The sequence below is a fragment of the Macaca nemestrina genome, chromosome 15 (assembly GCF_043159975.1).
Source record: "Macaca nemestrina isolate mMacNem1 chromosome 15, mMacNem.hap1, whole genome shotgun sequence".
Lineage (NCBI taxonomy): Eukaryota > Metazoa > Chordata > Mammalia > Primates > Cercopithecidae > Macaca > Macaca nemestrina.
Genome location: NC_092139.1, coordinates 38,797,179 through 38,941,009, shown reverse-complemented (window position 1 = coordinate 38,941,009; position 143,831 = coordinate 38,797,179). Strand labels below are relative to the sequence as shown.

The window sequence follows — 143,831 nt, the reverse complement described above, 5'->3', positions numbered from 1 at the left end:
ATGAATCACGAGATCAAGAGATCGAGACCATCCTGGCTAACATTGTGAAACCCCATCTCTACCAAAAATTCAAAAAAAATTAGCTGGGCGTGGTGGCACGCGCCTATAGTCCCACCTATTCGGGAGGCTGAGGCAAGAGAATCACTTAACCCGGGAGGTGGAGGTTGCAGTGAGCTGAGACCACACCACTGCACTCCAGCCTGGGCGACAGTGTGAGACTGTCTCAAAAAAAAAAAAAGACTGTACTTTGCATTTGCATAACATTACCTATAGGTTCAAAGCAATTAAATATAGAGTTAAAATATTTTAAAATAGATAATGGCACTGCTTTTTATTTAAAATTTGTTTATTTATTTATTTATTTATTTTTTGAGATGGAGTCTCACTCTGTAGCCCTGGCTAGAGTGCAATGGCATGATCTCAGCTCACTGCAACCTCCGCCTCCCTGGTTCAAGAGATTCTCCTGCCTCAGCTTCCCTAGTAGCTGGTATTACAGACGTGTGCCACCACACCCGGCTAATATTTGTATTTTTAGTAGGATGGGATTTTGCCATGTTGGCCAGGCTGGTCTTGAACTCCTGACCTCAGGTGATCTGCCCCCCTTGACTTCCCAAAGTGCTGGGATTACAGGTGTATGCTACCACGCCCAGCCAACGCTGCTTTTTAAATTAAATTTTTATATTGAAATAATCATAGATTCACATGAAGTTGCAAGGAATGATAGATTCAATATATCCTTTAGCTGGTTTCACCCTATAATAACATTTTGAAAAACTATACTACAATATCACAATCAGGATATTGACATTGATACAGTCAAGATACAGAACATTTCACCACCACAAGAATCCCTCATGCTGCCTGCCCTTTTATAGGCCCACCCAACATTCCTTCCATCCTTACCCCCTCATTAATCCCTGGCAACCACTAATCCATTCTACAATTTTGTCATTTCAAGAATGCTATGTAAATAGAATTGTACAGTATGTCACTTTTTAGGATTGGCTTTTTTCACTTGGCATAATTCGCTGGAGATTCATCCAGGCCATTGTGTGTATCAATTGTCACTCTTTTTTTTTTTTTTTTTTTTTTTCAACTTTTAAATTCTCAGTGTATGTGCAGGGTGTGCAGATTGGTTACAAAGGTAAACATATGCCATGGTGGTTTGCTGCACAGATCAACCCATCACCTAGGTATTAAACCCAGCATGCATTAGCTATTCTTTCTGATGCTCTCCCTCCCCCGCCCCCACACAAGCCCCAGTGTGGGTTGTTCCCCTGACACCAGTGTCCATGTGTTCTCATTGTTCAGCTCCCACTTGAAAGTGAGAACATGTGGTGTTTGGTTTTCTGTTCCTGCGTTAGTTTGCAGGATAGTAACTTCAGGCTCCATCCATGTCCCTGCAAAGGACATGACCTCATTCCTTTTTATGGCTGCATAGTATTCCATGGTGTATATGTACCATATTTTCTTTATCCAGTCTATCATTGACAGACATTTGGGTTGATTCCATGTCTTTGCTATTGTGAATAGTGCTGCAATGAACATATACATGCACGTATCTTTATAATAGAATGATTTATTTTGGGGTATATAAATTGCTGGGTCAAATAGTATTTCTGATTCTAGATCTTTGAGGAATCACCACACTGTCTTCCACAATGGTTGGACTAATTTACCTTCCTGTCAACAGTGTAAAAGCATTCCTATTCCTCTGCAACCTTGCCAGCATCTGTTGTTTCTTGAATTGCAATTGAATCCCCTTTTTACTCTGGGAAGTATGCATGGCATGAATGTACCATGGCTTGTTTAAGCCTTTAATTGAAGGACATCAGGGTTGTTTTCAGCTTAGGACTATTACAAAGAAACCTTCTGTGAACATTTGTGTACAGGTTTTGGTACGAACCTAAGTGTTCATTTCTCATAAATGTCCAGGAGTGCAATTGCTAGGTCATGTGGTAGTTTTGTATTTAGATTTCAGAAAACTGGCCAACCTGCTTTCCATAGTGACTGTACTACTTTATATTCCCAGTAGCAATGTCTGAATGATCTAGCCTCTCCAAATCCCCACCAGTATTTGGTGTTATCACTATTTTAAGCATTCTAATAGGTATGTAGTAAGTGACATTGTCTACTGCGCTATCTACTGCAACACCATTGGTACTGACATTTAACACGTTTTCATGTCTTATTTGTTATCTGTAGGTCCTCTTTGGTGAAATGTTCCTTCATGTCTTTTTCCTATTTTCTAATAGGATTTGTTGGCTTTTGTTTTACTGTTGTGATTGATAGTTCTTTATATTTTCTAGATATTAATCCTTTGCTACATATGTTGTTTGCAATTATTTTCTTCTAGTTTCTAGTTTGTCTTTTCATCCTCTTAACAGGTCTTTTGCAGAGCAAAAGTTATTAATTTCGAAGAGGTAAAATTTATCAATTTTTAATTTTATAGATTGTATTTTTGGTATCAAGTCTAGCTCTGAATTCACAATATTTTCTCCTTTTTTCCTAAAATTATATAGTTTTGCATTTTACATTTACATGATCTATTTAAGTTCATTTTTGTATTAGATGTGAGACTTGGGTCAAGGTTTATTTTGTGCCTATGGATGTCCAATTACTCCAGCACCATTTATTAACAAGGCTTTCCTTCCTCTGTTAAATTGCTTTTGGATCATTGTTAAAAATCACTTGACTCTAACTGTTTAGGGTCATTTCTGAGTTCCCTATTCTGCTCCATTGATCTGTATGTTTATCTCTCTACCAATATAACACAGTCTTAATTAACTGTAATTACATAGTAAGCTTTCTGCAACACATGGAATGCTTGTGTCCCCCCAAAATTCATGTTGAAATCCTAACCCCCAATGTAATGGTATGAGGAGGTGAGGCCTTTGGGAGATAATTAAATCATGAGGTTGGAGCCCTCATGAATGTGATTAGTGCCCTATAAAAGGTACCCCAGAGAGCTCGCTTGCCCTCTTTCCACCACGGGAAAGTAGTGAGAAGATAGCAGTCTGCAACTAGGAAGAGGGCCCTCACCAGAGCAGAGTCGTGGTGGCACCCTGATCTCAGATGTCCAGCCTCCAGAACCATGAGAAATAAATGTTTGTTGTTTATAAGCCACCCAGTCTATGATACTTTGTAACAGCAGCCCAAACTGACTAAGACACCTTGGAACAAGGTAGACTGTTCCTTAGTATTTTATTTTTCATTTTCAGAACTGTTTGAGATATTTTAGTTCTTTTGTCCTTTTATATAAAATTTAGAATAATCTTGTCTATATCTATTTTTTAAAAATCCTTCATGGATTTTGGTAAGAATTGTGTTAAACCTTTCCATTTAAGGAGGAATAATACCTTTACTCTGTTGAGCCTTCCAAACTATGACTATATATGTCTATTTATATAGAACTCTTCTTTCGGCAATGTTGTCTAGTTTTCAGCATACGAGCCTCGTACCTGTTTTGTTAGGTTTCCACCTAAGTATTTTTTGAGGGATTGTAAATGGCATTGGTACCATTTTGGTACCCACATATTAATTGCTAGTGTATAAAAATGCAGCTGATTTTTGTATATTTCTCTTGTATCCTGCAACCTTGCTAAACTCACTTATTAGTTTCAAGAGTATCTTTGTATATTCCTTGTGATTTCTGAGGTAAGCCATCACATCATCTGAAAATTGAGATCATTTTATTTCTTCTTTCTGGTTTTGAATGTCATTTATTTCCTTTCCTTGCTTTATTGCTCTGGCTAGAACTTCCAGCACTATGTTTGATAAGAATGGTGAGAGTACATATGCTTGCCTTATTCCCAGTCTTAGGAAGAAAGCATTCAGTCTTTCATCATTAGGTGTAATGTTAGCTGTAGGTTTTTAGAGATGCTTTTTATTAAGTTGAGAAAGTTCTCCTCTATTTCTATTTTTCTAAGAGTTTTTATCATGAATGAGTGTTGAATTTTACCTAATACTTCTTCTGCGTTAATTGATATGATCATATGAGTTTTCTTCTTTAACCTGTTAATATGGTGGTCATTTTGTTTTTTGAGATGAGAGCTTACTATGTTGCCCGGGCTAGACTCAAACTCTTAGGCTTAAGAGATCCTCCCACCTCAGCCTCTTCAGTAGCTGGGTCTATGAACACATGCCACTGCATCCAGCTGTGGTGGTTAATATTGATTTCAAACATTGAACTAGCTTTGTACTCCTGGAGTAAACTCCACTTGGTGTATAATTCTTTTGATATATTGCTGTCTTCCTGTATGTTACTTGGACATTTTCTAGAATTCTGTTTTGATTTACCTATAGTGGCTTTGAGTGTATCACTTTGAATCAATTTTTTAGTGTTCTTCTAGGTATTATATTATATATACATAATTTATCACAGCTATCATTTTACCGGTTCCAGTGAAAGGTAGTAACCTTACCTCCCTTCATGTCTTTTTACCCTCCCTAATGATAATATAATATAATTCATGTCTTTTTACCCTCCCTAATGAAAATACAATATAATTATCATTAGAGAGGGTAAAAATTAAATATTTGCACTATGTACATTTAGAACCACATCAGATAGTGTTACAATTTTTGCTTCAAATGTCAAATATAATTTTTAAAACTCGAGAAGAATGGAAGTCTATTGTAACTATCTACACTTTTGCTTACCTTGTTTTTTTTCCCCCTGATATTCTGTGATTTCATTTTTTATCATTTTATTTCTGTTTAGATAACTGATTTAGCATTCTTTTAGGGTAGGTCTGTTAGTGACAAATTCTCTTCTTTTTTTTTTTTTTCTATCTGAGAATGCTTTGGTTTTCCCTTCATTTTGGAGGTATGTTTTCACTGAATGTAGGATTCTGTGTTGACATTTCTTTTCTTTCAGTACTTGAAAAATATTGTATCACTTCCTCTTGACTTGCATGGTTTTTTTTTTTTTTATGAGAAATCTGTCGTAATGGGTTTTTCACCTGTACGTAAGGTGTGATTTCTCTCTTGCTGCTTTCCAAGATTTTTTTCTTTGTATTTAGTTTTCAGAAGCTTGACTATAATGTGTCTTAGTGTTAATTTCTTTCAGTTTATCCTGTCTGGCGTTTACTTAGACTTGAATTTATAGGTTTAACCTTAGGAAGTTTTCAGTTGTTAGTTTTTCATTTACTTTTCCAGCCCCACTCACTTTTTCCTTTATTTCTGGTACTTCAGTGACATAAATGTTACCTATTTTGTTATAATCATACAAGTCCCTGAGTTTCTATGTTTTTAAGCCTATTTTCTCTCTGTTGTTCAGATGGGGTCATTTCTGTTATTCTATCTTCCAGATCATTTATGATTCTTTCATCTTTCCCCTCTATTCAGACGTTAAACCCGTCCACTGAGTTTTTTATTCTGATTATTGTATTTTCAATTCTGAAATTTCTATTTGGTTCTTTTTCATATATTCTATTTCTTTTCTAAAATCTTTTAAAAATTTGTTTTGGTCGGGCACAGTGGCTCACACCTGTAATCCCAGCACTTTGGGAGGCCGAGGCCGGCGGATCATGAGGTCAGGAGATCGAGACCATCCTGGCTAACATGGTGAAACCCCGTCTCTACTAAAAATGCAAAAAATTAGCCAGCCTTGGTGGCAGGCACCTGTAGTCCCAGCTACTTGGAGGCTGAGGCAGGAGAATGACGTGAACCTGGGAGGCGGAGCTTGCAGTGAGCCGAAATCACGCCACTGCACTCCAGCCGGGGCGACAGAGTGAGACTCCATCTCGAAAAAAAAAATGTTTTAAGTATGTTCATAATTGCTTACTGAAGCATTTGTCTAATGACTGCTTTAAAATTGTTGTCATATCATTTTAATATCTCTGTAATCTCAGTGTAGGCATCAATTGGTTGGCTTTTTTCTTTGAGATGGAGTCTCACTCTCCCAGACTGGAGTGCAGTGGCATAATCTCCGCTCACTGCAACCTCCACCTCCCAGGCTCAAGCAATTCTCCTGCTTCAGTCTCCCGAGTAGCTGGGATTACAGTCGCGCACCACCACGCCCTGCTAATTTTTGCCTTTTTTTTTTTTTTTTTTTTTTTTTAGTAGAGATGGGTTTTCACCATGTTGGCCAGGCTGGTCTTGAACTCCTGTCCTCAAGTAATCCACCCTCTTGGGCCTCCCAAAGTGCTGGGGTTACAGACATGAGCCACCGTGCCCGGCCATGCTGTATATTAGATCTTCAGAACTTATTCATCTTATAACTTAAGTTTATACCACTTGATCAACATCTTCCCATTTTTCATACCTCCCCGCCCCTGGAAACCATGTCCTACTCTTGGCTTATATAAGTTTGACTTTTAGATTTCACATATAAGTGAGATCATACAGTATTTGTCTTTCTATGTCTGACTTATTCCATTTAGCATAATATTCTCCAGGTTTTCCCATGTTGTTGCAAATGGTAGGATTTTCTTCTTTTTTATAGATGAAGACTATTCCATTATATAGATATTCTTTACACCAACAAATTGAATAACCTAGAAGAAATTGATACATTCCAGAAAATGTACAACCTACCAAGACAAAATCATGAGGAAATAGAAAAATATAAACAGACCAATAACTAGTAAGGAGACTGAATCAGTAATCAAAAACTTCCTAACAAAGAAATGCCCAGAATTGAAGAGCTTTATAGCTGAATTCTACCTAGCACTTAAAGAAATAGGAAGTGGTATTACCAAGATAATGGAATAGGAAGTCACTCGCTCACATCCCCCCACAAACCACAATTCTCCACCTATCCACAGACAAAAGTCTTTTCTTAGGAACCCTGGGATTTAGGTAGAGATTATAAAATCTTGGTGAAGCTCAAAACCTGAGAGGGTCATTTTGAAACTGCAGACCCACACCCAGGCTGCAGTCCTGCCAATTGTGGTCCTGGGTTCAAACCTGGAAATTGTCTCACTCCCTGAAGGGCTTGATTACAGCTCTGTTTAGCCTTCATCCTGTGACAAAAACCATCTGCCATGGGATTCAGAGAAATAATGACCCTAGTGCCTCAACAGACAGACTCATTTGCCCACCAACATTAAGTCTTGGCAGTGGACCAGAAAATTACCCTGTAACTTGGCTCCAGCCCCATCCCCCTCAGCTTTGGTCCCTGCTTAGTACTGCTTACACAAGGGACCAGAGGGAAACTTGCCCATCTGAGCCACCAGCACAGGCTTGTCTGCCTCTGTCCCATAGCAGATCCTGAAGGGACCCTGTCTCAGCCCAGACCCACTTTGCCACAGCCAGGGAGCAATTGTGCCTATGCAGAGAAGAGCTGAGAGACTCCTCTGACTGTCATCATAGCAGGCTTGCCACTCTCCATCCCATAGCAGAGCCTGAAGAGGTCATGAAATTCAACTCCACCCCCTTCATTGGGAGCTACCCTAATGACAGAGAGAACTTCTGGGAGATGTGCCCATCTGTGCTAACTGGACAAGCTTGCCAGACTCTTATCCCATAGCGGATCCTTAAAGGGGTACTGTCTCAGCTCCAGTTCCTCTCTGCAATAGCCTTAGAGTTACCCTACCTGTGCAGGAAACTCCTAGGAGATGCATCCAGACAGACTTGCTGGCCTCTGACCCATAGCAGTTCCATCCCACAAGTTCTAGGAAGGGCTCTGAATGTCAGCTCCAGCTCCTCTTAGCTGTAATAGGCAAGCAAATCTGCCTGCATAGGGAACTGCTGGGACCACTGCTGCCACTAGTTTGGGTTTGCCGACACTGGTCTCATAGCAGATTCTGATTAGCCCTGAAGCTCAGTTTCACCCTCTCCTAGCTGTGGTCTAAGAGCAGTTCTACCCAGGCAGAATCCTGCTGGGAGACAGGCCCATTTGAGTTCCTGTCTTAAAATTGTCAATGTCTATTTCTCAGCAGATCCTCAAATGGCCTTGGATATTGGTCCTGACCCCTTCCATCTATGGACTGAGAGCAGTTCTGCCTGCCTGGGAACTCAGAGAGAAGCATGTCTAATAGTGTTCATGGAGGCTGATGCCTGGATCTTGGTCACATTGTGAATCTTGAAATGACCCTATAAATTGGCTCCAGTTCTTCTCATCTGCAGTCTGAGAACAAGTCTGCTCACCCAGGAACCCAATGGGAGACACACCTATCAGTGATCCCAGAGACAGATCTGAAGATCTTGGTCTTGGCCGTGGACCTGAAACAACCCTGTGTCTCAATTCTAGCCCATCTCAGCAATGAGCTCAAGCAGTACAGACAGCCCAGGGAGCCATCCAGTTATCCAACAGGAGCTCTCTCAGAGACCCACAGGAAGACATACTCGTCAGTGCACCTAGTAATAGACCCACTATCTGCAAATCCTGAAGTGGATGCTTATCCCAGCACCAGCCCTACAAACCAAGGTCCTAAAGACAGTCCAATACCCAGGAACAAGATAACACTTGCACCCAATAAAGTCCCTGGACATAAGCCCTCCAACTGTGGTCTCCACTAAGGACCTAGCATCAGCCACATGACCTGAATCCAACCCCACTCAATTGCAATCTCAGAGGCAATCCCTTCAACCCAGAGACCTAAAAAGAAAAGACTTAAACTTGTCAAAACCAGTCTTCAAGACTGAAAGAGGGATATTTTTCCTTCAAACACACACATACACACCAATGCAAGATAACAAAGAATCACAAATAACAAAGAATCAGGCAAACATGACACTACCAAAGGAAATCCATAATCCAAATCATAAGGCTCCAGTAACTGACCCTAAAGAAAAGAAGATATATAAATTGCCTGAAAAAGAATTCAAAATAATCATCTTAAAGAAGTTCAATGAAATACAAGAAAATATAGACAATTAAATGAAATTAGGAAAACAATGTATGAACAAAGTGAGAAGTTTAATAAAGAAATAGAAACCATAAAAAGGAACCAAATACAAATCCTGGAACTGAAGAATACAACAACAGAACTAAAAAACTCAATAGAGATTCAACAGCTGACTCAATCATGCAGAAGAAAGAATTAAGGAACTTAGGTCATTTGAAATGAGCCAATTAGAGAAACAAAAAGAAAAATGAGTGAAGAAAGCATAAGGGATCTATGAGGACACTGTCAAACGTAAAAATATATGTGTTATAGAAGTACCTGAAGAAGAAGAGAGAAACAAGGAGGCAAAAAACTCACTTAAGAAATACTGTTGAAAATTTCAGATCTTGAAAGAAATATGAACATACAGATTTAAGAAGCTCAAAAGAATCCAAAGGAAGATCTATTCAAAAAATAATACTCCAAGATATAATCAAATTATCAAAATCAAAGACAAAAAAAGAATCTTCAAAGAAGCAAGAAGGAAGAAACTTGTCATGTACAAAGGATTTCCCATAAGGTTATTAGTGGAATTCTCAACACAAACTTCATAAGCAAAAAGGGAGTGGGATGACATATTCAAACTGCTCAAAGAAAAAAAATGTCAACCAAGAATACTATACCCTGCAAAGATGCTCTTCAGAAATGAAGGAGAGCTGGGTGCAGTGGCTCATACCTAAAATTCCAGCACTTTGGGAGGTAGGAGAATTGCTTGAGTCCAGGAATTCAAGACCAGCCTGGGAAACATAGCAAAATCTTGTCTCTACAAAAAAAATAATTTCAAAATTAGCCAGGCATGGTGGTGCACAGCTGTAGTCCGAGCTATTCAAGAGGCTGAGGCAGGAGCATAGTTTGAACCCAGCTGTTTGAGGTTGCAATGAGCTATGATTGCACCACTGCCCTCTAGCCAGGGTGACAGAATGAGCCCCCATCTCTAAAATAAAGGAAAAGGAAAAAAGAAATGAAGGAGAGATATTCCAAGACTTACAAAACCTGAGGAAGTTTATCAACACAAGGCCAGCCTTACAAGAAATGCTAAAGAGAGTTATTTGAAACAAAAGAGTGATAACTATGAAAACATATGAAAGTATGAAACTCACTGGTAAAGGTAAACATACTCAAATTCTGGATACTGTAAGGGAAATATGAATCAGTCATAATTCTAGCATGAGTTAAAAAGACAAATTGATTTAAAAAACTAGAGCTGTAAAAAAATGGTTAATGAATACCTAATATAAATAGATGATACTAATAGCATAAAATGTGGGGAGAAGGAGAAGTATAATTATAGAGCCTTTGTATGCTACTGAAGTTAAGGAACCATCAGCTTAAATTAGGACATTATGACTATAAGATGTTAAAAAATAAAGAGAAGGCCAGGCATGGTGGCTCACACTTGTAATCCCAACACTTTGGCAGGCCAAAATAGGAGGATTGCTTGAGGCCAGAAGTTCAAGACCAGTCTGGCCACCACGGTGAAACCTTGTCTCTACTAAAAATAATAATAATAATAATAATAATACAAAAACTAGCCAGGTGTAGTGACACATGCCTGTAATCCCAGCTTCTTGGGAGGCTGAGGCACAAGAATTGCTTGAACCCAGGAGGTGGATATTACTGTGAGCTGAGATCATGCCACTGCACTCCAGCCTGGGCCACTGAGCAAGACTCTGTCTCAAAAATAAAAATAAAATAGAGAGAAAAGAATCAAGTCATACCACTATAAAAATACAACAAATCGCAAAGAAAGTGATCGGAAGTGAGGAACAAGGGAAATATAAAATAGCTGATAAAAAATTAACAAAATGCCAGTAGCAAGTTCTTACCTATAAATAACCACTTTATATGTAAATAGGTTAAATACTCCAATCAAAAGACACATAGTGGCAGGATGAATTAAGATCCAATAATATGGTGCCTATAAGAGACTCATTTTAATCTTAAAGACACACATAGTTTGAGAGTGAAAGGATGACAAAAGATATTTCAGTCAAATGGTAACCAAAAAAGAGCAGGGGTGGCTATATTTGTATCAGATAAAACAAACTTTAAGTCAAAAACTGTATAAAGAGATGAAGAAGTTTATTATATTATGATAAAGGTATTCATCCATAAAGAGGACATAACAACTTTAAATATATGTGCACCTAACATTGGAGCACATAAACATACAAAACAATATTTATAGATCTGAAGGATGAGATAGACTGCAATATAAAAATACTAGGAAAGTTAAATACTCCACTCTCAACAGTGAACAGATCATCCAGACAGAAAATCAATAGGGAAACAGCAGACTTGAACAACAGTTTAGACCAAATGGATCTAATAGACATGTATAGAACACTCTATACAACTGCAAAAGAATATACATTCTTCTCTAGCACCTACAAAGCATTCTCTAGGATAGATCATATGTTAGGCCACAAACAAGTCTTAACAAACTTTAAAAGACTGAAATAATATCAAGTATCTTTTCTAACCATAATAGAAATAAAACTAGAAATCAATAACAGAAGGAGTCTTGGAAAACATACAAATACATGGAAGTTAAACTACCTGCTTCTGAACAACAAATGGGTTGAAAAAGAAATTAAAATGGAAATGTAAAAATATCATGAGATAACTGAAAATGGAAACACAACATATAAAAACTTATGGGATGCAGCAAAATTAGTTCTAAGAGAAGCTTATAGCAAAAAACGCCTTCATCACAAAAAAGAAAGATCTCAAATAGACAAATTAGAATTACACTTCAAGGGCCTAGAAAAAAAAGAATAAAGTAAGTCAAAAATTAGAAAAAAATGATGAAGATCAGAGGAGAAATAAATGAAATAGAGAATAGAAAAACAATAGAAAAGATAAAACAGTTGTTTTTTAAAAAAATTGACAAAACTTTAGCCAAAGAAAGAGAGAATATTGAAATAAATAAAATTAGACATGAAAGGGGAGATATTACAACTGATACCACAGAAATACAAAGGATTATAAGAGATGACTGTGAACAATTATATGTCAACACATTGGATAACCCATAAGAAATGAATACATCCCTAGAATCGTACAACCTATCAGGCCTGAACCTAGATGAAACAGAAAATCTGAACAGACCAAGAATGAGTGAGAAAATTAAATCAATAATTTAAAATTTAAAATTTTCCATCCAAGAAAAGCCCAGTACCAAATGGCTTCATGGCAGAATTTTACTAAATATTTAAAGAAGAACTAATAGCTGTCCTTTTCAAACTCTTCCAAAAAATTAAAGAGGAGGAAGTATTTCCAAACTAAGTTTATGAGGCCAGCATTACCTTGATATCAAAGCTACATAAGGACACTACAAGAAAGGAAAAGTACAGGCCAATATCTTCATGAGTATAGATGTAAAAAATCCTCAACAAAATACTAGCAAACTGAATTCAACAACACATTAAAAGATCATTCACAACAATCAAGTGGAATTTATCCCTGGGATTCAAGAATGGTTCAACATACACAAATCAATAAATGTGATATACCAGATTAACACAATGAAGGATAAAAGTCATATGATCTGGATGGGTGTCCTGGCACATGCCTGTAATCCCAGCATTTTGGGAGGCTGAGGTGGGAGGATCACTTGAGCTCAGGAGTTCAAGGCCAGCCTGAGCAACACAGTAAAACCCTGTCTCTACAAAAAATACAAAAATTAGCCAGCCATAGTGGCATGTGCCTGTAATCCCAGCTACTTGGGAGGCTGAGGTAGGAGGATCTCTTAAGCCCAGGAGATCAAGGCTGCAATGAGCCAAAATCACACCACTGCACTCCAACCTGGGTGACAGAGTGAGACCCTGTCTCAAAAAAAAAAAAACTATATGATCATTTCAGTAGATGCAGAAAAAACATTTGACAAAATCTTTTTGTCAAAAGATTGATATGATAAAAAACTTGAATGATAAAAAACTCTCAATAAATTAGGTATAGAAGGAATGTATCTCAACCTAATAAAGTCCACATATGATGAACCTACAAGTCACATCATACTCACTGGTGAAAAGCTTAAAACTTTTCCTCCAAGATCAAGAACCAGGCAAGAATGGCCACTCCTGCCACTTCTATTCAAATAGTATTGGAAATCCTAGCCAGAGCAATTACGCAAGAAAAGAAAAAGAAGACATCCAAATTAAAAAGGAAAAAGTTACTCTGTTTGCAGATGACATGATCTTATATATAGAAAACTCTAAAGACTTAAAAAAAAAAAAAAAAAGCTATGACCAGATGCTATGACAAAAGGAGAAAGGGGGTGGTCTCATAAAATATTATCAGGGTGGGCACGAATTTGGTTGAGCAGAGTCCAGGGGGCACACAGGAACTGCTGCAGACACAAGCATGGGAGCCACCGCTGACAGAGGGAGCAGATGGGGAGGGGCAAGGTCCTAAAGGTGTGCTTGCTTCTCAATGAGGAAGCTTACAGCCTGGGACAAGGTCTGAGCAGGGAGGTACATCTAATTTTTACCTCAGTATTTAACATTAAGTATCTAATATTTACGTAAGTATTAATAATAAACTACAGACAATGACAATTCACCTCGTAATATTTTCATATGCATCTCTAAAAAAGCAGGATGTTTTCTTACATAACCACTATCTTATCTTGTTCAGACTTCTATAACAAAATACCAGTGGCGGGGCATGGTGGCTCATACCTGTAATCCCAGGACTTTGAAAGGCCAAGGTGGAAGGATCACTGGAGCCCAGAAGGTCGAGGCTGCAGTGAGCCATATTCGCACCACTGCACACCAGCCTAGGCAACAGAACGAGACCCTATCTCAAAAAAAAAAAAATACCATAAGCTGGGTAGCTTATAAACAATAAAATTTATTTCTCACAGTTCTGAAGGCTGGGAAGTGCAAGGGTGCCATCGTGATGAGGACCCTCTTCCAGGTTGCAGAATGACAACTGTTTGTTTTGTCCTCACATGGTGGAAGGGCCAATGAGCTCTCTGGGGTCTCTTTTATGAGAGCACCGATTCCATCCATTAGGGCAGAGCCCTTATGACATAATCACTTTCTAAAGGCCCCACCTCCTAATCAATTTTGGGGGTGACGCAAACACTAAGACCATATCATTATCATACCTAACAAAATGAGCAGTCATTCTTTTATATTACCTAGTACCCAGTCCACGTTCCGGTTTCCCCAATTGTTGCCAAAATGTCTTGCAGTTGGTCCATTTGTGCCAAGATCCATGCAAGGGCTACACATTTCGACCTGTTCAGCATTGGTGCACTAAATTCAGCAATGTGTCTAGACAAAGCTGCATTAGCCTCTAGGACCTTAACAACGTGGCATATCATCAACTCTGGGAGTGATGAGGTGCTCCTGGCCATAGTGCAGAAGTCTGGAGCTGGAAAAGCAATTAGGCTTCCAGAAGATCTGATGGAATTCTCACCCGATCACATGTTACCATCTGATACTGTGTGGCTCTGGGAATAAGTGTAGTGCACAAGTTTACACCTCTGCATGGTCCAGTTAGTGTTTCTAATCTCTTTGCGTGAATTCTGACTATGCCAGCTTCCTTCCCCATTCATGATATAAGTGAACCTTACTGACTTACCCATCAGTGTTGGTTTCTGGACTTTCTGCTAATCTGAGCCCTTCCTGTCATTTGTCAGTTCTACTGATAGTCACTTGTCTTCCCAGAATAGTTTCCCAAATTTGAAACATTTGTCATCTCGTCATAAAGGAAAACTGTTTAACTCATTTTTAAAGAACTTGACCGGCCGGGCGCGGTGGCTCAAGCCTGTAATCCCAGCACTTTGGGAGGCCGAGACGGGCGGATCACGAGGTCAGGAGATCGAGACCATCCTGGCTGACACAGTGAAACCCCGTCTCTACTAAAAAATACAAAAAAACTAGCCGGGCGAGGTGGCGGGCGCCTGTAGTCCCAGCTACTCGGGAGGCTGAGGCAGGAGAATGGCGTGAACCCGGGAGGCGGAGCTTGCAGTGAGCCAAGATCACGCCACTGCACTCCAGCCTGGGCGGCAGAGCGAGACTCTGTCTCAAAAAAAAAAAAAAAAAAAAAAAAAAAAAAAAAAAAAAAAAAAGAACTTGACCACAAGGTAATTAGTGAACTTCCTGTGCAGGCAAAAGATTTTCACCCCCATCCTTATAAAACGCCCCTACCCCATGCTTATAAAACGTCCCTATAAAGCAAGCTATATTAGTGGAGCATCTCTGTCTTTAATTTAATTCATTTTATTTATTTAATTTTTTTAAAAAAATTAAATCTTTTTTTTTTTTTTTTTTTTTTTGAGACGGAGTCTTGCTCTGTTACCCAGGCTGGAGTGCAGTGGAGCGATCTCGGCTCACTGCAAGCTCCCCATCCCAGGTTCACGCAATTCTCCTGCCTCAGCCTCCTGAGTGCTGGGACCACAGGCGCCCGCCACCACGCCCAGCTAATTTTTTATATTTTTAGTAGAGACGGGGTTTCACCGTGTTAGCCGGGATGGTCTCGATCTCCTGACCTCGTGATCCTCCTGCCTACGCCTCCCAAAGTGCTGGGATTACAGGCGTTACAGGATTACAGGAGCCACCGCGCCCAGCAATCTTTTTTAGTTTTTATGGGGGAAGGGCGAGGAGCTTCCATGCTCTCCCTCGGTGCGCCACCTCCAGGAATCTCCACACGTTCAGATATCCGGAAGCTCAGATCTCTGGCTTTGACCTCTGTGCTGTAACACCTGGCCTATGAAACGATGGTGGATATGTTCTTTATGGGAAATTCAATATTCTCACTGCGAAGTCCTTTCTGTTCCCCTCCCAAATCAAAGCAGATGACTCTTGGTAGTGTTTCTGCGTTTCACTTTTCATCAAACACTGGTTTTTCTTTGTTTTGTTTTTTCTTTCTTTCTTTTTTTCTAACCACTAGATGATGTGGAACATCAAACACTGTTTATTTTCATAAGTCATTATTATTGAGACTATATCTTATCTAGTTCATCTTTCCTTTCATGGCTTATTAAAAAGTACTTCTTTCAATTTATGACAGACACAGAGTCTAACAAGCACTCTAAGCTAGGACGTGTTAGAAACATCTGTACTTTCATCAAACTGTATCACAAATTTCCCACCAGTGTAATTTGTTTTAATGTTTTCCAACTCTTTGGCAATATTTTCTATATTTCTTCCACTTATTCGACCAGCAAGGACTGCACTTTAATTTTGCCCCTTTGTTGCCTCCAGATATTCTCTCCATTGTTTTTATTCCAGCAGAATGAGACAGCTGTTTATAGTGTATTTTCCACCCTTTATTCTTACATAAGAAATCTCAAAAGAGGCTTTGTAAGTATTTATCATTAAGTTCAATCAAATATTGTAAAGGTCTGAATTAGGTTTATCATGATAAAGTAACAAAAAAACGTGAAGCTTTTTCATCCTTGGGATGCTTTTTTGTTTTTGTTTTTTGTTTTTTTGAGATGGAGTCACTCTGTCGCCCAGGTTGGAGTGCAGTGATGCAATCTCAGCTCACTGCAACCTCTGCCTCCTGGGTTCAAGCAGTCCTTGTGCCTCAGCTTCAAAAGTAGCTGGAACTACCAGTGTGCACCACCACACCTGGTTAATTTTTGTATTTTTAGTAGAGATGGGGTTTTGCTATGTTGTCCAGGCTGGTCTCAAACTCCTGGCCTCAAGTGACCTGCCGCCTTGGCCTCCCAAAATGCTAGGATTACAGGCTTGAGCCACTGCACCTGGCCTAGGATGCTTTCTTAAAAAAAAAAAAAAAAAAAAAAAACTAAAGAGAAAGAAAGAAAAAGTCATATTAATCATGATAACTTTATGTTAAATTGAACTGTATTGAATTCCTAATTTTATATCAAAATATAGATAAATACTGTCAACTCCATATGATCCAGCCTAATACTATTTGATTTCTTCATTTCTCAAGACATATACACCTAAGGCAAGGTTTAAAACTAGTAAGAGTGGCTATAAAGCCATAATCCAGAAAGAATTCTTAATAGTTTTGATTTTTTTTTAAACCAAATGTTGGTTAGCACTTATTAGACTGTCATTGTTTTCAACCTGATGTTTACTGATACTAGGAATGGAGACTTGGCTCCCCCATTTTCTTCTAGAGTCTGCTTGACTTGCCTCATTAGTCTCTTCAATCTGTCAATTCTTTGCAGCAATTTTTTTAAGCCACTTGTTCATTTGGAGAGTATAACCCATAAATCTACTTGGCAGGCACATTTAAACCACAGAGGGGATGTGAGGATGCCACAGGCAGCACCCCTCTTCTTGGGGAGCACCCTCTCTTTCTTTGGGATCCCCTACTCCATGGGAACCTCATAACCCGTGACCCAGCAAGGATGTCAGTGTCTATTGATACATGCAATATTAACAAGGCTTTAAATACAAATTAAATAGCCCTAGGTATTACATTTTATTTCTGCCTTTCAGTATGGGCACTTCCTTTTTAGGAGGTCACTGATCTAGGTTGGGCGTGGTGGCTCATGCCTGTAATCCCAGCACTTTGGGAGGCCGAGGTAGGCAGATCACTTGAGCTTTGGAGTTCGAGACCAGCCTGGGCAACATGGTGAAAGCCCGTCTCTTCCTAAAATACAAAAATTAACTAGGCGTGATGGCATGCACCTGTGGTCCCAGCTACTCAGGAGGCTGAGGTGGGAGGATCACTTGAGCCCAGAAGGTGGAGGCTGCAATGAGCTAAGATCATGCCACTGCACTCCAGCCTGGGTGACACAAGGAGACCTCATCTAAAAAAAAAAGAGAGAGAGAGAGAGGTCACTGTTCATTATGACTGTGGGCAGATCCTCTGCAACAGGCTGCCCATTACTCTCCAGTCCCACCAGCAACTCATCAGACTCAGCCTGTGGTTGATGGCCCAGCCTCTCTCTTGAGGCTTATGTTCACAAGAAGCCACCTCCCCTGTCTGTTCTTCCCTAGTCTGCCCTTACGCCCACATTCTGTATTCTTAACCTAACATGCTCCTGTAGAGTCTCAGGCGCAGCATGTGTACACATTGCATTAGTAAGAATTGGCCTTCAGTCTGGCAAGGGAGGAAACTAATTTCTAAACTGGAATGCACCACACAGACACTGGAGCAACGTTGTTTTCAGGCCCAGCCCAGGACTACTGGATCCAAGTCTCTGGGGCATGGTCTGGACACCTATGCTTTCATCCCCCTTCCTACTTGTTATGTGCAGTTCTGTGTATTTAAATTTCAGAACTTCAGAATTAGACCTCACATCACCTGTCTACTCTTATTTTAGGAAATTTCTGACAATGCCATACGATGTCAGAGAGTACTTTCTTCATTAAGAGTGAACTTAAAAGCATGTGATCAGTACTGCACTTGTTGAATGCAGTAATTCCTCTGGGCTTCTGGGAGAAAGATAACTTCGTGCTAGTTGGTTGGGGAAAAAAAATCTTCACTGAATCTGCTGTTGAGGACTGTAGAATTTCAATTAAGAGTCAAGTATTGGAATAACAATGGGGGAAAGACGTGAAGTCAGGGAAGATTTTTGGTCTTGTTCTGGTTCTCAAAGAGCTGGAAGGATTCTATTCCTTTAAAAAATCAAAATTATTAAGAAAACTTTCTGAACTGTGGATTTATGTCCACTCTCACTAGTTTTGAACCTTGCCTCAGGTAAACGTGTTTTGAGAAATTAAGTAATGATTGTACTATGCTGAGTCATACGGGTCCACAGAGAAGGCTTTTTGTGGAGTGTGTGTTTGTCTCTAGACATGGCTTTGAGCAAAGCATCTACGCAGTGCTTGAAACAGAGGAAGAAAAAGGAGCCTCTGATGGAATGTGCGCCCCAGGATAGGGTGGTGCTGCTGGCTCCAGGCACCAGTCCAGACACAGTCAGCCAGGACCACGGAAAGGCTAGACCTGAGTCCCATGATTTTCTTCTAAATCAAGTCCTACAGAGATGTTGGAAGCAGTGCTGGAATAAAAAGTAATTAGCATAAAGAACTTTAACAACAAGCACTCAGGAACTCTCTGGATAGAAGAAAAAGAGGAAGGAAATGAGGAAGCGGGGGACTCGCCATTATGACCGACCCCACTCCACCGCAGAGACTGTCTGTCTACACAACCAGCAGTGCTGGGCTGAGATTCCTCCAAGAGCACGGCTTACTGAGCTCTGCTTGACTTTCATTGATCAGGTTGAGGATCATGAAATAAAGTGGGTATATACCCAAAGGATTATAAATCATGCTACTATGAAGACACATGCACACATATGTTTATTGCAGCACTATTCACAATAGCAAGACTTGGAACCAACCCAAATGTCCATCAATGATAGACTGGATTAAGAAAATGTGGCACATACACACCATGGAATACTATGCAGTAATAAAAAAGGATGAGTTCATGTCCTTTGCAGGGACATGGATGAAGCTGGAAACCATCATCATTCTCAGCAAACTATGGCAAGGACAGAAAACCAAACACCGCATGTTCTCACTGATAGGTGGGAATTGAACAATGAGAACACTTGGACACAGGGCAGGGAACGTCACACAGCGGGGCCTGTCTGGGGCTAGGGGGCCCCCTATCTGTTGGAGAAGTGGCAAAAGGTCCTCCCAGCACTAGCGTTCTATGTATCTATAAATGAGACAACCCAACGTGAAGTGCTGTAAAAGCAAGAAGCTGCACATGCAGGAACACCATGGCTGCATCCCACGATTGTCCACGGGAAAAAGGTCGACTGGTAATACCATTCTGGCTTCTGGCTCTGCCATCAGGTTTTGCATCATTCAGATCCAGACAGGCTAGGTCCTGACTGCTGTTCAATCAACAGACATAATTACATCCTCTAGCCATAGGAAAGCTCTGTTCAAGAATATTTCTTCCGGCTGGGTATGGGGGCTCACGCCTGTAATCCCAGCACTTTGGGAGGCCCAGGTGGGCGGATCACTTGAGGCCAGGAGTTCAAAAGCAGCCTGGCCAACATGGCGAAACCCCATCTCTACTAAAAATACAAAAAAATTAGCCAGGCACAGTGGCTTGTGCCTGTAATCCCAGCAACTCGAGAGGCTGAGGCAGGAGAATCGCTTGAACCCAGGAGGTGGAGGTTGCAATGAGCTGAGATCATGCCACTGCACTCCAGCCTGGATGACAGAATGAGACTCCATCTCAAAAAAAAAAAAAAAAAAAAAATTCTTCCTACCTGTAGAATTAATTGATGTTCGTAATAAGAGCCCAGTGACACTGCACAGGCTAGGAGTATCTTCCGAATCATCAAAGAACACAAAAATATCTTTTGAAAAGTGTTCCTGTGAAGTGTGTTTGAGTGATTTCTTTGAAGTTCACAGTATTAGGTTAAGTCCCTTGAAAGAAGAGACGGAGAGAGGATTCGGGTACAGGGGATTTATTGAGGGTAACTCAGGAGAAGGCAGGTGAGTGAAGTAGGAGTGGGCAGGGGAAGGAGCTGAGCAAAGATGTGGTCTTAGCTGGAGTCAAACTTAGCTCCGAAGCAGGAGCTGCACCACAGAGTTGGTCCCAGTTTAAGGCAAAGGGATTGGCCCTTTGTACCCCCATGTCAGTCAGTCATTGGCTGTGGGCTGCAGGAGAGAGGGCAGAATGTATAGAGCAAGGAAGATCTTGCACAAGGAAAAATTGAGAAGGGGGGTGACTGAGCTGATAGCAGCCAACACTCACAGCAGCTGGGAGATGGCTGCACTAGACTGGCTGATACAGGGGACCAGAATACAGCCCCCATGACATCCTCTCCAGTTGGTAATACATGCATGGAAGAGAAAGGGGGTGTGCCTGGATGTGGTCACCTACATTGGCTAGCTCTTGAAAGGCCAAGATTCTGGGTTAGCCTGGAAATCTCACCTCTCAACCCTGCTAGAAAACCCTGGCCATAGTGTTTCATTATTCCCAACATCCAGAGGCCACCAATAAAGACGAATTCCCCTAGTGTGTGGAAGCATTGGGAACACTCAGGCATCTCATTAGTGTATTTCCTACACCCATCTCAGAGTGGTTTATGCCGCAGGGAAGCAGGTTTCGGTTGGCTAAGAATTATACATTTGAGAGCTCCTGCATTCAGGGTGTTTTGAGTAACAGTGGGCAAGAAATGCTATTAAACCAGGCATGCTTGTTGTCTTCTGTTTATGGAACATCTTCGCCTTTATAATGGTGTCTGGGGATACAAAACGTCATTGGTTGGCGAATGCTTTGTAACAACACAATCTTACTCAAAGATTTATTGATGGTTGGATTATGATGGAGAAGTGCTCAAATAGGTATTGATTTCTACTATATTGTGTGGAGGCGGGGAAGATATACTGCTATGATTTTACCATCCTCTCCACAATTAACAATGAGTTGCTTTTTGGTAAGGAACAGCTGGGCACTTGTTTAACCATTAGGTGGCGCTGTCTCTGTGGTAAAGCAGGGCAACCCTGTAGCTACATTGTTACAATTAGCCACAATGTTACAATGTTACATAGTTACAATGCTGTAAATTCATGACTGAGGCCATCTCTGAATTAAAAGTAATTTCCCAATTGTCTAAGCTGATGCACAGGACAGGAAAAAGCAAGGTCTACCATAATCACAGTGAGCGAGTGGTGGGGTCAAACAGGACTTACATGGCTTATTGCAGTTTCTTTAGGGGACTTCGGAATGGAGAGCCCAGGTCTCGGATCTACTGACGTTTTAACAGCATCCTACCCTTTGAGCACCACTCCTAGCTAGCAGAAGTATGTTAGTATGAACAATGGAGCCACATCTGAGGTTGAAAAAAAGGCAGCTGGGAGAAGAGGTAGTTTTGCTCAGACTATCTGTGTCAATAATTATGGAAGCAGGAGGAAAGACAATATTTTTTGATACAGCTTTCTATTTATAAAAGAAAAATATATCAATGAAACACTATGAAAACACACATACAGTATTTTTCCAAACATTTCAAATCACCCCTCCTCTCAATGTACCTGTTTTGAACATGGTCTACTCCGCTGGTATTTATGTATATATGATTTTATATGTAAGTAGTTAACACGTATGTGTAATATAAGCCTGTGTATTTATAATTTACATCTCCCTATATAATTTACCAAAATGAGGACCTCCTGTACACTCTGCTTTGCAGTCTGCAATCTATTGCAGTCAATATTATTTTATTGACTCAATATGATTTAGAACCTGACTATAGAACTGTGAAGTAATCCATCATATTGTCACACTTTGATCACCTAGCTGCATCCCAGGGGCCTTAGTCCATTTTCTGTTGTTTGGAACAGAATATCTGAAACTGGGTACATTGTAAAGAAAAGGAATTTATTTCCAACAGTTATGGAAGCTGAGAAGCCCACGGTCAAGGGGGTACATATGGTGAGGGCCTTCTTGCTTTGCTACTGGGGACTCTGCAGAGTCCTGAGGTGGCTCAGGACATCACATGGTGAGGAGCTGAGTGTGCTAGCCCAGGTCTCTCTTCCTCTTCTTACAAAGCCACCAGTCTCACTCCCATGATAACTCATTGATCCATTAACCCATTAATCCATGAATACATTAATCCATTCATGAGGCTAAGCCCTCATGACCCAGCCACCTCTTAAAGACCCCACCTCGCAATACTGCCACATTGGGGGTTAAATGTCAATACGAGTTTTGGAGAAGACAAACATTCAAACCGTAGCACCAGGGTTAGATGTCTAGGTGGACAGATTTTCAATTAGCTGTTTCATTTTGTTTTGCTTCCTCATCTTTGAGGCAAAGAGTTGGACTGCAATGGCCAAAGCAAGGATGAGGACTGAGAAGGCAGGCAAAAACCTTTCTGGTTTGTCCTCCTCCCCCATATGCCCCTGTCCCCCACCGTTTCTTCTACTTCCTCAACTCCACACAGGGCCCACAGTTCTTGAGTTAATTAGAAATGCTTGAGAAGCATGGAGTGATGGTAGTAGATTACATCTCTCAAAGCTCCATAGAACATGATGTCACATGGGATTATGAAATGCATTATTTATTTCAAACACAACTTGCCTCCAGGCAGGCAATTCAGCCTTTCCACAGTCTGTCCATGCTACTACTCTACTCAAGGACTTGGAAGCTAACCTTTGTACGCTGGATATTCAAGAAAAATTATACATTCAAGTGTGTGCTTGAGGTTGATCGGCAATTTGAGGCTGTATGGCATTTTTTTTAAAAAACAGTAAGTCCCAGAGTTCTCATCCTATCCTTTTTAGAAAATTTCCAGGAAGAAGGGACATTATTCTTTCATATAATTTTTCTGTTTCTTTGCTTGCTGTCATTCATGTGGCCAAGAGAGAATGCATCATACCCTGGATGCTCTGAATAAAAAGCAATTTCCAGCTGCGGTATGAAGCCTCAGGGTGGACTTTGAGCTCATAGAGTCCAATGTGACAAGAAAAATACATGTTTTAATTGCTTACAGTTTGTGCAGTAGCACAAACCCAGAGACGGAGGCACATGTGCAGGGGAGACCTATTGTTTTGCTTATCTTAGAGTCTTGAAGGGTGGGGCTAGTCAAGAAGGTGAAGATCCCCATGTGAATAGCTTAGGTGAGAGAGGTAAGGATAAAGAAGAGTTAAATTGCACTGCATAATAGTGTTAGCATTGCTTCCTGATGCTTGAGGAAAAAGTGGAAGGGCAAGTGGGAGGAAATGGGTCCTAGCCATATGGGGGAAAGAGAAGTCCGTAGGAGGACATGTGCAGCAATGGGAAGGGAGGATGGGGGCCAGTACTCCACCCATCCAGAGAAAGAGAACCCAACAAGCAAATGTATGAGGTGCTTTCAGCTGCCTGGAGGCAGCAGGCTCTGTGCCTGCTGAGAAGGAGAAGTCAGCAGGAGAAATGAGTGTCCCCCAGAAGTTGAGCCCAAGGCAGGGATTTCAGTACAAGTAGTTTATTAGGGAGGCGATCCCAGGAAACACTGGGAAGGGGTAGTGGGGTAAGCAATAGAGGGATGATAGGAAGTGTTAATGATCAGGACAGGACCCTGGGCAACTGGGGCTCAATCGTGTGGGATAACTCTGGGAGACAGGGTAGAACACACCTGGGAGTTACACCCCAGAGGGGCAAAGGAGCTGGGTTATCCAGTTCTTATACATCATTGGCTGAAGGCTGCTCCTGGGGACACACACTCCTCACAGCTTCCAGCCCGCCCATCCCTGGTGGATAGAAAACCTCAGCACAAAGGCCCAGGAGCTCACAGTGGAGTACAGTTGGCGTGGCCTGGAACAGTCAGTTTCAAGAGCTTAGGATGGTCACTGATGGCTTCTGCTACAAGCAGTGGAGACAGGGACTCAACAAAGGGAATCACTAACTACTCTGCTAATATGTCGTGGTTATAATATAGCCTGTTTGAAGCTTGGCCAGGTGAAGGTAGAAATTTAGAAGACAATAAATCAAAGACTTGAGAGACTAAAATTAGGATCTGGGAGACTCAGATCATCCAGTTCAAATGCATTATTTTGCAGGAAACCATAGCCCAGAGGATTCAATGGCATCCTTTTGTCCATACAGCCAGACAGAGGCAGGAGATGAGAGAGGACCAGAACACCTAGGCTGAGGATTCTTGAGTGAAGTGATTGCAGTGGCCAGTTGGCATGGTTGCTGAAAAATTCACAGACTGAGCACCTCCAGGTCCTCACTGTTCACATGCATGTGTTCACTTAATGTGTCTTTGCAGGGCACTCACCATGGCCCAGCCACTGCTCTGGGCAACAGGAATACCTGAAGGTGAAAAGAAACTCACTCTCAAGAATCTCACCTTCTAGAGGGAGAGACAGATAAAGAACCAAGAAATATGTAAAATATGTAATATGTTAGGTATCAACAAGCGCTAAGAGAAAAGTTTCTGCAGTGGAATTAAGCTCCAATTGCCCTTAGCAGCAACCTGCTCATTACAGGATCTTGCTCTGTCGCCCGGGCTGGAGTGCAGTGGTGTGATCATAGATCAGCAGCCTTGAACTCCTGGGCTCATGCAATCCTCCTGCCTTAGCCTCCTGAGTAGCTTGGACTACAGGCACACATCACCATTCCCAGCTAATTTTTTGTTTGTAGAGATGGGGTCTCCCTATGTTGACCAGGCTCAAACGTCTGGCTTCAAGCAATCCTCCTGCCTTGACCTCACAAAATGCTGGGATTACAGGTGCGAGCCACTGTGCCCAGCCAGCAGCAACCTGCTCATCAATAAAATTTATCTGTATCGCCTCTCCACTGCACTGCAAGTTCTTCCTGAGCTCCTACAAGTACACTGCTTGCACTCAGATTCTTGTCTTGATGTCTGAAGCCTAACCCAAACGAGTTGCTTACTGGGTTAGTTAAATTGATTCCTCCTTTACGTCTTCCTTTAGGTCCTGTTCTTCAGAGTCCAGGATAGACAGGAAGTCTTTTCACAGAGGAATTTAAAATATGCAAATGACATGCAAGTCCCAGAGTAAGAACTACTGTAATTTCTGCCAACCTACTTATGCTCACACCCACCAAATGCCAGAAAAAGAGAGGCTGTCAAAACAAAGATAACAGAAACAAATGCAGCAAAGCAGTCAGCCCTGGCCAGCCTCATCAACTCCCAGATGAATAAGACTCTGCTGTCAAGAGCTCTGATCTCCAAAGTCAGGATAGAGAAACGGAGAAGTAAGGGTCCTCTTCCCTCTGAAACATCCTCATGACCTTTGCCCAGTGATGTTCCTACTCCCTCCCCATCCCCATAACAGCCTCTGCCCTACACTAAGCAGTAAGAGTCTTACAGGGAAATAATGGTACCCTGTCCAACTGTTGGGCAAGTCTAAAGACTTGTTTTTTGTTGTTTGTTTTGTTTTGTCTGAGACAGAGTTTCACTCTGTTGCCCAGGCTGGAGTGCAGTGGTGCGATCTCAGCTCACTGCAACCTCTGTCTGCTGGGTTCAAGTGATTCTCCTGCCTCAGCCTCCCAAGTAGCTGGGACTACAGGCTTACACCATCACACCTGGCTAATTTTTGTATTTTTAGTAGAAACAGGGTTTCACTAAGTTGGCCAGGCTGGTCTTAAACTCCTGACCTCAACTCAAGTGATCCACCCACCTTGGTCTCCCAGAGTGCTGGGATTACAGGCATGAGCCAACGCACCTGGCTAAGACTTGTTCTTGATTCCTCTTTTTCTCACCACTCTCATCCAGTTCATGAAAAGGCTACAATGGTTCTGCCTCTAAAATACATCCCAAGGGATTCTGTGCCTCCCTTTCCAGCCTGACCGCCTTGGTTGAAACCATACCCTGCACCAGGGTGACTGCACCAGCTTCTTAACTGGTCATGTCTGCTTCGACCTTTGTTTCCCTACAGGGGAGCTAAAGATCAATTTCTCCTGCCTGTGATGCATGTAGTCCAACTGCACTGTAAGTCCCACTTCCACAATATCTGCTGCTTCTACTGGCCAACACACTCTTGGCAGGATTTAGTTTTTGGCAGCAGTGTAGAAAGGTCCTAGTACCTTAACCCCTACTTCATGAGGGTCAAGTTGGCCTACTTGTGGCAGCAACTCCCTGGTCTCCTCAGCAGGAGGTGTTTGTCCCCAGAGCCAGTCACATGGGCAGTAGCTCCCTGACCAAGGGGGAGCTCTCGTGATGGCCAATTCTGCAGTGTCACTCTGTAAATTATTCCCAGAGCTCAGCCTAGAGTCTGATTCTCTAGTTTGTCCAGTGATTTTTGCAAGCACCTAATTCTCTGTATAAATCCCTTTCTGCTTGCCCCAGCTGAAGAATTTGTCACCTATGGCCAACTCTGATGGTCACCACTGCCGTATCTAAAAGGGAATTACAAGGATTGCATATGTTTGAGAACATGTTTAATAAGCCCTTCAAAAGAGATTAAAGTTATGTGTAATCACTCTCCCCATAACCATTGGAAAATATATCCAAGAACTTAGGTGCTTCCCAGGGGGTCTCCTTACATATCCCTGGTTCTTGCCCTTAGTTTCCAGCCTGAATGCAGCCGCTGCCTCCTCATCTTTGCTGGTGAATCCCCATGCACCTTCTAAGAATCCTGCCCCTACCCAGAGTGCCTGGTCTCACCCCGGGGCCATTCCTCTTCCCCCAGGATTATGCCCAGTGGCTCCCATGCGGCATTCCATAAAAGTGTCTGCCACTCCAAGATTGTCCAAATAGTAGGGAGAAAGGAGCTCAAAGCATCAAAGTCCCACCAAGTGGTCCTGTGTGTGCTCATGTTCCTCCCAAGCTCTGCCCCCCAGGAGGATTTGCAGACATGCCTGTTCATGTTTAATTTTCCAGTTACCTACTGTATCTCCCATAGATATCCATAAATTCTCAAAGACAATACCTACAAAGAAGAGGTGAAATAGTTCTCCAGCTGCCTGATTTATTTTCAAACCCCATATCCATGAGTTAGAAATTCACAACTCTATGAAAGATTATGACAGTTCCTTTCCTTAATTCCCCATTTCCAAATTGAGCCCCTTGTTAAAACCATAGGCTAAAGGGTTTATTGCTAAGCCACATACTTGCTTATAGCTATTCCACAGCTGCACAGACCAGAAACACGTTCCACAGTGACTTCTTGTAAGGAGTGGACTAAACTCCTGGCTACCTTACCTTAGAACCTCTGCGTTGTGCGCAAAACGGGGATTTTAGCCTTTTAGTGATTACCATATTGAATATACAAGTCCAGGAATCTTAATTTATTTTTTAAATAACAATAATGTCTTCAGCAAAGATGTTGTAGCAGAAATGGTATTAAGTGCTCACTGGTTCTATTTGTTTCTAAGGGGACTCAAATCCCTATCCCTAAAGCATCAGTGAAAACTTGCTGTGGCTTCCTAGGGACAGACAGGGAGGATGAGAGGATGAGCTGCTCATACCTTCGGGAAGGCAACGGGGAAGTTGGACTCTGTCTCCTCTCCTCACCACCCCTCCCCCTGCCTCGTGCAGGCTTACACACACACACACACACACACAAACACACACACCTTTTTAAAAAAAAAAATTTTATTTTATTTTAAGTTCAGGATACATGTGCAGGACGTGCAGGTTTGTTATGTAGGTAAACATGTGCCATGGTGGTTTGCTGCACCTATCAACCCATCACCTAAGTATTAAGCCCCACAAGCATTAGCTATTTAACCTGATACTCTCCCTCCCCTCCAACCCCCTGGACAGGCCCCAGTGTGTGTTGTTCCCCTCCCTGTGTCCATGTGTTCTCATTGTTCAGCTCCCACTTATAAGCGAAGAACATGTGCGCACCACACCATTTTTTGGAAGCAAAGGTATCAAAGGCAAGAATTTGGCCACAAAGGTTTGTTCGGCTGATGAAAGCAGCTGAAAGAAGACTGGCAACTCATGCTGCCTGTTAATGATGAAATGTGTCCATAGCATTTATCAAGACCCCATTGTGCTTTCACACCAGTCTCCCGAAAGTGGTGTATGACTGTGATAGAGAACAATAGTTGCCTGTCAATAACCATTCTTCCCTTTTTCCTTAGTAACAGAGCTCTTTCATTTCAGCACATTGCTGGCCAGAATAAAGGCTGCTTTCCTAGCCCCTCCCCACAACCCTTGTTCTAGAGTTTGCATTTGGCTCAATTCTGGCCAACGGATTATAAGCAGACACGTTGCTAGGACTTCTGGGAAATCTAAAAGGGGATTTAGTAGATATTTCCTCTTCCCTTTCTTTCCCTGCTGCCTGGAATGTAGGTGCGATGACAAGCGCTCCTGCAGCCACCTTGGACCACAAAATCAAAGGCCACCCCCAGAACCAAAAGCTGGAAGGAGCTTGGGCCTCTGATAATTTTGTAGCACCAAAATCACAGCACTCAACCTTGGGACTTCTTTTACATAAGACACAGTCATCACGGCGGTGGCTGGAGCCCAGGATGGCATGGAGGAACCTGGCGTGGACACGGAGGCCGGGATGTGTCCTGGGATGTGTTAGAAGATCCCCATAGATGTGTAGAAGATAAATAGAAATTCCAGGACCCTGAAGACTGCACAGGAGGCAATGACAAAAGAGTGTGGAAGTGAGAAGGCACCAGAAATAAACTTGGCCAACCTGGCTTTTTGCCAATGGCTAATCCTACTGTGGCCAACATGGCCAGGATCATACAGGCTCACATTGCCAGCTTCACGGGCACCTTTTCTGAAATGTACAGAGTAGCCTGCCCCACTGGGGAGAGACACCAATATGTTCAGAGGGCACATGCCTCACCAACCCCGTGCACTGCTGCCCACCTCACTAAACTAGCTGGAAGAAGACTCACCAGCTGCCCATCAGGAAGGGCATCTAGGGATGTCATTTCCCATGCTTAAGGTTGCAACAGCTGCTGCATGAGGGTCAAAGTTCTCAGAGCCTAGAAGCCACCGGGGGAGGTTTCTTCAGTGAAAACCCGTGGCAGAAGCAACGGGCATGTCCAAAGTGCTGCCATGGTGTCCTGCGTGTCCAGCATTTCAGTGTGTGGGCTCTGAACTCAGCTTGAACCTTGATTCCACTTCTTATCAGCTGTCAGATGCTGGGGCTATAACCTAAGTCCTAACTTCCTAGTATGAGGTAAGAGTGGAGCACACAATAACCAAAGGAAATATAATGCAAGCTACCAATGCAGCTAAATTACAGAGGTAATTTAAAATTTTCTAGTAACCACATTTAAAAAGTAAAACGAGGCCAGGTGCAGGGACTCAAGTTTGTAATCCCAGCACTATGGGAGGCTGAGGTGAGAGGGGGTGGGGAGGGAGGATCACTTGAGGCCAGGAGTTCGAAACCAGCCTAAGCAATATGGCAAAAGCTTGTCTCTACAAAGCATTAAAAATTAGCCAGGCATGGTGGCACGCGCCTGTAGTCCCAGCTATTCGAGAGGCTGAGTGGGAGGATCACCTGAGCCCCGGAGGTCAAGGCTGCAGTGAGCCATGATCATGCCACTGCACTCCAGCCTAGGCAGAAAGTGAGACCCTGTCTCAAAAGAAGAAATTATTATATAAAATAAAAAGTAAAAAAGAAACAAGCGAATTTAGCTTAAATAATAATTTTAACACATTATATCTGAAATATCACTGCAACCAATATTATCACTGCAATCAATATTAAAAATTATTAGTGAGATATTTTACATTCTTTCTTCTGTCTACTGTCTTCAAAATTATTGATGTATTTTATGCTCACCACATATCTCAGCTCCAACTGGCCGAATTTCAAGTACTCAGCAACAACATGCAACTGGTGGCTACCACACTGAACAACAGGGGCAGATGCTGTCAGTTCCCTTTACATGTACTGGCCACTAGCCGCTTCTTACTGTAACCACCTGTGGCTCTGCCTTGGAGCTCCCTTTCATCTGAACACGCAGCAGACCAGAAGTGCTGAGGAAGAAATGCCCCAAGGAGCAGCCCTCAAACAATGAAGATTTGCAGTTGGCAGATTACATCCTCCTCCCCGACTCCTTAGATGGAGCAGGACTTCAATTAAATTTTAATTGAAACTAATTTGATGTGATTCAACTTGTGTTTTGCCTTTTTTTTTTTTTTTTTTTTGAGATGGAGTCTCTGTGTCGCTCAGGCTGGAGTGCAGTGGCACAATCTCTGTTCATTGCAACCTCCACCTCCCGGGTTCAAGTGATTCTCCTGCCTCAACAGGCGCACACCACCATGCCTGGCTAATTTCACCATGTTGGCCAGGCTGGTCTTGAACTCCTGACCTCAAGTGATCTGTCCTCCTCGGTCTCCCAAAGTGCTGGGATTACAGACATGAGCCACCATGCCTGGCCATCTTTCACTTTTATTGCTTGTGCTTCTGATTCCCCATCCAAGAAATCATTGTGAAATCCAGCGTCATGAAGATTTCCCCCTATGTATTCTCAGGGAAGTTGTACAGTTTCGGGTCTTACGCTTAAATCTTTAATCTATTTTGAGTTCATTTTTGTGTTTAAATTTCAAGCCGGGCATGGTTGCTCATGCCTGTAATCCCAGCACTTTGGGAGGCCGAGGTGGGTGGATCACTTGAGGGTCTCAAACTCCTGGTCAAAATGGCAAGACCCTGTCTCCACTAAAAATATGAAAATTAGCCAGGCAGGGTGGCGCACGCCTGTAATTCCAGCTACTCAGGAGGCTGAGGCACAAGAATCACTTGAACCTGGGAGGTTGGAGATTGCAGCAAGGTGAGATCATGCCACTGCACTCTAGCCTGGGCCACAGAACGAGACTGCATCTCAAAAAAAAAAAAAAAAAAAAAAAAAAATTCAGTTTTATTATTTTGCATGTGGATAGCCAGTTTCCCCAACATCATTTGTTGAAGAGACTATCCTTTCCCCATTGTGTATTCTGGGTTCTCTTTTTGAAGATCAGTTGACCATATGTGCATGTGTGTGTGGGTTTATTTCCAGGCTATCTATTCTGTTCTATCTGTCTACACGTCTGTTTTTATTCCAGTATCACACTGCTTGAATTACTGTAGCTTTGTAATATATTAATATTTTGAAATCAGGAAGTACGATGTCTCCAGCTTTGTTCTTCTTTCTCAAAATTGGCTTGGCTATTGGGGGTCTCCTGTGGTTCCATGTGAATTTTAGGATTGTTTTTTCTATTTCTGTTTTTAAAAAATGCTATTGTGTTAGCCAGGTGTGGTAGCATGTGCATGTAGTCCCAGCTACTGGGGAGGCTGAGGTGAGAGGATTGCTTGAGCCCAGGAGTTTGAAGCTGCAGTGAGCTGGGATGGCACCACTGTGCTCCAGCCTGGGTGACAGAGCAAGATCTTGTCTCTGTAAATTTAAAATAAATAAATAAAATCTGTATGTAAAAAAAAAGTCATTGTGATTTTGATAGGAATTGTATTGACTCTATAGATTGCTTTGGGTTGTATGGACATCTCAACAATATTGTGTTCTAATCCATGAACACAAAATGTCTTTTCATTCACGTATGTATTCTTTAATTTGTTTCATTAATGTTTTGCCATTTTCAGTGGACAAGTCTTCTACCCCCTTGGTTTAGTTTATTCCTAAGTATTTTATTCTTCCTGATGTTATTGTAAATGAGAGAGTTTTCTGGATTACCTTTCACATAGTTCATTGCTGATGCATAGAAATTCAATTGATTTTGTATATCGATCTTGTATCCTGCAACCTTGCTGAACTTATTAGTTCTAATAGCTGTTTAGTGGATTTCTTAGGGCTTTCTATATACAAGTTCATGTCATCTGCAAATACAAATGGGTTTACTTCTTCCTTTTATCTGGATGACTTATGATTGTTTTCTTCCCTGATTCCTCTAGTTAGAACCTTCAGTACAATGCTGCATAGAAGCAGTGAAAGTAGACATCCTTCTCTTGTTCCTAGTCTTAGAATGAAAGCAGTCAGTCACCATTAAGTATGACATTTGCTGTGGCTTTTATATAAATATCCTTTATCAGGTTGAGGAAGTTCCCTTCTTTTTCCAGCGTGTTGAGCGTTCTTATTCTTAAAGCATATTGGATGTCGTCAAATGGTTTCCTGAATTTATTGAAAAATAAATGTCTTCTCAGGGGAAAACAGAATTTTAATCAGTGTGTCCTAGTAAGTGCAATAATTGTGGCATGGACAGGTTTGTATCCTGTGCCTTGGGTTGCTCCAGAAACACAGCCATTGGGTTTTCTCTACTTGGGGCCAGCCAGCTATGGCCCTAAACCTTCTGGAGCGTAAGACAAGTAGCCACCAAAAAAATCACACTCTGACTTTAAATTTGGCATCAGCACTCAGCCACATTATAATCATACCAGCCAGGTTTTTAATTAAGGCCTCAGGCTCCAAATAATTTGGGTGACACATTGATAACAAAATGAGAAAGAGTTATTGCCAAATGACATTTGATTGATGGGCTTGGACCTGTAAAGAGGATTATCTTGAGACCCCTAACAATATAGGTGACCAAGTTGCTAAATCTTTATGAGCCTCAATATTATGACCTATTAAATACGTAGAATAATATTTAGCTCATAAGGATGCTATGACGATGAAATGAAATGGTGCAAATAAAGAGACAGTTACTTGGTCCAGGAAAAGCTTTGATAAGTTGTCTTTAATAATTAACTATGAATAAGCCTTCCCACATAGTATTCCAATGATCCACTTAAAATGTCTCTCTTAATAACAAGGGCAAGGCATGGTTTGTTTTTGTACATAATTTTGTGAATAAATAAAAGAACAATCCCAGCTAGTAAAGAAAGGAAAGGGAAGGGAGAGGAGGGGTAGGGAGGAGCACTTCTGAGCTCAGTGAATAACTAGGCTAAAGCTCTGTACAATGACTTTTCTATTTCACTAAATGCCTTCTGGTTATGTTCTCAGAAGCCACCACCTCTCTCCTTTCCACTGGACCCCCACAGAATCTTAATCATCACAGATTGACAACTTCATAAACTTAGCACGTTGACAAAAATCAGCTGTCAATGACACAGAAGAGGCCTGTTTGTCCCCCTCGCACCCCCTTCTCATTCTTCAACCAGCAAACCACCTCTCCAAATAGAGGCCAATCTAGGCCAGGCAAGGGAGAAATATCAGCTACTTGTTGGGGAGCCGTGCTCTCTGGGAACTCAGAGAATTAACAGCAGGGTACCTGAAGGGTAGGTAGTCTACCACCTAGGGAGAGCAGAACAGGGAGGACAGTCAGCTTTTTTTTTTTTTTTTTTTTTTTGAGACGGAGTCTCGCTCTGTCGCCCAGGCTGGAGTGCAGTGGCGCGATCTCGGCTCACTGCAAGCTCCGCCTCCCGGGTTCACGCCATTCTCCTGCCTCAGCCTCCCGAGTAGCTGGGACTACAGGCGCCCACAACCACGCCCGGCTAATTTTTTGTATTTTTAGTAGAGACGGGGTTTCACCGTGGTCTCGATCTCCTGACCTTGTGATCCGCCTGCCTTGGCCTCCCAAAGTGCTGGGATTACAGGCGTGAGCCACCGCGCCCGGCGGAGGACAGTCAGCTTTTAAAACTCTGCTCTTAACAAAAAAAGAAAGGAAAAGAAAACAATTGGCTTTATTATGAACTTCATAAGGACAAGAACCAGGTTTTGCAATCACTCAAGGTATCTAATACAGTGGCCCTTTAGTCTAATTTATCATTTTTTTTTCTTTTATAGTGAGTCTTTTTGTGTCGTGTTTAAGAAATCTTTGCCTACTCTGAGGTCATGAAGGTGGTCTCCTATGTTTTCTTCAAAAGCTTTATTGCTTTACCTTTCACGTTTAGATGGATTTAAAAATCCACCTGGATTTTTTTTTTTTTTTTTTTTTTTTTTTGGTATGGTGTGAGGTAATTTTTTACATGAATATATAATTGATCCAGTACACTTATTGAAATGACTGGTTGGGCACACTGGCTCATGCCTGTAATACCAGCATTTTGGGAGGCCAAGGCGGGAGGATTGCTTGAGGCCAGGAATTCGAGACTAGCCTGGCCAACATAGCAAAACCCCATCTCTATATATTAAAATTATATTTTTTAGAAACCAGATATTTAACACCAATGGTATAGTTTATTTAGAAAAGGCAGGAAACGTGCTTGATTCTTTCCTTTCATTAACTAGTTTTAGAAATAGAGTTGGTTCGCCCACATTCTCCAATACTGATTACATGAATGTAGGTATTATTATGAATTCATGTATTTAAATATAATCAATGTGTTTCCATCGATTGCAGTTATTACCCTTATTGATGTTCAAAATGTCCCATGTTTAGAAGCCTCTTCTTGCTGACTCTGCTTCATTTTGACATGACCCTACCATTTGCTTTTTATGGCTTCCTTGCTCTCTAGTATGTTTGCAGCAATAAATAATGGACAAATAGAAAGTCTTTGGTCAGATAACAATCCCTCAAGGTTGACTGATGACTCTGTAGAGTTCAGTGTGAGCAGCCACTTGTGCAACAGCTATGTTCAGGGGCAGGGAGACCCAGACCCAAGAGTAACTCCCCCACCCAGAATGGGACCACCCCGGGGGTGATATTAAAAGGCCAAGCGACCAGGCACGGTGGCTCATGCCTGTAATCCTAATATGTTGGGAGGCCACGATGGGCAGATCACTTGAGGTCAGGGGTTCAAGACTGGCCTAGACAACATGGCAAAACCCTGTCTGTACTAAAAATACAAAAATTAGCTGGGTGTGGTGGCAGTGCCTGTAATCCCAACTACTCGTGAGGTTGAAGCACCACTTGAATCCAGGAGGCGGAGGTTGCAGTGAGCCAAGGTAGTGCCACTGCACTCCAGCCTTGGCAACAGAGTGAAGCTCTGTCTCAAAAAAAAAAAAAAGAGGAAAAGGAAAGGCCAAGCCTTCAGATCAGGAAGAAAAGGGGGTGCCAGTGGGAGCAGACACTGAAATAATAACGGTAATAATAATATTTATGAAAACTCACTGTGTGCCAGAAGCTAGTCTAAGCTCTTTGAAAGTATTAACTTATTTAATCCTCACAATGATCACGGGAGTGAGTATAATCCCCATATAGTATAAATGGCATTATCTCCTGTTTTACAGACAAGGAGACTGAAGCACAGAAAGGTTAAATAACTTGCCCAAGGCCACACAGCCACTAAGGGATGGAGTCAGGAATCGAATTCAGGCACTGCCCCAGCCCGAATGGAAAAGAAGACAAGCCATTCCTCCTTCATGGATTTGGTAAGGATGGCTGTGGAGGAGGTTCTAGCACCTGATGGGAACCTGGACGATGTCATGAAATAGCCAGCATTCCAGTGTGAATTTCAGTTCGAGCTGGCCTGGGTGTGTTCAGTGTAAGGTTAGCCACAGTTACCATTTCATTCCCCTCCCCTTCATTCCCAAGAACTCCCTTCCCTCTCTGTGCCTCCAGCCTCAATGTCCGGCCCTGCCTCTGCTTCACTGGAACATTTCTCTGCTTCTTCCCTGGCATCCCTGAGAAATTCACTTCCCAGCCAAGGTGGTAATATTACAAATAAAAGTTTAAAATAGTGCAAATAAAACTTTCTGTTGGATGATTACTAGATGCTAGGAGTGGACACATGCTTTGCAAATTTTCTCAATTACCCTCAGTTTATAGAGGGGGAAGCTGAGTGGTTAAGGGTTTTGTTCCAGACCACAAAGCTAGTGAATGCTGGGCTAGGATCCTCTGCAGATAAGGATGTCTCACTTCTAAGCCCTGCCTGTGCCTCACTCCTGAACCACTACTGCCCTCTGCGGGGCCCTTGACAGCACTGCCTCACTAGGCTGGGTACCACATCTTACCTAGGCGTCTACAGCAGTGGCCCCAGGCGTTTCTATCACAGGAGGGAAGGGGTGGCCAGGAAGGAAGTAGGAAAGGTATTTCTTGTTCTCAGAGCTCCTGCAGAGTTCCTCAAATTGCACCAGTCAAAAACATACATATTAATATTCTTTGCTATGACGGACATTATTGGGGTAATTGGTTAAATCTGAATAAGGTTATGTAACAGTAAAGGGACATAATGTCTACGATTTACAAATAATTCAGGGAAAAAAAGTGTGTGTGTGGAGTGAGAACATAAACAAAGGTGGCAAAATGTTAACATTTGGAAAATTTGGGTGAAGGATGTAGGAAATTCTTTATACTATTCTTACAACTTTTCTGTAAGTCTAAAACTATTCAAAATCCAAAGTTAAATAATTACAACTTCAGGAAGTCACAAACCCCAGCTCCCCAGACTCAGGAGGTTCTCTAGTAACCCACAGATTATCAGAGGGCTCCCTCCTGGCCCCACTTCCTGATGAACACCATGGTAGACAGGGCATTTAGGGGCCCATGAGACTATGGCGGGGAAGCAGCTCACTCTTGGGCAGTGGCTACGGGGGTCTTCAGTGCCCACAGGATCCCACGCATGCCCCCTCCAACACACGCACTGGTGCACAACTACAGGAAGTGACTGCGGACCCCCAAAAAGGATAAGCTTGTGGGTGTCTAAAACTGGTCAGCATAGTGAAAGGAGTGGGAGGCATTTCTCGTGAGAAAGAGTGAAAAGAACAAGATGGAAAACTTGGGAAGAGAAGGCTGGGCAGCAAGGGGAAAGCCGGGAGGCACTTAAGAATCATTGTAGACACGTGTCATGCAAAAGAGGAATGAGATTCAGCCTGTGAGGTGTAAGAAGACAGAAGGAGGCCGGGTGCGGTGGGTCAGGCCCGTAATCCCAGCGCTATAGGAGACCGCGGCAGGCAGATCAGCTGAGGTCAGGGGTTTAAGACCAGCCTAGCCAACATGGCGAAACCTCATCTCTACTAAATTAGCTGGGTATGGTGGTGGGCACCTGTAATCCCAGCTACTCAGGAGGCTGAGGCAGGAGAATTGCTTGAACCCGGAAGGCGGAGGGTGCAGTGAGCTGAGATTGTGCCACTGTACTCCAGCCTGGGTAAAAAAGCAAGACTCTGTCTTAAAAAAAAAAAAAAAAAAAAAGAAGAAGAAGAAGACAGAAGTTCTGGGCAGAGGCACTGGGAGGCACACGCCATTCTGCACCATGGCTTGTGGTGTAGAATAAAAGCTTGGATAGAACAGAAGCACTACCCCAGAAGGGTCACCTCGGGACATCCTGAGGCTCACCCTGGGATGCTCCAGCAGAGGGTGCTGCTGACCAGTTGCGGCTGGTTTCTGAGAGGTGCTGGACTCACTGGAGGAAGTTTCAACCACTGTTTCTTAACCTCAGCTACACTTTGGAATCACTCCGGGGAACTGTTTTGTAAACACTCATGCCTGCGTCCCACGCCCAGAGATTCTTATCTAATTGGTCTGAGGTACCGCCCGGGCATTGGTAGATTTTTAGGTTCCTCAGGTGATTCTAACGTTGAGCCAAGTTTGAGAATCAAAGGCTTAAAAGGCTCTACCTCTACGACTCTTGAAATCTACGAGAAATAGAGACCATGTGGGCAAGATCAGAAAGCCCATCTTTGCTGCAGGAATAACTTCAGTTGCGTCAGTCAAATCCAGATCAGAGTTTACCCTGAACCTAGACTCAGTCTGATGGATGTGCTTTTTACCCTAAAAATGTACTGAAGTTTGTTAAAATTGAGAAGTGATATTAACGTAAATAACACAATGGTGTTTCTTTCATTTGAGAACTCCCTAAGTTTTGGTTGACTTGGGAACTGGCAATGTCTTTTGGTAAATATTGGATGGTGTGTAAGTTAGTATGCCATGGCCAGGCCATGAGTCCATCTCTAGGGCTCCCCAGCCCGACTGCCTGGCCTCTGAATAATCAAACAGAGAAGTTACTCTTGCTTTGTTCCCCTTCCTCTCCTTTCCCCAGGAGACCAAAAGGTAAAGCTGCCCTTTCTTCTCAAGGAAAGGGCACCCAGGCCTCTAGAATTCCGGCCCCAGGGGAAAATTAATAGCTGCTTCTGCTGTCAGGTAGGAGTGGGGCCACCTGAAAGCAACGCTACCCAGGCCTTTCCCCAGGCCTGAAGGCTGGATTGTCTTATTGAAGGGAAGCGAGTAGCCCTAGCTAAAAAGTAGATCCTCAAGTCCAAAACAATGGAGGGGCTCATCTCCAGACCTTAGCTCCTCTCTGTCGGTGACTTTATCCAGGCTTCTGGCTCCTGGTGTAGACTAACGCCCACACCCTGATCACTCTCAAATTTCTATTTCCATCTCAGACTCCTCCCCAGGACTGGATATCCCTGTGTGGGTATCTCACAGGCATCTCAAACCGAACGTGTCCAAACCCAAACTCCTGACTGTCCATCTGCATCCACCTCCCACCTGCACCTGTCCTCCCACAGCCGTCCACAGTTCAGAAATGGCAGCGCCATCCTTCTGGCTGCCCAAGCCAACTTCACAGCCATCCTTGACTCCTCTTCTTCCCTCTCCTCCATACCTAATCCTTCTGCAGATTCTGACAATCTGACCATTTCTCACCACTGCCCCACTCCCATGTCCCCCGCTGAGCCACCTGTGTGTCTGGATCGCTGCTGTTGCCTCCTCTCTGATCACCCTGCTTTCGCCCTTGGCCCGCTGTAGTCTGTTCTCAACATAGCAGCCCTTTGCAAACACACACCACTTTGACACTCCCAGGCTCTGAAGAGTCACTCCTAGGTTCTGAACTCCCCAACAGCTTCTCATCTTGCTCAGAGTAAAAGCCAATGGCCTTGGCCCTGTGTCATTACTCAGGATCCCTGCGACCCCTGGGTTTCCTGCCAGTGTTCCTCCCTACTCCCCTGCTCCATCTACCCTGCAGTTCCTCCACAACACAGGTGTCTTTGCACTTCCCCAGATACCTGAACAGCCCCCTCCCCCAGAGCCTCGAGGTGTGTCCATTTGCCCAAACACCACCTCTGCAGTGAGGCCTTCCCTGTTCACCCTATTTAAAATGGCAATCTCTCCCTACCAGCATTCCCTCTTCCCTCCTCCTGGCTACAATTTTCTCCATCTAACAAGCTTTCTCGGGTTTGTGGTTCTTCCCTAAAATTAGCTCCATGAAACAAGGACTTTTTGTTGCAGTGTCTGGACAGGGCCTACCCCAGAGCAGGCACTCCACAAGTGCTGGCTGAACGCACAATCAGCCGTGGCTCACGCCTGTAATCCCAGCACTTTGGGAGGCCAAGGCGGGTGGATCACCTGAGGTCAGGAGTTCGAGACCAGCATGGCCAACATGGCGAAATCGTCTCTACTAAAAATACAAAAAAATTAGCAGGGTGTGGTGGCACGTGCCTGTAATCCCAGCTACTTGGGAGGCTGAGGCAGGAGAATCGCTTGAACCTGGCAGGCAAAGGCTGCAGCGAGCTGAGATCCCACCACTGCACTCCAGCCTGGGCAACAGAGGGAGACTCTGTCTCAAAAAAAAAAAAAGAAAAGAAAAAAAAGAAAGAAGAGAGAAAAGAGAAGAGAAAAAAGAGATCATCAAGGCCAGTGTGGGGGCTCTGGATATGGAAGGATGCCAGATGCAGGCAACTGCACAGGTGCTCTGTGCCACTGGCCTAGGGCCTCCTATGGACTTCACAGGCCTGGACAACAGAACCTTCAGCAGATGGAGTTGAGCCCAGGGACCCTCACCACTTCAGCACCATGTGAGCCCTCGGCTCCTAGTGCAACAAAAGGGAGCAAGGCAGCCAGGGAAACTGCTCATGTTGGTTTTCCCAACAGTCTTGGAAACTGGTGCCTTGGAGTCAGATTTTGTGGGGTTTAGGAAAGTAAGTGAATGCAGCGGGGTTTTTTGCATCTTGAATGTGGGTGAGCAATTCGCTGTGGAAGTTCCGATGGTAGTAGGTTTCCTGTGGGTGAAATGGCAGAGGCCACTGTCCAAAAGGTAATCAATCTAGAGGTCCCACTGGCCTCAGACATTTGCCCTGGTAAGGTTGGTCTGCTGGCTCCCAGGAGTTCAGATCCTCCTGTCCTGGGGCAGGAGACACACACACAGTGAGGAGACAACACAAGGCCTCCCCAAGGAAGTGCTGTTGACAGTGAGAACTGCAAGGAAAAGAGGAGTTAGACAGGCTGAGGAAGAGCTGCGGAAAGGAAAAAAACTGGGCAGAGGAAACAGCACATGCCAGCGCCCGGGACAGGCGCACACCTGGAATAAGGCAGGACAAGCGGCAGCTGTGGCTGTGAGGGCCCGAACGCGTGGGTCAGGCACTGGCCAGCTCACAGATGGCCCCAGAAGCCTCGTTACCAAGTCTGAACTTTACCCTCAGGCCCCAAAGGGTTCCAAGCAGAGAGCTCATCCCAGCTATCATGTAAGAAATGGATTAGCAGAGGTGGCCAGGCTGTAGGGAGAGGGCTAGAGGCAGCCTTAGAAATCCTGGCAGGAGGCAGGGCTTGGCCCAGAAGGCTGGCGGTAAGGATGAGTCCAAGGATGTTTGGAAGGCAGAACGGGCAGGCTTGGGTGACTGATGAGATCACCCCAGTTACTGGCTTGTGTGACAGAACACATGGGAAGTTAGAGAACACAGGACTCAGGACATGGGTAGGAAAAGGCCATAGGTTTGGGTTTTATCATGCAAAGTCCATGTGAGAGGCCTCACGGCAGCTGGAAATGCAGGTCCACTTGGGCTAGAGACACAGACTTGGGAAGTGTGGTGATCAGGGCCCTGGGAGGGGGTGGGAACCCCCAGCGGGGAGAGTTCAGTGTGCGAGAGCCTCAGGCAGAATGCCACCACCCAAGGGATGGCCCAGAAAAGGGACACGCAGAAAGAAGACCGAGGAGGAGCAACCAAGGGCAGGAGGAAAGCCAGGGGGGCAAATTGCAAAGGCCAAGGACAGAGGGAGTCTCTAGAAGCAAGGAGTGGTCAGTAGCATCCTGGAAAGTAATGCTGGCGTCACATAAGTGACCAAACGTCCACATCCTTGGCCTTCCGCCACCCCACCATCAAAAACCACACATGATCTAGAATTTAATATGTTTATTTGTGTAGTAGGAACATTCAGATATATAAATAAGGTAAATGCTTTCCAATGTACAGTATATCATGTTCTTACATTACATGGAAAAAGAACCTACATGTATTGTTCAACACGGATCACGAGTGCACAGAGATCAGCTGCATTTAGTGAAACGCCAAGTTGGAGAAACGGCACAGCAGTAGCGCACAGGCACACACCTATCTGGGGAGGCCGTGGGGACTGTGACGTGGACTCTACAAACCGAGAGCTGCTTCAAGGTCGCCCGTGTCTGAGTGCGGGAAAAGTGAATATTAACACCCAGGCTATCAGGGTGAGACAACTGAATTCCGTCATGTCCATCCACTTTACAAAGGGGCGGAGGACACCATGGAGAAACTGACCAGAAATGCTCTGCCCTGTCACAGAGGAGACAGGGCCAGGGCAGACACAGGGCTGACCGCTGGGAGGCACAGACACTGGCAGTGATGGGGCCCATAGGATGCCTGGCACTCCCAGCACAGACAGCTTCTCAAAGCAGGTGGGGAGGCCCTTTCTGTGTCTGGAAACTTTTTAGTTAAACAAATCCTCAGAGTGGAATTAAGAAGGATGTCCACAGCTGTGCACAACTCAACCAGAAAAAAAACAAAAACCAAGGTTCCTAAGATCCTTCAACAGAGGCACTTCCCATCTGATCTTATCCTTCTGTTTTAGAAGGTATTAAATATCAATAAAAATTAAAACTTGTTATCAGTATCAACTCTAGAAGATAACCCATGGCTTCAAATCTCCCTGGATGGGTTCTCTGAGCCCAGATTTCTGGTCCCCAACTCCCATGACATCCAGGGCCAGTGAGCGTTCAGCTGGCCTCTGTTAGAGGCTGCCCTCCGCTGTGAGACTCCTGGCCCCTCCCTGGCCCTGGTATTCCTCCTGCTGCTGCCCCTAGAAGTCCTCCAGCTGGATAACAATAAACCAAACCGCTGTCTCCTAGTCCCTGACTTGTTCTCCTGACTCCTAGTCCTTTGGTTTCATCGACTGCTGATGTCTGTTCAACTCTTCCCCTTTGTAATCAGCCCCTAGCACCCAGCGAGCATGATGTAAGACAGAAAAACGGTTTACTAAAGGCCAGAGCCCTGTGCATGGAGGATTTAAAAGAAACGCACCCAAAGGACACTCATAAAAACATGTATGCACATTCTGCCTGCTAGAAAACATTCTTAACCTCTTTTCTACTCTGGTGTTCCTTTAAGAAAAGCCAGCATAAGCAGTGCAAGAACCTAACGCAGGTGGAAAAAAAGGCACCCAAACAGCAAGGACAGAGGTGGCTATGTGGATGATCATTGGCAAACAGTTTCACTACAGACAGAATCACCAGGTGGCTAACCCTTCTGAGTGCTTTATGCAGGGAAGGTCCTCTGGGGGGCTGCAAAGGGCTAAGCCCTGCCCAATGCCCAGGAGACCACTGCAAGGATATTCTCTGCTTGATTTCCAGAGGGCCCTTACCCCCACGAGTGGAGGCTTTCTATGGATACAAGGCCGCCTGGGTACACTCAACCACACAGTGAGGGAGGAAGCACCAGGCCAGGCAAACACAAACCCAGAAGGGCAAGAGGCCTCTGAGGCAAGCCTGGGATTGGCCCATCACAGCAGCTGCTTCCTAGAAACCCCCACAACCATCTTCTCCTGGTTCATGGCATCATCATGACTTCATTAATTCACTGAAACAGAGGGACCATTATTTCCACACTTTTAATAGCAATGTGCTATTGGGTCCCACAAATACCCAGGAAATAATCCACAGTCAAACCAGTAGTTCAGCGTTATTATTCAACTGACCTAAGAATTCCATGGATCCCGTTAGCCAACACCATTCCTTCAAAGTGAGGCAGCCTCCCCTCACACACACACGTGCCCCAACTCCCCATCCCCATTCAGAAAACTAAGTTCAAGAAACTCTTTTCATTAAGTCCTGTGCCTGTTCTCCCATCATTCATGAGTCACCCATTTGAGTCTTTGCTAACCTAGAATCTGGCAGAAACACCACACATCATGTGTCCTCAATGGGTCACCCACTTCTACCCTGTTACTACTTTTAAGAAGGAAACATGAAGCTCCAAACTGGCTGCATCATAAGGATGTGGGTAGAATTTCTAGGCTTTTAGTCTACATAATCCCCTACAAAGCAGGTTTCTGTTGTCCCCATTCTTCTCTTCTTGGCCCCTGATGACATCCACCCATACAGGGAACTGCTGCAGGTTCCTGAGCTATGTGCACAGAGGACAGCCCTTGGCCAGAGCGGGAAGTGGGGTCCAGAGCGAGTCACAGACAGGCCCTCCCTGCCCAGAGTGGAGGCACCACGAGGCAGGAGGAGATCGTCTCCTTCCCACAAGCAGTCTAGACTGTGGGCAGAGGAGATGAGCTGGATTCTCAGGCCAGCCATTCCCACTAAGAATAGAACTTCTGCACACCCTCATGTCCTCCTGCCTCGTTAGGCTGGCCTCCTAAATGGTGTGTGAAGCACCAAGATGCTGTAGGGGATGTTCAGGTTGGCCTGCTTCTCTCGGAGGGACCCAGACTGTGTGCAGGATGGTGGCAGTGTGGTGGCTGAGAATCCCATCTCTGGCATTGCACCAACGGAGGTCAAACTACCAGCTGAGCTCAACAAAAGTAACTATCATTTATTGAGCGCTTACTATGTGCCAGGCATGGTACTACATGCTTACATGCATTACCTCGTTATATCCTCACAACCACACCGCAAAGAAGATACTATTATCAGACCCAACTGGCTTCAACGTGGAAGCTTAGAGCAGCCTAGTAACCTGCCCACACCTAGGGTGATTTGATCGCAAAGTCGGTCTTAACCGCTGCTCTCGGCCTCAGTCATACTGCCTCAGTTTCCTCATCTATAAAATGGAGATAATAATACCTAATCAAAGGTTGTTTCCTGGATTAAAAAGGATAACGTATGTAAACCCTTAGCACTATGCCTGGCACATATTAAGCACTATACTATTGTAATCCGTATTAATAAACACACTGATATCTCATTGGCTCAACAATAAAAAGAAGGCGCCTCAGTAGGTAGGCATTTGATGGGAAAAGGAAGGGGAGGGTTGGGGAGGAGACAGGGTCTTTAAACAGCCAACGAATTTGAAACCCACTGGACATAAAACCCTAGACTTCACATATTCTGCCCCTCTATTCTCATAAATCATCCACATGACCTCAAAACTCCAACACTTCAGCATCCAAAGGATACCTCCTAAACTGCACTCAAAGTGTGTTGGGAAACATGGTCCCCATACAAACAGGTGACAGCCTTAATCAAGAGACAGCTCCAGGTGAGAACGGCTTCCATCCACCTGAGAGGCCAGGTAAGGCCACTGCTGGTCAACCTGAAAGGTAGGGGCACATTCAGATGGCAACAGCAGCCAGGACTTTTCTGAGAATAGGGCCCACCTTCTGCAGGGATGGGGATAAGGAGAGCCCAGGCCCAAGAGAAGGTGGGCCAGGCAGAGCCCTGAGATAAGAATCCTTCATCACTACTTGGTTTAAACCCTAGTACCCCATGCAGGTTATGGCACAAGGCCCCCACCGAACAAGAGAAAATGAGTCAGGAAGTGAGAGCTGTTCATCTCTTTAAAAACTGGAAGCTGGGCAACTGTGTGGAGGGTAATAAAGGGAAAAGGAAGTTTGTTTTGACCAAGTCAGGGAAGAATATGAGGCTCTGCCCAAGTATTAGCCACCACCTTCAGGAGCCCAGAGTTTGTTCCACCTGCTCTTTGGAGCCCAGTGTTCCAAAGCACAAGTGAGAGTCCATCTGCAGCTTACTGTCTTGCAGTGTGTCCACAAAAGTCACCTGGACATCCTCCCCACCCTGACCTCAGAAGAACAGAAACCTGGGTTCAAGTGAAATTGTCCTCCCGACTCCACCCCTTTCTTAGCACATAATCACTGTGCAAGAAAGGTGGGCCCAGATATGTTACTCTGGAAGACGAAAGACAATAGTGCCTAAGATATTACTAAAACAGGGAAAGGCTTCAGCAGTGACATACCACATTCAGTAAAGTGATGAAAATCTACTGCCTTGGACATGCATCTAGGGCTGGCTTTGTAACTAACAAGACCCCTGCTTCACAGTTTTCTGAGCAAGGACGCTCTGTCCCAAGTCATTGATACCCTCCCACTACCCAACTCTGTCAACAGCGGAGATGAACCTGAGCTTTGGGAAACATGGTCCCCATACAAACAGGTGACAAGGGCTGAGCCAAGGGCTCACTGACAGTGTGAAGATCTCAACTCAAAGATCCATTCGAATAAGGCTCCAGTCGACTCAGCAACTAGCTCAGACCCAAATCACAAGGTCTGTGTAGTCTCCCTTAAAACATATTTTTGGGATTTTCTTGCATAAAATAGGTCAAGTTACAGGATAAAAACCCAGTGGAAAAAAATTCTATAAAAATGGTTTCGAAGTCCACCTGTGTAAAGTCAAAAGTTACATCCTCCCCAATGAAAGAGATTAGTTTCAAGGGATGTGAAACTAGTTCTCATACATTATAGGGCTGTACAATACTAAGAGTAATTACATTTTAAATGCAAAATACTGTAGCTATTAAAATGCCCAGAATATGAAACAAGTTGCCTAAGAGGGTTTAACTTTCAGGAGTAAAACATAAATGGAACCTTTCTGAATACTAAAAGCAGCTAAAAGGGCGACATGCACACACACAAAAGGCAAAGACTTGGCACCCTGTGAGCAGTCATGAGCAGAGCTCCCAGGGGCTGGGGGGTGCCCATCAGCCCTGGTTTCTATGACCCCCTTGTTCCACCAGGCAGGAGCCAACAGCAATTTAAGCTCCCACCTGGCTCAGGCCAGGCCTCCTGAGCTAGAGGGAAAGAAACTGCAATACCTTGGTGTACTCACACCACACTCACAAAAGCAAGAAGGGCTGGGGGACCCTCCAGGTGTCCTGTGGGTAAAGTACAGGATAGAGAGAGCCCTGACTCCACCACGCTACGCTGGGGAAGCTCCCTGCCTGGTAAGGTGCTCCTGACTCTCACCCAAGGTAAAAAGGCTGTTGTGAGAATGTAGGGATAGAAGTTGGAAAGCAAAGCAAAAGTCTCTGAATCAGGATTATGCAGTATTTATGAATAAAACAAATGAGAAGCATAAAACCACACATGGAAGTGATAAACAGGGAATTCACGACAAGAGAGGGCACACAGTTGCAGTCACATTTTATTTTTGACCAAAAAAAAAAAAAAAAATGGGTCTAAAGCAAGTGATGCCATTCATTAAGATCTGAATGTATACACGTAAAAATGGTTTCTTGCATCTTGTCTGTGAATAGGAGAAAGAGAAACATTGTGCTATATGGACACAAGACAGCGGTGCTCTCCCAGCTACCTGACAAAAATTCTTCATCTCCAGAAAGCATGCAGGGGAAATCAGAAAATAAAACACAGGCTGACCCTCTGGCCTGCCTGCTAGCAGCTCTAGTGAGCACTCAGCTTTGGCTTCCTAGGACCCCCCTTCCCCACCCCACCCGCCACCAAGTGAACATGAGCCTTGCCCAGTATGCTCGGCTCCCTGATCCCAAAGGCAGCCCTGTTCAAAAGCAGGTCTCTGCAGCTGGGCCCCAGCTGAGACTCTCTCCTCTCGAGGAGCCCACCATATGCCCACAATGGGACAAAAGAGACAAATGAGGAGCCCTTTTGGTATCTAGTTTGGTGATCAAGGTTCCTTCTTCAATCTGAAAACTACAGTTTCATTATCGATCACCTTTACTGTTTGGGTGTGCTGCTGAGATACCTACTCACCTTGAGGATAAGCATGTAAGGGCCTGAAAACACTTCCTGTTTGGGGGGTGCCCAGGACCTCACTCAACGAGCCTCTACTGGCATGAACTTGCTCAGCCAGAATCACAGAAGAGTGGAATTGGGAGTAGCTCTGAAAAAGGGGCCCTTGAGAGTGATGCATCCTGCCCAGGGTCACACAGCCAGTACTGAAATGAAACCCCTTGTAATAATACGTTTTGTTTTAAGGGGCCTTGGACCTGAATAAGAAAAGCCATGAGGCTGAAATGGAAATAAAAGTTCAGCAGAAAGAAGCTGCTTCAGCCCTGCACACATGTGGGAAGTCACTCAAGGATGTGTGAGCTGAAACATCCCGAGGACTCCATCCTCTGCTGGACGCTCTAGAGACCTGGGCTGACTGTGCACTTTCAGGGAGGCAGTGAGGCTAATTTACAAACAAAAACACCACAAACCAGCATTAGACGACGGTGCTGAAGCAAATCATTACACCCTCGTTGGCAATGAAAACATCCATGGCACCGAATAATTTAATATATTTGGGCACCAAGTTCTCTCTCCAGCACTCCATTGCTTATTGGCCTGACAAAGAACTAATCTGTCCTCCCAAAGTCAAAGTCACCCCTGAAATTAGGGAGGGGAAAAAAATCACAGTTTAAGCAAACAACAACAACAAAAGGTCCCCCAGTACAATATAAACTACATTTAAACTGGTCACATTATATAAAAAGTGTGCATTTAATCTTCAAAATAGTCAAGCCTCTAATCAGGTTAGGTTTTCCATAGTTTTAAGCAGGACTTTGTGGTTTTAGTGAAGAAGTCATGGTACAATTGAAATCACTGTAAGAAATAAGTAACTTTTAAAACAAACACAGACACACACACTCCTCTTAAGAGTAATATATACACAACACAGCAGCTACATGGGTGTTCAGGCAAAGGGTGCATGAACGACAAGCCCTCTGCTCCCTGCCTGATGAGAAAGTCCCCAGAAAGGATTCAGCAGCAGAAAGTCTACAGCACATACGTGGATGGCATCATCCCTGAAAACACACAGTTAGGTGGACTGACCTACAGGAGACACTGGAGCCTAGACATGTGGGAAAGGGCTCAGTTACAGTACATTCTACTGCATACACTTGAAATATTACAGTGTGTTTTTTCTCCAGACTACTATAAATAATTTTTCGTGCTTTCTGAAAAAAATAAAAACTGAAATTTTATTTCAGTCTGTGATGAAGGTGAACCCATCTTATAAAGCAGAGCTTATTTACATTCTGCAGGATTTTGGTGTGGATGGACAGAAGGCTTATCTGGTTAGTAAGCCTCCATTCCTCCAACCTACAGAAGGCAACTCTCCTGCAGCTCTAAGCAGGGATTTCTAGAAAAGACTAGGTGTACAAAACATCCAAGCTGTGCCTCCCCCCACAGGTGGGGAAGTCCCCTGATTTGGTTGGACACAGATGAATGTCTGTGTTTGACTGAGCCCAGAAACAGTTCAATTGATAGGAGCTGGAACCACCAAGAAAACACTCCTGACCTGGGCAACACTGTCTTCCAGATAAATACTTTTGTTTTAAAAAAATCCAAATGGTTTTACAACCCATGACTTCTTTCCAACTCAAAGCTGTAGTTTACTCACAATGCAAATTCTAAACACATAGACTGCTGTATGTACAGATTTGTTGAACCCACAAATAAAAAATATCCTACAAAAAAAAAAAAGACAGTGAGTTGAAGCCTCATCATTGTCTAAGTCACACCAGCTGGGTTTGCCTTGGAGACCTGCCCCTGCTCAGTTCCGCTCCTGTTCTTTTGGCCCTGGGTGGCCCCTACTCGTCCTCTGTGGCGGATGTCAGCATCCCCTTGTCGATCAGATGAGACCGCAGCGTGTTGAAGATATGGAGCTGCTGATCTGGCCGTAAGGTCAGGAACTGCTGAATCAGTTTGCTTGGGTTAGGGCCTCTGGAACAGAATGTGAAGAAACAGCACTGAGCTGGGCCCCGGAAGCTTCCAGGGCCTGATTATCCGAGTGACTGCTCTGATCTCTGGATCAGAGAGTTATCTATTAACAGATGGCAGGAGAAGGCCTCAGAAAATCCGTAAGCAGCAACAACTGAAAACTGTATTATTTGGGATGGTTTTCACTGGAACTGAGATGCTGCTAAAATTCTAGAATTGCACCCTACTTAAAAATCCACCAACTTGGTTCAGATATAAAGGTACTATACCTGATAAAACTGGCGATGTATACATTGACAAAGGTGGCCATCAGATACTGGCAGTCAAAGCGATCCATGATACCTCCATGGCCAGGAATGGTATTGGCAAAGTCCTGTTAGAGGCAGGGGAAAGACGGGTGAACTTGGGCTCAGCCACTGATCAGTCCCAACCTAATGGTCCCACCCCAATGTCTGGCCTCTGTCCTGAGTAGCTGAGGGCAACAGAAGGTGAGAAGTATTAAATCTACTGGTGAGGCTATATTAGGACACAATTTTATTGCATTACAAAATGTTCTTATTTCATTTACTTAATAAAGACAGGAGTCTTGCTATGTTGCTCAGGCTAGTTTCGAACTCCTAGCCTCAAGTGATCCTCCCGGCTTGGCCTCTTAAAATGCTGGGGTTACAGACATGAGCCACTGCCTGGCCCAAAATGTTCTTTTGAAGAAAGCTATTATTAACAAATAAACTGAAAAACAACGATTGCATTTTCCTGAGAATAAAGTATTGTTATTAATTAACTCACCTAAATTCAGTGCATGGGTCAAGATCACACATTAAATGCCAGGGTGTATAGCCCAGTGTTTTGGAGGGAGCAGGGAAGGGGGAGAAAGGCAGAAGATGGGTGAGGAGGGAGTGAGATGAGAGGAACACAAGAGGGTTTTCCTACTTTGATTTTAAAGGCTCGTTTGAATCCACTTGCGAAGAATCCTCCAAAGGGGCCAATGAGCGAGGCAAAGGTGGAGAGGGCGATGCTGTGAATCTGGAAGGGGTACATCCGGACCGTTTTCTGAAAAGAGTAAATGAAGTAAAAGTTAAGGTGCGTACGTGCCCAGTGTTACGGTCTGAGTTGTCAACTCATGTTGAAATTTGACCCCCATTGTAGCCTCACTGGGAGGTGATGCCTAGTGGGAGGTGTTTGGGTCTCAGAGGCAAATCCCTCATAAATGGCTTGGTGCCTTTCTCCTGGTAGTGGGTTCTCTCTGTCAAAAGACGAGATGAGCACTGGCAAATGGGTTGTTATGAAGTGATGAAGCCCCTGGTTTTCCTCTTTGCATGTGTCTGCTTCCACCTTTGACCTTCTCCGCCATGTTACAATGCAGCACAAAAAGCCCTCACCAGAGGCCAGGCAGCAGCCAATGCCACACTTCTCGCACTTCCCAGCCTGCAGAAACAAGCTAAGTAAACCTCTTTTCTTTACAAATTACCCAGCCCCAAGTGTTCTATCAACACTACATTGTTATAATATACCTATAATATATATAAAATGTGTAAATATATAATAATGCTATAACAACAGACAGACCAAGACATCCAACCTCTTAACTCTTTATGAAACTAATTGCATATATGTAGGTTTTTAAATCAATAAAAGGAGTGAATTTTTCCCGTTTTTGTAAATTTCTAATATCGAAGTTAATGGAAAACATTAAAACATTCTGCATTCAATCTGTTGCAACATGCTGTTTTAGTGGAAGTATATAAAGAAAATCCAGCCTTACACAGATACACAGTTGAAAAGAGTATTTTATCAAGCCTGTAATCCCAGCACTTTGGGAGGCCGAGACGGGCGGATCACGAGGTCAGGAGATCGAGACCATCCTGGCTAACACGGTGAAACCCCGTCTCTACTAAAAAATACAAAAAATTAGCCGGGCGAGGTGGCAGGCGCCTGTAGTCCCAGCTACTCGGGAGGCTGAGGCAGGAGAATGGCGTAAACCCGGGAGGCAGAGCTTGCAGTGAGCTGAGATCCGGCCACTGCACTCCAGCCTGGGTGACACAGCGAGACTCCGTCTCAAAAAAAAAAAAAAAAAAAAGAAAGAAAAGAGTATTTTAGTCGTAGTCTCAGATGGTTTTGGGTATTCTCTGACACTACACCAGAGCTTGACAAGCAGTCATTTCTTGAATATTAGGTGTGATATGGAATCCAGAATTCTATCAATGTACTTTGTTCTCTCTTACATTAAAATCCATTGGTCTATCTTATACTTGAATGTATCTTTTACCCATGTATGACTATATAGCACCGTGTATCAGCCATTTTGAAAATAATGGTTCACTGAGTTATGTAAATCTTCCAAATGTAGACACATTTCATTATACAGTGTCAAATATGTTTTTCTCATGTGATCAACACACACACACACACACACACACACACACACACACATTAAGAATCATCACAGACCTCATCAGAAAAGGCTTTAAGTATTAGGAAGTTGTCAAGTTCACACTGGCAGGTTAAGTTTTCCAAAATTCTAATGTTCATTTGAAAGCCAAATTTTATCCTTGGTAACAATTACTGTCAGTCATTTTTCTTTTTTTCTTTTTTTTATTTTTCTTGAGACAGTCTCACTCTGTTGCCCAGTCTGGAGTGCAGTGGTGCGATCTCGGCTCACTGCATCCTCCGCCTCCTGGGTTCAAGCAACTCAACCTCCCGAGTAGCTGGGACTACAGGCACACGCCACCACGCCCAGCTAATTTTTTGTATTTTTAGTAGAGACAGGGTTTCGCCATGTTACCCAGGCTGGTCTGGAACTCCTGACCTCAAGAGATCCACCTGCCTCAGCCTTCCAAAGTGCTGGGATTTCAGGTGTGAGCCACCATGCCTAGCTCAGTCATTTTCTTTAAAGTGATAGGCTCACTTCATTTCTTTTCAAGAAAAATGTCTGCCAAATACCCAAGTCTGAAAAATTATAATTTGTTGGTTCTTTCCAAGTAAAATTTACTTTCTTTTCTAGAAAAAAGCAGCTAATTCAGTTCACAAGTCTAACAACTGCACACCTGCTTTCCCTTTAGGCAAGCAGAAATGTTTTACATACTTTCCATTTCAGTAGAGTATTAAAAAGGTGTGTATACAAAGGTCAAGATTTAACAAAATTAGTAACTTTACTATTTCATAGACATTCATTAGAAGAACTGGCCTGTTGTACTGTGAGTGTGTGGCATTAGGAACCCACTGCCTTAACTCACGTGAAGGCATCAGCAGTTTTAACCACTGTTGCTTTTGCGCCGTATCACAGCAAATGTCAACACAATGAAAAAGGCAAATAATGTCACAGTCTAATTATAAAAGAGTTGTGACCTCACAGACCCCCCACACTACCCCTGCAACTAAAAGGATCCCACAGCCTTCCAGGGATCCACAGAGCACACTTTGAGAACCACTGTTCTAAACGATCTGACATTGGGGGAAACATCTTCTGCCCATACCCTGACCTGGCGTGAGCAATTCTCCCTCATCCTGGGGCTTACAGCTTTGGGAAGGAGGAAGCTAGCTTTTTTTGGAAGGCAGGTGGTGCAGGGGGATTTCTCTTTGTAGCCACTGTCCACAGAGGCCGCTGACCCCCTGTGAGTGGCACATACCCAGCCAATGACTGACTGGATCACCCCAGGAATGTTGTACTCCTGCAGGCGAAACAGGTCCGAGGGCTCACAGTCCACAGTGAAGCTGTTGGTGTCGTTGTTGTACTCCACAGGGCAGACGAAGCATCTGTACCCGGACATCACATAGGACAGCTGAGAAGGAATAACAGAGAGACTGGCAAGGAGGTAAGTTCCAGCTATCCAGCCTAGACACGGGCACCTGGTTTGGCCATGTTCCTCAGGGTGCCCAGTACCCTGCTAACTGCAAGCTATGTGCTCAGTGGTTCATGTTTTACCATACATATTTTACCTCAATTTAAAAAAAAAGAGGCTCATGACCCATCAAGGTTACACATAGGCACCCAAACACCTAGGCCCCGAAAGAATCTGGGAAAACCTGAAGGGACTGGGTCAAAAAACTATAGAAAGACTCTCCCCATTTGGGGAGCTAGGACCACTTTCCTCGGAATCTCTGAACTCAGTGATAACTGGACAGAGGCCGTGGGGAAGGGGCACAGTGAGAGTCAGACCTCAAGAGGAACAAGGCTGGAAAGCAACAAAGCTGGGCAGGGAGCATGAGGGGCAGTCAGACAGCGCTGAAGAAGGAGGACTGGCCCAGGGGTCAGAAGCACCCACCTCTGGGCAAGGCACATGTAGGAGAAAAGCTGTGTATCTCATCTTCCCTTGGGTGCCCTCACCCTGACCTTGGAACATCAAATGCTTGACAAGAAGGCTACCTGCTGATGTCACCGTGCCTGGGCGTGAGAGGGCACAGAAGGTGCTCTCCAACTGCTAGCACCCTGCCTGAAAGCTGGTGGATGGCTGGCATGGCCAGTGGCCCTCTTCAGGGCAAGGTTGCCATTCAGCAGGACAGAGTCCTGGTCTCCAAAGACACTCTCTAGCTCTGGACAGGCCTTGAAAGGTGGTGTGAGACCTCTGTCCACCCAATCCCTCACACAGCTAGAAGCCACCACCTACCAGAAGGCCAAACACCACAGTAGCAAAGAAGCCCCCAATGAAGCCTTCCCAGGTCTTCTTCGGGGACAGCTGTGGACAGAGAGCAAGTTCTTAGCAAAGGATGTTTTGGTAACTACAGTTTTGGGAACAATAAGTACTTGTTAAGAACCTTTCTTTCATAAAACCCCATTCTCTTAACCATATCACCTTCCAAAGCTCCCCCAAATATGGTTTCCTTGTTCCCTACCTTATACCCTCCCTTTGGTTCCCTTTCTGTTTCAGTCATTCGAATAGTTTTATATTAGAAAACTATATACTAATTAAATGACTACACTCAAATCCAGATCGAAGTCCCAAAAAATGTGTCCCAAAAAGAAGATTATATAAATCTGTAAAAATATTTTCCTTTCTTCTTTTTTCAAGACATGATCTTGCCCTGTCAGTCAGGCTGGAGTGTAGTGGCACTATCACAGCTCCCTGAAGCCTCAACCTCCTGGGCTCAAGAGATCCTCCCATCTCAACCTCCCAAGGAGCTGGGACTACAGGTGCATGCCACCACCATGCCCAACTAATTTTTAAATATTTTAGTAAAGACACGGCCTATGTTCCCCAGGCTGGTTTTGAACAACCTGGCCTCAAGCAATCCTCCTACCTCAGCATCCCAAAGTGCCAGGATTACAGGCATGAGCCACCATGCCCAGCCTATTTTCTTTATTATCTTTTTTTTTTTTTTAATCAGTTGTCAGTGTTTTCCTTTGGCCTTTCTCCAGGATGACATGAAGACATGGTCACAATACAACACAGGAAGATTTCTTCTGTCTGCCAGGCTGATCTACTCACATTGAGAGCACCACCCTCCCGCTCACAGTGGTATTTCACATTAGGGTAATCCATTTACCTTGATAAGTGGGGTCCGACCAAAGAAAAAGCCAAACATATAGGCCATGATGTCATTACAGATCACACAAGATATGGGGACAATGAACCTAGAAATGAACCAAAGTAAGGATCAACTCAACCAAGGTGACAGTGCCTCAAGAGTACACAAAACAGTGCCATTCTTAAATTCCAGTACCAAAATCACCCATAAAATTCTGATAACCCACTAAGGAGTAAGTTAAAAACATAAAAATACCAAAAAAGTCATACCTAGCACCTGACACAAAGTACACATTCAAGTGTTTACTGAATGACTACTGAATAAGTGGAGATTGCAAACTAAAAGGTCATCTGTCCTTATGATAAAGAAATATACATAAACAATGATAGAAATTTAATTTTAAAAGGAACAAAAAGTTTTCCTTCTTTCCCCCATCCCTATCTCCATTCCCAAAAATAACCACTTCTAATCGTTTCTCATTTTTATTTTCCTAGTGGTTACCTCCCCGATTCTAAATAATATGCTTTAATGTCTAATTACTGACTTTTTTTGCTGTTTATTACTAGCTCTAGTAGGCCCTACCTTTCCCTAGGACTGTATTGAGCATGAAACCCCAACACGCACAGCTAGATTTCCTCTCTGCCCACCCCCTGCTGTTCCAGTCATCCTCACTATGAAAGAGGTGGTTTCCACACTTGCACTCTCTCTCTCCTCACTCTTCCATGCTGACACTTTTTAAAAAGTTCTTTGATTACTGTTTTTTGTTTTGTTTTGTTTTTTTGAGACAGAGTTTCTCTCTGTTGCCCAGGCTGGAGTGCAGTGGCACAATCTCGGCTCACTGCAACCTCCACCCCCAGGTTAAGTGATTCTCCTGCCTCAGCCTCCCGAATAGCTGGGATTACAGGCGCCTGCCACCATGCCCAGATAATTTTTTGTATTTTTAGTAGAGACGGGGGTTTCACTATGTTGGCCAGGCTGGTCTTCAACTCCTGACCTCATGAAATTTAATTGTAAAAGGAACAAAAAGTTCTCCTTCTTTCCCCCATCCCTATCTCCATTCCCAAAAATAACCACTTCTAATCATTTCTAATTTTTATTTTTCTAGTGGTTACCTCCCCAATTCTAAATAATATGCTTTAATTATTTAATATTTAATTATTTAATATCCAGCCTCCCAAAGTGCTGGATTACAGGCATGAGCCACCGCACCCGGCCTTTTACCTTTTCACTAAGATCACCTAGCTGCTTCGGTTGGCCAGTGGTTTCTATCAATGCTGACAGAGGAAACCACTGCATTTTTGGAATAAAATCCACTCAGTATTTGCATATTATTCCCTTGACACACCGCCAGATTCTATTTGCTAATATTTTATTTAGAATGATTTATCTATAATCGCAGCAGAAATGGGGTTATCATTCCTGCTTCTCTCTCCTCATCAGCTTTGGTATAAAGGTTAGATAAAACTCAGCTGTTAACCCATTTGGTCCTGTTTCTTTTTCCAGATATGGAATCTTACATAATTTTCAAAGCTCATTTAAAGTTATTGATCTATTCACATTTTCTTCTTCATGACTTTTAGTACACATTTTGCCAAGAAATCATGAATATTTCCTCTAGGTTTTCAAATCTGTTGCCATACATGTTGCATTGTCTTTGCGTCTTTAAATATTCCTGTACCTGTTAGCTTAGAACAGTGGTTCTCAGAGCATGGGTCCTGTCCAGCAATGTCAGCACCACCCAGAAATGTACTAGAAATTCAAATTCTCAAGCCTACCCCAGATCTAATGAATCAAAAACTCAGGGGTGGAGCTCAGCAATCTGTGTTGTAAGGAGCCCTGCAGAGGATTCTGGTGTGGCTCAAGGTAACAGCTACTGGCTTAGAGAGTATCTGTACATGAGAAACATTCACAAAATAAAAGGGAAAATCCACCTCCCAACTCTCACCAGATCATTCCTTCAAATAGGTTGTGGATAACAAGATGTGACTGTGTTACAACAATCAGCAGCGTCACATGGGTCCAGCCAAACTGCAAAAAAAGAAAAATAAACACTACTTACCAGTTTACCTTGAAAGTAACTTCAAAGAACAATCAGTACCAAATAGAAAATTGCTGAGAAACAGGTAGGAAAAATATCTGCTTTTGTATCTGACTTATTGAAAGTGAACAGGTAAGATCAGGCTTCTGAGAGTAACACTTTGTCCCCCACAGCCCACTAGTGAGTGAGCTCTCCCATGCTCTGAAAGCCTGGGTATTTTTCATTTTCTTAGTAGTTATTGAACACCTGGAGCACTCACAGAGGAGCTGTTCTCTAGTGAGTCAGGGAATAAGCGGTAGCAAGTGATGTACCAGACAGGACATCTGCGGGCAATGTCTGAAGCTTCAGCTTGTGCTTTCTCTGGAACCCACCTCAGAGTCCTAGTGGAGAGGCTGCTTAAAGTGTAACTTAAGTAACAGTGACTGGGTCTAAGTCAATGTAGAGTCGTTAAACCTAAATGGGCATTCTTCCTTCATGCTCTAGATCCTTACAGATCAGACCATGTTCCTGAGTTTTGATTTGTCACAGAAAGCATGAAAGGCTTGTTGAGTTCCTGAAAAACTTTATTTAAATCAAGAATTCTGACACACACAAATGCATTTCCTTTACCATGTAGAACTGCAGTCGATAATGCTTCTTGACCAGACTCAGTACAAACATGCAGAATCCTAGTTTGAGGTGGGAGGAGAAAAGAAAAATGAATTATGTTCTGCATTTATCTTTGCCCTTCTTTAGCTATGTTAAGTAGTTCTTTGGCTGATTTATTCCCAGCAGCTAACCAGTGCACAATGTCAAAGCCCAGGGGAGGAAAACAGTATCCAGATAAACAGTCACAAGGAAAAAATAACTCCTCCAAAACAGTAAAAGGAAGGCAGTATTTTATAGTCATGCAGACCACACTAAACTTAGAACATGGTTCATCAGATAGGAATGTTTATTCCTAGAACAGGGACCAGCAAACAGGGGTCAGGCCAGCTGCTTGTTTTTATTAATAAAGTTTTATTCAAGCACAGTTATGTCCATTTGTTTACATATTGTCTATGGCTGCTTTCAAGCTACAACTCAACAGAACTGAGTACAGTCATGCTCTGAACAACGAGGTTCTGGTCAACAACAGACCACACATACAACAACGGTTCCCTAAGATTATAATACCCATTAGATTGTAATACCGTAAGATTTACTAATTACCATATAGTACCTTTTATATGTTTAGATACCCAAATACTTACCATTGTGATATAATTGACTACAGTATTTATTTAGTAAAGTAACATGCTGTACAGGTTTCTACTCTAAGAGAAATAGACTACACATTATAGCCTAGGTGTATAGGAGGCTATATCATCTAGGTCTGTGTAAGTTCACTCTACGATGTTTGCACAATGACAAAATCACAACAATGCATTTCCCAGAACGTAGCCCATCATTAAACGACGCATGGCTGTAATTGCAAGAAAGACCCTATGGTCCCCAAAGCCTAAAATATTAACTGTTTGGAACTTTAATAAAAAGTTTACAGGCTGCTGTGCCTACAGAGTAGCAATTCTTTTATTCCTTTACTTTCTTAATAGACTTGCTTTCACTTTACTCCATAGACTCGCCCCAAACTCTTTCTTGTATGAGATCCAAGAACACTCTCTCAGGGTCTGGGTCTGGACCGCTCTCTGGTAACATGTCTGGTGAACCCTAAAGGGACAATACTGAGGAGACCTCCCCCAACCCAAAGGAAATAGACTGCAGCACTGATTGGCTGACTTTTTTCTTTTCCTGCAATTTAAACTGCTTGTTCCTGTGAACCAACCAGTGATCTCTGGCTGCAGCTCAGAAGAAACAAGAGGGACTGGTGATATAAAAATCTGAATCAGTATTCTAATTCTGGGAACATATTGCAATCAGCTACCAACCCCGTATCAGCTTGGTTCCAACAATTACCCAGTTCATGGAAAGCCTTCTTTAGTTTACTTGGGATAGTTTTGCTTATTTTGCTTTACTGATATGGAATATATTGCTGTTGTACTATTTGTGTAGGAATGCAGGATAAGCTTACTCAATGTTCTCTTAAACACTTACAAAATCTTGCAGATATCACTTTGTGTCCCAGTTGTGAATGGCCCTCACCATACTGACACTTTCTGACTGAGCTCCTCTCTATCCTGAATACGAGAGACCTCGATAGGTAGGCAGGAATATCATTGCCCCTAATCAGCCTGAAGAAGTTACAGAGGATGGATCTTCATCCCTCTGCAACCCTTAGGATTAAGGGTTCTCTTATAAAAGTGATGGGGGAAATGTCAGAGGCATTTGAACTAGAGTAACTCCATCTTGAATAGCAGCTGGGTAAAATCAGGCTGAGACCTACGGGGTCTGCATTCCCAGACCGTTAGGCATTCCAAGTCACAGGATGAGACAGGAGGTTGCACAAGATACAGGTCATAAAGACCTTGCTGAGAAAACAGTTTGCAGTAAAGAAGCCAGCCAAAACCCTCCAAAATCAATATGGCAAAGATAATGACCTCTGATCGTCCTCATTGCTACACTCCAATCAGTGCCATGGCAGTTTACAAATGCCATGGCAATGTCAGGAAGTTACCCTATATGATCTAAAAAAGGGAGACATGAATAATCTACCCTTTGTTTAGCATATAATCAAAAAATAACCATAGAAATGGGCAACCAGCAGCCCTTGGGGCTGCTCTGCCTATGGGGTAGCCATTCTTTTATTCCTTTACTTTCCTAATAAACTTGCTTCCTCTTAAAAAAAAAAAAAAAAAAAAAGGTTTGCCAACACCCGTCCTAGTATTCACAGGGCTGGGAGAAGAGGGATCCACATGGTATAGGGTCAAGACCACCTTTTTATCTCTCTCACAGTGACCTAGATGGTAGCAAAACATGTCTTCAGACCCCTTCTCCAGGAAGGAAAGGAACCTTTACTCATAAATATGCAGAGCCCCTCAAAAGCAGTCCTGCCCAGAAATAAGTATGTCGCTGTTCCAGACCCCTGACCTCCCACTGTGGAAGGCTGCTTTCGGCGTCTGCAGCATACTCTCTGAATATCCTCAATGGCAGCAGACCCCTTCGCAGATTTTATATTTTAATAGTCAGGTGTCATTCACAGAAGTATTGCTATCAAGCTGATCAAAAATAGGTCAGACTGACGTTGCGGACAGAAGAAATTTTTCTGTACCTCAAACTAGCTTTGAAGGCAGCTATGAAAACTTATCAGCATTATTAGAATTAGTACGTGGCCTCAGCTGAGTTTATATTAATATAACGCTTTAATGTTTGTGAAGTTTTAAAGTATTTGATTTAATCCAGAGTAACCCTGCAGTTTTAGCTCTAGATTACAAAACAGCTGAGACTCAGAAACATTAGGTTCCTAGCTCCCTCTGAGGTTGCAGTCTTTTTAAGCCTAAATCCAGTAAAATTTCCACCATGCTACAATGTCACCCAAGGCGGTCTCCTAAAATGACTCCCCTAAAGATGGTAAGTTCCTAGATGATTTTTGTTTCAGTCCCACTGCAGAATCTTTGCCAACAGGAGAGTCAAGACAGGACCATGCTGTGCTGTTCCTCAATGGTGGCTGAAACACAGGGGCAGGTGGCACAGGCTACAGTCCCGCCCCCACAACTCCATTTCTCTTAAAAGAGCTCCTACAAGGGCAGGCGTGTGGCTCACACCTGTAATCCCAGCACTTTGGGAGGCTGAGGCGGGCCAATAAGTTAAGCTCAGGAGTTCGAGACCAGCCTGGCCAACATGGCAATAGCCTGTCTCTACTGAAAATATAAAAATTAGCTGGGCATGGTAGCATGCACCTGTAGTCCCAGCTACTTTGGGACCTGAGGTGGGAGGATCACTTGAACTCGGGAGGTAGAGGTTGCAGTGAGCTGAGATCATGCCACTGCACTCCAGCCTGGGTGACAGAGTGAGACCCTGTCTCAAAAAAAAAAAAAACGAAAGACCTGCTACAGCCTGACATAAAGCATCAGCTCTGCTCCCCTGCATGGTCAGAGTTAATGTCACAAAACTGTACACTAACCAAGAAATTCCCCAATTCCTACTTGACAGACATACAAAAACAATACAGACACAAGAAGTGGTGAACTGCTTAATGCATACCTATTAGATAGAGAGTAAAGGAAATGAACCGGTGGTATTTACTGAGAATCCGCAAAGGCTCTTCTCTCTGGACCAGGGTGAAGAAGTAATCCGTCACTGTCTCACCATAGAAGAAATAGTTTACACACAGGAGAAAGTACCTGTAAATGAAGACAGGTCATTGCCGCGGGGAGCACCCTTGCCTTTACAGCAAGGCAGTCAGACATCCCAGAGGAGGGGACAGAGGGCAGCAGAATACCCTCCACCCTTGAGCCCCCCAGCACAGCTCACAGAGGGACAGGCAGACCACAGTTTCCTGCTCTCTGGTGACACCACAGGTGAGAAATTTATCTAGAAACAGACAGCAGCTTTCATTCACTCTCCATTTCTCCCAAACTTGAGACTCCATTTTTGCCCCTTTTGTAGCATTCCCATAGCTAACTGAGGGATCCTTGAACCATACGACCTTCAAAAACACGCCCCATCCTGCTTCCCCAGTCTCGTTTCCACTCTTCCCAACAGGAACTCCTTCACTCCTATCACAATGGTTTCTTCCAGCTATGCCGCCTGTCTGCTGTTCTCCTGCCTTCTTCCTGCTCCTGACATTCTCTTTGCATCTCCATTTTTCACTCCTTGCTCAAATGCCATTTTATTCATAAAACTTTGCATGACCTAACATGACATCTGCCTCCCCTGCATTTATTTCTATAGCAAGTAATATGTGATTATCTGACTAAGCAATTCATGATGCATCTCCGTCTCTGAAGCCTGGCTCTGACACAGACCTTCCGCTAGTGTTAACTCTTCACTTGTGTATCCTCTCTCCTCAACTGGCGTTCATGAGAAGAGAAACCATCCCTTGCAGCCTCCACAGTACTGCCGAGTATGGGACTGTGCAGCCACCACTGCAAACCCCCAGCAAGGATCCTGAGATAGAGAAGAAAGTGGAGAGCTTTTCTTTCCCATTCTTTTTTTAAAATTATGAAGTACAAAAACTTCATATTTCGTTTCTTTTCTGTTACATGGAAAAAGCTTTCTTTGTAAAGTGACCACAGCCAGGAGTCAGGCCTTCTGAGTATGTTAACAAAACGCAAAACACTGCTTTCCAGCTAAAGAACAGCCGCAACAGGGACCTGCATCTTAAGCCACGAGGCAATCACAGTTCCATCTGGAGGCTGGGAGGCAGCCCATGCTGTTGAGTGACAGGAAACACCTCAGGAAGTGGGTGCCCAGCCTACATCTGAGCATATCGGCTTCCTTGACGGTGACCAGGTTGCTGGGGCAAAAACCACTACTCTCCAGCCGGCTAAGTTATGGCCTCAACCCCTGTATCCCCCGCACAGTGGGGTGAGAAGGTCCACATTTGCCCCAGGTCTTCTCAGCATTGTGCAGTGCTCTGCTCAAAAGTCACCACCTGAGAATACTATAGCCAATAAAGCAGAGAGTTTCAGATGAGAAAGGGGTCTCAGACATGTACTACAGGTTTTTCTTTCGTTTTTGCTTTAAGAAAGCTGAGTCCTAAGAAACAGAGAAAGCCAACTTTCCCAGCAGAGCCCAGATCCCATGCATTCAGTCTCACTCCTGTCCACTCTGGCACTCAAAACACCTCTGATGAAGTAGGGCTCAAACACCAGTCTGGAAACCACAAAGTCTCAACCATCTGTCTTAGATATAAGGAAACCAAGTTCCAGGGATAACAAGCAAAGCCGGCAGCAGAACCTAACAACTTCCAGACAACTCTAGTGGGATGCTGAGATATGACAGCATGAAAAATATACTGATCTAGAAAAACGGGATCATCATGCAGAGTTTAAGAAATCCAAATACCGAGGCAAACACAGTCACAGAATGCAGCCCATCTGGTTTCTTCTCAGGAAGAGTCCAGACTTCAAGTAACTATTAAAGACTAATCCAAGGCCAACCACACAGTCTGGCCTATGAAATACTCAGGTCTCAAAGGCACTGTGCAAGTCTGCAGCAATCACCTCCTTTTTTCTGCTAACATTCTCTTACCCATTTCTTTACTCGTTGCTCAAATGCCATTTTCTTCATAAAACTTTGCATGACCTAACATGATATCTGCCTCCCCAGCATTTATTTCTATAGCAAGTAATAGAAATACCCACCATCACTGTAAATACCTGCCAAAAAGCACATCATCCAAATTCTAAGGGCCTCTGTTAGGCAGAGAGCTTACCAGCTGAGGGTCCTGAACCAGGGCAGATCATAGGAGTGGTAGACGTTGTAGCCAATAGTGATTATCTCGTGGAAACACTTAATCTGAACACACATCACCTGTGGGACACAAAACATTCACTGACACCCCAATTCTTATGATTTTTGGAAATGGAAACCAACAGGTCATGAGCCTTCCAGAAAATCCATTGTACTTAAGAAAAATATCAGGCTTCCAATGGTTCTGCTTGCTTCCTCTTCCTTCCTCTCTCACACCATCCCACAGAGCAGTGCAGCCCTCTGTGTAACAGGGAGTAGATCCAATTTTCCACTCACAATAAAATACACACCCTGATATTTCAATTAACTTTTTTATTTTTTAAGACAGGGTTTCACCATATTGCCCAGGCTGGTCTTAAACTCCTGGGCTCAAGCAATCCACCTGCCTCAGCACCCCAAAGTGTCAGGATTACAGGCGTGAGCCACTGTGCCCAGCCAAAAAGACTTTTTTTTAAAGTAGAGACAAGGTCTCACCTTCTTTCCCAGGCTGGTCTTGAACTCCTGGGCGATCTTCCCCACTTGGCCTCTCAAAGTACTGGGATTACAGGTGTGAGCCGCCATGCCCGGCCCTCAATTAACTTTCTATTCTAGAACCTCCTTTTTAACTTTTTATTCTAGAACCTCCGAGGATTCAACCAATCCATTCTCCTTTTGACTTTGAGTACTTTAAAAGTCTCATCTGCTTTGCTCACATGCAGCTGATGGTCACCTGACCCTGTCCAGGACAGTGGGAAGACAGAGAGAGCAGCTCTGTGGACTGGGATTTCTTAATAAAGGCTCTACACCCAGGAGGGAGGCCCCACGAAAACAAGAAACAAAACCAGGAGTCACATAGAGACATGGCTAGGGTAAAATTTTACAGAGTTGGAATAATAAAGTCGGTTGTTTGTTTTGAGACAGAGTCTCACTCTATTGCCCAGGCTGGAGTGCAGTGGTGTGATCTCAGCTCACTACAACCTCTGCCTCCTCGGTTCAAGCGATTCTCCTGCCTCAGCCTCCTGGGTAGCTTGGATTACAGGTGGCTGCCACCACGCATGGCTAATTTTTGTATTTTTAGTGGAGACAGGGTTTCACCATCTTGGTCAGGCTGGTCTCGAACTCCTGACCCTGTGATCCGCCCGCCTCCACCTCCCAAAGTGCTGGGATTACAGGCGATAAAGTCAGTTTTTTAAATGAAGATACATCTTCAACCATAAACAACTAGCCTACATCAATGGCCCTCCAGGTGGCTACTGAAAAGTGGGAAGTCACAGATGTTCTATGGCACAGGTTTTCTGAGCAGCCTGGACCCCTGTCAGTTCCCCCAACCAACCCAATACCTGGCACTTAAGACAACCGGGCCTGCAGCAAAAACTGAAAGGAAAACTAAAATAGTATGAAATGGCACTTACGATTATCATTAAAACCATTGGTCCCAGGTAAATGATGATGAAGAAAAATGCAATCATGGCCAAAGTCAGGATGCCTCTCACCCACCAGTTCTTCCATCTGTGTCAGAGTAGGGGAAGGAGAAAACACCAGTTAAAAACACCAATGCACAAACTCAAGGGACATGGATCTTTCTGAGATTTGAGGGCCCTGAGCTCAGTCCTTTCCAGATTCACCTTGACGGAAGCACCAGCCACATGCTGGCAGGAGCAGGGCCACAGTACCAATGCCTCAGCCACAACCAAACTTGGCAGAAAAATACACCTAGCTTATATCTTAAAGAAGGTATCAGGCAAAAAACAAACAAACAAAAAACCAAGGGAAATGTAGTACCCTCTGCTTCTGTATCCACTTGGATGGTTTCTACAGCTGACTATCTGAAGAAAAAAAAACTTTTTTTCCGACAGCAGGATCCTACACTGTACTGCCCTGAATAATTATGGGAACAACAGTAACATTATGCAATGATAATAACAGCTACCACAAATATGCATAAGGTAATTTTATGAGGACTTTACATATATTAACTCCTTCAATCCTCAACACACTTCGCTTTTATAGACGAAGAAACAGAGGCACAGGTTGAATAGCTGGCAAACAGTAAAGCTGGGATCTGAATCCAGGGGTCTGGCTGCAAAGTCCACGCCCTTAACCACTGCACAATTCAGACTCCCAAGGGCACAGCTGGAGGCACACATAGGAACATTGAGATAATGCTTTGGGGTCTTATAAGTTGTTTTTGATCTACTCACATAGCTGTGTTAAAAGAACTAAGTTCTCAAGGGCCAAAAGTTTTAACTAGATTCACCTAGGTTAAGATGTTTCCCAGTTCTTCCTGGAGAATTTAAGGAATTGTTCACAATGGATGTGGGAGAGAGAAACTAAACTGAACTGGAAACATGGACTCCTCAGTGAAAAGCAGCCTTCCATTAATCATAAACCCAAGGCCGGTTTCCTGTGCTGTGCAGTGTCTGCTGACCTCACCCACCTCCATCCCTCCTGTCCCCTCTTCCTCTTTGGACTGCACTTCCTAGTCCAGTCTGGAGCACCCTTCCAGGGCCAGATCCTTCCAGCCTTGGTTGCCCTCCCCTCCTGGTCACTGTGCTCACTGCCACCGCTAAGCACTAGATTACACTCAATGGAGCCTGGAGCAGCGGCATGGGAGGCTGAGGCAAGGGAGCAGGCCTGCTCTGCAAGACCACGGGCTCTCTGCAGGCTCTTCCAGGGCACTTGGACATGGTGCAAAGCCCCCAACAAGCACCTGCCAGGTTACCTTGAAGACAAGTTGGAAAGGGCCCTATTGAGGACCTCCGGGGTATCATCTGCAGAGACTGGCAGGGGTGCAGATTCTGCCCGGCTTTCACTGTCCGATGCAGTCTCTCCATCTACCTTTGCTTCTGACTCTGACTCCTATGTGGCAGAAATATAGAAGAGAAAAAGGTCAAAAGTGCTGAGTCGACCATTGAGAAGTCTATGCTTGTCATGAGAGATATATGGGGAAAGACTCCAAACAGGGCCTAAGAACCTGGCACAGTCAGGTGATGGGACCGACAGGACTAGCAGCAATCCTGACACTATTGTGACATGTGCCGAGGTGGCCAGCCGCACTCTGCTGGAAGAGAGGTGTGCATCTGCACCATGTACCATCTGCTCAACTGCAGAGGACAGATCCAGAAGACAGAACATGGCTCCTTTGTATCCAAAGAATGCAAAAGGGAGGCAGGGACTGGTTTTACCAGGAGGTTATCCCTGAGCCTGCTAGGGCAGTAAATGGCACTGACCAGGCTCTCTCAGGGGAAGCCAGGTAGTGTGAGCTATTGCCCCGGTAGACCCATTAATGTCAACATGCCCCAAGTCCACAGTGTTATTTCTGGACTTCACTAGAGCACTCTGTGAGGTCAATCACAGTCAGTGTGGACGACGAACCAGACAGCCTACTCCAGCCAATGCTTGAGCCAGGACTGGTACACCTCAGTCCTTTCCTGCCACCAGGCCCTGGGTGTCAAAAGACCCGAAGGAACTCACCCTGCTCCCAGCCTGGGTGAGGGAACCAGAGCCATGCCGGCAGTAAGCTCTTTACCCAAAGTATCAAGGGACGGGATATTCTGAATCCTAGGAATCATCCTACTACTCAAGTCTTTTCTTTCATAAGGGAATTTAGAATAGCTGCTATGAGAAGAGGTGGAGGAGAAATTAAATCACTTAGAGTAACAACACTACTTAGTATCTGTATAGCATGCACGGTCTGAAGAGCCTTTCCCATGCCTGCAAGCTTCAGAGCAGTACTGGGAGGAAGGGAAAGGACAGAAGCCCCATTTACAAATAAGAAACAGGATCTGGGAAGTTCAACACGTAGCCCAATGTCTCCTATTAACCCAGGTCTTCTGACCTCCCTGATGATTGATAAATACATGGAATTGAGCACTGTTTCACATGTTCATTGGCCATTTGGATATCTTCTTTTGTCAAGTGTTTTTCAAATTATTGGCGAGTTTTTCTCGGAGTTTTCTGCCTTCCTTTTTTTATTGATTTGTAGTGGTTTATGTGCTCCAGATTTGAGTACTTTGTGTTACCAATATGTTCTCTCAGACTGCTCTAACCCCCACCTTCACCTCAGGCAAGGTTAGACACTCCAGTTATTTGCTTTCTTAACACTCGGACCTTCTCCCTCTCAGCGCTGGCCACAATGGGGACTTTCATAAATGTCTCCTTGGCTGACAATAAACTCCTTAAAGACAAGAACATAACTTCTTGTTCTCATTATCCCCATGCGTGGCACACAGCAAGACACTAATGGATGGAAGGAGAAGAGAGGAATTAGGTCCAGGTGTGTAAAGAAAAACCCAGCTCCTGCCCTCAGGGAGACAGCTCTTTCTAAATTAATTTACAACTGTGACAAGACAGAGGGCCTTAACTAGTGCAGATTAGCAAAACAGAAACACAAAACAGATTAGCAAAACAGACGGCCTCGCCTAGTGCAGACTGCTGATAAAAAAGAGACAGCTGGTTTTGGTAAAGGCCTGATAAAGACGCCTCATCATTAGGATCCGAGAGGAAGAGCCACAGCTTCTGACAACAGTGACTGCTCCCTACTCTGCCACAGCCGAGCCAGGTGGCTCTGGATAAGTCATCCAAGTGCCTCTATACTTTGGCGTCTTCACCTCATAAAAGGGGCCTATTAAGGTAAGGACCCTCCTTCCAGTGGGGATTCCTTGAAGAGGTATAACCGAACTCTCACCCGGAGCTGTGTCCCAGTACACCACTCCAGAGGTTCTGAAACACAGTAAGGTCTCCAGAGTCGCCCCTCTCCAGGGAGACTAAATGAAGACGAAGCATTCAGAACAGCTGTCCAGTCTTTATTTCAACATTGACACCCACACACCATCGGCAACCACCAGTTGCCAGTAATATTACGGTAATCATTATGAGTTACAAGGTAATGATGCTGCCTGATTATCTGGCTCTGACCTCTAAAATCTCAGGCTTCAAAATGCTAGCACCTGGACCCCACCGAGACTCCCACAGATGCATTCCAAGAGCCTCTAGAAGCTGCAGGGACTGTGCTCCAGCACAGCAGGCGAGAGGGCACTCACACACAGAAAGCTCCGCACAAGGTTATTTTTAACTTATCCATCCTGTTGTCAAGGAGACTCACAAAGGCTGCTAGTTCCCCAGGCAGGGAAGGACAGGAACGGAACCCAGGCAGCGTCCTGTGAGGGAGGAGCAGGCAGCTGCAGCTCCGTGCTAAGAGCCTCTCTGGATTTCCCGTTAGCCCAGCACTGCATCCTGCAACACTGTCAGACCTGACTCCTCTCCTTCCTTGTAGGAAGGGGTGAAGTGAAGAGGGGTATCCGGAAGCAGGGAGTAGTAAAAGGAGATAGAGAACTGTTACAAAGATACCGCAACTATTGTTACCAAGACCTCAGAGGGACCCATCTGAACAACTAAGAAATGAAGTAATCACCTGAACAAACAAGGCTGAAAGAGATTCACTTTCTAGGTTTCCCCTGCCTTTAAGTGAGTAACTCCAGGTTCCCTGGGCCTCACCTGGGCCTACTAAGGAAGCATCCTCTGAGCAGACCAACACAGACCACGCTCTCCCAAAAGCTGAGATAGAGCCGAACATGTGCCAAGGGCAAATCCCTGTGAGGGGGGAAACTGCACAGCCTGGGGAAGACACAGAGGAGGAGGGGGGTTCAGGTCAGCCAGCCACCCAGCTCCTGATGTCCTGTGGATGCCAAAGGGAACAGAAACGAGAGAACGTGGGGGTCTGCAGTCTTCTGGCTCCTCCCCACCCCGTGGACAAAGGCATTCTGCTCGGGGAAACAACTGCTCACACCTGGGAAAAGGAAGCTGAGTGCCAGCAGCAGCTTCCACAGAGGGTCCGGAAGGAGGCAGGACCTGGAACCCATGCTCCTTCCCACAAGAAAGGTGGTACATTCTGAACATGTTCATCAGTTTGCTCCTCTGGGGCACAGCGAGGCGGGAAGATGTCAAGGAAAACTTTCTGCAGAATGAGGCAGCAGCCAGTCTAGGAAAGCAAGGCCCAGGGCCGGCTCTGACACTCATGATACGCAGCACAGGCCTCCATCCTCTGGTCTTCAGTGGGGAAAGGACTCCCTATCTCGGAAGGTTGTTGGGATGACCAATGTGACCTCAATGAAAGACTATGAAAACTATAAAGTACTGAATAGCAGCAGGTGCCTGCCGCACTCCCCACAATAGCCTAACCACAGCACACAGGACAGAAGCACGAGAGCCTAAAACACCCACCCCAGACAAGCTGGACACCCTTCCCAAGGAGAGCATCAGGCCTTGCTGGGGCCAACTGCTAATAAATGATCTGGGCACAGCATTTGCCTACCTTGCTTCAAGCTCTTTCACACCGGCAGCCCTGACTCAAAACTGTGTAAGTGGTGTCTGAAACACAAGGGCTAACCATTAAAGCAACAGTCCATGCTAGTAGACTCTGAAGCTGAACCATCTGCCAAAGTGTGGGAGGAAATCTTAGGACTTGTTCCTACTTACCTCATTCTTTTCTTTCCCATGTATGCTTTGTAATAGGCGTTATCAGGACACATGTATATGTTCATGAGTGTAAATTGGGACACATGGTAAAAACACCATATACATGTCAGACATGGCGGTGTGTCAGGGGCCAGGAGTTACCTGTTCACCACTGCACTGAGCGGTGTCTGGAACATAGCAGGTGCCCCAAGATTTGCTGAACTGATGAGCTAATTAATTCTACTTGACCTATGATGGACCAAAGTGTACAGACTACACTGAGATATGATAGCACACACTTTCCTGCTCGTGTGCCTGACTGGTGCCCCTGCAGCAGCCCTGGAAGTAGGACCAGACCAGCATCCACTCCAGCCTTGCTCCTGGTGGGAGGCGAGACCAGCACGGCAGGGAGAGGCTGCCATGCCTCTTCCGACTCATACCCACCCAGCTCCCAGGCACCCCTCCTCCTTCCTTCCCTTTCGATCCCGAGGGCCAGGAACAGAGGCCAACTGGCGCAGACCCTCTCAGGTTCTCTCTCAACCACCGCCCATCTTCCCACAGTTCCTCAGCCACTTCCCAAGGGGGCTGTAGTGCTAGAATAAACAGGAAACAAGAGTGATGTTTTAAAGGAAGGGGGAAAGCTCCTCTGAGGGCCCACCCCTTTTGGTTTACATAGACCCTCTAGGGAAAGGCAGAAGCACTTAGGATGAGGGACACATATAGTGTCCTGTGCACTAGGGGCTCAGTAAGAGCCATTAGCATTTTTGGAGAAACTCATGCTCAGAAAGCTTCTCCACCAACTGCCCAGAAGCCTCCATACACACAGCACTGACTCGAAGATCAGAACAGAACAGAAGCAAGAGAAGGCAGTGAGGGAGGACCAGAGGGAGCAGTGGGCGGGAGGGGATGTTCCTGCCTCAGCCTCCCAAGTAGCTAGGATTACAGGTGTCCGCCACCACGCCTGGATAATTTTTATATTTTTAGCAGAGATGAGGTTTCGCCACATTGGCCAGGCTGCTCTTGAACTCCTCACCTCAGGAGGAAGGAAATTTCATTAAAAGGCGGAGTTCAAGGTACTGGTGGGTTATACCTCCAACAACTCTGCCTTTCCCACTGACACTGCATTCAAATTCACAAGTTTCACTGACTAACTCCATAACTTACACAACTTTTTGCATTGCTTTATATACAAATTATCAACTTTCTCCTGGAGGAAAGTCATTAGTCTAAGCCTAACCTTTCTGCTGAATACTATGGCCTCCATCTTCTAGATCAAGCCCTGTGGCCAGTTGCCAGGGAGGGCAACACCCCACTCACACAGACAGGATCCTAGGAGAGAAATTACCAGAGATGGGTCTATCCTTAATAAGCATCCTTAATAAGTGTCAGGGACTTAGGTGGCCATCTCAATGAAAAAGCCAAGTAGCCTTTCATCTGAGTTCCTACTGAAAAAAATATATACATATATATGTGTGAGAGTATGCATCTGTGTGTGTGTATTGTTAGGAATAACAAAGAAATACTTTAGCCCTAATACTAACTCCATTTGGCAAGTTCAATTGTCAGAACAAAACACCAAGCAGAAGGAGGACCCCACTCTGAATGAATTTACAATCATCCCCAGCATGGCCATACCCTGTCCTTCAAAAGCCTCATAGCAATAATGGGATCCAAAGCTACCCAGATGGACAGCTTCACTTCTGGCATCTCTAACAGGTTAACTGCACTCAGAGAAAGGACAAGAAAATACATGAATGTGGCAGATTCAGCTTCTTAAAACCTAACTCTGGCTGTGAGCCATTTTGCCTCCAGATAAAGCTATTTACAAAGGACCACAGGGGACTTGGTAGAGGACACACCACTGGTGGCAAAGGACAACTGTCCCCAGGACAGTCACACTCGGAGCCAGCCATGTGCTCGCCATGCCCTCTCTTCCTACCTCCTCAGAGACTCACTCCATTGCCCTCCCCATCTTCTCACCTCTCTCCCTCACTACAGCCCTACTTACAACCATCTAGGCAGGCTCAACAAACAACTTTTGACAGCTCATCCAACCAATACACTTTTTTCCCCACTTCATGGGTAAACCTCTGGGAAGAGCTGTCGACATTTCATGTCCCCTCCCTGGCTGTGCATCATTCCTCAAACCACAACAACCCAACTTCAGCCCCACCTGTTCCACTAAAGCAGCTCTTCCAGGTCAACAAGGACCTTGTCACAAAACCCACCGGGTACTCAGTCCTCACCTCGTTCAATCCCTCAGCAGCTTTTAATGCTATTATTGAAAAACACTCTTCCTCTGGCTTCCAAGCAGCACCTCCCCCTAGGTTTCCACCTGCCTCTCTGGCCAGGCATCTTTAGCTGGCCTTCTCCTTAGGAACTGCCTCTTCCTCGGCCTGTCCCTTCATTTGAGGGTTCCTTGGGGTTGGTCCTAAGCTCTCTTATTATTCTGCTGCCTCCCACTCTCCCTGAGTTTTCCCATTCATTCTCATGCTCCCTGCTGTCTCTTCTTGAGCTACAGACCCTAACTCTAAATGCCGAATAGATGTCTCCACAGACACCTAAAACTCAACGTGTGTCCAAAACCAAGCTCATCATCTCTTCCCACAAACGTCTTCCTTCTACTAGGTGACCTATCTTAGCAAATGGTACCCTTTACCCTGAATTCTCAAGAGAACAAGGTGGCCATCACCCTTAGTGGCTCCTTCCTCAGCTTGTAGATCTCCAAAACAGCTGTCAGCTGCATCCACTCATTATGCCACCCGTCATTCCCGTAATTCAAGCCAACATCATCCCTCCTCTGAGTAACTGCAACAGCCTAACTGGCTACCTCACCTTCAGCCTAGAGTCCATTCCCACCTACACTCTCGCCACTGCAGCACAAGGATCTTCCCAGAAATTGATTGTGTCACTCTCCATCCTGAACCCCTCCCACAGCTCCCCAGTACCTAGATAACAGCTCTTTAAAATGGCGTACAAGCCCCTTGGGATCAGGGTCTTATCTACTCATCCAGCCTTATCTCTCATAGCCATTCTGAACTAGAGTCAGTTTCTAGAACAGGTTGTACTTTCTCACCTTTAGGATTTTTGCTACTGTGTTCCTATCTAAAACAGTCTGCACACCACCCTCTACTGAAACCCACTTCTCTTCCGGCAAATCTTCATTGATCCTTTAAGAGTTCCCTTTCTCTACAAATCTTCCCCAGCTGCCTGTGTGTCCCAGCGGCCCCTGTCCTTCCTTAGGAGTGCTCCCCACCATGGTTCATGCCTGTAATCCCAAAACCTTGGGAGGCCAAAGTGGGAGGATCGCCTGAAGTCTAGGAGGTTGAGGCTGCAGTGAGACCTGATCACGCCACTGCATTCCAGCCTAGACGACAGAGCAAGACCCTGTCTCAAAACCAAAAAACAAAAAAGGACTGCTTCCCACACGGCACAGTCTCCACCTCAAGACCATCATCTCTCTGGGGGAGCCATGTGGATATCCTCACCACTGTACCCCCAGCACCTGGCCTGGCACCTAGAACCACATCTGCATAGGCAGCCACAGTCAATTATGTTGAGAGAATCCAGGGTTTGCTACAGTGGCAGGTACAGCTGGGCGACATATAGCATAGGCCAACCATTCATTTTTGCACTCAATAGCACTATAGGAGGCATTTTAGGGCTGCAGCCAGCTGTCCCACTGTTTATCTCCCCGTCTTCTTAGGCGTTTGTGGCCAAATGTATCCTAAGTGATACGGGGGTTTCCCAAAAAAGTACAGGGTCTGTATGTCTCAGAGAGGACAAGGAAAGCCTGTCTGAAATCCAGTTTCTAGGAATGCAAGGCTTTCTAATTCAAATACATACAGTTGTATTGAGTCCCAACCTCTGCACAACTGCCAATCTCATACATTAAACCCATAATTTTTGTGACAAGGAATGATCAGGAATCCTTCTTTCTCCCAACACTCTCTCACACCTTGCCCATTAAAGCCTCCTTCTGGAGTAAATGCATCTGTTTACTAACAGCAAGCATATAACTATAAATGTGAAAGAGTTGCAGGAAGTACCAACCTCCATCACAAGCCATTACTTAATTCAGAACAGAGACTATCAGAGACAGGAAAACCACTCAGGTCCCCAGGAGGCTCTGCCAATGGCTCTGTTCTGATGACATCACTTGTTTTCCTATTGTCTTCCAGGGTTAGGGGAAAGACACCAAAAATCAGAAGCCCCACTGGAGTTCATTAGGTCCTCCTATTATCAGTTTCTTAGTCGGGCATCTCTCTTTAGTATTTAAAGGAAAATTAGTTTTCAGCCTTACTGGGAAAGGAAGGAATTTTTTTTTTTTTTAGTTTATTAAGATAAAGCTCTTCCAAGGAGGGAATATGTCGAATACTGCCAAAAGATCTATTAAGATGGAGAAGAAAAACATATTTGCAATCTCAAAACTGGGCTCAAGTGTGCTCCCCAGACCCCTGCCAGGAAGCAGAACCAGGACGGCTGCTGGGTTCCACATGCAACGAGCCCCTAAATCATAAATCGCTATCTGGTACCTGCTTCGCTGTCACTCACTTCACAATAGTGCTTTCTACAAAGATTCCTAGACAAAATAAGTAGACATGAGAGCAAATGTCCCCAGTGTCTCAAGCCCCAACCTCTCCTACTCCTGTGGGCAGGCAAGCACCCTGGGGCTGTTTACCATATTGGAACTTTATATTGTCACTTTTGTACTATTCCTGGTTTATAACCAACACTCATGGAATCAAGTACCAATCAAATAGACTCTAACTATTCAAGGGAGCAACTAGTATGTTTCTCCCTTGAAGAACACGGAATTAACAGTGTTCTCAATCCCAAATTTGTCATATTAGTTATAGAAGAAATTATGGGCTGGGTCCAGTGACTCACTCCTGTAATCCCAGCACTTCGGGAGGCCAAGGTGGGTGGATCACTTGAGGTCAGGAGTTCAAGACCAGCCTGGCCAATATGGTAAACTCCGTCTCTACTAAAAACACAAAAATTATCTGGGCGTGGTGGCAGGCACCTGTAATCCCAGCTACTTGGGAGGCTGAGGCAAGAGAATTGCCCGAACCTGGGAGGTGGAGGCTGCAGTGAGCCGAGATCGCGCCACTGCTCTCCAGCCTGGGCAACAAAACTAGACTCTGCTTCAAAAAAAAAAAAAAAAGTAAGAAAGAAAGAAAGAAATTATGAAAGCCACAATGCTAAATAGTTTCTCTTTTTTATAAATCACTAGGGATGCCTGGGGAAAAAATTAAATTGAAAATGAGAAAGGCATTGAAGAAAGACTCCTAATGGCCAATGATAGGACAATTTGAGCATTAAAATAATAAAAAGTGATTTAAACACAAGTATATAAAAATTTATGAGTTCATAATGATAACTGTAAGAAACTACTGGCCAGGCGCAGTGGCTCATGCCTATAATCCCAGCACTTTGGGAGGCCAAGGCAGGCGGGATCACCTGAGGTTGGGAGTTTGAGACCAGCCTGACCAACATGAAGAAACCTCATCTCTACTAAAAATACAAAATTAGCTGAGCATGGTGGCCCATGCCTGTAATCCCAGCTACTCAGTAGGCTGAAGCAGGAGAATCGCTTGAACCCAGGAGGCAGAGGTTGTGGTGAGCCGAGATTGAGCCATTGCACTCCAGCCTGGGCAACATGAGCAAAACTCTATCTCAAAAAAGAAAACAAAACTACTTTGGCCACCTTTGAAGGGTGCTGAAACACCAAATCTTTTTTTGAAAACCAGTAATTAAAAGGAAAGAGCCTCCCTACATTGCCCAGGCTGGTCTTGAACTTCTGGCCTCAAGTAATTCTCATGCTTTGGCCTCCCTAAGTGCTGGGAGAATAAGCATCAGCCACAGCACCTGGCCATCAAATTACTTCCAAATATCCATTACCTCAGCAAAGAAAAGTCAATGTGGTCTCAGTGTGATCTCCACAGGCTCTGGAGACTAAAGTCTTCAAACATAAAGTAAAACAACCTCCATGCTGCCAAATCAGATAAGACTCTCCTGCATTCATCTTATCATATATCTCGGCAATGTCAGATCTAGTTGACCATTTCCTCCTTGAAACATTCTCCGCTCAGCTACTTCCATACCATACTTATCAGTTTCTCACTCTACCTGACTGGCCGCTCTTTGTCAGTCTCCTGTGCTATTTTATCTCTATCTGACTTCAAAATGTTGAATGGGACCTGGGCTCAGTTCTGGACCTACCACACTCTCTCCCTAGGTATCATCATCCAGCCCCTTGGCTTTAATTACCAATTCCATGCCAATGACCCCAACACTTGTATCTCCAACCCCAACTTCTCCCTCAAGCTTCAGACTCATATTTCCAACCACTTACCGACAACTCCACGAGAAAGTTTTTACAGGCATCTCAAAAATAACACATCTAAACAGAGCGCTTTTGACATTGTCCGTAAAACTGTTGATCCTGAAGTCTTGCTTAGTCAGTCAGTTGACAGCATGCAAGTCTATGTACCCTGCATAAGCCAGAAACCTGAGAGGTACAGATTGAATATCCCTTACCCAAAATGCTTGAGACTGGAAGTGTTTTGCATTTCAGAATTCTTTTCAGAATTTGGAATATTTGCATTACACTTACTGGTTGAGCATCCCTAATCAGAAAATCCTAAATCCAAAATGCTCCAATGAGCATTTCCTTTGAGCATCACATTGGCACTCAAAAACTTTCAGATTTTGAAAATTTCAAATTTTTGATTTTGGGATGTTCAACCCTTAATTCTTATCTCCCCATCTTCCCCCCGGTACTGGACACTGCAGTTAGTTCCCTCTTAAAAATCCATTCAACTCTTTTCATGGTATACAGTAGCTCGTACAGTCTACTTATTTTTAATCCTGCCCCTCTGCCACAGTGATAGGTTCACGAACAGGCATTTACCCCAGCCTAAGGCAATGTGCACCTTGACTGTTTTGGAGTAGGCACTTGACTCAAGATGGTACAATCAGTTCAAATAGCAAAAATAGCTAGTGGTATTTTAGGCTATATTAACACAGGCATGGTCTGGTTCTAGTTAGCATTAGTCAGACTTTACCTAGAGGCTAAACATGTCCAATGGAGTGGTTAAAACAGTAAGGAGACCAAAAAGAGCAAGACGATAAAATGAATAGATGAAGAAACCAGAAGGGCTAAGCGTGGAGACCAGCAGGAAATGAGCATACTCTACTGCAGTACTGAAAAGGAGAAACTGGTTTTATGTCTCTAACAAGGAAAAATTATTAGGTAAATGACGGTAAATCAATTTTCTGTGCAGCTATTAACAAGACAACTATAAACACCGTGCAGCAACATGAAAAAGGCAGAATATAAAACTATGTCTATACTGGGCTATACTACATACACAAAGTATGAAAACAATTGATGTATGTGTCAGTTATCAATGGATTGCCTCTCAAAGTATGTGTCAGTTATAAATTGACTAAATCCTTGGTGACTCTGCTGGGCTTGGATCAATCCCTTTCAGGTCCACTGCTACCTCCAGGTTTTGTCAGTATAGAACTTTCTGCAGTAATGGAAATGTTCTCTCTGTACTGTCCAATATAAGAGCCACAGGTGCGTATGGCTATTAAACAATTAAAATGTGGCTAGTGTGACTAAGGAAGTGAATTTATGTATTTATTTTTAATTAAATTTAAACTGCCACACACTTCACATCCACTAGAGTGGCTATTTTCAAAAAAGAAAAACCAAAATAACAAGTATTGGTGAAGATGTGAAAAAACTGAAACCTTTGTGCACTGTTGGTCAGAATGTAAAATAATGCAGCTGCTATAGTAAACAGTCTGGCAGTTCCTCAAAAAATCAAACACAGAATTACCACATGACTCAGCAATTCCACCTCTGGGTATACACCCAAAAGAACTGAGGGCAGGGACTCAAAGAGATATTTGTACACCCATATTCACAGCAGCCTTATTCACAATAAACAAAAATGTAGAGGCAATCCGAGTATCCATCAACAAAGGAATGAACAAAATGTAGTATACATACACAGTGGCATATTATTCAGTCTTAAAAAGGAAGGAAATTCTCACACATGCTACCACATGGATGAACCTTGAGGACATTGTGCTAAGCGAAATAAGCCAGACACAAAAGGACAAATATATGATTCCACTTACATGAGGTACCTAGAGTAGTCAAATTCATAGAGACAGAAAATAGAATGGTGGTTGTCAGGGGCTGGGGGAGTGAGAAGGGAGAGTTGCTTAATAGGTACAGAGTTTCATTTGGGGAAGATGAAAATATTCTGGAATGTTTGTTCTGGTGACAGTTGCAAAACAACGTGAATCTACTCAATGCCATAGAACCATATGCTTGAAAATGGTTAGAATTATCAATTTTATGTTATATATAATATTTAGCCACAGTAAGAAAAGGTTTAATTGGCCACATGTGGCTAGTGGCTACTATACTGGACAGTGCAGACAGTCTAACAGCTTTATCTACCCCAACCTGCAACCAGGGAGAAAACTGCTAAGGTTCCCCAAAGCTCTGATTCCCCTACTACTGTGAGGAGGGGGCTAGAACCCCCAATACCACCTCAGCAACCTACAACTTCTAGTCCTCAATAGCCAGGTGAACAGGATTCTGAACAAGGTTCAGCCAGTCAAGGACAGACCTATCCCTTCAGCAAGCATATGAAGCGTTAAGTAGTTGCAGGGCTAAGAAAAGACCTGAGCAAAGCCATCTCAGCAGAGATTCCAGCTCTCCCCTGCCTTTCTTTTAAATTTAATTCAGTGGCCAGTTACTACTCTGCCTTTTAACAGAAGCAGCAACAGATATAACAGTTGTGATTCTCGCAGCATCAAATGGCAGTGGCACAAACAGCTCAGCCTCATCATCATCGGCATATGGGCAGCCGGTCAAAAAGTAAAATGAAGAGAGGCATGCCAACCACTCCAGTATTCTGAATCTTGCATTACTTTTCCCTCTTTTTAAAAAACATAAGGGCACTGAATCACAACAATTCTGAGTTTTTACTTCATTTTTTTAAATGTGTCAGTAATTTATACTGCTAAGATGTACACACTTTACACAGATGCCCAACCCCATTATTTTTTAAGTAAAAACAGGGGAATTATTTAACAAACCAGGGTTGGTTTGCTTTTTAACCACACATAATATATATGGAAATGACCTGAAAATTACTAGAAACATCTTTCAAAAGAACACAGCTTGGTATATACTTAGTAGAAAAGGTTTGTGAATAGTGTAACAAATACAATTTTTACCAATTTGTTATGGGGAAAAGATGAACAAAACAAAGCTGGTTACCATCTGCACAGGCATTATTATCCCTTTGACATCTTGCTAATAGTCTTTTAATGAAGATCAAAACACCTAAAATTTTCTTCTGATGCTTTACAAAGATTCCTTACACTTGTTTACATGCACATCATCCAAAAAAAAGGAAAAAAAAACTGTAATATACTTTTAAATTACTGAACTATAAAATTTTAACATAATTTCATCTTCAAATGAATTTATCAAGACCATTGAGTCATTCTTTGATGCTTCTCTGTTTTACATTTTCTGACATAAAATTTCAATCTGATTTTCAAAGCAGCTTGCTTACCCTTCTGTTCCACTGCAAAGACACACAGGTTAAAGCAAGGTTTTCCTGACATCAAGTGCCTCACCCTCACCTGTGCTGAAATAACAGCGTGAATGAGTCTCAGTTCATCTTCACTGTCAGATTTAAATTTTGTTTGGAGAACCCCTAACATATCAGCAGAGAACACAGTTTGCAAATCACTGCAAAACACCACCTTACATCTCTGACAAATGAGTCATTACTACTCGAGGATGCACCTTGTGAGATACAACGATCACCCATTATCAAATTCCTACTGTGTCCCCAAACCACCAGCTGCTCAGAAACTGGCTGTGTTCTCATTCTGTCACTCCAACCAGAAATTGGGGTACATACTGGTGGCTCTGTTTGTACATATCAAACCAAGATTCACAAGCTTTACTGTTAATAGAAAAGTCTACTTATAGTCTTATATCCTGAAAATATGTCATTTGATGACCTGGAGACCAGAGTCAAACAGATTCCATTATAATCTGGAAACAGCTGAAAAATCCTGGTGAGATTTTACAGGGTTTTTAAAAAAATGATGACCTAGGCCGGGCACAGTGGCTTACGACTGTAATCCCAGCACTTTGGGAGGCCGAGGCAGGTAGATCATTTGAGGTCAGGAGCTCAAAACCAACCTGGGCAACATGGTGAAACCCCATCTCTACTAAAAATACAAAAAATTAGCTGGGCATGGTGGCAGGTGCCTGTAATCCCAGCTACTCGAGAGGCTGAGGCAGGAGAATCACTTGATCTCGAGAGGCAGAGGTTGCAATGAGTCGAGATCGTGCCATTGCACTCCAGCCTGGGCAACAGGAGCAAAACTCTGTCTCAAAAAAAAAAAATGACCTAAAGCAGAAGCCAATTTTTTGGCTTCTCTGGGCCACATTGGAAGAAGAACAATTGGCTTGGGCCACATATAAAATACACTAACGATAGCTGATAAGCTCAAACAAACAGAAAAAAACCCAAAAAACTCATGTTTTAAGAACGTTTACGAATTTGTGTTGGATTGTGGGTTGGAAAAATGTGAACTAAAGGACCTAAAATGATAATCTGTCAGTAACAAGCTCCTTCAGAAAGAAGTGAAATAAATGCCTGCCATCTATCCCAATCTGAGATCTTGGCCTACTGTGGTCTGAATATTTATGTCTCCCCAAAATTCATACACTGAAATTCTAACCCCCAACTCAATGGTATTAGAAGATGGGGCTATTGGAAGGTGATTGGGTCATGAGGCTGAACCCCTCATTAATGGGATTAGCACCCTTATAAAAGAGGTCCCAGAGCAATCCTTCTTCCACCACATGAGGACTCAGTGAGAAGCCATGGATGAATCAGAAAGCAGCTCTTTACCAGACACAATCTGCTGGCACCGTAATCTTGGACTTCCCAGACCCCAGAACAATGAGAAATAAACTTCTGTTGTTTATAAGCTTCCCAGTTCATGGTGTTTCATAATAGTAGCCCAAACAGACTGACACATGGCCTCTCTTTCCCCGCCCAGGCCCCAGATCCCACATCTTCCAGTGCTCTCCCACACCAATCAACTCCTCCTCTCTCTACCTCTACCATATGATCTTTTCTCTCAGATTTTTTTCCACTCTTCAGATGTTTGTCCTAAAACCATTTTCCTTTCAACTCCATTCGGCCTGGAGTCACCAATTCACTTCTCCTCCTCTTTACTTCCAAACTCTTTTACAAAGTCTGCATCTACCATATGTTCTCAAACTTCCTGAGTCTGGCTTCAGCCCACACTGTTTCAGAAAACCGTTTCCTGAAAGATTAGCTCCTGACTGTCAAGCCCCACACACTGTTCTCCAGCATCCTCACAGCTATCTCAGCAGCATCCAACCAATTCTTGTTTTGCGCACCACCATTCCCCTTCCCACCCAGATCCCTGGTGTCCTGGACATTTAGTGTCTTACTATCCAGCTTCGTTCCACTCTGTGCAGTAACGGTTCCTTTATTTTGTTTTTGAGTACTCCTCCCACTCCCTACTCCAAGTGTAGGCACATAATTTAGACCTGATTCATCAGAGCACTGTGCTCCCTTGACCACAGTGACCAGGTCAAAGATGACAAGAACACATAACAGCGATTTCCTGTGCTTCTGAAGCCACCAGGAGGAAGGCATGACCTTTCCCATGGGACTCTCACCTGCTGGCCGACATCTTGCTACATCTAGCTACTACCATTTAAAACCCAAAAATGAAGCCAACATGAGGGGGAGCCAAGAGATGGAGGGAGACCAAAGCTTGGTGATATTTGAGAACCTGGATTAAACCAGGCCTGAAGCTAGAATTACCTTAGTCTTCTAAGTTACATGAGCCAATGGATTCTGTTTTTTCTTTTTAGTCAATTTGAGTGGCTGCCTGCATTTACAATTAATCACATCTGAATCCTCTCCAATGACATCTTCTCTGTTCTTCCTCCCCACACTTTCTAAATGCCAGTAGCTCCCCCAGGCTGTATCTCCACACTGCCCCTTAGTGAGCTGACCCTGCCATTCAGCCTCTCTTCTGTGGACCAGCTCCCATAACACGAGTTATGTCCTCTCCTCCAAGCTCCAGTGCAACCTTTCAACCTGTCAACAAGATACCTCCAACTCAGTGGGTTCAAAAACCACCACCATATTTCCCACCCACACTAATTCATCCTTCTGCTTTCCTTCAAGACCCTAATCTCCCTGAAATGTGCCCCATGGAAAAGACTGTCCACATCACTGTTGCCAAATCCCCTGCCCTATACACCTCCTCAGTTCTCACACTATGCAGACCCTTTCATTTAGGGTCTTTCCCATTCTCACAGCTAGCACCCTTGCTGAAGCCTGCAGATCAACCCTTCACTACTACGCTGGCCTCCTAATTGGCATCTCCACAAATTCCTCCCTTCTCTCATTTATTCTCCACACACTACCATATTAATCTTCAAAAAGCACAGCTCTGATTACACCCCTCCTCCATTCATTTTTGCCTAGTGAATTAGACAAACTGTTCCCACTCAAGGTCCTTCACAATCCATCCCAGTCCATCCCCCACACCACCTGCTCCAGCCAAGCAAAACTGCTGCTCCCTGTTCCTGATTACATCCCACCCTTCCCTCCTCTCCCCCTTTACTCTCAATCTTTTCTCCTCCCTGTTCATCCTTACAAGCCACTAAGATAAACCTCTTCTGATTGCTGTCTATGGGTAGGCAGAAAACTCCCCCCAACAAAATTCACTTCCTAATCCCTGGAACCTGTGAATATTATCTTACACGGCAAGAAGAGTAAATATTACCTTACATGGCAAAAGATATGACTAAGCTAAGAGAGAAGGGATTTATCCTGGATTATCCATGTGGGCCCTAAATGTAATCATATATATCCTTATGAGAGAGGGAGGAGATTAGACACAGAGGAGAGAGCAATGTGACGACAGAGCAGAGAGAGACATGGCTACAGCCAAGGAATGCCAACAGAAGCTAGAAGGGAGACAGCTAGATCCTCCCTAGAGGCCCCATATGATTTTTTATGAGTTATATTTACAGTAAGAGGGCACCTTCCATAATTTTAGACTTTGAGATTATAAAAAGTAGGGACTGCCTTATTCATCTTTGTTTACCTTGAGAGCTCCTTGCCTTGAACCTGTTAAAAACTCAAGGAGTAATTTCTTTTAAATGAATGAAATTCATCAACCTTTATCTACAAGGCCCGCAATATTGCCTTGCCAGCATTTGTGTGGGAAAGACAACCTTAGAGCTACAGTTACATAAACACAACTAATGACTAAAAGCACAGCATTTCAGCCCTTCCCAAAGGTTAAAATGACTTGGGGTGGGGGAGTGCCTCCAAGGAACGACCATAAAATGGAGCGTGGTAATAAATGAGCTGCATTTCCCCCAGCAGCAAAGGTCCTCCCAGGGATAATGACTAAGTAGGCAGAGTAAAAACTTTTAGAGTCCTAAGCGGTTCAATCTTGCCCTACGGAATGTGTAGGTCTATAGATGTTTTCATTCATTTCCCTTGAATAACGGGAAACGCTCTAAGCAGAGTCGCAACAAACCAGCTGAGTCCAATGGCTCATGCCTGTAATCCCAGCACTATGAGAGGCCAAGGCAGGCGGATTGCTTGAGCTCAGAAGTTTGAGACCAGCCTGGGTAACATGGTGAAACCACATCGCTACTAAAAATACAAAAATTAAATGAGTGTAGTGGCACGCACCTATAGTCCCAGCTACTCGGGAGGCTGAGGTGGGAGGATCTCTTGAGCTCGGCAGGTGGAAGCCACAGTGAGCCAAGATCGCACTACTGCAGTCCAACCTGGGCAACAAACTAAGATCTTGTCTCATTAAAAAACAACAAAAAAAAGACATCTGTCCTTTGTGCCAACTGGACAGCACACTGGAAAGCTCCTTCAGATACTGGCACTTCAAAAGGCTATATCCTATTAAGAAACACCTGCTTTATTCTTCTAACATCACTACCACCTGAAATGACTGCACATTTGTCTGTCTCCTCCACTCGGACAAATGCTCAGAGTGGAAGAGACTTTGTTTATTCACTGCTATATCCCCATGGCCTACAACACAGCCTGGGACATACCCTGACAGTGTTTCCAAGCTGCCTCTCTCCCAGAGAACTACCAAGGGTGGTGAACCCAGAAGGTCAAGGCTCTTAGAATGAAAGCCTCAGCTGTGAACTACCAAAGCCAGAGAACACCTCACAGCCCAAGAGAGCCTCGAGGCTCGGCAGCTGGGGAAAAAGTTTCCGGGTATGGGCTATGGGACTTCTACTCCCAGAGGTGCTGGCTGGGAGCAACGATCTCACAATCAGACAAGCTTGCAGATGACAAGACAGCTTAGCACTCAGGCCCTCCACGTAGGTATTCTGGAGCCTGAGGGAGACATGAGGTGGGAACGGGGTGGAAAGAAATCTCTCTATAGGCAAAGTCTAGAGGCAAGGAAGGAACTGCAGGTCAGCACAGTGAGGGTGGGGAGCTGTGCACAGTCATCATTTGTCATACCCACATGCCACCTGAAGAGCTTCATCCTATTAGGGGGAGGCCATGAAAGTTTCCAAGCCACAAACCTCCAAAGCAAAAGCAAATGCCTCCGACTCAGTCACAAAAACACAAACCAAAAACATTCTCAGTACTTAAGAATGGTAAGATCAGGAACTCACTAAAGCTACATTAATAATGAATATCAATCTTGTAAATACATTAAGGGAGAGTGATAAACAAGACATAAAACAAAAAGGGCTGCAACTGTCTTTCCAAAGCAAGTCACTCCTCATCTCAGGGAGAAGAGTAGCTCAAATGCATGGGAAAAAGGGGAAACAGTACAAGCTGTAAGATCTTGGGAGAAATCTGACCACTGGGTCTTACCTTTTTCATCCATAAAAAGGAATTCCTATCTTAAGAGTTATTGGGAAAATAAAACAAAGTTGTGTTTTTCAAACTATAGGTTGAGACCTACTGGGTCTTGAAATCAATTCAGTGGGTCACAACTAGCAAAATATAAAATAAGATATGGAACCAGAAGTCAGGCTAGTGGGGGAGTCACTGCTCCCCTGAGTGGGGGCAGTGACTAGGAGACATCATGAGAGATGCTTCCCAGGGACTGGTGCCATTTTGTTTTATCTTGGTTGCAGGGATGTGCTTACTTTATGAAAAGTCATTGTAAAAATATGATATGTACACACTCTATATGTATGTTATACTTTAATAAAAAGTGTACATAAAAAGTATAAGATAGACTCAAACAGAAAACTTCTGAATATATCACAAATAGTAAGTACTGCTTCTCGAAACTTTTGTATCCAAGTGATACATGCCTGCAAGGTGGTATTGGGACACACTGTAAGTTGTTACTTACTCCTGCGGATCAAGGTTCAAAACAAGCCCCAAAGGCCCCAAGATAATCCAGATAAAATATTGTGAACTACACTACACAAAAGCTGGCTATCACTGTGGGACAAAACAGGAGGGAAAGGAGACATAGTATGGCTGACCTTTTACAGATGAGAACCTAAAACACAAAGCCATAATGCCTGTGTGGTACAAATGCATTCTAAATGGCATGCTTTTCCAGTTACTCCACTTATATTTTGAGAGCTATCCACACCAAGGTGTCCTCATTTAAAAGCCTTCTTCTTTTCCTCCATAATCCTCAAGAGGAGGAAGAAAACCAATCAGTAAAGCAAAGTTTTTGTCTAGAGACTAATTCATGTGTGTGTGTGTGAGTGTGTGTGTGTGTGTGTGTGTGTGTGAAAGAGAGATGGAGTCTCACTTTGTCACCCAGGCTGGAGTACAATGGCGCGATCTCGGCTCACTGCAACCTCTGCCTCCCGAGTTCATGCAATTCTCCTACCTCAGCCTCCCAAGTAGCTGGGACTACAGGTGTGTGCCACCATGCCTGGCTAATTTTCTGTATTTTTAGTAGAGACAGGGTTTCACCCTGTTGGCCAGGCTGGTCTTGAACTCCTGATCTCAAGTGATCCACCCGCCTTGGCCCCGCAAAGTGCTGGAATTACAGGCATGAGCCACTGTGCCTGGCCTGCCTGGAGACTAATTCTTATGCCAGTTCAAAGAGTTTCCAAACTAAAGATGAAACAAAAGTACACCAAGATAAACAGGAAATGCTGTCTTTGAAACAAAAACCATAGGACACTAGCAATAAAAAGGCTGCAATCTCGGCCAAGAAAAGGAATCCTTAAAGTTATCAAATACAAGGTGGGATTCTTTAGAGATGAAAGTTTAACAGGAAAGAGCTGCAGTTCAGTGCTCTCATCATTCCCCTACTCCTAGTTTATCAGCACGAGGAAAAAAAAAACTTGAAAATACACTTATATCAATGTCACCAATTACAAATATTTTAAAAGATCATTGCCTGTTTTTTGTTGTTATTGTTGTTGTTACTTGTTTTTTTAAAAAAAGACATGGAGTCTAGGCCAGGCATGGTGGCTCATGCCCATAATCCCAGCACTTTGGGAGGTGCAGACAGAAGGACTGCTTGAGGCCAGGAGTTCAAGACCAACCTGGGCAACACAGCAAGACCCCACCTCTACAAAAATTTTATTTATTTATTTATTTTTAAGAGATGGGATCCTGCTATGTTACCAAGCTGGACTCGAACTCCTGGGCTCAAGCAATCCTCCAACTTCAGCCTCCCAAGTAGCTGAGACTATAGGTACATACCACCTTGCCCACTGATCACTGCATTTTAAATCTTAGTTTTAACTCTAAATTAAATGTAGTAAATCAAGTAAATGTAATTTAGTACATCTTAGTAAACATTAAATTTTATCTACTAACCTACACAGGAATGGTAATTTATGTTGTGCATTTAATTTTTATCAAATTTGGTTTTTATTTGATATTCGCTAATGTGTCCAAACTTGGTGCACTTTCGTCAGTTTTACTTTTTTAGTTTTATAAATTCTAAGTACTTTTTAATGAAATACTGGGACTAGCTGGGCACGGGGGCTCACGCCTGTAATCCCAGCACTTTGGGAGGCCGAGGCGGGTGGATCACGAGGTCAGGAGACAGAGACCATCCTGGCTAACACGGCGAAACCCCATCTCTACTAAAAAATACAAAAAAATTAGCCAGCGTGGTGGCGGGTGCCTGTAGTTCCAGCTACTCGGGAGGCTGAGGCAGGAGAATGGCGTGAATCCACGAGGCGGAGCTTGCAGTGAGCCGAGATCGCGCCACTGCACTCTAGCCTGGGCAACAGAGCAACACTCTGTCTCAAAAAAATAAATAAATAATAAAAATAAAAGAAATATTGGGACTGATACTAAGTATATCATATGTTAATGTAGCATTAACACTGTCAACTTGTTAAGGTGGTGCTTCAACACTAAAAATAAACACTAACATGGCAATATTTTATTTTGCTGCACAACAAATTCCTGCTGAAACCAGAGGCCTGGTTCTCACTGCCCAGGCAGCTGCTAATCTTCAAAGCTGATTTAGTACCAACTCAACCTCCTGACAACCATATATGCTTGGAACAGCCAGGTCTGACCAGCAAGGAGTTCATGACCAAGGCAGAAGGTGGCTCAGCATGTGATCTCTGGCTACTTTGTTCCCCTGATAGTTTTGCCCTTCTGCCAGGAACCCCTATGATGAATCAACATGCCTTTACTGAATCACGTGGGAGCTACAGAAGTCTAAGACAAATAACCTGACTCCAGAGACCATCTGCTAAGGAGACAGCATCTAATGAGGGTTTGGACAGTCAATTTCCAAAGAAGCCTGGAGAGGAGACAGAGATGAGGAAATGGGGTGGAAGTGTCAGGAGAGCTCCACAGCAGAGGCTGGGGCTGGAGCTGAGTTGGGCCTCAGGATGAGGGCACTGTGCCACACAGGCCTGGCACTGCTCCAGGGTGCCCTTGCTTTTGGCCTGCAGGCCCCATGGAACCCAGTGGCCCCTGTCACCTCCTCTTCTCTCTGAGACTGGGTACAGAGTAAGGCAAGGGCTGCCCCACTCCTTATGGCCCTGCTGGCTGACCCTGAGAAACTTCCAAGTCTTCCCTGTGTTAGGGGCTCTTTGGCCAACCTGTGGGAGAAAAATGGCTGGCGGAAACCAGGAAGCTGGGAAGGCAGAATCGTAACGCAAAGAACATGGAACTGAGATTCAGCACACCTGGGTTCAAACTCCAACATGCCAAGTTACTGAACTGCAGGTCTGTTTGCTCATCATGGTAAAATATGGGCCAATGCTTCTGATAATCCAGTGAGCCCGTTTCTAGAAATGGACACAGGAGGACAGCTGGTTACTGCATGGTCAGCCCTGCTGAGCAGCCAGCCAAGCCAACACAAAGTTACACTGCCCCAAACCCTCCTCAGTTATCACAGTTGCAGCACTTTGAAAAATGGATCATTTTTTAAAATCCTTTAAGAAAGTGTCACATTTTAGATCTCTACTTCACACCCCATTAAAAGATATTCCAGATGGATGAAAGATTTCAATGTCAAAAGCAAACTATAAAAATACTAGGAGGGCCAGGCACGGTGGCTCATACCTGTAATCCTAGCACTTTGGGAGGCCAAAGTGGGTGGATCGACTAAGGTCAGGAGTTCGAGAAGAGCCTGGCCAACATGAGAAACCCCATCTCTACTAAAAATATAAAAATTAGCCAGGCGTGGTGGGGGGCACCTGTAATCCCAGCTACTTGGGAGGCTGAGGCAGGAGAAATCACTCGAACCCAGGGGGCAGAGGTTGCAGTGAGTCAACATCATGCCACTTCACTCCAGCCTGGGCGAAACAGCAATACTCCATCTCAAACAAACAAAAAACACTAGGAGAAGTCTGTGCACACTGGCTCACACCTGTAATCCCAGCACTTTGCCAGGTTGAGGTAGGAGGATCACTTGAACCCAGGAGTTCAAGACCAGCCTAAGCAACATAGTGAGACCCTATTTCTAAAAATAAACTAAAAGAACATATAAGTTAAGTACCCATATGGTGGGGGAAGCAAGGAGAGGAGGACTAAGGCCCTTCTAAGCATGTCATCACAAGCAGAAACACAGGAAGACTGACAGGTTTAGCAAAAATAATTTAACACTTCAAATGGAACAACACTAAAAATGACAAATTGAGAAAAATCTGCAGCATGTAACAAAGGGTCCAACTTCTTTAACTATTTAAATAACTCACAAGTCAATAAGAAAAATGTGAACATGCCATTAGGAAAATTAGCAAAAAAGAAAAGTCATTTACCAAATATAAATAGCATGTATATTTGAATACTCAATCTCACTAATAATCCATGATATAAAAAATAAAATAGCCATGAGAAACAATTTTCCTCACATCAGGTTGATGGGCCAGGATTGAGAAAACTAGTATACTATACTCAAATAGTACTCATGGAAATGGAAATTAGCACCATTTTATAGGATCGCTTGAGCCCAGGAGGTCAGGGCTGTAGTGAGCCATGATCGTGCCACTGCACTCCAGCTTGGGTGACCAGAGCAAGACCTGGGCAAAAGAGTGACACTCCATCTCAAACAAACAAACAAACAAACAAACAACACTAGGAGAAGTCTGTGCACACTGGCTCACACCTGTAATCCCAGCACTTTACAAGGTCAAGGTAGGAGAAGCACTTGAACCCAGGAGTTCGAGACCAGCCAGAAAAAAAAAAAAAAAAAAAACCCAGAAAAAGAAAAAAAAAGAAAAGTCCCCAGAAGAGACTGGTATCTCTGAAGAAACAGTTCTTGGTAAATTTTCAAAACGGTTACTCCTTAGTGGTACGTTTTCAACAGAGAGGTCACTGCGTACATATTGAAAAAAATCTCTGTACAAATAGTTCTGTTGAACAATAGGAGATAGAAACAGCAACTGTTCAAGAGAAAATTGGGTGTTTGGCTGACATCCCTGTGAGAAAACAAAGCTCAGGTGGCTTTTACGCTCCCAAAAATCACAAGAGGGGACAGATATTGACCCAACCACAGTGCAGATAGCATTGTAGGGGGAGATTCTACTCAAAGTGCCAAAAGATCAGCAATGAGGAAGGATTGCAGGGCATCTACATGCCACCTTCACACTGGAAGCAGATTTGTGGGACACCATAAACCTACAGTTGAAGGAACTAAAGACTCATTTTTTATGCCTTCAGAGTTAAGCCCATGGAAAAAAACTGGCCAGAAGCAATCAGACATCTGGCCAGCCTGCCAGTCTCCATGAGCCTCAGTTTCCACATGTAACAAAACAGATGGCCTAGACCTACTTCTTAACCTTATCCTTTCATATTTTTGAACCAAAGATCTCTTATTTTGAAGACTGTCTACTAAACTGCATTAGTGACTGATTCATTTCCCCAGAGAGAAGTGCCCCCATAAAGCTGGTAAAAGCCTAACCATGGCGTCCTCAAAAGGCCTTTTAGACAGCAGGACACCTGGGTTTCAATCTCAGCCACACTGATACCTGTGCCACCTCTAGCAAGTCATTTTGCAGCATCTAGGGAGGAGACGTTTCTGTTGTGATGGCAGGAAGGGGGTGCAGCTGCAATAACTTGTATCCAAAGTCATCTTGTTAAAGCAGCCCCATTACTGGCTCTCTTCAACAGGTCATTTCCACACAATTTTGTAAGAGCTCAAGATCATGTTAGATAACAATTACTGCTCTTAGAGGTTGCAGTGAGCCAACATCATGCCACTGCACTCCAGCCTGGGCAGCAGAGTGAGACCTTGTCTCAAAACAAAAACAAAAACAAAACAACAACAACAAAAAACAAGTACTGCTCTTAGAGATCAAGAGACACAAATCAGACAATGAGAGACAGAGAGCTGAAAGACTGGTTTTTCCTCTACTTTTAGAAAAATGTGCCCTGCTGGGTGCAGTGGTGTGCTGCTATAGTCCCAGCCACTCAGGAGGCTGAAGCAAGGAGTTCAAGACCAACCGGGGCAACATGGGAAGACTCTGTCACCGAAGAAAAAAAAAAAAAAGAAAAAAGAAAAAAAAATGTGGCTAGGCAGCGTGGTTCACACCTGTAATCCTAGCACTTTGGTAGGTTATGGCGGGTAGATTACTTGAGGCCAGGAGTTCGAGACCAGCCTGGGCAACATAGGGAGACCCTGTCTCTACAAAAATAAAAAGAAAGAAGTGGGCCTGGACATACTTGAGAGCTACTGGGATGCAAGGAGTTTTCTGCAGATTAATCCCTTTATTTACCAAACATTTATGTACCAGATACCAAAAGACCTGCAAGGCCTGTGCTCTCCTGGGGTCCACTACTGATGTGCAGGCAGCTGCTTGTGACTATACTTGACCCCCCTCTTTCCTATCCCTAAGTCTACAAAACAGTCCCCCTTCCCTTTCTGCCTGGCTGTCATTGAATCAGCTCTTACCACTGCTAATGAAGACTCCCAGCAATGACAACTGGTCTTATCTACTCTCCATCCTTATAATCTCCCAACGTCTCCTCTGTATTGCGTCTTAGATCTGTCCATTTTTAACAGGCATCTTCAGGCCTTTAGGAATTCTCAGAGACTGCTGGTTGTCTCCCAACATCCATTCTCCTTTTCTTCCACTGTAATAGAAACCTCAATGCTTAGCCAAGCACATGACCCCTCAGGAGGGACATTTCCCAGCTTCCCTTGCAGTTAGGTAAGAACATGCAAATTAGTTCTGGCCAATGAGATATGATCAGAAATCATGCATTTTTCAGAAAGTATCCTTACAGGAAAGGAGCAGACCTCTCTCTCCTTCCTGCTTACTGAAGTATGAAGTGATGGCTGGAATTCTAGCAGCCATCCTATACTAGAGATAGAAGCCACACACTCAGGAAGGTAGAAGAGCAAGAGAGTAGAAACCTGAATCCTAGACACTGTGAAGCTGCTAGAATTCTGACCTCCAGACTTCTTTCAAGTGAGGAAAAATAAACTTCTAGCTTGTTTATATTTAGCTTTCAGTCATTTGCAGTTAAAAAGACATGGACTATTTTTTGGTATAAAAGTCTGAAATTTTGTTGTAATGGTTTAAAGAAACAGGTTATAAATGCATAGTGGTAGTTATTTCATAAGAGAATAGAAGCTAAAAAAATCATAAACAACAGCTTAGCAGTATCCAGAAAATAGCAAATGTATTTTATAAAGGTTTACTGCTCAAAAAAACTTAGGTCCTATCACCTGAGACGACAGCATCTTCATCTGTCATCTGGGCCACTGTGGGAAGCCCACAAGGGTGGGATAAACCATGTCTCCTTATGTTACTCGCACCCTCCCGTGGCACTTGACACTGACCTTTTCCTCCCTCTCAAAAACATTCAGGCTTTGGTAGCACTCCACACTCTCCTGACTCTTTCGTTGGTTTCCTTCCCTGACTCCTCTGCTACATCACCCACCTCTAACCAAGCACAAGCACTTCCTAGGGTCATTGTCAGTACCTGCCTGTCTTAATGCCAAGAGCAGAAGCCCAGAATTCACAAGCGTCATCAATCAAGAGGAACCATTTTTATCCTTCACCACATACACAAAACAAAACCAAAAAATGTCAACAAAAGTGTTGCAACTGCCTGCTTCTATGTTGTAATGCCGGCTCAGTTTCTCAAAATTGGATGGGCGCAGTGGCTCATGCCTGTAATCCCAACATTTGGAGAGGCCAAGGTGGGAGGATCACTTGAGCCCAGGAGTTTGAGACCAGCCTAGGCAACATAGTGAGACCCCATCTCTACAAAAATTTTTACAAAATAGCTGGGCATGGTGGCACATGCCTGTGGCTCCAAATCCTCCGTAGGCTGAGGTGGGAAGGTTGATTGAGAGTGGGAGGTCAAGGCTGCAGTAAGCCATAATTACACCACTGCACTCTAGCCTGGGCAACAGAGCGAGACTTTGTCTCAGAAAAACAAACAAACAAAAACAAAAAACTGCAAAAAAACAAAACATACAACTTGAAACTTCCTGCAGAAGCTAGGAGACAAAGCCCATGCTTTGGGCCCCAATATCGCAGTGAAATGAATGTCAGTAAGTACAGTAAGGAATGAAACTATGGCCTTAGAAACAGCAGGGGACAGGCATCACCAGTGGATGTGAGATTTCAGCACATTTCTGGATGACAAAATAGTCTGAAGAGCTAAGATGGATGAAACAAAACAGAAAATGCAGCCAAGAGTGTACTTCAGGAAGGCTCTGGAGAAAGTAGGAGTCTCTGCCCTCTGAAACCCTGGAGAAGCTCCAGACCAATATCTGGCAAATGGGATAGTGGATGAGAGAAAGAACTAGGGATTGTAACAGAAATTGAAGGTCTGTACACTGAAACAACTATGCAAGTTACAAGCTCTATTCCCAGACTCACCTGCAGAGAACGTGGCTATTCCTCCAGGCGCAAAGCTAGTATTATCTTTAAATAAACCAAATAGACCATCTGGGTTAATTTAAGCTTCCAGCGTGAATACTGAGCCCTAGAATAGAACTCTCCTAATTCTTGGATTTGGTGGGGGGCTCGGGGGGTCCTTCCTCTTTACCCATTTATCCTTAAATGAGGCCTATCAGGCAAAAGACTCCATCTACACGCCCAGAGATCTTAGTCCAACTTCCACTCAGGAGAGAGGTGAGCCAAGACACTACTGTGTCTTGTCTCCCCATTCTTTCCTTGTCAGAATAGGAAAGCTTACTTTGGTTATTCTGCCCCACTCCATCCTGTTCCTCTTCCACAACTGCAGTTGGAGGGGAAAGGGAGGACAGATGACCCTTTGGTGCACAGTCACTAGACCCAAGAAGGAGACTACTGGGCATTAAATTGTGATGCTGAACTCTGAGCCACTCACAATACTAGTAACTGGATGGGGCTTCACGCTGCCTCCCTTAGGGAGGAAGTGATATGTTCTGCAAGTCAGAGGGGAAAGGACTGGATCAAGCCAACACACCCTGCAAACCCTCTGCAGTTAACATTTTCCTAGGAAGACATACAAGGATTGTTAATACACAAACTTCACAGAATGCATGTAATCCTCAACATGATGGTTTCCATGTTTATATGAAAAAAAATGTGGCTGGGCGTGGTGGCTCATGCCTGTAATCCCAGTACTCGCAACCTCGGCTCACTGCAAGCTCCGCCTCCCGGGTTCATGCCATTCTCCCGCCTCAGCCTCCCAAGTAGCTGAGACTACAGGCGCCCACTACCATGCTCGGCTAATTTTTTGTATTTTTAGTAGAGACAGGGTTTCACCATTCACAGAATGGTCTTGATCTCCTGACCTTGCGATCCGCTGGCCTCCGCCTCCCAAAGTGCTGGGATTACAGGCATAAGCCATCGCGCCCGGCCCATTCTTTTTAATTTTAGCCAATCTAGTGGGTGTGCAGTGGTATCTTATCAAGGTTTTTAATGTGCACCTCCCAGATGACTAATGACACTAGGCATCTTTCCATGTTTATTGATCATCTAAAGTACCCATTTTTGGCTGGGCATGGTAGCTCACATCAACAATCCCAGCACTTTGGGAGGCTGCGGTAGGAAGAATGCTTGAGCTCAGGAGTTCAAGACCAGCCTGGTCAACATAGTGAGACCCTGTTTCTACAAAAAATACAAAAATTAGCCAGGCATGGTGATGTTTGCCTGTATTTCCAGCTATTAGGGAGGCGAAGGCAGGAGGATCCCTTGAGCCCAGCAGTTTGAGGCTTTGGTGAGCCACTGCACTCCAACCGGGCAACGGAGTGAGAACCTGTCTCAAAAAAACAAAGTGCCCATTTTTCTACTGAGTTGTCTTTTTATATATATTTATTTTGAAGTAATTATTTATAGATTCTAGAAATTAGTCCTGCATCAGATACATTGTTATAAATATCTCCTGATTGCCTGTGGCCTTCCTTTTCACTCTTAATACTGTGGTTCAATAAACATAAGTTCTTAATTTTAATGTTGCTCAATTTATCAATAGTTTCTTTTATAGTTAGTGCTTTTTATACAGGAGTAATGTTTAAACATCACCATGCCAATATCATACCTAAAAAATTAACAATTCCTTTATTTCAAATATCCAATATTCAGATTTACCCAATAACTTAAATTCTTTCTCTTTATCGCAGTTTGATTGGATCAGGATCCCAATTAGGTCCAGAAATCATTAATATGCCTTGAGTTTTTGTTTTTGTTTTTTTTAAGACGGAGTCTTGCTCTGTTACCCAGGTTGGAGTGCAGTGGCATGATCTTGGCTCACTGCAACCTCCACCTCCCGGGTTCAAGCGATTATCCTGCCTCAGCCTCCCGAGTAGCTGGGATTACAGGCATATGCCACCGTGCCTGGCTAATTTTTCTATTTTTAGTAGAGATGGGGTTTTACCATGCTGGCCAGGGTGGTCTCAAACTCCTGACCTCAATTGATCTGCCTGCCTCAGCCTTCCAAAGTGCTGAGATTACAGATGTGAGCCACCGCACCCAGCCTTAAATATTTTATTTAGGCAATAGGGTCTCACTCTATTGCTCAGGCTAGTCTGGAACTCCTGGCCTCAAGCCATCCTCCCACCTCAGCCTGTAGAGCGCTAGAATTACAGGCACAAGTGAACACATCCAGCACCTAAAGTCTTTTAATCTATAGGTTTTACCTTTCATATCTATCTCTATCTCTCCTCTCTCTTCCATGTTTTTTTAAATCAGAGAGTAGTGTGTGAAAGTGGTAAAACTCAAACTGGTTTTTTTCCCTCTGTTCTCACACTGTTAACAACAATCACAGAAGGCTCTGTGACCAAATGTTTGGGGATATCTCCCCACACACCCAACAAGCAATCAATTCTGCAGCGGACACTAGCTGGGTGCCCTCCAATTCAATTCACTTCAGCCACTATTTACCTGGAGATAGCTTCAGAAACCAGAGGTTAAGAACTCAGTCCCACAAGACCATCCTCTCTTTCCCATCAGTTGCAAATCTGAGGCTCAAGAATTTCTGATCTACCAGCTTCAAGCTGGAGTCCCCATCACCCCCGCCCTCATCACCACCTTTGAGTTTGACTAATTTGCTAGAATGGCTCACAGAACTGAGTAAAACACTTACTTACATTTACCAGTTTGTTACAAAGGACACTTTAAAGGATACAAATATACAGCCAGGTGAACAGATATACAGGGAGAGATCTGGAAGAGTCCCCATTGCAAGAGCTTCAGAGTCTCTAGTGTGAGAGCTTCTGTCCCAGTGGAGGTGGGGTACACCACCCTCCCAGCATGTTTTTACCTTCCTGTAAACCTCCACATGTTTAGCTACTCAGGAGCTCCCTGAACCCTGTCCTCTAAAGCCTTGTATAGAGACTTCATTAGATGCACACGTTGCATGGACAACCATGCAGAAATGTGACTGAAAAAAAAGGATACTATCTAATACTAACAGACTAAGTGGGGAAACCCAGCAAGGCCTGTCTGTTCAGATTCTTCTTAGCCTCCCTGTGCAGCAGTCTTTCCTCCAGGCTACAGGGTTTTGAAATTAGGTCTTATAGCAATCAAACAAGGAAAGCCAGATAATTTTTTATGGCCAGCTCCAAGATAGAAAGGCAGGGGAAGATTCCTGCCTTGGGGAGAGAAAGGAGCAGGTGAAAGGGGAGGAGGAGATGGTCAGAGAGGGAGATTCTATCTTCTGAGGCCTGCTTCTGAGTTTCCAAGTGCCCCAAAGTTATAACAAGAGACTTTAATGAGGGCTTTGAGAATTATAAGCCAGGAAATCACAGACATGGAAAAATAAATTTACACACACCCAAAGAAATTTACACACACACTTATTTACTAAAGCAACCAGGTCCATGTGTTCTTCCATCTCTTGAATTTCCTATAAACCAGCCCTTAGAACTAGAGTCTTGATCAAGTTCAAATATGATTTTATGATAAGATTTCTCCATCAGGGGGTACATAGTATTTGGTTGTCTCTGTGATGGTAGTAGCATTGATGATTACTGCTTCATTCCATTAATTCACTGGGGATTGGAAATTTTAAGTATTTTAATTATATCAGTTCATCATTTATTCTATGAAGAGAAACTTTCCCTAATCAACTACTTGAGCTCTAAGGTACAATTTGTAAAGGAAAGAAATGATAATGCCTTGGAACAACCCTATAAGGTTGATACTATTCTCAGCCCTATTGTTCAGATGACAAAACTGACACAAGTTAATGATGGAACTAGGCTATAAACCAAGGAGTCCAACTCCTGAGTTTATGATTGTAATCAGCAGGCTAAAATGCCTCTCCTAAAATCAAGAAACAAGTGAATACTCAGTATTACTCTGCAGGGAGGAGAGATCACAAAGATAGGCATTCATACAGTTAGAGTGGCTACAAATTTACTGCAGAAGGGAATATATTAATTGCATCAAAACCTAAACAAAGTACATCCCTTTGAGTCAGCAGTTCCAAACAAAGGAACTTATCTAAGAATACCATACATGTGCAGAAAGGTTTTTGCTGTAACAAGGGTTATTTCCTGCAGCATTACTTACAATAGCAAAAACCTTAAAACAATTTAAATGCCTGATTGGTTCAATAAGTTGAGATACAGTCACAAAATGAAATGGCACATCACTAAAAATGATGCTATATCAACAGAATGCAGGACAAAAACCATATGATCATTTCAGTTGATGCTGGCCGGGTGCAGTGGTTCGTGCCTGTAATCCCAGCACTTTCAGAGTCCAAGATAGGCAGATCACCTGAGGTCAGGAGTTCAAGACCAGCCTGGCCAACATGGCAAAAACCCATCTCTACTACAAAATACAAAAATTAGCTGGACATGGTGGCGGGCGCCTGTAATCCCAGCTACTCGGGAGGCTGAGGCAGGGAGAATTGCTTGAACCCAGGAGGTGGAGGTTGCAGCAAGCTGGGATCGCACCACTGCACTGCAGCCTGGGTGACAGAGTGAGACTCCATCTCAAAAAAAAAAAAAAAAAAAAAATTTATGCTGAAAGAGCACTTAACAATGGTTCACAATAAAAACTCTCAACAAATTAAGTATAGAAGGAACATACCTCAACATAATAAAGGCCATATATGACAAACCCACAGCTAACATCATACTGAATAGGCAAAAGCTGAAAGCCTTCCTCTAAGCACTAGAAGACAAGGATGTCCACTTTCACCAATCTGATTCAACATAGTACTGGAAATCATAGCCAGAGCAATGAGGCAAGAGAAACAAATGCAGAGCATCCAAATTAGAAAGGAGGAAGTCAGACTCTCCCTCTTTGCAGATGGCATGGTCTTACATACAGAAAAACCGAAAACCATCAAAAAACTCTTGGAACTGATAAAATAATTCAGTAAAGTTGTAGGACACAAAAACAACATACAAAAATCAGTAGCATTTCTTTTTTTGTTTGTTTTTGATACAGAGTCTTGGCTCTGTTGCCCAGGCTGTAGTGCTATGGCATGATCTCGGCTCACCGCAGCCTCCACCTCCCAGGTTCTAACAATTCTGCCTCAGCCACCCAAGTAGCTGGGATTACAGGTATGGGCCACCGCACCCGGCTAATTTTTGTATTTTTAGCAGAGATGAGGTTTCACCATTTTGGCCAGGCTGATTTTGAACTCCTGGCCTCAAGTGATCCACCCACCTTGGCCTCCCGAAGTGTTGGGATTACAGGCGTGAGCCACCACGCCCAGCCTGTGTGTCTGTCTTTATACCAATACCATATTGTTTCAGTTGCAATAGCTTCATAGTACATTTTGAAATCAGGTAGTGTGATGTCTCCAGCTTTGTTCTTTTTGCTTGGGATCACTTTGGCTATTTGGGATCTTTTGTGATCCCATACAGATTTCAGGATTTAAAAAATATCTGCGAATCTGTACCTTGTTTTAGGTAGTATGGTTGTTTTAACTATACTGCAGTGCAGTGGTGCAATTGTGGCTCACTGCAACCTCTACCTCCCTGATTCAAGCGATTCTCCTGCCTCAGCCTCCCAGGTAATCCCAGCATTTTGGGAGGCCGAGGCAAGTGGATCACCTTAGGTCAGGTGTTTGACACCAGCCTGGCCAACGTGGTGAAATGCTGTCTCTACTAAAAATACAAAAATTTGTTGGGCATAGTGGTGCATGCCTGTAATCCCAGTTACTCGGGAGGCTGAGGCCGGAGAATGGCTTGAATCCAGAGGGCGGAGGTTGCAGTGAGCCAAAATGGCGCCATTGCACTCCAGCCTGGGTGACAAGAGCAAAACTCTGGCTCAAAAATAAATAAAATTAATTAACAAATTAAATTAAAACAGACACACAGACCAATAGAACAGAATTGAGAACTCGGAAATAAATCTATGCATTTACAGCAAACTGATTTTCCACAAAGGAACCAAGAACACACATTGGGAAAACGACAGCTTCTTCAATAAATGGTGCTGTGAAAACTGGATATCTACATGCCAAAGAGTGAAACTAAAACCCTACCCTATCTCTCTCCAGATACAAAAATCAACTCGAGGCTGGGCGTGGTGGCTAATGTGTAATCCCAGCACTTTAGGAGGCTGAGGCAAGAGGATCACTTGAGGCTAGGAGTTCGAGACCAGCCTGGGCAACATAGCATGATCCTGTTTCTACAAAAAAAAAAAAAAAAAATTTAAAGAAATGATAAATGTGGCCGGGTGCGGTGGCTCACACCTGTAATCCCAGCACTTCGGGAGGCTGAGGCGCACAGATCACAAGGTCAGGAGATCGAAATCATCCTGGCTAACACGGTGAAAACCCATCTCTACTAAAAATATAAAAATTAGCCGAGTGCGGTGGCAGGCACCTGTAGTCCCAGTTACTCGGGAGACTGAGGCAGGAGAATGGCATGAACCCAGGAGTTGGAGCTTGCAGTGAGCCGAAATCATGCCACTGCACTCCAGTCTGGGCGACAAGAGTGAGACTCTGCCTCAAAAAAAAAAAAAAAAGAAAGAAATGACAAATGTTAGAGGTTATGGATATGCTAATTACCCTGATTTAATTATTATACACTGAACACATATATGGAACTATCACTCTGCATCCCATAAATATACGTCAACTAAAAATTTTTTTTAATGCTGGGTTAAAATATTTTAAAACTTGAGCACTATTTAGGGCACATGTGTATTTTTTGAGACATTGTCTTGCTCTGTTGCCCAAGTTATAGTGTAGCGGGCTACATTGCAGCCTCAAACTCCTGGGCTCAACTGATCCTCCTGCCCCAGCCTCACATGTAGCTCGGAATGCAGGCGCGCACCACCACGCCCAGCAAATTTAAAAAAATATTTTTGTAGAGACCTACTTCTGTAATTTTTAATAATACATGCTTACATCACTTCTAGCCAGAGATACTCTGAGATAAATTTTGAAAAAATAAGACTTAAATAGGTAGAAAGGTCAGGTGCAGTGGCTCACGTCTGTAATCCCAGCACTTTGGATGGCCAAGGCAGGCAGAACACTTGAGGTCAGGCATTCGACACCAGCCTGGCCAACATGGTGAAACCCCATCTCTACTAAAAATACAAAAATTAGCCAAGTGTGGTAGCATGCACCTGTAGTCCCAGCTACTAGGGAGGCTGAGGCAGGAGAATTGCTTGAACCCGGGAGGCGGAGGCTGCAGTGAGCCAAGATCACGCCATTGCACTCCAGCCTGGGTGACAGAGTGAGACTCCATCTCAAAAAAAAAAAAAAAAGGTAGAAAAATAGGTAGAAATGAGGGAGGGTGACAGAAAGAACACATTTCAGGGGTAGGAAAGAGCAAGAATCAAGATCCATGACACAGAGGCACCCAGCAGGGAGAAAGGCCAGTTAAGAGAGAAGGCTATATAAAAAAGAATAAAATCATGTCCTTTGCGGCAACATGGATGCAGCTAGGGGTCATTATCCTAAGCAAATTAATGCAGGAAGAGAAAACCAAATACTGCATGTCTCACTTGTAGAGTGAACTGGGAGCTACACATGGACACAAACAGGGGAACAACAAACACCAGGGCTTAAAGGTGGAGAGTGGAAGGCTGGTGAGGATTGAAAAACTATCCATCTAGTACTATGCTCACTACCTAGGTGACAAAATCATTTGTACACCAAACCTCAGCAACATGCAATTTGCCCATGTACCAAACCTGCACATGTACCCCCTGAACCTAAAATAAGAAATGGAAGGAAACAGAGGGACAGAAGGCTACAAAGGATCTTAAAGTTTAAGTATTACGAAAAAGAGCCAGAATTCTACCATTCCACCCCACCCCTCAATAATTATTAGGGTAGTTTCAGAACTCCTGGAAGAGACAAAGGACAGATGGATTAGGAGGGACCTAGAGCAAATCCTAACAGGAGGGAGCTCAATTCACAGGGTTTATAATAAGGCAAGCAATAAATCCTGAAATCTGGGAAATCGGAAAGAGCAAAAGACAGATAAGGATTCCAGGAGAGGTAAGGAACTCGGATTTAGAAGGATACTGCAGGCATTTACAATACTGCAGTCCTGAAATGTTGAAATCTCCAAAAGCAACAATCAGACAACAAACAACAAACAAACAACAAACAGATAAGGATTCCAAGTCACACCTGGTTCGAATCTGCATCCGGCAGATTCGAACAAAGGAATAGGAGATTTCAAACCTGAGTAACTGAGTCATCTGTGATTTTATCACAGAAAAAAGAAACTGAAGGAGGGTGGTAAGAGTAGAATGAGAGAATTCAGATTTGAGACAAAGTTTGTGTGGACTGAAGGTCATGCACCTAGGAATGTCCTGTAGACCACTGAAACCACAGGACTAGCCGGGCATGGACTGTGGAGATACAGCTCTGAGAGCTGTCCACTCAGGGCTTCGGCGTCAATGGCAGACATCCTCTCCACATCAGAGACCCAGAGACAGAGAGTGTTGCCCGTAAATCCCAAGTCCCAAGAACTCTCAAAACCTCAGCAAAGTCTTCACAGAGAAGTCCCAAGCTGGCCCTATGGTGACCTTAATACAAAGGAGCTTCTGCCGAAGGCAACAAATCAAAAAGATGTCTGACTTTGGTAGGACAGGTCAGGTCCTTCCACACAGACAGCAGTGCTCATGAGAACCACAGTGTGGCATGAGGCTGTCCCTGGGGAGAGGCAGGTGGGAGAAAGGAAACCTTCACAGAGTACCCTTTGCTCCCTAAAAATTCTGAACCACACATTGCCTACTCAAAATAACATCATAAAGTTTAACTTTCTTCAAAAGGTCACTCAACTTAGTGGGCTCAAAGCCATCCCTACTGTTGGGGCAAACAACATGAGAACAAAGATCAGTGACTGGCATAGAAGCTGCCTGGTGGGGACTATGCGTGGGGGTGGGGAGGGGGTGCCTCACTATTACCCCAACCAAGTAACCACCACGTGACAAGATCTGGAAGGCAGGAACCCTGCCCAATGCCAGGAACAAATTAGCATTCTTTCAAGGAGACTTTGGCAAAATTAATAGTGAACAGTCAGTGTCCATCTCCTTTCTGAACCAGAGGCAGTATGACACACAAACAGCTGTACTTTTTCACCCCCAACAGCCTCTAGTGCCAGTACAGAAGGCCTGGGAGACCTCAACACCACAGAATGTAGGTTAACAAACTGTGGAGAGGAATGCCCTCCACCTATGTGGATCCTAGAAAAGATAGAAAAGTGTGAAAACCAGAAATAGTAACACTCAAATGTTTTCAAACAGTTTAAAGGACAGTTATCTGCCCTGCGAAATTAGTTACAATGGCCAGGCACAGTGGCTCATGCTGTACCAGCCCTTTGAGAAGCCGAGGCGAGAAGATCGCTTGAACCCAGAAGTTCAAGACCAGCCTGGACCACATTTTAAGACACTGTCTCTATTATAAAATAAATATATATTTGTATATATATTTATATATAAATTAAAGAAATTAGTTACAAGATTCATTTTAAAAAGAGTTTCTCAAATATATTCAAGATTATATAATTTCTGGCAGTTGTAAGGTTGAGAATAAAGTCAGGGAGGGGAAATGCTTTACATTAGTAGGGCAGTGAAGGTTTTATACAATCTTCTTGTTTGTCAAACATATTCTGAATGATTTTATCAAGTATTATATTCCCATATCCATCAGCTGTTAGACTCTCATGATCACTTTCTACCTTACCAATTTAAAAATGCCGTCGGCTGGGTACAGTGGCTCACACATGTAATCCCAGCACTTTAGAAGGCCAAGGCAGGCAGATGACCTGAAGTCAGGAATTCGAGACCAGCCTGGCCAACATGGTGAAACCCCATCTCTACTAAAAATATAAAAATTAGCCGGGTGTGGTGGTGGGCACCTATAATTCCAGCTACTCGGGAGGCTGAGGCAGGAGAATCACTTGAATTCGGGAGGCAGAGGTTGCAGTGAGCAGAGATCCAAGCCATTGGACTCCAGCCTGAGCAACAAGAGAGAAACTCCATCTCAAAAAATAAATAAATAAAAATAAAACTATTAAATATCATTGATTTTAAAAAGATTGTATTATTTCTTTAAATCAGCAAGGAAAAAATTGATTATGTGGAGTCAAAACAGGCATAAAATTCTCAATACTATCCTTATGAACACTGATAATACCAGCCCCTCGCAGAAATACAGACACTGTCCATAGCAGACCCTGGAGTCAGTGAATGTTCTAAAGAGAAGTGTTGAATACCGAATGACTGCTTCTTACTAGAACAAATGGTTCTCGTGCTAACAGTCATTAACTGGAAAGCATTTCTTCCAAGCAGCCTCACCCGCTGCCTGGGTGAGGCGCCTTGTGGTCTTCAAGCACTGTGCTGGGAGTGCCTTTCAAGGATACCAGAGTGGCCACTCCCAGGAAAGTGCTCACAAATGTCTAAATCACAGTCATCCGATAACCAGGAAAACTGAACCTAATCCACTTTCTCTACAAAAAAAATATATTTTTTCTTCACAGAGTCTCCACATTCACTCTCTGAGACCTTACTTTTAAACATTTAACATTTTGAAAGATTTATATAGTATTTTTCTGATTTTGTAGCCAAATAAGAAAAATAGGTAATATTTGGATATCATAGCTATCAACGCTAATCACTACTAGAAGCTTTTAAAGTCTGTAAATTAATTCTATGAGAAAAAAATTAAAAACAACAACCGGGAATTAGAAGACCTTCAAAGGCCAGGCGCGGTTGCTCAGGCCTGTAATCCTAGCACTTTGGGAGGCCGAGGCGGGAGGATCACCTGAGGTAAGGAGTTCAAGACCAGCCTGACCAACATGGAGAAATCCCGTTTCTACCAAAAATACAAAATCAGCTGGGCGTAGTGGCGCATGCCCGTAATCCCAGTTACTTGGGAGGCTGAGGCAGGAGAACTGCTTGAACCAAGGAGGCAGAGGTTATGGTGAGCTGAGATTACGCCATTACACTCCAGCCTGGGCAACAACAGCGAAACTTCATCTCAAAAAATAAATAAATAGAAGCCCTTCATAATATGAACCACTCTATATCTAACCAACTATGTCATCTTGAGCTAATAACTTAAAACTCTCTGAGCTGTGGCATCCTCTTCTATAAAATAACTACCTCAAGCCGGGTGACATGGCTCAGGCCTGTAGTCCTGAGCTACTCAGGAGACTGAGGCAGGAGGATGGCTTGAGCTCAGGAGTTTAAAGCTGTAGTGAGCTATGACTGTGCCACTCTACACTCTAGCCTGGGCAACAAGGTGAGACACTATCCCTAAAAATAAAAAACACCTCTAAAGTCCCTTCTAGTCCTAACATCCAAGGAGAGCAATTTAACATTTCTAAAAGTTGATAAAAATTCTTTTTTTTTTTTTTTTTTTGAGATGAAGTCTCGCTCTGTCCCCCAGGCTGGAGTGCAGTGGCGCCATCTCGGCTCACTGCAAGCTCCACCTCCCAGGTTCATGCCATTCTCCTGAAAGGCTGGGATTACAGGCGCCACCACACCCAGCTAATTTTTTTTTTTTTTTGTATTTTTAGTAGAGAAGGGGTTTCGCCGTGTTAGCCAGGATGGTCTCAATCTCCTGACCTCGTGATTCACCCGCCTCGGCCTCCCAAAGTGCTGGGATTACAGGCATGAGCCACCCCGCCTGGCCGATAAAGATTCTTCTAATGAAATACCATATTAACTTGGGCAAACACAAAATATTTTTTAAAAATAGATTTTGGAAAAACTTTAGTCAAAAATCGTGAAGTAATTGAGTTTTTTTAAATAAAATCATACTGTTTGAGCAACAAAAATAAGAAACATAAAATACTGGGTTATATGACAAAACAATCTTTCACCTCCTCTCCATGTTAAGCCTGGGAATCATAGCTAAGGTTTACTGATATTTTAATTCCCAAATTACTTCTCAACATAAAAAAATTTTCTTGAAAAAAATTAAGCATTTCTCTTACACCTGAAGTAGTTATAGTTCTTTAATATTTTGAGTAGTTCAATCTCAAAGTCTATTGAAAACCATTTTTTAATTATAAAAGAAGATAATTGCATACAACAACGTTCAGTGGTCCTTCTACAGTTAAACCTTGTATTTGGAGTACTGAAAAATTCCTCAAGAAAATAAACCGAAAAGATAGGTCATAGAAGGCTAAGTCCTTTCTATAAAACTTTCCTTAAAAGGTAATGAATATGAATAGGTTCTACAAATATGTATAACTTGAAGATTTTATTACCTTTCAAGAGTGTAAGATGAATATTAAAGTTTTTTCTATAAAAATCTATTTAAATCAGTAGCAACACACCTAATATATTACGATGTGACAAGCTCTGCTGGCAGCCCATACATACATTTAATCCACATGAATATCCTGTGAAGCACATACAATTTTATGACCCCCATTTTAATGATGGACAAACTGAGGCTGCCACAACTTCAGTGATCTGCTCAGAGTTACACAGCCTCTATGTGGCGGAGCCCAGGCTCAAGGTAGATGTAACTGACTCAAGCCCCTGCTCTTACACACTATCTTCAGTTAAAATTTAAACTCTCCCTTTGTTTTTTTTTTTTTTTTTTTAATTGAGACGGAGTCTCGCTCTGTCCCCCAGGCTGGAGTGCAGTGGCGCGATCTCGGCTCACTGCAAGCTCTGCCTCCCAGGTTCACGCCATTCTCCTGCCTCAGCCTCCCAAGTAGCTGGGACTACAGGTACCCACCACCATACTCGGCTAAGTTTTTTTTTTTTTTTTTTTTTTTGAGAGGGAGTTTCGCTCTTTTGCCTAGGCTGGAGTGCAATGGCACGATCGTGGCTTGTCATAACCTCTACCTCCCAGATTCAAGCAGTTCTCCTGCATCAGCCGAGTAGCTGGGACTACAGGCATGTGCTACCATACCCAGCTGATTTTGTATTTTTAGTAGAGGCAGGGTTTCTCAATGTTGGTCAGGCTGGTCTCGAACTCCCAACCTCAGGTGATCCTCCTGCCTCGGCCTCCCAGAGTGCTGGGATTATAGGTGTGAGCCACTGCACCTGGCCTTTTTTTTTTTTTTTTTTTTTTTTGTATTTTTAGTAGAGATGGAGTTTCACTATATTGGCCAGGCTGGTGTTGAACTCCTGACTTTGTGATCTACCTGCCTCAGCCTCCCAAAATGCTGGGATTACAGGCATGAGCTACCACACCTGGCCATGTATAGGATTTTTAATAAGGGAACATTTTAACAACCGTGAAATCTATTATTTGTCTTTGAATGTATATAGTAAACTTTTGTTTGTTTGATTTTTTGCTTTTTTTTTTTGAGACAGAGTTTCACTCTTGTTGCCCAGGCTGGAGTACAATGGCACAATCTCAGCTTACTGCAACCTCCACCTCCCGGGTTCAAGCAATTCTCCTGCCTTAGCTTTCCCAGCACCTGGGATTACAGGTGTCTGCCACCACATCCAGCTAATTTTTTTGTGTTTTTAGTAGAGACGAGGTTTCACCATGTTGGCCAGGTTGGTCTCCAACTCCTGACCTCAGGTGGTCCACCCGCCTTGGCCTCCCAAAGTGCTGGGATTACAGGTGTGAGCCACTGCACCCAGCCCATAGTAAACTTTTAAAAAATCCTGATTTATTCTGTTTCACAGTTTGGGAAACACTTACGTCTATGACTTTGGCTTTGCCAATATTCTTGTGTTAGAACCCAAGGAAATTAGAAATAATAAAACAGGGTTGTCTTTTTAAGGAAATGCATTATGAAACAAGAACTTTTTAATTTCATAAAAGAATCCAGTGAACAATTTTCAAGTCAGTGCTTTAAAAGCTCTGGAATAGGCCGGGTGCGGTGGCTCATGCCTGTAATCCCAGCATTTTGGGAGGCCACGGTAGGCAGATCACCTGAGGTCAAGAGTTTGAGACCAGCCTGACTAACATGGAGAAACCCCGCCTCTACTAAAAATACAAAATTAGCCGGTCGTGGTGATGCATGCCTGTAATCTCAGCTACTCAGGGGGCTGAGGCAGGAGAATTGCTTGAACCCAGGAGGCGGAGGTTGCCGTGAGCTGAGATTGCACCACTGCACTCCATCTAGCCTGGGCAACAAGAGCAAAACTCTGTCTCAAAAGAAAAGGAAAAAAAAAAAGCTCTGGAGGCTGGACGTGGTGGCTCATGCCTGTAATCCTAGCACTTTGGGAGGCCGAGCCAGGTGGATCACGAGGTCAGGAGATCGAGACCATCCTGGCTAACATGATGAAACCCTGTCTCTACTAAAAATACAAAAAATTAACCAGGCGTGGTGGCGGGCGCCTGCAGTCCCAGTTACTTGGGAGGCTGAGGCAGGAGAATGGCGTGAACCCGGGAGGCGGAGCTTGCAGTGAGCCGAGACGGCGCCACTGCACTCCAGCCTGGGCAAAAGAGCAAGACTCCGTCTCAAAAAAAAAAAAAGGCTCTGGAATAAACTTGAAAGATTCCTCAAAATGTTACAGTTGCTTAACTGCTGTGGCAAAACTGTCTTGTAAATAGAAAATCATTAGTATCAAAATAGTCTGGAGAATGTTTATTTATAAAAGTCAGAAGGTATTTTGTTATATTTAGCATCTGGGAATGGAATTTTCAAAGCCAATTGCTAATAAAGGAAATGTTCTCCTCTGGGAACTGTGCTTATAATTTTAAAGTCCCAAAGCACGGTATAGTTGCCAAACTAACAAACTTGGAGTTTAGGCTTTGGGAATGATCCTCTTCCTACCCAACCACATTTTTCTGATGGAGCTTAGGAAAGCAAAGGATGAGATGTGGTCTGAAAGACTGGCATCTTAAAATTTATGATTGAGTTGGCATTTCAGGAGATTTTGTTTTGGAAGTTAGAGTAGAGGTTCTGGGAGATCGTGCCACTGCACTCCAGCCTGGGCGACAGAGAGAGACTCCGTCTAAAAACAAAAAAAAGAAAAGAAAAAAATCCCATACATGATAATTCAGTGACAATTCAGAAGTTCTGAATGATGGGGTGAGGAACTGATTTTTCTTGTTCTCGGTAACAAACATCAAGCTTTTAAAAGAGTGCACAGCAGCTGTCTTTTAGGGAACAACATGCCACGAATGGATCTCATGACCCCAGGCATTCTGTCACTGTATAAGTGATGTAAGTGCACCTCTAGCTGGACAGCTCCTCATGTCCTCCCTGTCTAAAGTATGGGATGTGAAAGTAAGATGGTTCAACTAGCACTTCATCTCTGGGGGATGGATCTAACAAGTCTGGGAAGGAGGGTAGAATCTTTATGTTGCATATCATAACCCCAAGGTTGTTTTTTGACATTCTAATTATTGTACATAGTTAGCTTTTCAAAAACATGGCCCACCAGCTATCATGTCTTCTTTCTTCTCTCTCTCCTCACACTTTCTAGGTCCACAAAGTCCCACTGACATCAAGTATGATCTCACCCTTAAACAGAGCTACAGAGCCTCCAAACATCTGCATACTTATCAACTAGCAGTAAAAGGTGAGTCAGAATTATTTCAGGCTGAACCAGGATAGCCAAATGAAAAATTAGAGACTTCAAAGTATCTTGTCTCGCCGGGCGCGGTGGCTCAAGCCTGTAATCCCAGCACTTTGGGAGGCCGAGACGGGCGGATCACGAGGTCAGGAGATCGAGACCATCTTGGCGAACACGGTGAAACCCCGTCTCTACTAAAAAAATACAAAAAACTAGCCGGGCGAGGTGGCGGGCGCCTGTAGTCCCAGCTACTCGGGAGGCTGACGCAGGAGAATGGCGTGAACCCGGGAGGCGGAGCTTGCAGTGAGCCAAGATCGTGCCACTGCACTCCAGCCTGGGCGACAGAGCGAGACTCCGTCTCAAAAAAAAAAAAAAAAAAAAAAAAAAAAAAGTATCTTGTCTCTGCAAGCGACTGCTAAATCCTCAGCCCCAGTCCTAAATTTTCTCCAAAACATGTTTTTGTGTTTTGAGACAAGGTCTCAAACTCCTCGGCTCAAGCGATCCTCCTGCCTCAGCCTCCCTAGAAGCTAGGATTACAGGAGTGCAGCACTGTGCCTGGCCAAAATATATGTTCTAAAAATCAGTAGGAACAGTTATCTTTGGATGGTCCACTGTCAACTGCAATAACATGAAAGTTGTTTTAAAAAACCCATACATTCCTCCTAGTGTAACTGCTCTGTTGACATCCTGTCAGCAAATCTTGTGTTTTCTTCCTTCTTCGTGTCTCCCTAATGTCCATTGCGTCCAGTCATCAAAAAGTCACAGGCTGCATTAGGGGAAGCCGTGAGCCTGGTGTAAGGCAACAGGGATTGGTGGGAACAGATAATCCTCAGCTCCAGCCAACCATTGATCGGGTGACAAAGTGATGATGGACCCTCCAATTATCTAAGACAGGCAAGAAATTTAGATTGTTAGGATAAATTTTCTGATTTTTAAGACAACATGTGGGCCAAAAGGTCACTCATGGGCAATCCCTGAGTGAACCAGTCTCGCTCAGTCTGGTCCAGGCTCCCTCAGTCTGGTCCAGGCTCCCTCAGTCCATATACATCACTGCCAGAGAGCAGTTTTCCAAATACAGGGCTCCTGATCACAGCTATCTCGGAAAGCACAACTACTGCTACAAAGTCCTACACTGCCATTCAACCTCCACAGCAATAAAACCAATCCCTACCTTCCTTAACTCCCCTACACAGACCTTTCACTTCACCCAAAGGAGTGTACTCCCCCACCCGTCACCCCCACCCGCCACCCAGGGCCACTGTCCCTGCCAAGATGGCCTCCTTCCTACTCTCCTCCCCTACCCACCAGAGCCCACACGGTGCAGGCAACCCATCAACCCGGAGGACGCCCTCCAACACCTGCTGATGACGGGCTGGCTCACTGCGTAACACCTCTCTGCTCAAAGTTGATGATTTCATGCCCAAGAAGGGATTTACATCTCCCAGGAGGCAAATGCTATGGCCTTGTCCTGATTCCCCCACCTCCCAAAATAATAATATTGTAAAAGGGAACGGAGAGCCTAAGTTGCGCTCAGAGGAGCCGCCTCCCTAAGAAGGCTCTGCACATCTTCACCTCCAGGAAGGCCTCAGGGAGTTAGGGCAGAAGGGAATCCCCGCAGCCAGCCCAGCGAGGCAGGAGGCCGTACGCCACTCCTGGCGAGCTCCTTCCTGCGCCCCGGGGGAGCCACTCCAGCCAGACCCTGAGCCGGGACCCCGACCCGCCGACCCCTGACGCGCGCGCCGCGAGGGCCGGGCACCCGAGGACCCTTCGCGCTACCCGGGCCCGGGTCCGCCGTCGGCTGCGACAAAAGGTCAGAGAACAAGACGACCCCTCTGCGCGCGTCCCCCGCGGGCCTCCCGGACGCGCTGTTATCCCGGCCGCGCCCACCCCGACGCTGCCGCTACCTTGTCCTCGGGTGGCGCATCCGGCTCATGGGCCACCCTCTGCCTCAGCTCGGTCATCCTGGAAAAACCGGCCCGACGTCGCCGCGAGCTATCAGCGAAGCCGCCAGAGCAGGCAGCTCGGCGCGGGCACGCGCGGACTCCCTCAGCCGGCCCCGCCCCGCCCGAGAGGCGCGCGGTTCCGAGCGGCTCACAGTTCTCTTAGCAGCCCAGCAGCCAGCCCTGGAGCTCGGCCCCACCCAGTGCCGTCGCCGCCCTTTCACCCGGGCCGAGCTGGGTCAGCCTTCCCTAGCCCCTACCCGCGAGCTCCCTCTCCCCGGAGGCGGGCTCGGAGCGAATGCGCATGCGCAGCGTCGCCATCACGGTCCGGAAGATCCACCAATGGCGCAAATACGACAGGGAGGCGGGGCGACGGGGGCGGGGCGGAGCAGAGTCGAGAGGCGCACATTGGACGGCACCGCCAGGGCCGGGAAAAGGCGTGCGTTTCAGAGTGCGATTAGCCAATGGGAGCTCCCGCTTGACCACGGATGGCCGGAGCTGGCGCCCTGGTTCTGGAGGTGACGGGTTACAGAAGGCGAGAGGCGCCACCCGGAGGACAAATGCTTGCTGACCTGGGCCAGGGCTCTTCCCTTACGCAAGTAAGTAGATGTTATTTAGGTCGAATGGAGAGGCCAGGTGAGCCGACCTGATTAAGAGCATTTTATCACCTATCACATGATGAGAAATGAAACCCACACTTCAATCTGCGTTGCTTTGCCAAGCGGTCGCTAGTACTTATTGAGCGCTAATTGTATACTAGGCACTGAGCTGAGTAATTTCTTTAGTTGGCTTATTTCATTTAATCCACACATGGCTTGGAAGTGGGTATGATTTGCATTTTACAGTTAAGATCTTCCTCAGTGTTTTTTTGTTGTTGTTGTTGTTGGTTAGTTGGTTGGTTTGGTTGGTTTTTTTTTTTTTTTTTTTTTTTTTTTGAGACGGAGTCTCGCTTTGTCGCCCAGGCTGGAGTGCAGTGACGTGATCTCGGCAAGCTCCGCCTCCCGGGTTCAAGCAATTCCAAGGCGTGCATCACCACGCCTGGCTAACTTTTGTATTTTTAGTAGAGACGGGGTTTCACCATATTTGTCGGGCTGGTCTCAAACTCCTGACCTCAGGTGATCCGTCCGCCTCGGCTTCCCAAAGTGCTGGAATTACAGGCATGAGCCACCGCGCCCCGCCCTTCCTCAGTTTTTCAAATTTGTCTTCTGGACTATGGAAAGACCTTTTTTGGGACAGAAGTGCTGTCTACTTTGTTTACTGTGCATCATGTATGCCTTTGACACATCCATCTTAAGTACTTGGATGGATTTAAAACTTTTAAAAGGACCTTAGCCAAGGTCTCCCTGCTAGAAAGTGCCTAGCAAGAATTAGAACACAAATAGGTTTGTTACCAGCCGACACTCTAACGACCATATTATACTGCCTGCCTGAATTTATTAAAATTTGTGTTGCGGCCGGGCGCGGTGGCTCAAGCCTGTAATCCCAGCACTTTGGGAGGCCGAGGCGGGTGGATCACGAGGTCAGGAGATCGAGACTATCCTGGCTAACATGGTGAAACCCCGTCTCTACTAAAAATACAAAAAACTAGCCGGGCGTGGTGGCGGGCGCCTGTAGTCTCAGCTACTTGGGAGGCTGAGGCGGGAGAATGGCGTGAACCCGGGAGGCGGAGCTTGCAGTGAGCCGAGATCACGCCACTGCACTCCAGCCTGGGAGACACAGCGAGACTCCGTCTCAAAAAAAAAAAAAAAGGCCGGGCGCGGTGGCTCAAGCCTGTAATCCCAGCACTTTGGGAGGCCGAGATGGGCGGATCACGAGGTCAGGAGATCGAGAGACGATCCCGGCTAACACGGTGAAACCCCGTCTCTACTAAAAAATACAAAAAAATAGCCGGGCGAGGTGGCGGGCGCCTGTAGTCCCAGCTACTCGGGAGGCTGAGGCAGGAGAATGGCGTAAACCCGGGAGGCGGAGCTTGCAGTGAGCTGAGATCCGGCCACTGCACTCCAGCCTGGGTGACAGAGCAAGACTCCGTCTCAAAAAAAAAAAAAAAAAAAAAAAAAATTTGTGTTGCTCCAGCATTGCCTTTGGTGTTTCCTGTTCTTTTCTATTCACTGCCCCGTAAGTGATGTAAAACACGTATAACATTGGGTCCCCAGTTTAAGCATATTGTAATCTCACAATGAGACACTTGCACACAAAAGAATTGCAATTTCCTTTTTTAAAAAATATAATTTTACATTTTTGTTATTTTCAATTTTTAAATTTTAATTAATTTATTTCTCTCTCTCTCTCTTTTTTTTTGAGACGGAGTCTCCCTCTGTTGCCCAGGTTGGAGTGCAGTGGCGCAATCGCGGCTCACTGCAAGCTCCGCCTCCCGGGTTCACGCCATTCTCCTGCCTCAGCCTCCTGAGTAGCTGGGACTACAGGCGCCGCCAGCAGGCCCAGCTAATTTTTTTGTATTTTTAGTAGAGACGGGGTTTCACCGTGTTAGCCAGTATGGTCTCGATTTCCTGACCTCGTAATCCGCCCGCCTCGGCCTCCCAAAGTGCTGAGATTACAGGCGTGAGCCACCGCGCCCCGCCTATTTCTCTCTTTTTTTTTTTTTAGAGACAGGGTCTCGCTATGTTGCCCAAACTGGTCTTGAACTCCTGGGTTCAAGAGATCCTCCTACCCGGGTCTCCCAAAGTGCTGGGATTATAGGCATGAGCTACCACACCTGGCTAAAATCTCCTATTGGTAATTTTGACCTGAACTGTGAGTTTTGGGGCAGGTAGTGAGAATTCCAAAAACAGCATTATATATTCCTGGTTTCTATGTGAGTATATTCCCGAGTAGCTTGGGCTATAGGTGGGCAGCACCACAGCCAGCTAAGTTTTAAATTTTTGTGTAGCAATGAAGTCTCACTTTATTACTCAGGCTGGTCTTAAACTCCTGGGCTCAAGCAATCCTCCCACATAGGCCTCCTAAAGTTCTGGGATTACAAGGATGAGCCACAGCATTCGAGCAAGATGATCGTCTAAGACAGGTGAAGATGTTAGTGTCTAGAACTTCACCTTTAGGGGCACATAGTTATGAAAGGTCATATCTAAGTGAGTGTCATGTCAGTCCTTCTAGAAACTCAGCTGTTCCTTTTCAAATCCAGCCTAATAAAAGGAGGTTTGGAGAACCAATGCACGTAAGTCAGAATTATAGAATGCACAGTGTGATTACTAGGATGGATAATATCCTAAAATGTGCTCTGAACAAACTTCTCATCCATTACACTCAGCCCTCTCAGGTTAATGGAACTCAGATCAAGTATATTCCTGAAGCCAGTGGATGGAAGTCTGGCGGAAGTCATACTAATAGGCCTTTAGGCAAGCCTTAGGGCCTTTCTCTCTTTTTTTTTTTTTTTTCTTTTTTTTTTGAGACAGAGTTTCACTTTTGTTGCTCAGGCTGGAGTGCAGTGGCATGATCTCGGCTCACTGCACCTCTGCCTCCTGGGTTCAAGCGATTCTCCTGCCTCAGCCTCTGTAGTAGTTGGGATTACAGGTGCACACCACCACACCTGGATAATTTTTTGTGTATTTTAGTAGAAACGGGGTTTCACCATGTTGGCCAGGCTGGTCTTGAACTCTTGACCTCGTGATCTGCCCGCCTCAGCCTCACAAAGTGCTGGGATTACAGATGTGAGCCACCACGCCCGGTCAGGCCTTTCTCTTAATTGTAGAAAGAAATTAAAAGTAAAAGTCTCCCTCCACCTTCAGCTAAAAGAATTTTGTTACTTTACACTACCTTGCACCTCCTCTGTTCTTGATTTTTCTGTTATGTTACTTATATTAACTTTTTCCTCCAGGCTTGGGGCACATCTTGTACACAGTGATTTCTTTTCATTGCACTCCTTGGTTAGTTTCATTATTTTTAGATGCTATGTTGATTAACAGAAGTCACTAGCATGGGATTCCTGGTCCCCCAGAATATGCAGGCTGACTGCAAGCTCAGTATAACTGGGCAGCTATTGCTATAGCTATTATAATTCTATAATGAAAACACCTTCCTTCATCTTGATACTGGAAAACTACAATGGTACAAGTGGCATGACAATTCTTCAGTTCCCTGAATAGTGATTTCCCTTCTTTTAAGAGGGGAAGAATTGTCACTAAACATTCCTTGAACACTAAACAATAAATTCATTGAAAAAGAATTTCTTTTTGTTTTTTTGTTTTGTTTTTTGAGACAAGGTGTCTCACTCCATCCCCCCAGCTGGAGTGCAGTGGGGCATGATCTCAACTCACTGCAACCGCTGCCTCCCCGGTTCAAGCTATTTTCCCACCTCAGCCTCCCAAACAGCTGGGAGGACAGACATGTGCCACCACGCCTGGCAGATTTTTGTATTTTTAATAGAAATGGGGTTTCACCATGTTAGCCAGGCTTGTCTTGAACCCCTGACCTCAAGTGATCCACCTGCCTCAGCCTCACATAGTGCTGGGATTACAGGTGTGAGCCACCGTGACTGGTCTGAAGAATTGTTGATACACAAAATCAGGCTTTATCTGATCTGCTCTTTCTCTTGCCCCTTATATTGCCTTTCTAGTTCTTAGTTTGAGAAATGTTTTCAGATAGCTAAAACTTCTTATTCAGTTTAATGAAATGACATACAAAGTGAAAGTGAGAATAAGCTATGCAGAATTGTCTAACTTGTTTTTTTGAGGCAGGATCTTGCTCTGTCGCCCAGGCTGGAGTGCAGTAGCACAATCACAGCTGAACTCACTGCCCGGTCTTGAGTTACCTTCCCACTTCAGCCTCCCGAATAACTGGGACTACAGGCGCCATCACTACACCCAATTAATTTTTGTTTTTTGTATAGAGATGGAGTCTTGCCATGTTGCCCAGGCTGGTCTCGAAATCCTGGGCTCCAGGGATCCACCAACCTTGGCTTCCCACAGTGCTGGGATTAGAGGGGTGAACCACCATGCCCAGCTTTGTCAAACTTCTTACAGCTTCAAAAAATGCAAATCCTGCACTCCCATAAACCTACAGGCCTATTAGATTATGACATATAGAATCTGAATGATGTCAGTCTTCTCTCTGACAAACTGGAGGCCTCACTTTTTCGAACCAGTACTCTACATGGTGATTTTAAGCACAAATATTCATCTATTGACCACACATGCTGTAAGGTACGTCTCCGTCCTGATTATTCATTAGAATTACCTGGACAAGGCTGGGCGCACTAGCTCATGCCTGTAATCCCATCACTTTGGGAGGCCAAGGTGGGTGAATCACTTGAGGTCAGGAGTTCGAGACCAGCCTGGCCAACATGGCAAAACCCCGTCTCTACTAGAAATACAAAAATTAGCTGGCCTTGATGGTGGGAACCTGTAATCTCAGCTACTCGGGAGGCTGAGGCAGAAAAATGGCTAGAACCCAGGAGGCAGATGTTGCAGTGAGCAGAGATCACGCCACAGCACTGCAGCCTGGGCAACTCCATCTCAAAAAAAAAAAAAGAATTATCTGGACAGCTGCTAAAACTACTGATGGAGGGGCCACCCTAAAGTAAGTAAGAATTTCTGGAGGAGGGCCGAGTGGAATAGACTTTTTTTAAGCTCCCCAGGTGAGTCTCAAGTGCAGCCAGGATTGAGAATAATTCTGATACATATTACCTTGTGAAGAAATTTGCCAGATACTACATAAAATACTTTACAGCATTTTCTCTCAGTATTCATTTTCTGATCAACAATACATTTTTACTGAAAAAAGTATAGAAAACTACAAAAAGGTACAAGAAAAAATTAAAATTATTTGTGGCACCATCAGTCACAGATGTTAATATTTATATTCTTGCTTTTCCATTCCATTTACTGTACACATATACCTAGATATAACAGTTTTAGAAAATTGGAATATCTTTGTTTATTCTGTTTCATAATGTGATTTTTCTCTTTATCGTTAAATGCCTTTTGCAAATGGTACTTTAGAGGCTATACAATATTCCGTCTTACAAATTTATCATAATTTACCTAACAAATGCAAATATTGTTAGACCTTAAGGTTATGTCCAATTTCTGGGGAATTATTAATAATTCTGTAAGAGGCCAGACATGCTGGCTCATGCCTGCAATCCCAGCACTTTGGGATGCAAAGGTGGGAGGATCGTTTGAGCCCAAGAGTTTGAGATCAGCCTGGGCAACATGGTGAAACTCTATCTCTACAAAAAGTACAGAAAATTAGCTGGGATAGTGGTGTGCACCTGTAGTCCCAGCTAATTGGAAGGCTGAGGTGGGAGGATCACCTGAGCCCGGAAAGTCAAAGCTGTGGTGAACCAAGATTGTGCCACTGTACCTCAGCCTGGATGACAGAGTGAGAAACTGTCTCAAAAATAATAATCATCATCATAATTCTGTAAAAAACTTTTTTTTTTTTTTTTTTTTTGAGACACTGTCTTGCCCTGTTAGCCAGGCTGGAGGGAAGTAGTACTATCTTGGCTCACTGCAACCTCCGCCTCCCAGGTTCAAGCAATTCATGCCTCAGCCTCCTGAGTAGCTGAGATTACAGGTGTGTGCCATCACGCCCAGCTAATGTTTGTACTTGTAGTAGAGACAGGGATTCACCATGTTGGCCAGGCTGGTCTGGAACTCCTGACCTCAAGCAGTCTGCCCTCCTTGGTCTCCCAAAGTGCTGCGATAAAAGTGCTGCGATTACAGGCATGAGCCACCATGCCCAGCCAAGAAACATTCTTTTGTTGTTGGTGGTTTTTTTTTTTTTTTTTTGAGATAGAATCTCGCTCTGTTGCCCAGGCTGAAGTACAATGGCGTGATCTTGGCTCATTGCAACCTCCACCTCCCGAGTTCAAGCGATTCTCCTACCTTAGCCTCCCGAGTAGCTGGGATTACAGGCGTCTGCCACAACGCCTGGCTAATTTTTGTATTTTTAGTAGAGATGGGGTTTCACCATGTTGGCCAGGCTGGTCTCAAACTCCTGACCTCAGGTGATCTGCCCACCTGGGCCTCCCAAAGTGCTGAGATTACAGCCGCGAGCCCCTGCACCTGGCCCAAGAAACATTCTTAAGCATGCTTGATCTTGGTAAGTTCCCCTGATTTCTTCCGTAGGAAAAAAACCTAGAGATTGAATTTCTCTGTCTAAGAATAAGTAAAATTCTAAGGCTTTTGATACACTTTTCTAAGTTTCCACCAGAAAAATTATACCAATGTATACTCCCACTTGCAATGTATTAAAGTGCCTACTTCCTTGAATCCTTCCTAACACACTGGGTGTTCACATGATTTTAATAGGTTTAATTCGATAGGTTAAAATTCTGTCTCCATTGAATTTACATTTCTTTGCTTATTAATGTGGCTAATAAACTTTACTTATTTACTAAGACTAGGACTGGACAGTGGAGGCCAGATACCTCTGGCTTTTTGTTTAGATGAATAAATTTTCTTTTTCTCTTAATCCATTCAAGTTGAGTCTCTGTCACTGAAACCTAAACTACACTAACCAATATAATCCTCTGAGGCATACTGAAGTCTTAAAACTTGTATAGTCATTCATTATGTTTTATGGGTTTTTTCTTATGTTTAGAACCCATAGGAAGATCTCATGAATATTTACCAAAATATTTTTCCATTTCCTACTGGGTTAAGATTTGAATTTGAATTATTTATCTAGAATTTATTCTAGTGAATAATTATCAGGAAAAGTCTTTTTTTTTTTTTTTTTTTTTTTTGAGATGGAGGCTTGCTCTGTCACCCAGGCTGGAGTGCAGTGGCGCAATCTCGGTTCACTGCAACCTCCGCATCCCAGGTTCAAGCAATTCTCCTGCCTCAGCCTCCCTAGTAGCTGGAATTGCAGGCGTGCACCACCACGCCCAGCTAATTTTTGTATTTTTAGTAGAGATGGTTTCACCATGTTGGCCTGGCTGATCTTGAACTCCTGACCTCAGATGATCCACCTACCTCAGCCTCCCAAAGTTCTGGGATTACAGGCATGAGCCACCATGCCCATCCAGAAAAGTCTACAGCTTTTATTCTTTTCTAATAGTTTTAACCAATTATCTGATCAAAATTTACTTCATTCTTCCACTGATCCAATAGTACCTTTACTCTATGTTAAAGTAGCCGCTTAAAATGTAAATTGGATCACATCAAAGACCTGCTGCTGACCACATTCCCTTGCACTTTTAGAGAGCCTACAAAGTCCTGCAAGAGCTCACCCCAGCCTCTCTGCAACCTCACATTGCACCACTCTTGCTTCAGACACATCAGTCTGAGTTCCACATCAAACTTGTCTGAATATATTCCAAGTATGCTGACCTTTATAATCATGCTATTCTCTCAGCCTAGAAAGCTTTCTTCCAACTCTCCAAACAGCTGCCTTCTCTGATAAGATGCTACCTCCTCAGAGAGGCCTTCTCTGACCACAGTCATAGGCATGTTTATGTCCTCATTTCAGTTTAACATAAAATTAACGTAACTGTACACCTCTTTATCATCTGACAGTTTTAGGAGCACATCACTTCTATAATAGCAGAAATAAACAGATTCACGTACATCGCGGGTCCCACATGGGTAGAGTTTAATTGACATTAAAATGTCTTCAAATCTATTACACTGTGATTTGGCATTAAACCAAAATGATATTATGTAAGCAGACAGAACTGAAACAGAGTAGTGGAGCATATGCATTTGTTTTTAGTGAAGCAAATGTTCCTCACTGGAGGAATGAACACATTCCACATTTTGCAAAGGAACTGAGATTTTAACGGACCCAAGAAAGGAAAATACCCACAAACAGATGATGCCGTATTATGTTTTGCTATTGAGATGTATGCAAATGGATAGTCCATCACACATAAAGCAAGAAAGTGCCAACATCAAAACTTACAAATGAGTAGCAGAGGCTTGCAAGAAATTCGAGAGACAATAGAATAGCACTATTGAAAAATGCTGCATCATCAATACCCTTGACAACACAGAGTAGGATATTATACAGAAAAACAGCAGTATCAGCAACTGAGTGGAGAAACAGTAGGCATGTCTTAATATTTTTAAAGTCTAAAAGTTATTTTAAAACAAAATAGACCTGACGTGGTGGCTCACGCCTGTAATCCCAGCACTTTGGGAGGCCGAGGCAGGCAGATCACATGAGGTCAGGAGCTCAAGACCAACATGGCGAAACCCCGTCTCTACTAAAAATACAAAAATTAGCCGGGTGCGATGGCGCTTGCCTGTAATCCTAGCTACTCGGGAGGCTGAGGCATGAGAATTGCCTGAACCCAGGAGGCGGACGTTGCGGTTAGCCAAGATCGCACCAGTGCACTCCAGCCTGAATGACAGAGCGAGATTCCGTCTCAAAAAAAAAAAAGGAAAAAAAGAAATTCTAAGTGATAAAGCATTGTATAACAGTTTGAGGCTGGGCACAGTGGCTCATGCCTGTAATCTCACACTTTGGGAGACCGACTGGGAAGATCGCTTGAGCCCAGGAGTTGGAAACCAGCCAGAGCAACATAGTGGGACTTCTTCCCTACAAAAACATTTAAAAATTAGCCAGGTACAGTGGTGCACCCCTGTAGTCACAGCTATTTGGGAAGCAGGAGGATCCTTCGGGCCTAGAAGTTGGAGGTGGCAGTGAGCAGTGATCTTGCCACTGCACTCCATCCTGGGTGTCAAAAGGAGACCCCCCTCTCTAAAAAATAATAGTTTGACAGTTTTCTTTCTTGTGCTACATAAAATAATTGTACACATTACAATTGAAGGCATCTTATAATAGAAATACCAGAAATGCCCTTTCCTGTTCCTTTTTAAGGCTGACCCAGTGCTCTAAGAGGCTGATACAGAAGGATAAAGTTAAGTCTCCACAAAACCCAGGGAAGAGACTGTGAAACTCCTCTTAGAACCTTGTATGGAGTCATAGCCGAACTAGGAAAAAAAAAAAAAAAGGAAAGAAAGGCATTCCAGAGATAAAGAATAGACTAAGGAGAGGAGATACTTGAAGCCATAATGATTGAGAATATGTAAGACTTGAAATGAATCTTCAGTTCCTTCAACAAGATAAATAAAACTAAATCCATACCTAGATACGTGGTAGAAAAACTAAAGAATTCTACTGACCAAGATATTAAAAGTAACTAAAGAGAAATGGTGTAAACAAAGCAGGAGAGAAACAACAAACCCTGTCCATCCTGTAACAATTGAAATTTTCTGGCTGGGTGCAGTGGCTCACGCCTGTAATCCCAGCACTTTGGGAGGCCAAAGTGGGTGGATCACCTGAGGTCAGGTGTTCGAGACCAGCTTGGCCAACATGGTGAAACCCCCGTCTCTACTAAAAATGCAAAAATTAGCCAGGTGTAGTGGTAGGCACCTGTAATCCCAGCTACTTGGGAGGCTGAGACAGGAGAATTGCTTGAACCTGGGAGGCGGAGGTTTCAGTGAGCCGAGATAGCGCCACTGCAGTCCAGCCGGGGCAACAGAGCAAGACTCCGTCTCAAAAAAAAAAAATTGAATTTTTGACACAGATGAGCAATGATTAAAAAATGAGATTGCTAATATCTGTAGTTAGGAAAATAAAGATAAATGAGCATGTTCATACACAGTCTTGGCTAGAATGTAAATTGCAAACTTTTAGAGATTTAGTAACATTTATCAAAAATTTAGCCGGGCATGGTGGCACATGCCTGTAATCCCAGCACTTTGGGAGGCTGAGGCGGGTGATCACCTGAGGTTGGGAGTTCGAGACCAGCCTGGCCAACATGGTAAAACCCCGTCTCTACTAAAAAAAAAAAAAAAAAATTAGTCGGGCTTGGTGGTAGGCGCCTGTAATCCCAGCTACTCGGGAGGCTGAGGCAGGAGAATCATTTGAACCTGGGAGGCGGAGGTTGCAGTGAGCCGAGATCGCGCCACTGCACTCCAGCCTGAATGACAGAGCAGGACTCCATCTCAAAAAAAAAAAAGAAAAGAAAAGAAAAAAAAATTAAATGTGTACGCTCTTTGACTCAGCTGTATTACTTCAAGGAGTTGATAGCACCAAAATTGCCTAAGTGCTCAAAGGTGTTTGTAATTAACAGGAGATTGATAAGTTACATACATGTGATGCTATCTTTTAAAGAGGTACTGATATAAAAAAGATGTACGTGGCATAAAATTAAATGTACTTTATTAAGTACTTTTTCGAAGTGTTTACGGAATGAGTGCATTTTGAAAAAAAAAAGTGTATTCGAACTTTCAAAAAAGCTTTAAAAGCTTTATACAAGGAACGATTGAGTGATTATAAGAGCTGGCAGTGGAATGTTAAGAGGTGAGAGGGAGCTAACTTTAACATAACAATTCACCTCTTTATGGTGTGACACTTAGGAGCGCATCACTTCTGTAATTGAAAAATAAAGTGCATATTTGCAGCAGCTGTACTCTTCAGGCTACAAGGAGGCTTTTCCTCCCGGTAGGCTTGATTTGCTTTTCACTTTCACTTTCGTGGCTGGAAACTTTCTACCCACGGAACTGGAGGCTGAGGAGGCACCATAAAGCTGGGGCTTGACGAACCGGGGCCTGGGCCGGATCCCCACATATGCCCGGACTTGTTCAGTGGTCAGGTTCAGGAGTCAGGCGAAGAGGCGGGGAGACCTGCGGGATGCTGCCCCGCCCTGCACCCGCTTCCTCCAATGTATGTTCTAGGGGGCGGGCCTCGCGGGGAGCATCGGCACGATTGGCCCTAAATTCTAACCCGCCCAGGCTGTGGGCCGGGCAGCGTGGTGACGTCGCAACGCGGCGCAGGGTAAGAGCGCGCGCTGGCGGACGCGGCGGCATTAAACGGTTGCAGGCGTAGCAGACTGGTAGTTCTGTTTCTAGGTCTCAGCTTCTCGTCACGACGTTCGCCCGCTCGCTCTGAGGCTCCTGAAGCGGAAACCGGCTAGACTTTCCTCCTTCCCGCCTGCCTGTAGCCGCGTTGCTGCCACTCCGCCACCATGTTCGAGGCGCGCCTGGTCCAGGGCTCCATCCTGAAGAAGGTGTTGGAGGCCCTCAAGGACCTCATCAACGAGGCCTGCTGGGATATTAGCTCCAGCGGCGTAAATCTGCAGAGCATGGACTCGTCCCACGTCTCCTTGGTGCAGCTCACCCTGCGGTCTGAGGGCTTCGACACCTACCGCTGCGACCGCAACCTGGCTATGGGCGTGAACCTCACCAGGTGAGCCTCGCGGCGCCGAGAAGCCGGCCCCGGCCCACCCCCACCTCCGGGGTTTGGCGGGATCGCTTCCGAGCCGAGCCCTCATTGGCTGGCGTGGACCATCCGCACCTTCTCATTGGCCTGCCATGCAGGGGGGTGGGGCCCAGCTGAGCGCGCGGTTCGGAAAAGCCCGCGCTGGCTGCTGCGCGAACCTGCTTTTTCGCGCCAAAGTCACAAAGCGGGTGGTGGCGGGAAAATGACTGGTTTTTCTGCAGTGCCAGGAACACTGCTCCAGAGCTTTTGCTCACTAAATCCTGTTGGCCTTGAATGGACGCTTTAGTTGTGGCTTTTTTGTTTCCGAGACGGTCTCGATGTGTTGGCCCGGGCTGGTCTCCAACTTCTGGGCTCAGGCGATCCTCCCGGCTCAGTCGCGATTGACTTTAAATGCTTTATAATGTGCCCTTGCGAGAAAAGTGTCAGCCTGTCATCCTACTTAGTGGCAGGAGATTGTTTCTATCCAGAAGGGAAACTGCTGGTGGTATTTTAGTATAAATACTGCCAGATGCATCCCAAAATGTCTGCATTAATATTCGCATCCTCCAGCAGTGCAATTACCCTCCACCAGTTCTGAGACGGCCTATGGGTGAGAGTGGTAACCCCTTCTAACTGCATTAGAAATACAGACCTTCAGTAGATGGTATTGATTTTAAACCATGTGTCTCCTGTCTTCTAGTATGTCCAAAATACTAAAATGCGCCGGCAATGAAGATATCATTACACTAAGGGCTGAAGATAATGCGGATACCTTGGCGCTAGTATTTGAAGCACCCAGTAAGTCGTACCTTTTTACTGAGTTATGAAGCTACAGAAGATCAAAACTCTGTGCCAGTGTTTCTCAACAGCATTTGCTTTTTTTTGGTAGACCAGGAGAAAGTTTCAGACTATGAAATGAAGTTGATGGATTTGGATGTTGAACAACTTGGAATTCCAGTGAGTATCAGTTTCTGATTGTAGCGACGGCTGTACACAGGCATGAGAGTTATGTCATAGAATGTTGTTTATTTTTACAGACAGGGTCTTCCTCTTTTCCCCAGGCTGGAGTGCAGTGGTGCCATATAGCTCACTGTAACCTGGGACTCCTGGGCTCAAGCAATCCACTTAGTCTCCTAAGTGGCTAGGAAGGACTACAGATCTGTCCCACCACGCCTGGCTAATTTTTTTATTTTTGTGTGTGGGTGTGGGGGCAGTCTTGCCCAGGCTGGTCTGGAACTCCTGGCCTCAATGATCCTCCTCCGTCAAGATAAGTTAATATAATTTAAGCCTACTTCATAACAGAACTTTTTCTAGAAACATATCTACTGGTGCATGTTTTAAAGAGATTTTAGTATTTGGATAGTTGTTTACCACAAGTCTAAAACTCACTGGTTAAATTTATTGTTTACTGCCAGTTGTCTATTTGCATTAATTTCCATGAACCTCTTTTAAAATGTGCTTCCTTCTAGGATGGTTGGTTTTGTTTTGTTTTGTTTTGTTTTTGAGGCGGAGTCTCGCTCTGTCGCCCAGGCTGGAGTGCTGTGGCCGGATCTCAGCTCACTGCAAGCTCTGCCACCCAGGTTTACGCCATTCTCCTGCCTCAGCTTCCCGAGTAGCTGGGACTACAGGCGCCCACCACCTCGCCCGGCTAGTTTTTTTTTTTTTTTTTTGTTTTTTTTTTTTTTTTTTTTTTTTGTATTTTTTAGTAGAGACGGGGTTTCACCAGGTTAGCCAGGATGGTCTCGATCTCCTGACCTTGTGATCCGCCTGTCTCGGCCTTCCAAAGTGCTGGGATTACAGGCTTGAGCCACCGCGCCCGGCCCGATGCTTGGTTTTTATTAAGTGGGTTTGAAAGCTATCTTAGAAGAAATGTATCCAGGTTAGGTTTATAAACACCAAAGGAGAGAAGAAATGTTGGAATGTTGAAAATGCCTAATATCATATTCTCTCGTTTTCTTTTAGAAAATAGTTAGACCTGCTTGCGCCGTCATCATTTCTGTGGCATACTCTAATGTTCTCTTACTTTATCCCTGGAGGATGAGGAGGAGGAGGCGCTTGTTCCCTGGGCAGTGCATTTCATAGCCATTTATTTTTTTTGAGTGGAGTTTGTTAAGAAATTACACGAGTCAGTAATCAGAAAATCTTGATTCTGAGTTGTTTAGATGTTGCCTTTTAAGAAAGTGAGGGTGCCAAATCATTAAATTTCTAACAATTAACTTTTGGAAAATTTTTGTTCTTAATAGGAACAAGAGTACAGCTGTGTAGTAAAGATGCCTTCTGGTGAATTTGCACGTATATGCCGAGATCTCAGCCATATTGGAGATGCTGTTGTAATTTCCTGTGCAAAAGACGGCGTGAAATTTTCTGCAAGTGGAGAACTTGGAAATGGAAACATTAAATTGTCACAGACAAGTAATGTCGATAAAGAGGAGGAAGCTGTAAGTAGTTTTTAAGTAAAAAAAATAGTTTGAAGAGAATTGTAATACTGCTTATTAGGTTAATTGCTAAAATTAAAAGTAGACAGAATTGGATCCCAAGTAATTTCTGAAAATTGAGATACTGTTGAAATCTGCAACTGATTTGTAAGTGTCATCCAATTTAGAATTGCAAGAAGGGAATACAAATTCAGCACGTGTACATACCACAGAACAATGGTTTATGGATCAAGCCCACACAGGCTCTTAAGGGTAGGATTGGGAAGCTAGGCATCTAACCTTTAGCTTTCTGGAGATATTTACTCTTACCAAATAAGCATAGAACAGCAACTCTATAGAAGGGTATGGTTAGGAGTAAAAGTCTACCTGTTAGGAGCACTTATGTAATCCTTATATTAGCGTACATGTTGTGGGTCCAATTGGTAGCCCATTTTAAAGGTGGAGAAGCAGGCTGAGCAATCTTAAGTGACAATTTAGCCAAAGTCACAGGCTGTAGGAATCAAAGGTTAAACAGGAAGACTTCTCACTAAGGCTAGAAAGCAGACTCCGTGCAACTTTGAGAGTATTTAGAGAGCCCTTGCTTAACCAAAATAGAAAAAATTAGCCGGGCATGGTGGTGCACACCTGTAACCCCAGCTACTCAGGCTGAGACAGGAGAATGACTTGAACTGAGGAAGTGGAGGTTGCAGTGAGCCCAGATCATGCCACTCCCCTCCAGGCTGGGTGACAGAGCAAGACTCCATCTTAAAAAAAAAAAAAAAAAAAACTCGGTAACCTGAGCATAAATTAAAACTTGGTAAATCAAGGACGAAGGTCCTAATCTCATAAGCTTGTTAGGATTAAATATGGTAACATTAAAGAGCTTAGCATATGCTGTGTGTGGCATATTACAAGCTTACAATAAATACTATATATTGCTTTCTTGTCCCTTGAATGGGTAGTCAACATTTAGTTTAAATAAAGTTGTAAAATTCAGTTGGAAGTTGTTTTTTTTTTTTATTAATAAAGGCTAGGAGCTGATTCTTTATCTGTTTCCTGAATCACATTTCCGCTCCTCTGCTAACCTTATTTTTTTCTTTTTCTGTTTTTCTTTGTTCTTGAGACAGGGTCTTGCTCTGTCCATCCAGGCTGGAGTGCAGTGGTGCAGTCATGGCTCACTACAGCCTCAAACTCCAGGGCTTAAGTTGATCCTCCTGCCTTGGTTTCCCTAGTAGCTGGGACTACAGGTGTGTGCCAACACACCTAGCCTGGTTTCCTCTAATTTCATTCTTCCCCTTCCATTACAGTCTATTTGTTGAAGAAATTAGATGATTTGTTAAGTTTTCCAGAGTTTGGATTTTGCTGATTGCATTCCTGTGTATACGTAAATTCTTCCACCCTGTGTCCTACAGACTGGTAGCTATAGCCCTGGAGCCTTGATGATATTCAGGATGTTTTGTTTCGGGCGGGGGTGAGAGAGCACGAATACTTTATAGGTGGTGGTGTGTGCCTCTAGTAGAAGGCACAAGGGGTCTGGATGTCTTCGCAGTGTTAGCAGCTATAATAGTCATTGTCTAGATCCATTAAGTCATTAGAGTTTGCAGAGCTGAAATTAATACGTTTTATTCATTTATTAGCTGCTTATCAGAAGAATTTCCATAAAGAAAAGCTTTCCCATATTATATAATTTGGTTATCTAAATTATAGGAAAGACGAGCTAGATACTCGATTCTTTTGCTTTACGCATCAGTCTTCAAAATTTTCATAGCTCCCTCCAAAGTGACTAATAAAAGTGTTTGTGGGTTTTTATAAATGCAAGCTAATAGATTGCAACTTTCTTGATGTTTTTCAATGATGAATCTTCTGTTTTCTCTTGTAGGTTACCATAGAGATGAATGAACCAGTTCAACTAACTTTTGCACTGAGGTACCTGAACTTCTTTACAAAAGCCACTCCACTCTCTTCAACGGTGACACTCAGTATGTCTGCAGATGTACCCCTTGGTAAGATAATAAATTTGAACCTTGTTTTGTAGGTAGTATATGTGATACTCCTCAGTAATTAACTATCTTCCGGTCTTTCAGTTGTAGAGTATAAAATTGCTGATATGGGACACTTGAAGTACTACTTGGCTCCCAAGATCGAGGATGAAGAAGGATCTTAGGCATTCTTAAAATTCAAGAAAATAAAACTAAGCTCTTTGAGAACTGCTTCTGAGATGCCAGCATATACTGAAGTCTTTTCTGTCACCAAATTTGTACTTTTAAGTACATATGTAGATATTGTTTTCTGTAAATAACCTATTTTTTTCTCTATTCTCTGCAATTTGTTTAAAGAATAAAGTCCAAAGTCAGATCTGGTCTAGTTAACCTAGAAGTATTTTTGTCTCTTAGAAATACATGTGATTTTTATAATACAAGAGGGTCTTGACTCTAAATGCAGTTTTAGAATTGTTTTTGAATTTAAATAAAGTTACTTGAATTTCAAACATCACAGGGCAGTGCCTTCATTTTGACCAGGACTGTTGGAAGTATCCTACTGAATTCCCAGCTACAGCTACCCTTTCATGTAAATGGTTTTTCAGTTTAGAGCAGCCTGATGGAGATCAAAAGGATTTCAAATACAGTAGGTTACTAGATATTTTAGGGGGATTTGCTTGTCAAACTTGTTATTCCAATTTGAGGACAAGGAACAAGTGAGAGTAGTACAAATCCTGTGTATTTCATTTTACTTGGCAAAAGTTAATACTCTTCAGAAGCTTCGTGTACCCAAAGTCTTGTTGGCTTTATAAGGATGTTAATGGAGTGTTTCTTTTTAGCCTAGGGAGTCCTACAAGAGTCTTTGATGTTTCAGTAGATCTGTAATGGGGCCCAAGGAGTATGGTTCTGCAAAATTTCTCTATTATAAATACACTTTTTGCAACTTCACTCACATAAAGGATGAAGATGTCTTAAATTCCATGGATGTTGGATCCACCAAGAAAGTGAAAAAGCCCTGAAGTTACGAAGAAAGACTTAAAAATATTCCCATTAATAGCTGTAAGATAACTGTGCTGTGTATTAATTTTTTGCGTGGTGCAGTGCCTCACACCTGTAATCCCAGCACTTTGGGAGGCAGGCGGATCAACTAAAGTCAGGAGTTTGAGACCAGCCTGGCCAACATGGTGAAACCCCATCTCTACTAAAAATGAAAAAAAAAAAAAACTAGCTAGGCATGGTGGCGCATGCCTGTAGTCCCAGCTACTTGGGAGGCTGAGGCAGGAGAATCGCTTAAACCCGGGAGGTGGAGGTTGCAGTGAGCCGCGATCATGCCACTGCACTCCAGCCTGGGCAAGAGTGAGACTCCATCTCAAAAATACATATTTTTGGCTGGTTTGATAGTAGTAGGTTATCAGAACTTACATTAGTGTCACTAAAGTAGGTATAAAACCCCCGCTGCTAAATTTGGCTTTAGAAAAAGCATTTTTTAAAATTGCTTTATCATAATCCTTTTTTCCAGTGCATTTTTGTTTGGTAGATTAAATGACTAGTTTCTTTATTAAATTACTTGGACTGAGTTCTAGTTACTGGACATGAGAATTAACCATGTCCAGTAGTAAGTATTCATTTTCCTACAGTGTGCCTCTGAGTGAAGAAGGAAACAGGCTGCAAAAGAGGCTGATGGAATTTTGGGGTGATGGATGTATTTCCATCTAGATTGGTGATGGTTCTAGGACCATACGTATTTTCAGAGCTCATCTATTTGTACTTGTGTATAAATTATACCTTAATAAACACCTTTCTGAAAAGCTTCATGTGCAGCAAAATGTCCCTTGTGGGCAGGCCTTTTACCTGGACAAGGCCTGAAAATAAGCACAAGTTTGTGGAGCTATTCAAGGGAAGTATAGTGGGGTATTGACACCACAGTTTACAAGTGTGCTATTCAAGGGAAGTGTGGTAGTGGGGTGTTGAAGGCGAGCGCCCGTGGAAGGCTGGCGCCTTGCAGCGGATATCTGGCCGCACTGACTTCTGGTCCTGAGGCTGCGACGGACTCGGCTTCTGCCTCCCTGGGAAGCCATGGCGCTCTCTAGCCTGGCCCCTGTTCTAAGGAAGGGAGAAACCACGTAGCTGGCTTGCCCTGGGCCTGACGGTGACCCAGGTGGGCGAGGACCCTAGGTGCTCGCCTGCCACAGTGGAGGTAGCCGGCGGCGGGCACAGGTCGTGGCTGCCTAAACAAAACCCACGAATCAGCATTCGGCCCGTGCAGCCCCGATGCCTCCTGCAGCTGATACTCGGTAAGTGATAGCCTGGGAAGCTGGTTGAGGAAACAAACGCTTCCGGAGACGCAACTTCCGACGCGCCTGTTTCCGGCACGCCACTTCCGGCGCACTGATCCCGGCTGGGGCGGGCTGAGTGGCCCTTAAGCGGGCCGTACCATGCGACCTCCTGCGCTGCCAACCGTGGGCGAGCTCTGGGTGTGCGGGCGGCCTGGCGCGGCGCTCCGGTAAGGCGTGTGTGCGACGGGGCGGGGACAGAACCGTCCTCTTGGGCTCTGGGCGTGTCCGAGACCGCGCTTCCCGCCTAAATCAAGCTCCGAGTCATCCGTGTGGGGCATTCGTCCTCCCTGGCACAGTTTGTTTTACGTCTAAATTCTCGTCGGTTCTTATTTATCTCTCTGGCAAGGTCTGAAGACGGGCAGGAGAATAACGTATGTAGAGACGCGTGATGCCAGGCACTGTGCCAAACATCTTATGATGCTTTTAGAACTCTCTTAACATTCAGGTGCTGAGGGAGTTTGGGGGTAGCGGTGAGCTGGTAAAAAGCCTGTTGGGAACGAAGACTGATGCTTTGAAAATGCTCGTTTTTCTTTTCCCCCTCTTTTAGAATCCTCTTTGCCAAGAGTAAACATTCGTCTCCCCTCTCCCTCACGCCCCTGCGATGTGTTGTTTTGATGCGGATGTATGAATAATGTCAGGACGTACTTAACAAAAAAGTCTAAGTGCAAGTTAGATGTGGTTAAAGTCCTTCAAAAACCACACATATTGGTAGTTTGAACTTTTATAGAATTAAATGCAGTCGGGATCACAACACTAAAAACCTAGTATTTGACGCAGTTTGATCCAATCTTTTTTGAAAAGTATAGAGATTAGCATTATGCTCATTTTTCAATACTTGATTTCTAGACCAGGATGTAATCAATAAAAAGGGACACTAATATTTAGCACCAATTATTATTTATGCTAGTTACTTTGCATTGACTGCAAGCCACTTAAAACAGTTTGTTAGGCCGGGCACACTGGCTCACGCCTATAATCCCAGCACTTTGGGAGGCCGAGGCGTACGGATCAAAAGGTCAGGAGTTTGAGACCAACCTGGCCAATATGGTGAAACCCGTCTCTACTAAAAATACAAAAATTAGGCGGGCATGGTAGCAGGCGCCTGTAGTCCCAGCCACTTGGGAGGCTGAGGCGGGAGAGTCGTTTGAACCCTGGAGGCGGAGGTTGCAATGAGCCGAGATCGGGTCACTGCACTCCAGCCTGAGTGACAGAGCGAGACTCCGAGACTCCGTCTAAAAAAAAAAAAAACACCAAAAAAAGAAAACAATTTGTTAATTTTTGGAATTAAGTATGTGCAAAGTACTTAGAACAGCTGGCATCTAACAAAGACTAGGTAAGTACTTACCACCATTATTGTGATGATGATAATGATGAATTTTCAAAATGCCAACCCAGAAAAAAACTAGTCCTTTTTTTATGTTGCCCTTATGCCCTTATTGAAATACTTCATTTTATTGTTATTATTTTTTAAGACGGAGTCTCGTTCTGTTGCCCAGGCTGGAGCACAGTGGCCCGATCTCAGCTAACTGCAACCTCTACCTCCTGGCTTCAAGCGATTCTTCTGCCTCAGCCTCCCGAGTAGCTGGGACTACAGGCACCCTCCACCATGCCTGGCTAATTTTTGTAGTTTTAGTAGAAACAGGATTTCATCATATTGGCCAGGCTGGTCTCGAACTCCTGACCTCGTGATCCACATGCTTTGGCCTACCAAAGTGCTAGGATTACATAGGATTGCAGGTGTGAGCCACTGTGCCCGGCCAGTTTTCTTTTTTTTAAGATATGTTTTTGAATTTAGAATTTAAAAACTTTGACTAAAATATATTTATCCATTTTGATCATACAGCTTTGTTACTTTATGGAGGAAAAGTGGACAAATAAAAAAAATTATTTTTATTTTATTTTATTTTTGACACAGAGTCTCATTCTGTCACCCAGGCTGGAGTGCAGTGGTGCAATCTCGACTCACTGCAACCTCTGTCTCCCAGGCTCAAGCGATTCTCGTGCCTCAGCCTTCCAAATAGCTAGGATTACAGGCATGTGCCACTGTGCCCGGCTGATTTTGGGGTTTTTTTTAGTAGAAATGGGGTTTCACCATGTTGGTCAAGCTGGTCTCAACTTACTGACCTCAGGTAACCCGCCCACCTCAGCCTCCCAAAGTTCTGGGATTACAGGCATGAGCTACCACACCCAGCATATTAATACAAATTGCCTTAATTTAAATGTTAGGATTTTTCAGACTTATCCACTGTCTCTTAAACTGGTGACATAATAGCCATGATTTCATTATCGCTGTCTGCTTTGAATATTTTGAACAAGAACCCAGGTTTTTATTCCATTTTTTTCTTTCTTTCCTTAAAATTTATTGTAAGATATTATACCATGTTCCATTTCTTAAGGTTGGTACAGAAGTAATTAGGAAAATGAAGTACTACTTTTGGTGCTTGGGATGGGGCAGAGAGGTGGGCGCTTCTAGAGGCACTAGTATAGCCAGTCCCTTATCCAAATTTACAAGGGTCCTGGCATGGTGGCCTGTAATCCCAGCGCTTTGGAAGGCTGAGTTGGGCAGATCACTTGAGGTCAGAAGTTCAAGACCAGCTTGGCCAAAATGGTGAAACCCCATCTCTACTAAAAATACAAAAATTAGCTAGGCATGGTGGTGCATGCCTGTAATCCCAGCTACTCAGGAGGCTGAGGCAGGAGGATTGCTTGAACCCAGGAGGTGAAAGCAGCAGTGAGCGAAGATCGCGCCACCGCACTCCAGCCTGTGCAACAGAGTGAGACTCTATCACAAAGAAAAAGAAAAAAAGGAGTTCGAGACCAGCCTGGCGACCATGGTGAAATCCAGTCTTTACTTAAAAAATACAAAAATTAACCAGGCGTGGTGGTGCATGCCTATAAATCCCAACTACTCGGGAGGCTGAGGCAGGAGAATCTCTTGAACCCGGGAGGCGGTGGTTGTAGTGAGCTGAGATTAACCCACTGCACTCCAGCCTGGGTGACAAAGCAAGACACCGTCTCAAGAAAAACAAACGAACGAACAAAAAACCCCACAAATTTACGGCAAGAAACTTTACAGATCTTTTGCATTAAAGGGTTGATCTCTATCGAGGGGCAATAGGCAAAATGTTGATGTGAGTGTATTCCATTTCCTGCCCTCTTCTCCCTCCCTGTCAAACAAGAGAATCATTTGAATGCTCCTCTTGCTTTTTCTTAAAAGTGGGAGCAAGGGACAGGCAATACTGTGGTGTCAGGTGGACCTGGATTTAAGTCCTCATTATTCTACCTAGTCTCTATGTGACTTTGGAAAAATTAAAAGTCAGGGAATCTTAGTGCCAGAATAAACTGGAATGTGATTCTTGGTGAGTATCTTCACTGTCATTCTACAAGGACAGACCAGACTAGATATTTAATATATAGTGAGAATGTTTTCACTGTGTCAGAGGCATATCTGGTTCTCCATATGCGTATGCCTCTGACACAGTGAAAATTTAACAGTGAAGTGTAAATTGCCCATTGCTAGTCTGACGTGGCAGCCCAGAACTCCAATGCAGAGCATCTAATAATCCTGAACTCATTGGCTCTAATGCACCTTTGTCACCTACAGACAATAACAGCGTTTTTTGTTTTCAAACCGTAGCTGTGTCAGCGTGTTATGATGCCGTCCCGTACCAACCTGGCTACTGGAATCCCCAGTAGTAAAGTGAAATATTCAAGGCTCTCCAGCACAGACGATGGCTACATTGACCTTCAGGTAAATGCAGACAAGAACTGCAAGACTGGCTGGCTGTGTTTCTGTTGAGTTAGCTGGAAGACCTTCCAAATGGAGGGTTTGCTAACTGTCCCTAGGGATTAGAGGAAGCAACAAGAGGAAAACTCAGCTCTGAGACCTTTTCAGCCATAATTGCAGAAGAGGGCTGTAGCAGGGTAGTTTCAAACCAATTCCAGTATTGTCCATCTCTAAGAATTTTTAGTTGTAATGCCAGAGCCTTGTAGTTACAGGTTTTATTTACTTTATTAAGAAACTAACTAGATTGTGTTTTGTTAAGATGGAGTTTGTTTTTTTTAAGGAACTTTAAAATTTTCGTTAGGTGAAATTTTTTTTTATCAGTGTTTATTTATACTTTAGTCAAAGCCACTTCACCTTTTAAGGGAGAAACTTATTGCTAAAGCCAGCAGATTGTAGGAATCTTCCTTCTTTCCTGATGTCATGAGATCCAATTTATTAAAGGTATTCTTTGTGATAAATAGTAAGTAAAACAGAGTATTTATTAAATTTGTATCCTACCCTAACCATTTATAAACTAGTCAATACTATTATAGCATCTCCTTTTACGCACTTCCCCTTACAATAGAATATTCTAGGTGGAACTAGGGCCAACGAGGAAGTAGCAGGAACCCATCCTTTATAAATAAATAAATTACTCTTTGGACCCACATTTGAAGGAGAGATAAAAATAGATCTGGAAAGATCTGGAAAGCTTCCAGCCACTTAGGTCAGGCACAACCATGAGCCAAACCTTAGAAAATTTGTCTCTGAATCTTAACCTTGAATTGAGTTTGTTCATAAGGCAGGTGTACTTGCTATGTGGAACAAACAATTAATGGTTTGGAATAAACTGAAATTGCCTTCTTTTCCTTTTTTTTTTTTGAGACAGAATTTTGCTCTTGTTGCCCAGGCTGAATGAAGTGCAATGGTGCCATCTTGGCTCACTGCAACCTCTGCCTCCCAGGTTCAAGCAATTCTTCTGCCTGAGCCTCCTAAATAGCTGGGATTACAGGCATGCGCCACTATGCCCAGCTAATTTTGTATTTTTAGTAGAGACAGTGTTTCTCCATGTTGGTCAGGCTGGTCTCGAACTCCTGACCTTAGGTGATCTTCCTGCCTCGGCCTCCCAAAGTGCTGGGATTACAGATGTGAGCCACCGTGCCTGGCCTTTTTTTTTTTTTTTTTTTTTTTTTTTTTGAGACAGGGTCTTGCCCTTTTGCCCAGGCTTGGGTACAGTGGCACAGTCAAGGCTCACTGCCACCTTGACCTCCTGGGCTCGAGCAGTCTTCTCACCTCAGCCTCCTGAATAGCTGTTACCACAGGCATGTGCCACCGCGCCCAGCTAATTTTAAAATTTTTTGTAGAGACAGGATCTGTTAAATCCCCATAAGTTAGTACAGCCATCTATATACCAGGCAGTTAATAAATATGTGTCTAACAAATGAATGACCATAAAGTCAGTTCTGTTTTTGTTTATAAAAAGTTTCTTATGATACAATGAATGATTTATGGAATGAGATTCAAACTAGAGTGAATGACATTCCTCTGAGATTCCTTTGAGTAACTGTGAGAGCAATAACTAGAGCTTCATCTCTTGCATCTCTTGCCAGTCCCTTTTATTTCTCAGAGCTGCACTGGGTGGTAGGACATACTTAAGACACATAAAGCATCTAGTTTGGTTCTTAATTACCCTCCCGTTTTTGTTGTTGTTGTTTTTGAAACAGGTTCTGGCTTTGTCACCCAGGCTGGAGCGCAGTGGTGCAATCTCAGCTGGCTGCAGTCTTCACCTCCTGGGCTCAAGCCATCCTCCCACCTCAGCCTCCCAAGTAGCTGAGACTGCAGGCACATACCACCATGCCCAGCTAATTTTTGTATTTTTTGTAGAGATGAGGTTTCACCATGTTGCCCAGGCTGGTCTCAAACTCTTGAGCTCAAGTGATCTGCCTGCCTCAGCCTCCCACATTGCTGAGATTATAGATGTGAGCTCTCCTCCCTGTTTTAAAGTGTTTGAGGCTGGGCTTGATGACTCACACCTGTAATCCCAGCACTTTGGGAGGCAGAGGCGGGAGAATTCCCTTCAGCCCAGGAGTTGGAGACCACCCTGGGTAACATAGTGAGACCCTGTCTCTACAGAAAATTTTAAACATTAGCTGGGCATGGTGGCATATGCTTGAAGTCCCAGCTACTTGAGAGGCTGAGGCAAGAGAATTGCTTGAGTCCAGGAGTTTGAGGCTGCAATGAGCTATAATTGCACCACTGCACTCCAGCCTGAGTGACAGAGCAAGACTCTGTCTCTAAAATCATAAAAATTAGGCAGGGCGCTGTGGCTCACGCCTGTAATCCCAGCACTTTGGGAGGCCGAGGCGGGCGGATAACCTGAGGTCAGGACTTCGAGACCAGCCTGGCCAACAAGGTGAAACCCTGTCTCTACTAAAAATACCCAAAAAATTGCTGAGTGTAGTGGTAGGCACCTGTAATCCCAGCTACTCAGGAGGCTGAGACAGAAGAATCACTTGAATCCAGGAGGTGGAGGTTGCAGTGAGCTGAGATCATGCCATTGCACTCCACCCTGGACAACAAGAGCAAAACTCCATCTCAAAACAAGCAAAAAAAAAAAAAAAACCCCATAAAAATTAAAAGTAATTAATTAAATGTTTGAACCCAGGTATTTGCATAATGTTCTTCATTGTCTTTTTTTGTCTCTGTTTCTCTTCCAGTTTAAGAAAACTCCTCCTAAGATCCCTTATAAGGCCATCGCACTTGCCACTGTGCTGTTTTTGATCGGCGCCTTTCTCATTATTATAGGCTCCCTCCTGCTGTCAGGCTACATCAGCAAAGGGGTAAGCTGACGGGCATGTGGGAATAAGCTATGAGATTTTAAAAATGTTAGCCAAGGCTCTAGTGTGTGTGTGTGTGTGTGTGTGTGTGTGTGTGTGTGTGTGTGTGTGTGTGTGTGTGTGTGTGTGTGTGTGTGTGTGTGTGTGTGTGTGTGTGTGTGTGTGTGTGTGTGTGTGTGTGTGTGTGTGTGTGTGTGTGTGTGTGTGTGTGTGTGTGTGTGTGTGTGTGTGTGTGTGTGTGTGTGTGTGTGTGTGTGTGTGTGTGTGTGTGTGTGTGTGTGTGACGGGCATGTGGGAATAAGCTATGAGATTTTAAAAATGTTAGCCAAGGCTCTAGTGTGTGTGTGTGTGTGTGTGTGTGTGTGTGTGTGTGTGTGTGTGTGTGACGGGCATGTGGGAATAAGCTATGAGATTTTAAAAATGTTAGCCAAGGCTCTAGTGTGTGTGTGTGTGTGTGACGGGCATGTGGGAATAAGCTATGAGATTTTAAAAATGTTAGCCAAGGCTCTAGTGTGTGTGTGTGTGTGTGTGTGTGTGTGTGTGTGTGTGTGTTCCCCAGTGGTCTATTTTTTTTGAGACAGGATCTTGCTCTGTCATCCAACTTAGAGTGCAGTGGCACAACCTTTACCTCCCTGGGCTCAAGTGATCCTCCCACCTCAGCCTCCCAAGTAGCTGGAACTACACGTGTGTGCCACCAAGCCCAGCTAATTTTATTTTTTATTTATTTTTGTTTGTTTTATTTTTTGCAGAGGCAGGGTTTCACTATGTTGCCCAGGCTGATCTCTAATTCCTGAGCTCAAGCAGTCTGCCTGCCTCAACCTTCCAAAGTGCTGGGATTGCCAGTGTGAACCATTGCACCTGGCCAATTTTTTTTTTTTTTTTTTTTCAATTTTTTTTCCAATTTTTACGGGGACATAGTGGGTGTATATACTTAGGGGATACATGAGATATTTTGATACAGTCATGCATTCATAATAATCACATCAGGCTAAATGGGGTATCCTTCACCTCAAGCATTCATCATTTGTATTACATTCCAATTATACTTTTATTTATTTATGTATGTATTTGTTTATTTATGTATTTATTTTTGAGACAGAATCTCACTCTGTCATCCAGGCTGGAGTGCAGTGGCATGATATCAGCTAACTGCAACCTCTGCCTCCCAGGTTCAAGCTATTCTTGTGCGTCAGCCTCCCAAGTAACTGAAATTACAGACGTGCGGCACCACACCCGGCTAATGTTGGTATTTTTAGTAGAGACAGGGTTTCGCCATGTTGACCAGGCTGGTCTTGTACTCCTGGCCTCCCAAAGTGTTGGGATTACAGGCATGAACCACTGCGCCTGGCTTACTTTTAGTTATATATATATATATATATATATATTTTTTTTTTTTTTTTTTTTTTTTTTTTTTGAGACAGAGTCTTGTTCTGTCACCCAGGCTGGAGTGCAGTGGTACAATCTCAGCTCACTGCAACCTCCGCCTCCTGGGTTCAAGTGATTCTGCTGCCTCGGCCTCCTGAGTAGCTGAGACTACAGTGGCAAACCAGCACGGCTGACCTATTTTTGTATTTTTAGTAAAGACGGGTTTTTGCCATGTTGGCCAGGCTGGTCACGAACTCCTGACCTCAAGTGGTCTGCCCTCCTGGGCCTCCTAAAGTGCTGGGATTACAGGCGTGAGCCACCACGTCCAGCCTTAGTTATTATATTTTTAAATGTACAATAAATTATTCTCTAGTCATTTTGTGCTATCAAATACTAGAGCTTATTCATTCTATGTAACTATGTTTTTGTACCCGTTAACCATCCCCATTTCCCCCCACCTTTCCCAGCCTTTGGTAACCATCATTCTGCAATATCCATGAGTTCAATTGTTTTAATTTTTAGTTCCCACAAATGAGTGAGAACTTGGAAAGTTTGTCTTTCTGTGCCTGGCTTATTTCACTTAACATAACGTCCTCCAGTTTCATCCATGTTGTTGCAAGTGACAGGATCTCATGCTTTTTTGTGGCTGAATAGTACTCCATTGTATATATGTACCACATTTTCTTTATTCATTTGTCTGTTGAAGAACACTTTGGTTGCTTCCAAATTTTGGCTGTTGTTAATAGTGCTGCCATAAATATGGAAGTGCAGATATCTCTTTGACAGACTGATTTCCTTTCTTTTGGGTATATACCTAGCTGTGAGATTGCTGGATCATATGGTAGTTCTATTTCATACTGTTCTCCGTAGTGGCTATACTAATTTACGTTCCCATCAACTTTGTACGAGGGTTCCCTTTTCTCCACATCCTTGCTATCATTTGTTATTGCCTGTTTTTTTGGATAAAAGCCATTTTGGCTGGGTGCAGTGGCTTACACCTGTAGTCCCAGCACTTTTGGAGGCCGAGGCAGGAGGATCACTTGAGCCCAGGAGTTCGAGACCAGCCTGGGCAACATAGTGAGACCTCGTGTCTATATTTTTTAAAAAGCCATTTTAACTGGGATGAAATGATACCTCATTGTAGTCTTGATTTGTATCTCTTTGATCAGTGATGTTAAGCACCTTTTCTTATACCTATTTGCCATTTGTATGCCTTCTTTTGAGAAATGCCCATTTTTGACTGAATTATTAGATTTTTTTCCTATAGAGTTTGAGCTCCTTATATATTCTGGTTATTAATTCCTTGTCAGATGGATACTTTGCATATATTTTTTTCCATTCTGTGGGTTGTCTCTTCACTTTGTTGATTGTTTCCTTTGCTGTACAGAAGCTTTTTAACCAGATGTGATCTCATTTATCTGTTTTTGCTTTGATGGCCTGTGCTTTTGGGGGCATTACTCAAGAAATCTTTGCCCAGTCCAGCATCCTGGAGAGTTTCCCCCATGTTTTCTTGTAGTAGTTTCATAGTTTTAGGTCTTACATTTAAGTGTTTAATCCATTTTCATTTGATTTTTGTATATGGTAGGAGATTTGAGGGGTCTAGTTTCCTTCTTCAGCATATGGATATCCAGTTTTCCTGATACCATTTATTGAAAAGACTGGTTCTTTCCCTAGTGTATGTTTTTTTTTTTTTTTTTTAGAGAGAGTCTCACTCTGTCATCCAGGCTGGAGTGCAGTGGCACCATCTTGGCTCACTGCAACCTCAGCCTCCCAAGTAACTGGGACCACAAGCAGGTGCCACCACACTTGGTTAATTTTTTTTTTTCATTTTTTATATAGACGAGGTTTTGCCATGTTGCCTAGGCTGATCTCAAACTCCTAGACTCAAGCAGTCCAGGAGTACAGTGGTGTGATCACAGCTGTCTGCAACCTCAATCTTCTGGGCTCAATCGATCCTCCCAGCTCAGCTTCACAAGTAGCTGGAGTTACAGGTGTGAGTCATCATAGCCAGCTAATTTTTTTGTTTGTTTGTTAGAGATGAGATCTCATTATGTTGCCCAGGCTGGTCTTGAACTCCTAGGCTCAAGCAATCCTCCTGCCTCAGCCTCCCAAAGTGCTGGAATTACAGGCTTGAGCCACTGCACCCCTATGGCTATGTTCCCCGTTGTGTGTTAATTATGGTCAGTGTGAGGCCCACCCTAGCCTCCCAAAGTACTGGGATTACAGGTGTGAGCCACTGCACCCGTTGAATGTAGAATTTTATCAAATGCTTTTCTAGTATTGATTGAAATAATCATATGGTTTTTGTCCTTTATTCTGCTGATATGATTTTATCACATTGATTGATTTGTATAAGTTGAACCATCCTTGCATTTCTGGGATAAATCCCACTTGGTCCTGATAAATAATCTTTTTAATGTATTGTTGAATTTGGTTTGCTAGTATTATCCTCCTTATTGAGGATTTTTGCATCAATGTTCATCAGGGATATTGGCCTATTTTTCTTTTTTCGACGTGTCTTTGCCTGGTTTTGGTATCGGTAAAACTGGCCTCATAGAATGAGTTTGGAAGTATTCTCTCCATGTCTGTTTCTGTTTCAGAATAGTTTCAGTAGGATTAGTATTCTTTTTTTTTTTTTTTTTTTTTTTTTTTTTGAGACAGGGTCTCATTCTGTCACCCAGGCATAGTGCAGTGGTGCGAGCTCAGCTCACTGCAACCTTTGCCTCCCAGGCTTATGTGATCCTGCCACCTCGCTAGCAACTGGGACCACAGGCGTGTACCACCATGCCCGTCTAATTTTTGTGTTGTTTGTCAAGACGGGGTTTTACCATGTTGACCAGGCTGGTCTTGAAATCCTGAGCTCAAGCGATCTGCCTGCCTAGGCCCCCCAAAGTGCTGGGATTACTGGAATAAGCCACCATGCCCAGCCAAGTATTAATTCTTTAACTGGTATAATTCAGCAGTGAAACTATCAAGTCCCAGGCTTCTCTTTGCTAGGAGACTTTTTATTATGGCCTCAATCTCATTACTCTTTGTTTGTCTATTCGGATTTTAGGGTTTTTTTCCTGGTTGAATCTTTGTTTTTTTTTTTTGTTTTTTTTTTTTTTTGAGACGGAGTCTCGCTCTGTCGCCCAGGCTGGAGTGCAGTGGCCAGATCTCAGCTCACTGCAAGCTCCGCCTCCCGGGTTCCCGCCATTCTCCTGCCTCAGCCTCCCGAGTAGCTGGGACCACAGGCGCCGCCACCTCGCCCAGCTAATTTTTTGTGTTTTTAGTAGAGACGGGGTTTCGCCGTGTTAGCCAGGATGGTCTCGATCTCCTGACCTTGTGATCCGCCCGTCTCGGCCTCCCAAAGTGCTGGGATTACAGGCTTGAGCCACCGCGCCCGGCCGAATCTTTGTTTTTATATTCATGTCTAGTACAGCAGATTCCAGCAGAAAGAACAAAAAGATTTTCTTTTGCATTTTGTTCTCTGTTGGCAAAATATGTTTTTCTTCCTTTGAGCAACAGTAAACTTCCATAGTTCCTATAAGGGAGGTGGTAGCAGGTAGACAAACTTGGTCTCTGAGATATTAGACAGTTTGCCCTGTAATAGTTTGGAACAACATGGCTGAGCCTGGCATGCAAGGGTCCTGATTGGTAAAGGGCTGTAGCTGGAGCAGCATGCTGTCATTGTAGCTGTGTAGTGCCATGGACGTACCGTCAGTGTTTGGAGAGAAATAGCAATTCTGTTATATGTGTGGGGTCACTGTGCCTCATAAGTCAGTTCCTTCTTACATTATGTTTGGATGGCGTTCCTGTTGAGCTTCAATATGAAACCTTAGAAACCTAAAGTAGTTGGTTCTTTCTCATGGGCTGTCCCCACATACACAGTGTCTAAGTTGTCTTGAACCAATTCTGACTATAATTAACACACAACAGGGAACACAGCCAGCCAGGTGCAGTGGCTCAAGCCTATAATTCCAGCATTTTGGGAGACTGAGGCAGGAGGATTTCTTGAGCCCCCGAGTTCAAGACCAGCCTGGGCAACATAGTGAGACCTCATCTCTACCAAACAAACAAACATACAAAATTAGCCAGGTATGGTGACTCACACCTGTAACCCCAGCTACTTGGAGGCTGAGGTGGAGGATCACTTGAGCCTTGGAAGTTGAGGTTGCAGTGAGCTGTAATCACGCCATTGTAATTCAGCCTGAGCAATAGAGCAAGACTCTTACCTCAAAAAAAAAAAGAAAAAAAACCCTGAAATTCTGAGAAAAACACAGAGTTTATTGTAGTGGTAGCTGTACAATTACAAAAGGTGAAAAACAACCAAAGTGTCCAGCAGTTGTATGTGGGGCAGTTAAGTAAAACTGTGGCATGTCCATTTCAGTGGAATGTTACACATCCTTACAGTTTAAATATATGAAGAAGTTTTAATAATATTGGCCACAGGACACAGAGTATGTTGTGTTCACAGCTAAGAGCTTTAAAAAAAGGAAAAGAAGCTAAAATATCTGGATGAGAATGGGTCATTTTTTTCTTTATAATTGTTAGTACTTTGTAGTTTTTCTTCAATTTATAGTCAGGAGGAAACCTTTTCCCTCGGTAGTATACAACTCAAAGAAAATGTACTGAAGAGTATAAAATACTGATCTAAGGATTAGGTATGAGACTTTTTACTTTAAAATGTGTAACTCTTACGATACTAATGTGTTTGCCTCCTTCTGCCACCAGGGGGCAGACCGGGCCGTTCCAGTCCTGATCATTGGCATTCTGGTGTTCCTACCGGGTTTTTACCACCTGCGCATCGCTTACTACGCATCCAAAGGCTACCGTGGTTACTCCTATGATGACATTCCAGACTTTGATGACTAGCACCCACCTAATAGCTGAGGAGAAGAGTCACAGTGGAACTGTCCCAGCTTTAAGATACCTAGCAGAAACTATAGCTAAGGACTAAGGAATTCTTCTGCTTGCAGATGTTTAAGAAAATAATGGCCAGATTTTATGGGTCCTTCCCAAAGATGTTAACTGAACCTACAGTAGCTAATTAGGACATGCTCTGTTTTTCATCCCTTGGCCCTGGCAAGAGCTCCTGACAAGTTTTTCCACAGGAATATGTATCATGGAAGAATAGAGGTTATTCTGTAATGGAAAAGTGTTGCCTGCCACCACCCTCTGTAGAGCTGAGCATTTCTTTTAAATAGTCTTCATTGCCAATTTCCTCTTGTAGCAAATGGAAGAATGTAGTATGGCTAATTTCTTATTACTAAGTAATTTATTTTAAAAATATCTGAGTATATTATCCTCTACACTTATCCCTACCTTCATGTTCCAGTGGAAGGCCTTAGTAAAGTCAAAGATCGGTGAGTTCATCTGTAATGTTTTTTTTACTTGCTTTCTTATTGACAGCAACCAGGAATTTTTTTTTTCCTGCGGAGCAAGTTTTCAAAATGTAAATACTTTCTCTGTTTAACAGTCCTTGGCCCATTCTGATCCAGTTCACCAGTAGATTGGACAGCATACAATTTGGATCATTTTGTCCCTTGTAAATCAAAATGTTCTGTAGATTATTCCTTTAATGGCTGGACTTTTGGCTCTTTCCTAATGAAACATGTAGATAAGTGGTTATTATTTCGAGTTTATAACCCTATTGCTAGCACCTTGTATGATGTCATCATTCTGCTCATGATTCCAAGGATCAGCTTGGATGCCTAGAGGACTAGATCACCTTAGTTTGATTCTATTTTTTAGCTTGCAAAAGGTGACTTATATTCCAAAGAAATTAAAACGTTGAAATCCAAATCCTGGAATTAAAATGAGTTAACTTTAAACATTTCAGAAAACATTTTAATGATTTTATGATATCTTTAATCCCAGTACCCAGATCTACCTTAGTTTGTAGGTAGCTGGCATTATGGGTCACACTCTACTTTCCCTAACTCTGAGGTGTGGACTTGGGCAGCTAGAAGCATGGACATGCCATCAGCTGAGTTGGAAGGCTATGGGAAGAGCAAGTGTTAGATGTCTACTCAATATCCAAGTGGAGCTGTTGAGGAGGCAGTTGCGATGCATGTGTGTGTCTAGAGTTTAAGAGTGGGTCTTGGATGGAAATAGAAATTTGGGAGTCAGTATTTGGACAGTATCTTAAAAATCAGAGGGCTGTTTGAGATCACCAGTAGAGCGAGTGTAGTTGGAGGGGAAAAAAAAAAAAGACTCAGGAAATGAGGGACAAAGAGAGGGTGACGTGAAGCAGCCTCCAAGATTAGGCACTTTTGGTAATGGGAATGTTGACTGGGGAGTCCAGTAGTCTAGAGTTCCTGATCCTTGACAGTGAATATGTGAGGTGATATATAAAGCTTTATCTTGGGGAGTGGTTGCCAAGCAAAGCTCAGATCAGAAGGTTTTGACCAAACTAAATGATTTGGTTTATTTATTTATTTTTTATTTTTATTTATTTTTATTTTTTGAGACAGAATCTCGCTCTGTCGCCCAGGCTGGAGTGCAGTAGCCGGCTGGATCTCAGCTCACTGCAAACTCCGCCTTCCGGGTTTACGCCATTCTCCTGCCTCAGCCTCCCGAGTAGCTGGGACTACAGGCGCCCGCCACCTCGCCCAGCTAGTTTTTTTGTATTTTTTAGTAGAGACAGGGTTTCACTGTGTTAGCCAGGATGGTCTCCATCTCCTGACCTTGTGATCCACCTGTCTCGGCCTCCCAAAGTGCTGGGATTACAGGCTTGAGCCACCGCGCCTGGCCTATTTTTATTTTTATTTTTTTTAAACAGAGTCTTGCTCTACTGCCCAGGCTGGAGTGCAGTGGCAGTCATGGCTCGCTGCAGCCTTGAATTCCTGGGCTCAAGTGATCCCCGCACCTTGGCCTCCCAAAGTGTTGGGATTACAGGCATGAGCTACCGAGCCTGGCCTATTCGGTCCTTTTTTAAAAAGTTGATGCTGCTGATCAAAGAAAATAAACAGAAGGGTATAAAGTGAAAAGTAAACATTTGGGCATGGAGTGGAGAGTGTGCATTCACTCC

General features: G+C 43.9%; 3 protein-coding genes and 1 non-coding gene across 8 annotated transcripts; 3 read left to right on the top strand and 1 right to left on the bottom strand.

The window, feature by feature from the left end:
• Positions 1 to 41,090: 41,090 nt before the first annotated feature.
• Positions 41,091 to 110,227, bottom strand: LOC105481560 (CDP-diacylglycerol synthase 2). Its single transcript, XM_011741210.2, has 13 exons — positions 109,919 to 110,227; positions 65,397 to 65,533; positions 64,087 to 64,183; positions 62,658 to 62,755; positions 60,482 to 60,621; positions 56,972 to 57,030; positions 56,270 to 56,352; positions 54,343 to 54,430; positions 53,466 to 53,534; positions 52,488 to 52,640; positions 49,792 to 49,911; positions 49,131 to 49,234; positions 41,091 to 48,864 (listed from the first exon to the last, which is right to left on the bottom strand). Exons 1-13 carry the CDS (start codon positions 109,973 to 109,975, stop codon positions 48,732 to 48,734), a joined length of 1,338 nt encoding a protein of 445 aa, XP_011739512.1. The 5' UTR covers positions 109,976 to 110,227; the 3' UTR covers positions 41,091 to 48,731.
• Positions 110,228 to 110,419: 192 nt separating this feature from the next.
• Positions 110,420 to 127,026, top strand: LOC105481561 (proliferating cell nuclear antigen). 2 transcript variants are annotated; one of them, XM_011741212.2, is made up of 7 exons: positions 110,420 to 110,553; positions 121,774 to 122,110; positions 122,823 to 122,920; positions 123,012 to 123,079; positions 124,366 to 124,560; positions 126,416 to 126,539; positions 126,621 to 127,026. In XM_011741212.2, the coding sequence occupies exons 2-7, from the start codon at positions 121,890 to 121,892 to the stop codon at positions 126,698 to 126,700; spliced, it is 786 nt and encodes a 261-aa protein (XP_011739514.1). In that variant the 5' UTR covers positions 110,420 to 110,553; positions 121,774 to 121,889; the 3' UTR covers positions 126,701 to 127,026. The 2 variants fall into 2 exon arrangements, with proteins under 2 accessions (XP_011739514.1, XP_011739515.1); XM_011741213.3 differs by lacking the exon at positions 110,420 to 110,553 and adding an exon at positions 115,032 to 115,110.
• LOC112426635 (small nucleolar RNA SNORA26) lies at positions 119,725 to 119,847 on the top strand. The gene has a single exon (XR_003018009.1). It is a non-coding gene; the product is annotated as a small nucleolar RNA SNORA26 (small nucleolar RNA).
• Positions 127,027 to 128,882: 1,856 nt separating the features above from the next.
• Positions 128,883 to 142,632, top strand: LOC105481562 (transmembrane protein 230). Of its 4 annotated transcripts, XM_071079637.1 has the most exons (5): positions 128,902 to 129,018; positions 130,324 to 130,429; positions 132,489 to 132,602; positions 135,335 to 135,457; positions 141,533 to 142,632. In XM_071079637.1, the coding sequence occupies exons 1-5, from the start codon at positions 128,951 to 128,953 to the stop codon at positions 141,671 to 141,673; spliced, it is 552 nt and encodes a 183-aa protein (XP_070935738.1). In that variant the 5' UTR covers positions 128,902 to 128,950; the 3' UTR covers positions 141,674 to 142,632. The 4 variants fall into 4 exon arrangements, with proteins under 4 accessions (XP_070935735.1, XP_070935738.1, XP_070935736.1 ...); XM_071079634.1 differs by lacking the exon at positions 130,324 to 130,429 and having other exon boundaries at positions 128,883 to 129,018; XM_071079635.1 differs by lacking the exons at positions 128,902 to 129,018; positions 130,324 to 130,429 and adding an exon at positions 129,050 to 129,222.
• Positions 142,633 to 143,831: the final 1,199 nt, after the last annotated feature.

What these genes read in the sequence shown, in the direction of transcription:
- LOC105481560 (XM_011741210.2), bottom strand. Translation starts at nt 109,975, where the DNA reads ATGACCGAGCTGAGGCAGAGGGTGGCCCATGAGCCGGATGCGCCACCC. An exon ending in CTTTACTCTCTATCTAATAG is followed by an intron (nt 57,031 to 60,481) that starts GTATGCATTAAG and finishes ACCTCAAACTAG; the next exon opens with GATTCTGCATGTTTGTACTG. An exon ending in ATCGACTGCAGTTCTACATG is followed by an intron (nt 56,353 to 56,971) that starts GTAAAGGAAATG and finishes CTTTTTTTGCAG; the next exon opens with TTTGGCTGGACCCATGTGAC.
- LOC105481562 (XM_071079637.1), top strand. Translation starts at nt 128,951, where the DNA reads ATGCGACCTCCTGCGCTGCCAACCGTGGGCGAGCTCTGGGTGTGCGGG. An exon ending in CTTCTGCCTCAGCCTCCCGA is followed by an intron (nt 130,430 to 132,488) that starts GTAGCTGGGACT and finishes TTCAAACCGTAG; the next exon opens with CTGTGTCAGCGTGTTATGAT. An exon ending in ATGGCTACATTGACCTTCAG is followed by an intron (nt 132,603 to 135,334) that starts GTAAATGCAGAC and finishes TTTCTCTTCCAG; the next exon opens with TTTAAGAAAACTCCTCCTAA.
- LOC105481561 (XM_011741212.2), top strand. Translation starts at nt 121,890, where the DNA reads ATGTTCGAGGCGCGCCTGGTCCAGGGCTCCATCCTGAAGAAGGTGTTG. An exon ending in ATGGGCGTGAACCTCACCAG is followed by an intron (nt 122,111 to 122,822) that starts GTGAGCCTCGCG and finishes CCTGTCTTCTAG; the next exon opens with TATGTCCAAAATACTAAAAT. An exon ending in GTCTGCAGATGTACCCCTTG is followed by an intron (nt 126,540 to 126,620) that starts GTAAGATAATAA and finishes CCGGTCTTTCAG; the next exon opens with TTGTAGAGTATAAAATTGCT.